The sequence below is a fragment of the Trachurus japonicus genome, chromosome 22 (assembly GCF_045865225.1).
Source record: "Trachurus japonicus isolate A0001 chromosome 22, Traja_1.0".
Classification (NCBI taxonomy): domain Eukaryota; kingdom Metazoa; phylum Chordata; class Actinopteri; order Carangiformes; family Carangidae; genus Trachurus; species Trachurus japonicus.
In genome coordinates this window covers 9,273,482-9,379,480 of record NC_140928.1, presented here as the reverse complement: position 1 = coordinate 9,379,480, position 105,999 = coordinate 9,273,482, and the positions used below count along the sequence as shown (strand labels likewise).

At 40.8% G+C, this 105,999-nt stretch overlaps 5 protein-coding genes across 14 annotated transcripts; 1 reads left to right on the top strand and 4 right to left on the bottom strand.

Moving 5' to 3' along the window:
* Nucleotides 1-3,509: 3,509 nt before the first annotated feature.
* On the bottom strand, nt 3,510-36,402 carry dtnbb (dystrobrevin, beta b). Of its 9 annotated transcripts, none has more exons than XM_085766832.1 (20): nt 36,169-36,376; nt 33,818-33,864; nt 32,464-32,531; nt 32,102-32,182; nt 31,777-31,990; nt 29,793-29,878; nt 29,317-29,471; nt 29,128-29,233; nt 28,230-28,396; nt 25,458-25,582; nt 19,040-19,114; nt 14,527-14,617; nt 13,110-13,198; nt 12,132-12,245; nt 10,203-10,299; nt 9,811-9,831; nt 8,292-8,451; nt 7,953-8,042; nt 7,666-7,719; nt 3,510-6,978 (listed from the first exon to the last, which is right to left on the bottom strand). In XM_085766832.1, the coding sequence occupies exons 3-20, from the start codon at nt 32,528-32,530 to the stop codon at nt 6,953-6,955; spliced, it is 1,818 nt and encodes a 605-aa protein (XP_085622958.1). In that variant the 5' UTR covers nt 32,531; nt 33,818-33,864; nt 36,169-36,376; the 3' UTR covers nt 3,510-6,952. The 9 variants fall into 9 exon arrangements, with proteins under 9 accessions (XP_085622958.1, XP_085622962.1, XP_085622963.1 ...); XM_085766835.1 differs by having other exon boundaries at nt 6,517-6,978; nt 25,458-25,579; XM_085766834.1 differs by having other exon boundaries at nt 6,517-6,978; nt 29,128-29,230.
* Nucleotides 36,403-38,473: 2,071 nt separating this feature from the next.
* Nucleotides 38,474-52,213, bottom strand: asxl2 (ASXL transcriptional regulator 2). 2 transcript variants are annotated; one of them, XM_085768488.1, is made up of 12 exons: nt 52,019-52,213; nt 50,535-50,617; nt 49,421-49,529; nt 49,092-49,233; nt 47,732-47,850; nt 45,942-46,062; nt 45,568-45,627; nt 44,965-45,125; nt 44,630-44,726; nt 44,372-44,477; nt 42,788-43,529; nt 38,474-42,324 (listed from the first exon to the last, which is right to left on the bottom strand). In XM_085768488.1, the coding sequence occupies exons 1-12, from the start codon at nt 52,073-52,075 to the stop codon at nt 40,474-40,476; spliced, it is 3,648 nt and encodes a 1,215-aa protein (XP_085624614.1). In that variant the 5' UTR covers nt 52,076-52,213; the 3' UTR covers nt 38,474-40,473. The 2 variants fall into 2 exon arrangements, with proteins under 2 accessions (XP_085624614.1, XP_085624615.1); XM_085768489.1 differs by lacking the exons at nt 49,092-49,233; nt 49,421-49,529; nt 50,535-50,617; nt 52,019-52,213 and adding an exon at nt 48,556-48,800.
* Nucleotides 52,214-52,372: 159 nt separating this feature from the next.
* Nucleotides 52,373-58,807, bottom strand: LOC146963445 (kinesin-like protein KIF3B). Its single transcript, XM_085768490.1, has 8 exons — nt 56,979-58,807; nt 56,778-56,879; nt 56,432-56,554; nt 55,904-56,022; nt 55,079-55,195; nt 54,163-54,277; nt 53,338-53,516; nt 52,373-53,229 (listed from the first exon to the last, which is right to left on the bottom strand). The coding sequence occupies exons 1-8, from the start codon at nt 58,377-58,379 to the stop codon at nt 53,079-53,081; spliced, it is 2,307 nt and encodes a 768-aa protein (XP_085624616.1). The 5' UTR covers nt 58,380-58,807; the 3' UTR covers nt 52,373-53,078.
* A 154-nt stretch (nt 58,808-58,961) lies between these two features.
* Nucleotides 58,962-65,767, bottom strand: hadhab (hydroxyacyl-CoA dehydrogenase trifunctional multienzyme complex subunit alpha b). The gene is made up of 20 exons (XM_085768131.1): nt 65,631-65,767; nt 64,842-64,883; nt 64,637-64,707; nt 64,421-64,554; nt 64,134-64,272; nt 63,925-64,044; nt 63,613-63,715; nt 63,297-63,419; nt 63,078-63,196; nt 62,876-62,932; nt 62,677-62,786; nt 62,238-62,372; nt 61,374-61,545; nt 61,177-61,263; nt 60,942-61,082; nt 60,745-60,813; nt 60,400-60,595; nt 60,175-60,289; nt 59,903-60,048; nt 58,962-59,727 (listed from the first exon to the last, which is right to left on the bottom strand). Exons 1-20 carry the CDS (start codon nt 65,695-65,697, stop codon nt 59,582-59,584), a joined length of 2,292 nt encoding a protein of 763 aa, XP_085624257.1. The 5' UTR covers nt 65,698-65,767; the 3' UTR covers nt 58,962-59,581.
* A 2,234-nt stretch (nt 65,768-68,001) lies between these two features.
* rps6ka5 (ribosomal protein S6 kinase A5) lies at nt 68,002-86,727 on the top strand. The gene is made up of 17 exons (XM_085768451.1): nt 68,002-68,336; nt 71,459-71,530; nt 71,678-71,896; nt 72,060-72,175; nt 72,281-72,382; nt 72,586-72,669; nt 72,832-72,935; nt 73,036-73,186; nt 73,379-73,540; nt 74,888-75,013; nt 76,429-76,562; nt 77,272-77,365; nt 78,308-78,478; nt 78,798-78,989; nt 80,680-80,839; nt 81,219-81,382; nt 81,919-86,727. Exons 1-17 carry the CDS (start codon nt 68,267-68,269, stop codon nt 82,222-82,224), a joined length of 2,427 nt encoding a protein of 808 aa, XP_085624577.1. The 5' UTR covers nt 68,002-68,266; the 3' UTR covers nt 82,225-86,727.
* The last annotated feature ends 19,272 nt before the right edge of the window (nt 86,728-105,999 follow it).

Genomic DNA, 105,999 nt, shown 5'->3' with positions numbered 1-105,999 from the left:
TGAAGGCCATGAGCTCTTGCCCATTTTAAACCCTTAATGAACATGTGTTTGAACCCGTTGACCACTGATGCTTCATGTGCACTACATGGCCTCAGAGCAGCCACAAAGGCACCCATGTGGAAACTTAACTGGGAGGTGTAAATTATGGCTATATTGTGTGTGTTTTTTATGTTATAAGAGCTTTAAGAAAAAACATAAAAAAAAGAAATGTGATAGCCGACAACCTTGTTTTTGTATGTTATTGTTTCCAGTCAGTGGGTGAACTATCAGTGAATTACATTTCCCCACAATTAAAATAATTGGAAGGCAGTGCAGTTTCAGTCTTTTGAAAAGGGCCATAAAATCTACAGAAGCAACAAATATACAACAAACCTACATTTATGTACTTTTAAATGACCACAAGAACCTGGGGAGACTTGCCATTTTAATTTGCTTCATTTAAGGGCCCCCTGGTGGTTGTGGGGCCCTAAGCAGCCATGCAATTACTTCATGCCTCAAGCGAGTTTTGGGGCCTAGTGAAGTGCAACATGCGGCTGCTACAGTTATTGCTGAGAGTTTTCTGAAGTCTGTGTTTACTCCTGTAGCTTACACTTTGTCTTCCATACATATTTAATGAAGCTATAGCTTTGCGCAGCACAAACTCATTTCATATGTTATTTTCTATGTCTACATTGCTCCATGTATTTGAGTGTTTCCTATACAAACCCAGGTTGAATTGATCTCTGTCACAGCCGCAGACATTTTTGACTTATCAAACACAGGTGTTACTAATAACATTTTTAATTGCTGCGTTGCTTTGCATTAATTGCTGGAGCAGAGCCGTCATTAATGTTATTAGTTCCACCTGTGCTTCTCCTGCAATGACAGGTCAAAATGTCTGTAGTTTCACTGATTCATTTGGGAACTATATATATATATATATATATATATATATAAAAGGTTTTAAGGCTTTAATGCTAGCCTGTCTGGATTTAGACTCACTCGCCTAATGCATAATGTTGACAAATTTCAGACAGGAAGTTTGATACATCAAACGGATGCATCAGTCATATCACAAATACAACAGAGCTGTTGGATGAGAGTGTTGTGTTTCTTGTGTGTAAGAACAAGAACCAGTCATTTGGTCATTTTGCACTGTTCATTTGCATAACAGAAACTAATGAGAAACATGCATGAAAGGAAACCTACAGTTTATGTTGTTGCTTCAGCCAAAATCAACTTGGCTAATTTTGTTCCACTGGTTCCTGTAATTTTAAACTTTGAATTTAGGATGTTCTGCATTTACTAACTAAAAAACAATATCTAAAGGTGGGGGATGCCTATACTGCCATAGAAGTGGTTTCTGCACAGTTTTACTGAATGACAACAACGTACTGACCATGTACTGATAGTAATATAAAAATCAAACCAGTCCCAAACTGGTTCCACTGGACTAATCTTTAATTTGGCCTCCAATCTATATGTCAAAACGGATGTGGAATACGGCTTCATAGATTTTATCCTCTCAGCTGAAGCCTTCATCTGGCTCCACATCTCCAGTTCATTTCCTAGAGTGCAGCTAGAAAAAGATATCAAATCTCATATCACTTTCCTTCCATTAACCCCTCAGCAGCCTAACCACTGCTGCAATATCTATCTATCCCATGCACACCACTAGACGGAGACAATGTTACAGGTTGCCAAATGCAGGATGGTTGTAGTTCCCTGTGGGGGCAGACTGAGACTGACGGCATCTTGGGGGAAAAAAAGAGTAGGAGAGAGGAAATATGTGTGTGCAGCAGGTCGAACGTCGATCTGATCTGGAAGCAGATGCGTCTCCTCTTTCTCATAGAATCAATGGCACTGTGTGGTTCATCTGAGGACAGCAGCCGCAGCAGAGGCAGGACGACGCCTCATGACCTACAGGCAGCAGCAGTGTGCTGCCGGCAGTCCCTCTCTCTTCCCAGATCGCAGAGGAGGATGCTGATAGGTCAGGATGTCGTAGCCTCTTCTCACCTGTATAGTTTACCTCCGTTAGTATGTGTGTGTGCCTGAAACAACAGTGGGGGGAAAGGTCAGTTTGTTTTCATATCAGATTTTGTGGGTGAAGCAGGAAAGGGCATTGTTTGTGGTTGAACTATCAGGTGGATGTGTTTCCCTGTCTGCAGCTTATAAGAGGACGATAAAGAGGAACATTGTGAGGGACTGAACTTTTAAATTTACTGCAGTAAACAAATTACCTTGACTCCAAAATTGAATGTATTCAAGATAACAAAGTAATGTGATTCTATTTTCTCCTCTAAGTGACCTGAGGTCAGAAAGTAAGGTACAGATGAGGACAGTGAGGACATGAGACACACATTTATATTCTGCACTATACTGTACATTTGATATTGAGCAGCTTTTTGAATCACTGAAGTCCGACTACAAACTGATGTAGAAAGGGCACAATACATTATATTACAGAAATGGGCAGCTAGCTGTAGGAAGTTTCTGACTTTAACGTAACTTATTTCCTCTTTATTTTTTAATAATTTTCTCACTGTCATCATGACTGTGCTGTCTCGATAAGTCAAAGCTTTGTTTCAACTCTTTTGCTCATGGAAAACTGACTGATGATAAACAGTGCCCATGTTTAGGTTACATTACAGTGAATAACCTGACGACCAAAACAGATGTAAATAAATTAAAAAAAATTAAACGATTTGGGGTGGTACAACTCCACTGGAGTCCTTTCTCTAGGATCAGTGTTATTGTGCTCTCTGTTTGGTGGGATTGATGAAATGTATTCATGAGCATTTGTACTCACTAAACAGGATGTTCATATTATGTTGTCATAGTGGAAAGTGGATGAAGTGGTGCTCATTTGAACTATTTCATAATTAATTGCATGACAAAATGTCATATTTTATGAGTTGATCACATGTTTTGAAAGAAATGAGTTTTGAAAGAATGAGAAATGAGTTTTGAAAGAAATGAGTCACTCCAACTGTCAGGAAAATCAAAGTAGACAGTTTCCTGTTGACATGAATGGAAAAGAGTGTTAAACAGATGATAAACGAAATTGTCACGTATCAGCGCGTCAAGTGTCATAAGTGCAATCATGATATGAGAAGTCAAAGACATATTTTAAATCTTTTTAATATATCTCACATTTGATTTATTTACAAAAGACAGTGGCTTTGTGACATAAAACTATGTTTTGTAAAATTAACATGAGAAACAAATATGTACCAGAAGCATAACCATACAGAACACATACATAGATAAATAACATCAGGGGAGCGTTGTCGTCGAGGCTTGTCCTCTTTGCACGTTGTCTCTCTGCAAACAATAAAAGGATCACAATGTGTGCACCTCTGAATGACCGGCTGTGTCTTATTTGTATTACCCAGAGTTTGGTCTGACAGGGTATATACAGTATTGCCTCTGCATTGGTTTAAATGACATCAGTGAGTGTGTATCAGTAGATCTGGAATGTGTTTTCTATCTTTATTAACTAGTAAATGTGAGTTTTTTTTTAATAATTTCCAGCAGATTCCAGCAGTGGATACCATTAAATGTGAACATCTCCAGGCATTCTGTGAAATAACTATGGGCAACAACAACATACTAACGCAGATATACTTTTGTTATATACCTGTAATTTGTATGACGCACAATGTCTGCAAACAGTTTGGCACAAATGTAAAGGCTGAGCGTAATTTTTCCCGCAGAACACTTTAAATAAATGAATAAAATCTCTACAAAGTCACAGACTAAAACGCCGACATAAAGGCTGATAGGTCGTCTTATTTGCTGAATGGTTACTTTATACAGCACTTTACAGAACAGCTACAGGCACAAACTGAAAGAACGGAAAAGAAATAAAGAAAAGTTTTGCATTCAAATGTGTGACCAGAAGGAAGGGGAAGACAGTAACTGCTTTAAATGTTCACCTTTGCATTTCTGGACGTATTTCAGCTGAATAAAATCAACTTTTTCTTAAATGAGTTTATATTTGGGCAGCTGTGGAAGTGTGAGTGTGCAGTGCACGCGAATCTGCGTTTTGACAAACTCATTACAATGACTATACTCCACTAATACTGTAAACCAGAATAAGAACAATAATGGTGACAAAGAGCAGAACAGAGAACTGAATGAAAACATCACATTTAGAACGACGATAAGCGAGGAGCCTCTTTTTGTTCTTTTTCTTGACACCTTGAGACCTTATACTTAGTTTATAGGATGGGCTTATGTACAAATCTCTATAAACAAAAAAAAAAGCTCACACTTCCTGTGGTTTAGTTCAATCAGACTCGACCTGTCACGTCCATCTAAAAACTGCTCCCACAACCTTCATCACATTTGCCTTTCGCTAAAGAAAAAACGAACATACAAAAAAACAGACGTAGCTCATTTTCACTTTGAGATGGCTAACCCGAAGGACAAAAAACAAAACAAAACATTGAACCAGAAGACAAGAATGTAAAGGTAACGGCGTGGACCTGATCTCCGTCTGACTCGAAATAAACCCCTCTGTTTGACAGCTACCTCTGCCACAGACAGATCGCCTTAGCTTTTCTATGAAAAGACACAAATTTACACACAGACAAACTATACCCAACAACATGCTTCACCAATTAGCACTTCAGAAAAACTTCTCCCCTTCTTATAATCCACATTCTTTAAGCCAGCATTTAATCACTTGCTGTTGTTTTTTCCCTCAAAATCTATGAAGAGTTTCATTCCAAAATGAGTGACATTAAAAACGAAACAAGCTTCTGTAGGATGTCTTTACAAAATCTTACAACAGGGTTTGACAAACAGTTTTGGAGGACTGGGCTGTTATGACTCTACAGCATTTCGGAATAAAACCCTTCATTAATGACCTTTAACTTTTTCAGTAATCACTACCACATTTCACCTAGAAGAGCTCTGCAGTCCCTGAGCACCTACCGTCATTGCACATGAACATTTTCAATAATCCTTTATTAACTAAATAAAGCTATCAAAGCGTTTCCTACTTGCTTACAACTACCTTACATCCTCACATACTGTATAAGTGTTCATTTTGTAACTCACAACTAAAACGCAAGGTCTAATTCATTACTATTTAACATCCTGAGGTGCTTCCCTACACTTGAAACAATAAATACTGAGACTACAAACTAGTCCGTGTATTTTGGAAGGAGGCACCTTGCTGCGTCGAGTGTTACAATGCCCTTCAGGTGGTTTAGTTTAGTTTCCATCGGGAGGAAACGGTGAGACTCAGCTCGTTATTGTGTTTGGAGTAGCCCCTCGGTTTCTCTTAACCGCACACAGCCCTCCTATTTGCAAGGGTGGCTCACGGAGAGCACAGTAGCAGCAGCAGTACAGTGTGAGACTCACTGAGTGTGTTTACGTGCGGACAGCAGCTCTTTATATTCCAAGCTAAGGTCAGAACAGACATCAGCTTTTTATTTAGATCTTCTTCATACAACAATAATAGACGCAGCTGGACACAAGAGTAGTGCTATCACCATAAATTTTCCTCTGTGTCCTCACGTCTGTTGAGAGTTAAATATGATCAATACCACTCTTGTGTCTGGATGAGACAACAATGAGAGGCAACAGGATGCAGCTAGTTCACTTAGCTTAGCATAAAGTATGAAAGTAGGGGCTGGCTGAATCTTTGAAGTCTAGAAACAACAATATTCAGGTGATTGACCAAGAAATTGTTAATCACAAACCCCCCAAACCACAGCTTGTTGTTTTTACACTTTGGTTTGTGTACAGATTAAAGATAAAACATGTTGAACTGCTATTAACATTTGGCCTAAGGCTTATTTTTGCCTGTTCGGTTTGACCCACAGAAACAAAACAGAAAAAAGTTGAAACTAGCTTTAAACTAACGCTGCAATAAAAAAACAAAAACAAAAAACCCAGAAAAAAACAATTGGGACAAACATTAGACTGTTAATGCAGCTTAAACACTGCAAACAGGGGAAATGTTTTATAAAAGTGTTAAAAATCTGCACCCGCAACTCTCTAGCTTGTTCACATGTTATACCTCTATAAGTATGTATAAAAAAGACAAACTGTGGTTTTATGAGGGATTACAGGCCTTAGTCTTGGTTGGATGACTTTCTTGAGTTTTGCTGGTTGCCTGCGACAACAAGATGCTAAGAGGTTTAGGACTAGCTGTTGTCTCCTCTTTGCAGTCTTTATGCTAAGTCAAGCAAACCCTGTCCAGGCCTCGGCTCAATATTTAACGGACACACATGAGACTGGTATTGATCCTCTCGTCTAAAGGGAATGATGTTATTTCCCCAAAATGTAGAACTGTTCCTTTAAGTGAGACTGCAGCGTGTCCTGACTGACCTCAGATCCAGCTCCTCGAATGTGGATGTGCAGTAAACACACTCAGCATGAATTCTGAGGCAGGACACTTCTGACACCCCAGCTGTCATCATAAACCCACAAAGAGCTGGCATAGCATGGTACAGTACCTAAATCCAGACATGAGTGCAACTTCATGCAAAAATAATTTAACAAAAAAAAAAAAAAAGAAAGAAAAAAGTAAAAGAAATTAAGAAATACTAGCGCTAATCATACAAAAGCAATGACAGGGAACATGTTGTGACAGGAGGTCACCTCCACGTCCCAAGGTCATGTGTTTACAGTATCTTATATACAGAATGACCTGCTGCAGTGGAACAGTTGAGGGACGAAGCACAGCAAGCCATTCCTTAGCAGTCATGAGGGAAATCATTGGGTAATTACAGCAGTTTTTGTTTACAGGACAACAAACACACTCGCTAATTAGACACATCTTGCTACCTGCAAGGTGTGAAGAAACAATTTTTTCACATAGTGAAATCCTGTTAGATTACAGCATGCATTACTCTACGTGCTAATGCCAGGGTTGTTGTTGTTGTAGTTGTTGTTACTGATTCTTCCCAGCTGATGACCGTATGTCCTTACAGGATGGGATGGTGCTCTGGTTCCCTCAGTGCTTCGGTACTCTCATTGTGCCTGGAAACACACACAGCGGAGCATATTCAGTGTTGCTGACAGCCTGCACAGCCTGGCTTAATTAGTTTTTTTTTAAAAAAAGTATAAATGACTCTATGGCAATGTGCCACGTCGCTTTGCTACGTTTGGATGCAGAGTTGCAGCAGCAGCCCATTATAAAGACCCACACATGTGTATCACTGGCTGTTATATATAATTTTTCTGCAGCCCACTCCTGCTGACCAAATAATGGAGAAAAAAAACAAAGCACTTGTGCGCTCAATATTAGCTCTGTGGTTCCAGAAAATGAATGTACTTGAAGGCAGCTTGTTTATGTGGCCATGATTGCAATAATTTTATTTTATCGCATCATCTCAAGGTCAAGAGTCAATTATCCTCCTATCTCATCGTATCCGTCATTTCCCTGTAATAATATTTAATTATCTGGTTATCTTGGGACAACAAGGCTGTAGTTAAGTTAAATACGCTCGACATAATATCAATTAATCATCTTTTTCAAAGGAAAAAGATATGGGGAGAGGAAATATTGTGTGTTTATGTTTTGGCGGATCTGAATTATGGACACACATTCTGTTTTAAGTGCCTTTGTCTGTGCATGTGTGTGTGTGTGTCTGATATACTGCAGTATGATTGGCTTTGAAAGACCTAGTTAGGACGCTACTGTTATAAGCATTAACCTTGACTCACCTCTGTCCCCGCCGTTCCTCATGTTGGTCTCCTCGTCGTCTTGCCCGTCATCCACTATAAAAACAAAAGCCCAGAGTTCAGTGACGATGCTTTTTTTTTTTTTTTTTTGGGTGACCACATAAAAACTCAATAAACACAGACAGAGGTGATGGTTTCGGTATCAGCAGCACGTTGTAAGAATGACGAAAATGCAAAGAGAGATAAATAGTTTCATAAAGACTCAAACCCAGGAAACATGATCCAGATGGTCAAACAGACTTATGGTAAAACATGTGTTATGGACTAACCCGAGTGGAGCTCTTTCACCAGAGATGACATGGTGTTTGTGATTGAATCAGCAGCAACTAATAGATCATTCCGAAGATTTCTAGGTACACCTGGGGAACAGAGACAGTTAAAAACAAAATTAAAAACACGTGCAGTTTCTCTGTTTTTTTTCTCTTTTTTTTTATTGCAACCATATGGACGTACAAACAGGCACAGTGCACATGTTCACTGATCACTATTCAGAAATGTTACTGTTAGAATAAGTTTCAGTTCCACACCTATTAGGAATTAATCAACAGCACATTTTGCATGCGGTTTGTGATGACTGCTCTTTGTTTCAGGTGCTGGTTCACACTCACCCTGAGCAAAGGCCTCCAGGACGTCCCCTCCCACCCCCGCCAGGCAGTCCTGCGGTGTGTGAGTCGGGGTGGACCCAGCCGAGGTGGAGCGTATGGGCATGGGCATGGAGCAGCCTGCACCGTGACTGGGGGAAGAATGAGGGGAGCCTCCAGACTGGGACTGCAAGATAAAAATATACAGCTATTGCAAATTGTTAAACCTTCAAATTTTGAAAATAATTGAGTTCCCTGATGTTTCGATGGAGATGTTTTGTCCTGTTTGCTCCTTTTTGTTTTTGTTATCATTGACTCCTTGTTCTACCTCTAAATCCATCAGCTTTAGTAGTGCCATGAGAAAAGCATGTTTCCTAACGTCCAGCTGCTCCTTGAAACTAAATCGTACTGTATATTTAATAAAATAATGCGTATATTTTAAAAGTATCAGAATAATTTGAGGGTTGCTGGTCTTCAAATATGCTCATGAATTTGGCACAGCTTTGATCAGCATCAGAAGTATGAGATTTATACATTATGTATTTGTGTCAGAGAGTTTGACCAGTGTTCCCAAGCTTATCCTCACTAGTGCAAAGTTAAATTAACAGTGAGTTTCTGGGTGTTTTTAATACATACTGGACCGTCCTCCAAATGCAAACCTTTTAGCGAATCTGGGATTTTGATGGAGAGGAAAACAAACACACAAACAAAAAAACATAAACCCAATTAATCTCTTCATCAACAGAGCCAGCTCTGGAAGGCCTGCGTTTGACTACAAGATGCTGCAATGCAGTCACAGATTGCAGCTATAACGAAGAGATGACCTTTATGCTTTTAAAGGTGACTTTATTAAAACAAATACACACACAGATGTGACCGAAAGATCTTAATCCTTTTTGGGAGAACAAACAAAAAACAACAGTACGAAGGCAAGAAAATCTGGTAATCCTATACTGGCTGGCTATACTCTGTGTCTCTCTCTATAGTGCACCTTTACTGCATCGAGGGGTAATGAGAGCCATGTGTGGGTGAGCGACTGGGGCCTGTGCTGAGTCGAGAGCTATATCTCACAGAGAAAGGATCTCTGTGTGTCTGTGGGACTTGTGAAGGCCCAGGTCGATGGCTGGCAGCCAGGCAGCAGATGGCCAGCCAGACTGCAGTCACATTAGAAGGGAGGTTGTTAGTGCCGATGAAAGGAACAGGTCCATGACATTCGGGCTAAGAAAAACACAGTTCTCCCAACTTGCTTGGACCGCGGACACAAGAAGCCTGTTTTTTTTTAAAGATTGTGTCACAGTCTGTGGTTGTATAGCTTTCGAATATTGCTCGTGAAGAAGTGATGCGGGAGCCCAAAGCGGACTAGATCAGCATAACCCAGTTAGATGGTGGAATCCTATCATCTTTCCCAACATCCTCCTTAAAATCTATTATAAAAACCTCAATCACATCTGTGTGAAGGGGGGGGGGGGTGTAGAGAGGCATTAAACTAAGTGCTGTGACTAAAGCCAGGTATTGAGCCTGGCAAACTGAATTAGGGGCAACTTACAGCCTGCTTCTGCTCCTCATCCTATCAGCCAGCAAAGGTAAGCAGAGAAAGAGAGAGAGAGGGAGAGCAAGACGAGTAAGAGCAACAGAATTAAAGCAGTGAAAGGAGAAGAAGAAAGGGATATCTGCATGCACCATACGGCACATTAACATAACTTAAGACTGCTGCAGTGTCGTGGTTTTGAAGTAATTTAACATGGCAGCATCTCATCCCATCCAACATGCTACCACCGAGCTTTAAACCCCACACTGTGTGAGATACATTGACACTGACAAATGCTGTAAAATGCAAAAGGGGAACAACAGATCTGCGTTTACGGTGTCTGCACGTGAATTTTAGGAGATGAATACTGATACAGACGCCTTCCAGGTGATCAAGTGATCAAGTCGCACCTTCAGCAGCCTCATGAGCCCCTCCAGCTGCACCATCAGCTCCCGTCTGCTCTCCTGCAGGGCCGACATGCGCCTCTCCAGCTCGTCCTTCCTGTGTCTGTAGCCGAAGGAGAGAGTTGAAGGATCAGCGTTTAAAAAACAAAACAAAACACAGGGCAGACGTGCTACTTGGTGAGCCTGATGCCAAGACTGACATGGTACTGGACAAACAAAAAAACAAAAAAAACCCCTTTGTACTTTGATTGTTTGATGAATCTATTCCACATATGTCTGCAAATGATTTCATGTGTACATGTGTTTCCTGTCCATGTGGAGTCATGTGATTCGTGCATCGTTTACAGCACTGTGCTCTGTGCTCCTGATGCTGTGAGCTGGTATAAAAATATCCCTTTTACCTGCACTAGTGTCACTGTCACGGTACATTCATTGTCATTCACCTGTCATTGCTTCTCTCACCACTGTGAACGTGACATTTAAATCATACCTGGTCCTCTAAAAGCAAAACGTACAACCTACAATTTGAGTTATTTCTCTTCAGTCTTTCATCTTTACAGTTATTACTTATACTTTTTCCCCCTTCTTTTATCATCATTGTTTATATATTGGACCATAAAAATGTTTTTTTTTTAACATTCGGTGATCTGCGGGATGAATCTAGCTGTCCTACTGGTTACCATAATCAATTTATGAAAATGAACATAATGAACATAAAAGCCTGACCTGGGCTGTTTGAAAATAGATATACGATTTACTGCATTATTCTTGCACTTATAAATATACATAGCAGTATGACAGGTAGACGGGGGAGGAAAGACTAGCTGCTTGGCTTTAAATTGTATTAAATTCAAATCTATTGCTGGAAATGAATATTTTGTTTTGCAGTGATCTTCACTTGGCTCCTCCAGGAGAGAACAACCTGCCCGCAGGTCATCTGAGTTAGAGAATAAAGACGAATCTGGCGTATCATCACCCCCTGGTGTTCATGGTGTGTTACTGCATTTAAAAAAAGAAAACATCTCGAAGAAGAACTGAAGAATTGTAGTTATCGTCTGTCTGGCTGTAGTCGTCCTATCTGAACCTCGCAAACATCTACAGACGGTAAACATCTGTGCTCTGCTCTGTGTCTCCGGGCTGAATGAGGGCGATATCAGAGCTGTCCAGCCCAGCTCCAAACACAGTCCACGGTTTGAGATAAAGTAGTTATCACTTGATAACATCCTGGTCTGAAGCCTGAATCACAAACAGGCTCACTGAGCTGAATACTGCTTCCAAATATGTTTTAATTTAAACTGGGAGAAATAATAACTGGAATAATTGTGTCCTCCAGTGATATAAAGCAATTAATTTCACTGTCGAATTACTCTGCTTCTCTACGAATGCATAAAATGAGATTCCTTTTAACCCAAAAATCTGTTAACATGCCAAAGAGTCACTATGAGGCTGTTGACATTGAGAAAAACATTCAAATACATCTACTATAACCATATATCCAACATTAGCCTGTTGTAAGTGACAAAATAAATGTAACATTTTTTACTTTGTCACAACTGTTGACCTTAAACCTCGGCGCTGACTCATTATTTAGAGCGGACAAGACAAACGAGGAGTCATCGAGGGCAACAAGTGCTGTAACACGTCCTCACAGGGTGAGTCTCTTCCAAGAAATGAACCCAAGGGTCTCAGCGTCCTGCCAGCATGATAAATGTCCATGCTGCTAATTCAAAAACACCCCCTCTGAATTAGGAAGACATTATTTCTACTTGAAGAATGAGTTCAGCCAACATAAATACACCAGCCCTGCAGTGCTTTTACTACTTGATTGCCCTAATATATATCGTTCTGTCTTCCTGTCGGTGGGATCAAGATGCTCTTGTGTGGTGCGGTGTGGTGTAGAGGGGTAGGGTGGGGTGTGGGGGGGTGATACAGTACCTGAGCAGCCGCAGTTCAGTCAGCAGTGTGGGGTTCTGCTGGGCTTTCTCTGGGGTGGGCTGAGACGCCTGTTCATGCTCCAGACGCAGCCGCTGGATCTCCTGGAGGATCTCCCTGAAGTCAGACAGACAGTTGACTAAGAAATACTGAGATTCTTTAATTAGAGGCACAAGTACTGTAATGACCCACTGATGTCAAAATACTCAATTACAAGCAGGTCATTCAAGTCCTACGTTCAACATTTTAATCAAATAAAGAACATAATTGCAAAAATATGCTTTCTAATAAGCATCAACAGTAGCAGTATTTATGCAGAAAACCTGCATTCAGTGGGTTTTATTAAACAAATGAAACAATTCCGCTGATATTACTATTATTTATGTATTGACACGTAGGAAGCATGCTGAGCTACAAATTAAATTTAAAGGAACATTTTGGGAAATTCGCACCGGTTGCCTGGCAACCTCATGATGAAGTTACTTATCCCTGCTGAGAATCCGTCTGGCATGCACACCGTTTCAATTATTGAGCCTTAGAGACACTGGCAGAGGGATTTTGTTAGGCTAGCTGTTCCCCCCTGTCTTAATGCTAAGCTAAGTTAACAGACTGCTCTCTGTAGCCTTATATTTACCAGTAAGATATTAGGGTGGGATCAATCTCCTACTGTCACTGCTGCAAAGAATGCAAATCAGTGTATTTCTCAAAATGTCAAGCTGTTCCCCTCACAATTTTATATGGTGCTTTATATTTTCTCTGCAGCAGTGCATCATATTTTAACATATTTAACAGGCAGAATCTGCAAAGTGGCGACAGCTGTCAGATATAGGAACAATGCTTCCCTCTGATATGCAGCAGAAATATACTGTACTATAATATACTGCTACAGTAGCAGCCTTGGTAGAGTACTTAAGTAAATGTACATCATAAAAAGCCAGTAAAACTCTGACTGGTTTCTAAAATAAATTATCTCTACAGTACCTGTTTTTGTTCTCCAGCTCTGCGATCAGCTGCCTCTGCTGCTTATTGGCATCGAAGTTGAAACTGAGATCCGTTGGAGGACATTGTTGCTGAAAAACAAAATTATCATAGAGCGGCATTAAAAAAAACAGTGTGCAAACAAAAGTTGAGCACCAACAGCTTCCTTCTGACCACAGTGAGCAGTAATGACGCCCTCCTGGAGACTGATTATGTCTCTGCATAAACACTGAGCCATCTGAGGTCACCACAGCTTTTCTTTATCCTCCCACTTTACAGTCAGACTGCAAAGTAAAAATCCAATTTGAGCCTAAACCCAAAGTAACCCGACATTAATACTGCCTTAGAAGTTTTTTTTTATTGTTGTCAATCAAAAAAATGAAGGATGCTTTAAAAAAAACTTTGATGTTACTTATTTAGTTACAAATATTTACTGTTACAGTGAAATACTTGACATTTGAAGCCAAATTAAAGGCCTTTAAAATGCTAATTTGTAATTTTTTGTCAAAACAAACTCCATTTTTGATTTTATTTCAGGTTGAACTGAATGTATTTAAATTCAGCTATAACCTCCGTATTTAATATTTTATTGCTATTGTCAGGGCCTGCCATTAACACACACAACAGATTAGGGTTACATAATTCACAGGGAAAACACGTATGCAAATATGTAACAAAGTAATTAAATCTCAAAATCTCAATCTCTCCGATATCAATCAATTACACTACATTGTCTTTGCAGCCAACATTTCCTCCTGCAGCTGCTTCACGTTAAAGTCGTATAACTGGTGCAACGCTGCGTTAATTGTCCCTGTGGTTTGTGCTGACTGCGGACAGTCGTTTTGACAGTGGATCATTTTTTAATTTCTGTGATTGATGGAACTGGAGGAAGAAGCTGTTCATGCGACGCGCTGTAACATGTCGAGCTCCTCGGCATGAAAACTAACTCCTGTCACTGCGTTCTGTTGCTCATTTTATGTGCGGCATGAAATCAGATTCAGATATTATTGATAGAAATCTTGCCATTTTGTTTGTGTACACTGCAAACAAATACACCAGATGCTCTTCTCTTCTGATCGAGCAGCTGCTTAAGGACTGTTTGCTGTTTTATTACATATTTGCTGTTCCTGTGTTGACCATAGATATATAAAGGATTAAAAATGTAAAGCCGAAGACAGATGCTTTTGCTTTTCATCCTGTTTGAATTAAAACCATCAAGCAAGTTGCCTCTTCTTCTCCGCTCCTCATCTTTTTAAAGCTGAGTGCTGCACAGTTTGACTTGGAAGTGTGAGTGGTCTCAAAGTTCAACCTTCTCCAGCCACAAATGAAATGAAAATGCATAACAATAACTTGTCAAAGTGTTAAACATGTAATGCAGGGTGACTGAAGTCCACCACAGGGCATTTTGCGAGACACTCACTGTGGAGTTGCCCGCCTCGGCTGCCAGGCGGGCGGCGTAGCGAGCGATGAGGCGGTGCTCTTCATCTAGCCGGCTGGGACTCTCCAAGACACTGCCCAAAGTCACAGACAGAGAGATACATCACACACACACGCAAACACACATACACCCACACACACACACAAAGCAACACTGGCTCTGATGTCTAAAGCTCTTAAGTGAGTAGAAGGAGAAGTTTGTGCATTCAAAGTGATTATGTAAAAGAATTTGCATTAAAAAACACATTATAATTGAGGTGACCTTAATATTATGACACTTGGCTTTGAGTCCAATGTTGACGGACAGTCTGAGGTAATTGGTCATAACAATGAGCGGAGATGGTTAAGAGAGAATGCGGCATGCCAAATGCATTTGTGACCGTGCCAATGTCCGTTCTGGACATTTCACCGCTGACTGGAAATGTCAAATATGGCATGAGACTTTAAAATGATCGTGGGCGTGGCATATGGCGCGGACAGATGACTGAGCAGAGGCTGTCCCGTCTCGGCAGGCGGCCTGGAATGAGGAGTGAAGGAGAAGCTGAAATGGTGCTGGGTGCTAATCTAAATCTCTGACTGGAGACTGAGAGATGATTAAGATCATTAAACACAATCTGGCTTCAAACACACTGCACCAACAACCACAGTCCCCGCAGGGTTCATTACCCAGGCCCGAAAAAACACCGCAAACCAGCCTTTTAATCAACATTTGTATTAAAATCTTATCTTTCTCAAGGAACGATTAAAAAGAAAAGAAAAAAAGCTGCAGTGTGATGGAATAATTTTAGCTGCCCCGGCTCCTTCCTCGCTTGTTTCAAGAGTTTTCTTATTTTAGTGATGGTATCTAAAAATACTCCGCAGATCACCCGACTTCTTGCGAGATAACGTCACCTGACTTAAGAAAACTCAGTTGATGTGCACCAGAAAAAAGTGAAATCACTCCACGAACTGTCAAAGCGCATGTTTTTGAGGAGGATGTCAAAAAAACGTCTTTTTTTTAAATGGAACACTTTCTAAATAATTTACAGCCTCATCCTCGGGCTCGAGGCGTACACACAGCCTGAGGTTTCTTGCAGGATTTAAAGTCATACATTAACTGTTCGAGTTGGCTCAGGAGAAGCTGTGACCCTTCTCCTTCTCGGTCCTGCAGAGTTGGACCACATGTCTGGATCTCCAGGCTATCAGTCCCGAAGCTGCTCCTGGCTGGAAGTTTCCTGGCACTACCTGATGATCTGTGCCAGGTTTTGGACAAAGATGCATGAACTGCCTTGAAGCCCTCCTGAAGTGGCATCCTTCCCAGATATTTTTTTTAATATTATTTTAGCTTCTCATATGAAGTGTTATTTCTTTTTTTTTTCACAGTCAAACTCAATATCTCAAACAGCACGGGTCCTATTTTTGTTAGAAGTGGGTACACGTTGCTCTGAAACTCTGTGTCCTCACCAAACTTATGACACTTCAACCAAAAGGTCAAAACTTTAAGAGGCAACAGATCATCCAGAGAGGTGAAGGTGTGTGGTGCTATTAAAGGACCCATATTACCCGTATAAGGTGAGATGTCCATGTCTTTTTTTTATCTAAAAGCTGGTCAAGGTTCTGTATATCATCAAAGTGCTCTGTCCACACATTCAAAACACGAGCCTTAAAACAAGCCAAGACCTCCTGTAACTTTGTGATGTCACAACAAAGCAGCCACCACCCTCACCCATGTCCCACCTGGGCCCATCAAACTTGAAGGACATAGTTTCTCTGTTTCTTTGTTTTTCTTTAACCTGAAATCTGCTTTATTTCTATTCAATCAAAAACAGTCAGCCAATCAGAAGACACACTCAGATCCCCCTCTCTTGTGATTGGCTCACCAACCAAGGAGATGTACTACACTACACTGACGTTATTTAGGCTACATCTTGTTATCTATGTCATAACAAAACTTCAACAAAACACCAGAAAAGTGTTATCAGACTAGCTCATAACAATATTTCCAAAGTGACAAATAATTCATTTGATTTGAATCTTGTAACTTAACCAATAAAAACACAATGGTGCTCATCCAATTCAGCAGATCTAAATACAGTTTCTGCGTCTCAGCTACCGGTTACGTTTCCTCAATGATGCTCTGCTGCCTGAAAACCACTCTCTACCTCATCAAGCTGAAGACAGCATTTTCTCTTTTTTAAAAAGCATAAAATTTGCTCCTCTGCTGCCGTGGTTCTGCATGAATAACAGGTAATAAATACCGTGGTGCCGGTTCACCCCTTGGGGTGGGGTGGGTGGGGGGGCTCATGGTGAGCGATTGTCTGTGTGCGCGAACAAGGTGGGAGGGAACAGATGCCATGTCAGCAGAGCAGACAGTATCAGAGCGCAGAATGTGATGGAGGCTGGAAGCACAACACACACACTATTTTTCAAACAGAGTGCATTCGGTTTCAACTCAGAGCTGACACACACACACACACACACACACACACACACACACACACACACACACACACACACACACACACACACACAGTCATGAATGTGTTTTGTGATTCTTTCTCTTATAAAAAAAAGAAAAAAAAGTAGAATTTGAAAGGGTAAACAAACAAAGACAGCGGCGGTGCTGCTTTTCAGTTTGAGGCTCTCTGAGGCAGAGTCACAAGGAGCTTTGCATTATTCAGCAGTGGCATCTTTGACTCATAGCCCCCCCCCTCTTCATGAGAAAGCATGCAGGCCAGTGCAGGCTGATTATAACAATAGATTAATATTCACAAACCAACTGTGACACAGACAGAGCCCGGTGGCATCTGGCCTTCTGTTCCCTGCAAAACCCAAACCAAGAGTGAAACCTGCTCCTTCCCTCCTCATTCAACACCTTATCTACCGGTATCCACGCTGACGCTCAACACAACCTATTTTGGAGACGTCACGGTGGCTTAATGCGCAATTTCTGCCCTAAATATGGCAGCTTTGTAGTTGTTATGCCCCCCCTCCCTCCCCTCCCTCCCCCTTAAGGCAACAGCATCCTCAGTGCATGACATCTTCCCAAAGCTGCTCTGACTCACAGAGCAAAATGTCAAGACAAAGGTTATCAGGCTTCTTCATTACTGCCACAGTGAAACAAACCTCTGGAGAGCGCCGCCTTCTACTTGTACATGCTGCAACACGTGATGTCGTCCGCTGACCTCCACAGGGTTTTGGACACAAGGCATCGTTTACCGCCTCGGGTGTCCCTATCTTGTCAGCTCGCCTCAAAAGCGCTCTAATCTTGATCCTGTGAGCCCTCGGAGACAACGCTGCACTGCACAAAATGCTCATCTCCGCGAGAAACTTAATCTGGTATTGATTGTTAGCATCTCATTTTTTCTGAATGCAGACAAGGAAATCTTCCAGCAACGTTAGATGATTGCACTTTCTTCAAAATGGGACGTCGACTTCTCGTGCGGTGGCGTTAAGGGAATAATGGTGCCGTGACCTCGACCCTTTTGGCATGAGTTTCACGATTAAAGCTAAACATTTGAAGAATCATTCCTGCTGCAATGGACATTTTTTGCAGTGTGCACGCTGCCCTTCGGCTGCCGGGGTCCTTGGTGTACTGTATGATAACCCTGCCCAGAGGAGCACAAGTGGAAAAAACAGCCATTCCATCTCTTTTCTGAATTCTCTGTCAAAAGCATTTGTTTGGGATTTCAAACAAAGACCATGATCTTAAACAGGGTGGCTGGTCAGACATCTATTATTTGTCTACAGCGGGCAGTGATGTCTCTTCCCTTCTAATGTGTTGTGGGCAGTCCTGAGTCCCCGAGCAGGCCCTTCTTGCAAACACAAATTGGTGGAACGATGCCAGAGAAAGATACTTTACACAAAAGACAAAAATTCACCCAGCCAGCACAGACCTTGCAGGACAGAGTGCAGATACATTACAGCTCCCCTCAGAGCGCTCTCCATTATCGAATTCATATAATCACAATGCTTCATTACCACTCTGAGTAAATAATAACAGAGGTGGCCTTTAACTGAGAGGGTTTTCTCGAATGAGAGGACAATTAGGGCTGCTTTCACGGGGCCCTCGCCTGCTATCTGCTTACACGATAAGGCTCCAATTCTATCATAATCTATTTGTCAAATCAGCCCTTTAAGTAGGAGTGCTCACATACCCTTCATGACAGCGTAACAAATTTTCCTCTAAAAATACACTCACAAGGGCACGCTGCTCAGATGTAAAAAAAAAAAAATATGTGTGTCAAGTGTGAGGGAACAAATAACATCTGTAGTCTGATTTGTTGCGCTATTCTTGTTATTGCCACTGATGAGAGAGAATATGTCACCTATTCTGAGCACAGACTTGGCTCTGTGTGATTAAAGCGACTTATTTTGTTTGTGCGTGCGTAGCTTAAACTGACATTTTAGGGGTAGTAATAATGACAAGCGTTGGCCTGACTCTGTGGAATAAATATCTTCAAAAAAAAGACATCATGCCTTAAGGGGGTATATGGGGTGGGTAGGTGGGTGCTTACCTTTTGGTGGGAGTAGGTGCCCCAGAGGACATGAGCATTGTGTCGTTCATGTTGTTGGCCACTGGTTTCGGCTGACTAAAAGACAAGATTAGAGGTCTTTAATGCTACACTGCAGAGGCCTGTGGTGCTTGTCACCAGGGAATGGAAGAGAGGCTATTTGCATTTTATTAATATTCATAAATCAGCGATCCTGACTTCAATTTAATCCAACTTCACAAAGGAGGGTGAGAAGGGGAGGCAGGCTGAGATGACAACAAACCACTGAGTGCCGTGCACGAGGCGGGCAACATGTTGTACACGAGTTAACTTAGAATTCTTGCGAAATAATTAACTTTTCTGGGAGAATGGCAATTTAGATGTTTTTAGGCTATTAGCTTAAACCTAATTAACATGAGCAAAAAGCAACAACAGCCAACAAGAAAATCTAATTAAACTGGAAGTCTGCGGAAAAAAAACAAAAAAACAGGAAAGGTGACATTGTGGGAGGTAATTTGTGGGAGTAAACAAAGCGATGGGGTCCATCTGGCGGCTGAATCAGTGGCCTCCGACGAAGCTCGATGCAGCCTCGGACCACAGAGTCTCATTAACGGATCAAAATATCTCCCTGCACATCTCAGGTGCTCTCAGCTTCACACTTCATCCGCCACAGAAAATCGCAGCCACTCACGACGGCACTTGATTTCCATGTCTCTGTAGTTGCATCTCCTCGATCTTGCACACAGTGTCTCCCTGTAATTATCAGCTCTGATCCCTATTGTAACAAACTGTTTTATTTAAAGCTCTCATTATCACATAAAAGGCAAAGCACTGAACAGCTTATAATGCTTATTTGTCCAATCAGCATTTCTTTTCTTTTTGCCAAATCAAACTATTTATATCCACATTGTGCAGAATATTGTTATCAGCATGAAGCACTGAGCCTTTCTCTTTCTACAATGTCACAAAGTGCCTCAACAGCATGCATTGTCTTTTCTGAATATTACTGTACCACTAAAAACAAAACAGATCCCCTGCATCACTAATTGTTCTCAAATAATTTGTTCACAAACTAAAGTAACACACTCTTTGTATTAATCTGGGTGCTCAAGGGGGTTAACATGTTCTTTTTTTAAAAGACATGCTGCATTCAAATTTCCCTCAGGACTAGCCCAACAGATCCAAAAGAAAACCACGGACGGTCCAACATGAGTAATTCATCAGCCCCAATTTTTAGTTTCGACGGCAATTAGCACAAACACAACCCTGCTTATTCTCATGTTTCATGCAATAAGAGAGAGAGACGACGGAGAAAGCAACTGTCATCACTCAAAGCTGCACATGTTGCCCTGTAGTCTCCCTCTGAAGCAGAGAAGTAAAAATGTTTGCCTCTCATTTAATTCTCATTATGTGACAGTAATCTCCCCCTGAAGCTGAGCTCCAGACAGAAGGCGAGACCCGAGCCATCACACTTACCTCTGTGAGGAGAGAAAGCACCTGCCTGGCTGGCAAAATACATCCAACTGCTGCTGTTGCCAGATGCCTAACCTGCCCTCAACTGAGCAGGCGAGCATCTCAATGTACTATACTGCTGCTGTCTCCAAGGAAACTCGGCGAGTCATGTGACTCTATGACGACGTAGATTTTCTCTCTCTCTCTCTCTCTCTCTCTGTCTCACACACACATACACACACACTTTCTCTCTCTCTCTCTATCTCTCCTCCTCTCGATCTCTCTGAAGCTCTCTGCTCCGACTCTGTCCTTTCACCTCTCGCTATCACACTCACTGGAAATTAGGGAAATGACATTTGCTCGAAATGCCTCAATTGCAACCTCTATGAAGATTAAAAAAAGAAGAAGAAGCACATATCCACTCTCACCCCTGCAGGAGATAAACATGCAGTCTATACTGTCATTGCATTTCCATACTGTGTCTGAACTCTTCCCCCATTACCTTCAGATAGTCACATAAGTCAAAGCTCTTCTCAGCTATCCGTCTATAAATAATCATCAGTCCTTTTTACGCAGAAGGGTGCAATAAAAAAGCGCTTCTTCTTACGTAAAAGCCTCTGAGTAGCCGTATTTCAATTCCCTCTAAAAAAGATTGGATTCATTCTAACTCATTCGCATCTGCAGCCCTGTGGCTGTCGGGCTAGAAGAGATGTTGATTAAGGACACACAGCTCTACGCACAGATATGCAGACGGTGTCCTGGAGGTCAAACAGAAGTGAGTTGACATAACATTTAGGGAACTACAAGATCAAAGTCTGCAATGCGCTAAGCCTCGTTCTACCTGTGTGCAGCAAATGACAATGTGGCACCCTTTCCTTGCACTTGGCAGCTGGCAGAGGTTCAGGGAGAAAATTAAGTCTGGTGGTGCTTCATACACACACACACACACACACACACTTGTACACACACATTCACCTTATTTCTGACAACGACGGATGCATGGCTGCCTTCAATCGCCCTCAGCCGGCTAAAAATAATACCCAAACACGAAGCATCCTCTCCTGCTGGCAACGGCGCTCCTATTTCCCTGCGAGGCTGTCAGTACCTTGGCCATAAAAACCCAATGGATCACGCTCACAGAAAAGTGAATTACATGCCTGCCCTCTCCCATTTTGATGACATTGATGGAATTTGCATTGACCCGCAGAATAAAAAAGATGTAAAACAGAGGAAGGCATTTTAAAATGTTAGGGGATTTCTGGGGGATTATATAGAGGGTGGAAAATCAGTTGCTAAATATTAAACATGGCACCGAGAATCAGACGCTAAAGTATGTGTTCCACATTAATGCAAAGTAAGGTGAGATGCCTATGTTTTTTCGACTTTCAGACTATTTCCATGCTTTAAGTCTTTTGGCAGAAGCGCTGCTAAGTCTGAAGGTAAGAAGGCGTATCATAGATTTAAAGTTCCTGAGACAGACGGTGCATCCCAAACCTATAACTCCTCTCCCAAACACAAATCCCCAAGAATCTCACTGACAGTTTGAGTGGAGGGGGAAAAATTCACAGCTCAGTTCGCTGTTAGTCTTTGCTTTCATATGCCAGTAAATATTTCAAAACAGCATCAGAATAGCTGCACTTTGTCTGAAGACGACGACGCGAGGGGCTGGTCATCGAGGAGACTCATGTCTGTTCGATTTGGAAGTTTTGATCAAACCTGACGCCCTACCCCGATTCTGCCATTATTACTCACTCACAGGCACTTAGTCGGTCCTCGCACATACACACACACACACACACACACACACACACACTTGAGAGACCACGCTGATGGATGTCTCCTGGTGTGCAACATGAAATAACACCTCTCCGCAGACAACATTCATCAGGATTGGCAACTGGCTAGTTTAGGAATAACAACAACACATTTCTCTCTGTGTTGTGTATCATCAATAAAATAGAGTCAAAGTAGAGTAGAATTGGAGGTTTGGCAGTTTCCCTGTGACTAATTATCTGAGAGATCCAGTTTGAGGGAAGATTTCTGCAGCCAGCAGGCAAATCAACATGGGAACGGTAGGCAGATAATTACAGTATTCACCCATAATTTCTCTGAAATCGAGTGTTAACAAATGGGAATTATTCCATTAGTGCCAGTTCTTCTACCTTATGGCTGTGTAGAGTGCAGAAGATTTACAATTTGAGTTAAAGAAGCAGTTCAGCTTTTTGGGAAACGTTTGCTTTATAGCTGAGAGTTAGAGGAGAAGGTCAAAGCCTCTCTCATAAATCAAATATGAAGCTACAACCAGCAACAAATTAGCATGGTATAGCATTACTTTCTACTTTCTAGCACCTCTTATTACCATGACATAGGTTAGATAGTTAATTTAATTAACTGTATAAATACATTATAGTATACATTTACTGTAGTTTTGTTTGTGGTATGCTTTCAGGGCAGACTGGAGGCTGCATTGAGTCGCTATTGGAAAGTCACAGGCAGAGGCTAGTTGCTTAGCATGATTACTTCATTTCTTCTAGACATGTGAGTTAACTGCTCTAAGGTCTACATACATATTTGGTGCTGATATTTTAATCAAACCTTGCGTACTGTTTTTTTGTTTTTCTATAGGTAGACAAATGAGATACAATATGCTAATTTGTCTGCTTTTAAGGTGCTGGTAGGTGGATTTTGTGTGAACTGTTTAATGTTTAGGATAAACTAAGATAACCAACCATCGGTTGAAGCTTCATACTGAACAGGTAAGATCTACTAAATGTTAAAATCTCATATAATGTGTCATATTCTGATCCAAATGAAATCTGTATCCATATGTGTATTTTGTGTATTTTGCTGCAGACACACATTCTTTGAAAATTATTTATAGGTATGTCATTCTCACCATTAAATATAGAACCACAATTGAGGGTGCCAGTTGCTGATGAATACTACATATTTTAGAAAGGTTTCTACATGTTAAACAGATATTTTCATTGCATGTTTGATACGAGGGGCTACGTAATTACCACACGCAAATAAATGAATGACTGTTTCTGGGACAACAAAAGTCATATTTTTCCATGGTCAAATAAAGAGATTTTTGGTAGATACCATCCCTGCATTAGACATAACAATGGAGACAGAGGGACCTACAAACAAGTCTCAGGGGTCAACAGTCACATCCATTATCCTAAAAGTCAGTGAACACACACACACTGCCACCACCCTGGAAATGCCATTTGCGAGAGCATGACAATGCACTTTGTCCATTAAAGTCTTAAAGGAGAACAAGACGACAAGAAATTCCTGGAATTTCTACCATAGAAGTCCATTTAGATTTCACAGAGAAATATATTGTCTGTTAAATAAACAGGAGGAGAAAATCTGGGTGATAAAAGTGCTAAAACTGTATTATATAAGGCAAAATCTAAATTGTACTTCTACCTGCCAGATAAATGTTTTGAAGTCCAAAGAATAATCTGAGATGTAAAGGACCAGAAGTATGTAGTGCTAAAAAATGAAAACACTCAGGAAAGTACAAGTATTTCAGATATGTGGAATAGGCCCTGCTTGTGCAAAAGTACATAGTCACTTTCCACCGCTGCAAAACTTACATATCTGTCTTTAAAAAAAAAATATTCAAACTGAATCTTTCATGGAAAAATCATTCAGAGAAAATGAATTACAATGAAAGGCCTTTGTGCAACAAAATCCAATATAACCAAGACCCCCAAATGGACCAAAGTCAATATTCTTTGGTCCTCCATCATTTGAAATAATCAACATCGTAAAAAAAAAAAGAAAAAACGACAGGGATTACTGCTTGTGGAGAGACATAATCCAAAAATAGTTTTAGCCACAAATTTTATTTTAATCAATATTAATCTACTTGTGTGATGTAATTTCATGCTAGACGGCCTATACCATGCGGGCTAATCCAATCGCCTCATCTCTCGGTCGGGGGAGAGAAAACATCCGGGTTGACAGCAGATTCTCCACGTTGTGATGAATTGTAAATTTATGCAAATGTGAACTTCATCTTAAATGCATAAGTTTGGGCACAATGCAGAAAAAACCCTCCTGCCACTGGGCTGAGCCTGAATATGAGAACTGATTTAAAGATGATGGTATATCACGCAGTAAAATCATACTGATGTATTAACGTTGCATCTATTTCTCTTGGCATTCACTGAGCTACTAACCCCCTCCGCCCCCACTCCCCCAGCCCCATGATGTAGCTCACGATCAATTACTCACTGACACTTGCCACCAGCAAGAGCATATACAGACAGCTTTAGATTTATGCTCGTGCCTGGAATATGGAGCAGGATTTTGTTATGAAATGTGTCATGAGAAATGTTGAAACTCCAACGAGAAAGTTGAGAGATTTCCATAGATCACTTTTTTTTAATCTGAAACCTCATCAGACTGTGTCTTGGTGGAGGCCGAAAGCGTCAAAGTTTCAGTGTGACAATGATGTGAAAAATATGAAGTGGCCTCAGCGATGTGGACTACTGCGGCTGCATCTCTATGGTGGAATTGATTATGGAAATCGTACCATTTTTCAACTGAAATGTAAATGAATGTGCAGGGTTTAAGACAGCAGCAGAATATAATGCATTTCCTATAATGACTTCGAGGAGCTTCAAAGCCCAGAGTGTGAGATTTATACCATCGTCCCCCCCCGTTTCATTGCCAACAGACTGATGAGGACGACTGTGCTGTTAACGGCCGAAGCCTCTGAGTCTAGCGTAGTATATCAGCATTTCCACGTTAGCAAATAATCAGAGGCTTGACATATTAGCTGGGACTCTATCAGTCATGTAGAAAGAGAGCGAAATGGAAAAGATGGAGGCAGTTACATGACGAGAACAGACTATAGATCATGAGCACACCGGGCCTTGCTGTGCCGTTAATCAACAGATCGGTCGGGTATCCCTCATTAATGACACAACGAGTGGTAACGAATGTCTTGTCAAAAGGGAATGACACTTACACAGTATGGGAGAGCTCCTGTGGTCTCTCGGCCTGCTCGGGGAACACAGGATGCGGCGGCTCTCCGATGGGGACGCAGCCTAGAGATTTACTGATTGCGTGGCTCAGCTTTTTGGCTGGAGACTTCTGTGAGGAGGGGCAGGGGGAAAACAAATTATTGTCACCTTGTCTGTTGTATCCGCTGCCGTCATCGTGTTGGAGTAGCAGAAACAGATTTAAGCCGCTTCAGAAGCCATTTACATAACTAGGTCAACAGTTTGTTTACTGTGTCAAAAGTGTGGATCAGCAGCAGCAGTTTGTGCACACTCAGGAAAGGCCTGTATCTGCTACTTCACAGGCAGCTTTGTTGGCGGCTGTAATCCAAACTGCCCTACAGCCTTAAATCTGTAATGCAGTTTGGCCATTATGCTGCATTCATGTCACATGGGACTCACGGGAAAAAATGTTTGCTATTGCAGACTTGTTTGTATAAGGGTTAAAAACTTGCACTGACAATATAACACTGTGTCCAATAAATAAAAGTTACTGTGCTTCTAAATACTGAATAATACTAAATACGAAAAACCAAATGATACCATCATTCATTTAAATTTTTGGTGAGTGATATTTTAACTGTCTTTCGCAACATTTCATTTGGACTCACTGATTAAATCTGATATCATCAAATCTGGCGTGTGCTTAAGGCGGGATGATCAGTGTTGCATGTTCCACCATTTAGGGAAAAATAGCAAATACATAAAATGAGCAAGAAATCAAGTTCCATGCGGGATTTGTTGTCAGGGGAAACATCTCATATATATGCAAATATATATGCATAACACAGCATTGTTTTCAAATGCTTTTACGTGATAAAGAGGGAAATTCCCTCAAAACCATGTCCACTGTGCAAACATTTCTTCCCCTGTGGACGAAAAGACATTCTCAAAATATGCTGAACATAACAAAACAAGAACACCAACGACATGAACATTTTTATTTGAATAGAAGAAAGTGTGCAATAAGTGACACTATCTCAGGTCTCAGGGGGGGCCGATCCACTCCCATCTGTCAAGAAGGGGTTGCCAAATATTTTCCCTTGTTGATAGGTGTATATCGAGGTGGGGAGGCACTTTTGCCAGTTCTTTGACTCATAGAAAATAGGGTTTCTGCAAAATTCACAGTTTGGCTGAAAGTGTACAGAGAGAAATCAGCTACTATTTCTGAGTGGGTCCAGAGTAATTCTTTTTTTCTTCTTCTTTTTTTAAGCTTTTGACAGGTAATCAAACATGTGAGCAAAAGAGTTTCAGGTTTTAAGCAGGACCAAAGCCTGTGAGTGAGTGTACCTACTTACTTCCTGTTTACGTTTCTCACAAAGAGGCAACATCCCCAGGATAAAGGCAGAGAGTCTGGATTTGCAATAACAGGTTCTATGCACAACTTTGAATTGAATGCAGGGGTGTCTGGCATTAAATTAAAGAAAAAAACAAGAAAGAAAGAAAAAAACGGTGTGTCCTGTTAAGAATTTCCTGCCATAGTTCCTGCAGCACATTCCTGTGGACTTCCTGTTCCCAGACTACTTTTAGATTATCAGTAGATATCATGATAGAAAGTCACAGAACCCTTTACACCAGGTTGATTGTTAAGGATCTGATCAAAAACGTCACATCTAAGCCCATTGGCTATATTTAGTATGTTCAATCACAGGTCGTTTCCTATTTGAAGGTACCTGTAGAGATCATTATGGCCTAATGGACACCCAGTATTGATAAAAAAGAACGATTTTCCATTCTTAGATTACAGTTTTGCTTCCAAGCACACAGTATTATTTAAGTGCTGATTGAAACTGACAGCTACTCGATTCAATTCAGTTACCACAATTCAACTAATTTTTACAGCGGTGAAGGGGCAAAATGTGTTGAGCCAACAAGGTAGAAACGAGAGCGAAATCTGAGGGAGACGCAAATAAACTGCAAATGTGTCCGTGATGCATTTATATTAAACATTTTATTTATTATATTCTTCTATACATGTATGAATTTTAATGTGATGTGAAATGTGCAAGAGAAATAAAATTGCTTTGCCCACACAGTGCATACAAATATAGTGAACTTGGTTGCAGATAGGAAGTGACACAGCGCTGGGCTCCTAAATGAGCAGTCACAGTTTCTGTGGCCTGTAGTACAGCCGCATAATCAGAACAGAGGTGAATTGAAAACGCTGCCAAATGTTAAAACCAAAAACTGCAGATGGTTTTAAGAGCTGGTAACCAGATGACATGGTGAACAATGTCACAGATGTGTTTCATAGACATTTGAATTACACCAATTTGTCACGAAAACATCCAGAACAGATTAAACCTAACCTTCGTGATAAATGTCGTCATGTTTTCATATATTTCAGACATTTTTGTCTTTCATGCACTCGGGCAAGTCTTTCCAGTCCCGAGGCTTCATAACCAGTCATTCTCCTCTGTACAAAAAAAAACGAGTGGGAAGGGAATTGGATTTGGGATTCAGTGCATATGACTTTCCTTGTTTCGATTTATAACAGAATGATCAAGCTTCGGGGGAATGCAGCAACACAGCGGATTCAATCAATACAATTTAATTTGCCAAAATGACTAATACCCCATAAAATCTCTCTTGGATTGCTCAGAGAGGACAGGAAATGTAGGAGGACGGTTGAATAGTCCGCTATGTTGTAAAATCATTCTCATGGAGAGATATTGACTTTTGAGTTGTTTAGGAAGAGGGAAGCAACAAAAACTGAAAGTGATCAGGATTTTTTGTCTTACCCAAGATGAGTGCTCCTTCATCTGGTGCTGGTTGCTATGGGGACCATTAGCATGGCCACGCCAGAAGCAGCTCTGACAAAGCTGGTAGCCATGGCACTGTTGGCACCGATACCGGAAACCCATCATGCTCTCGCTCCGGCAATATGAACATTCCACCGGATGGAAGACTGAGCGGAGAGAAACGACAACAAACATGATCAACTAATGAACTACCGTTAATTTTTAAACATTAAACCAGAGGTTCCTTCACTTTTTGGCTTGTGTGTGATAAGATTGTCCAAAAAAAAGTCAAGAAAATGACACAAATAATTCTGTATCAGAAGTTTCTTTTAGACTATTTCCCTCTAATGGACTATTTTTACACTGCAACAATGGTTCTTACTTACTTATTTAAGATAAAGACTGAATACTTCTATTAAAAATACACAGAGAACAGATAAAGTTAAGAAGAAGTTAAAGTCTCCCTTTATCGCAACAACATCTGTCATGAAAGATTAGATCATTTTTACTTTTTCTTTGAGTCACTTTGTTGAAGCTCTTCTGTGAAAGCCGCTGTGAATGTTTCAACAATTTATCTGTTACATTCAATTTTTATAGTAAATCCATTTTGACTCCCTGTTAGTAGTTTATACCACCATATAAAAATTAATTACAAACCAATCTAGGTATTTTTCTACTAAATGACAATTTCTGTTTCTTTGAATTATTTCTTTGTCCCCTCTGTCAATTTTATTAGGTCACACTTGGTTGTAAATGTTTAACTAGTTGGAAAACACGGTTCATTTCATGTCATTGGACAATGTCAATTTCAAATGAGTTAAATGAAGAACTTCAATGTTCAACAGTTCAGTTGAGTTCATCTTCTACTCAATGAGCCCACATCCAGACCAGAACTTACCATTTTCAACATTAGCCAGTCGGTGCATGAGTGGCAGCCACACGAGACATTGAGGAGGAGGATCTGCCATCAACACATCCAAAAATGTGTTCAGCATGATCTTCTTCTAGATACAAACACAAACATACATGAGTCCAGCGAGAAATGCATCATTATTAACATTTAGAAGAAGAAGTTCAAATATCCTACCTGCTGAGGAAAGCACGTCCGCACCGAGTGCTCTGTGTAGCCGAATGAAGGGCCCTCGAACACGGCTGTGGGCAGCTTCAGCACCTCCCGAAGAAACTGATCAAACTTCGCAAACACCATGACTCCACTCGAGTCCGAGATCTGCGAGAAAATATCTGAGAGACAGCAGCTGTCAGACTTTATTCTCAGCAGCAACAGACTACAAACAGGCTTTCCAATATTTCTGTGCTGATCCACAGTGTGTATGTTCATAAGTTAATTTTTACAGTCTATGGTTAATACATGCAGTGTAAATAAATACTGCATATGTGTTCCTACAGTGCCCCTGTGTGGTTAAATTGAGCAACTACATTAGTTGACTTGGAAAAACACTGCATTTTCAACTAACCAGGAAATCAAATTTTAGAGAAGATATCTAATTTGCATTTACTCTTCTGAGGTGTTACGTTACATAAGGTTGTCAAATATGTACTTACAACGTAGTTTGTCCACAATTTTCCCTCCACACATTGTTGCCAGCATTGCTTTCATTGAGAAAACTGTCAACTTCCCATGGCTTTCACTGCATGGAGAAAGAAAATACACTTCATTAGTTGACTATAAGTGACGTTTGAAAGAAGAAAGAAAAGAAAATTTAGATGCAATAAATTCCCCTGACATTCAGGAGTTTTGCTGCTACAGCCTCACTTTGACTTTACGTGACTTTGGCTTTAACTGATGTTAACTATGTTTTACATTCTCCATTGTATTATTGTCACTTTGCCTTAAATGACAAGTGTTTGCTTTGATAAATGTTAACAGAGAAATATTTCACATTTATGAACTTTACATAAAAAATTATGTTAAATTGAAAAGTATGCTTAATTTTCTAATTTTATTGTATACCCTTTTGTGCAGAACCTTCAATTAAAATGTGATTATTGCCGAGATCAAACATTTAAAAGTTGTGAAGAAACATTTGTACTATGATAAATATAACATACAGCAATTTGCATTGAGCAGCTTATGAGTGAAACATATTAGTTGTGTCCATTGGGGCCTGAAATGTCAAAAATCATGAACTGATCTTTAAATCACGTTTTAATATGTGATATTCAGGTCATTATCAGTCTGCCTCAAGACCCTTTAAAATCTTTTCAACTTGCCAAGAGAGAGCAGCTCTTTCATTTCAGATTCATTTAGCTCTGGCTTCCGAGCAGAGGTACATGAAAGCTCTTCTGCCTAATTCAGTTTGGACCTCAGGGACAAGATAGTGAAACCACTTCCTGTGATCACAGTCAGTCATTTCCACAAAGTTTCCCAGAGATACGGCAGCATGAATAATAACGGAGCAGGACCAGGATGACCTTAGTGAATGGGATCTATGAATGGACAGGGCAGGCAGCCAATCAATCCGAGCGCACGGGGTGCAATAATGAGAGAGAGCTTTACTGTCAGTAATAAACCTCGGAGCTCCGGGATGCACAGTGTCTCGGGCCTTGAGCGCAGAGCACGCATTAAGAGGACAGATATACAGTAAAGCATCACCAAGGAAACTTGAGCTGATACTGCTTTTTCTATCTGTGGTATGATGGAAACAGCCAAAAGATCTGAATTCATTCCAACACCAGGCGATTTTACAGGCTGTAGCTACTATTGAAAGTGTCCATGTGGACGTTTTAGCAACCTCTGAGGTCTACAATTTAAATTACCACATGGACAGTATTTATTATTTAAAATTGACAATGTATGAGCCAATAAAATATCATAGACAAATTCAGTACTTCACCAGAATTTAATCTCTGGCAGTGGAAAGAGAGATTGGAAACAGCATTTAGACCCATGTTTTTTTTTATTTTTTAAATAAAACACTGGAGCTGTATTTTACAGGCCTGCAATTTCCTATTTTTCCCAAGAAGAGGGAAAAAGGCAATTTGACACTGATTATAGGGGAAACAGAATCTGAGGTGACAACTTGTTTTTGTCCGACCAAACAGCCCAAGCCTCAAGGATATTCGAGTTGGTGGATGTTAAGACAAGGGAGCGCAGCAGATAGTCACTGCCACATATTATTTGGGGGTATTTTTGTTTGATAAAGAATTAATTAGTTGAAAGAAATCTCCTTGAACTGCAGAAAATCACTTTGCTCTGGGGCTCTGGGACTCCAATGCATGCATGCGATCAAATTGCCCACGTTTGTTTGCACAGTTCTTAGTGTGAGGTTTAAAGTAAGTAACTTTTTACAACAGTAACAGCAACGACTGTGGGCAACAGTGGAGATTACTGCGGTGAGTAATGACAGGTTGAAAAAGCCACTGGATTTGGGCTTCTATGGTTTGTGTCAACATTCAACCCTCAGTAAGTTTGATGTGGTTTCTGCGCCAACTTTACCCAAACAACAGGAGAAAAAAAAAAAAGTGATTCTGACGATCAGCACCTACAGAGAGCGGCGCACCTCTGCAACGACCACCGGCCTCATACCTGTCGTAAGTAGCCACCATGAAGTTCAGCAGCAGCCCGATGGACTGTTCCACATTGATCTGGTGAGTGGTGGGCAGCCGCTTGTTGAGCTGGTAGTAGATGGAAGACAGGATAGTCTCCAGCCGCGACACATTGATCTCAGCATTGTGGTCTAATGTGTTGAGCCCATTGTCACGAAAGGCTTCGATCATGTTCCAGACATCCACCAGATGAACTGTGAAGAGGAGGGGACGGCGATCAATTCAGGGGGAAACGTTTCTATTGGTTACACGGTGTCATAACAGCTGGAAACAGGGGAAATCTTCAAGAATCTACATGCTCTTACGGTTGCATCTCTTCTGCACAAACCGGAGTTTGCAGGCAGTCCGGTAAGTCGACAGTCTGATAACATCGAAGTTTTGAGCTCCTAAAAAAACAAACACACAGAAAATCTCAATATATTTCACACTAAATGCTCTCAGATGAGTGCTTGAACGCAATAAAACAAAATGAAACACCTTACAAACCCAATCGGGCTTTACTGAAGGCACATTGAAACACTATCGCTGCCTCTGTGTGGGAGGAATTACAATGTACGTGTGAGGGACCACGCATCTCCTGTGCAACTTCAAGCCAGTCAGAGAATTACATGAGCCGGTGCTGACTGTGAATAGTGAAAAGAGATTTCTCTCAGTTGACTCCACTCACTCATTTCCATGAAGAGCTGTCTCTTCTCCACCATGGCCTTGCCTCGTTTACTGCCTTCCTCGATCATTCTGTGGCACATCAAACAGCAGAGAGCATGCAGTGCTCACTATTCAGACAGCAGCATGGTAATAAATGCAACACACAGCTCCTTATCAGTGTCCAAAAAATCACTCAGACCCCATGCAACTGAGCGGGATTTGCAAACACATCATGCATGCGTAGCTGAAGAGAAAGCTTTCAGGAGGAAAGAAGTGATAACCTAAACCTCATAAATTAACATTTGGAGGGTCTGGACTTCATGGATGCATTATTTCATCAGTGGAAGTATACAGATAAGTGATCTCTAATGTGGTCATGCTAAGTGGCTGAAATGCACAGATGAGCTCCTGAACATGAGTGTAGCAACAGGATACAACATGTTCTTCCGTCTTTATTATCTGCCCTCTCTATCAAGGACTGTGTTAGTCATCCCACTAGCCTTGTCAGATAGATTGTGTGGCTTTTGTTAGGGCTGTTTGCAGATGATGGACGGCACGGGTACACCTTAATTCAATGAAAATGAAAACCTATATAGCGGAGCAATGACCGGTCTGAATTGCCATTTTGTAGATGGAGATGTGGGGCAGCAGTTTAAGCCAGAGAAATACGAGAAGTAAATGTTACATTTTGCAAAGTTAAAGTGTCTCCGATTGCGTGAATTTTGACGCCGTTGTACTAAACTAACGTGAAAATCAAGAGAGAGAAAACAAACGCCTTTCTCTGCTTCAAACCTAGTAATTGGTTGGAAAGTGTTGGAACTAAAACTTAATAACACTGATGTCCACAAAGACTTTAATCTTTGGGTTCAGGTACGGTAGAAGAACAAAGAAACAAGGAGAAAATTCAAGCTACTGAATTTGAACTTTGTGTTGACGTCTTCCTTAGATGTACCGTTTCCAAAAGGATGCCTCTTCTGTTTTGTTTGAACTTAATACGTACACTTGTGGAAACAAATTCTCTTTGAAACCATCTTTATTTTTTATTATTCATTCTCTCTGTCTACTGTTTTCAAAAAGAGTCATCGGGGCTTTTAATGGTCTAGTGTGAGTCATTTCTACAGAGTAGGTGTCATTTCTTCTTGAACAATAGACACTTTAATTTGAAAGGGATACCCTCAGTTGCACTAAAGCAGTGATATTACCCTGTTATTCGTATGAAATGAAGATATTTCATTGTATAATCAATACATAAGTGGCATAAATTTGTTACGTAATGTGCAGGGAGTGGTAACTTTAACACAATGAATACACTATCTCTTACCCTGCGAGTTATAACTTCAAGATTGTATATACAGTACAGTAAAATAAGTATTTACCTGTCACTGGCTGAATGTCAAACAAAGTGAAGCCTTTAACGTCGACCCTGTGAGGAAAAAGACAAATTAAGAGTTAGTCGGGTGTCATTCAACCTCATATTAGTAATATTATGAGAGCCCACTGACAAAATGTGGCTGACTTTTAAATAAGTAATTAACACCTCCCCTCCCTCCCTCCTTCAAGGACTTCATTAACTCTCAATTTGTGCTTTTGTTTCCCGTCTCTCTCCTGCTGTAGAGATATTGGTGAACTGGCTGGGGAACACTCCAGCGCCTGTGGTCTGTGCAAATGATAATTCTCCATGACATCCCGCTCAGCAGTGACTGCATCCTGTGGGCTAATGACACCGACTGAGCTGCAAAGGACCCACTTAATGATGATGGACACGGAGCACATTACGGTTGGCCCAATGACTGATGAGCTCTGGGTGTCTCGGGGAGCCTTGGACCAAGGATCCGAGCACCTGAAACATGTCTGGATCACATGCATGATCACAGGGTACACAGTGTGTGTGTGTGTGTGTGTGTGTGTGTGGGTCTGCTGACCAACAGAGCGTAAGCAAAGAAACCAAGGTTCTGCTACCCTCAGGAAGTCAGCAGACAAGGAGGCTTTCTCTAGGTTTTTCTTTGCTTTTTTGCATCATGTCTTGTATTACAGATCCTCCTCTTCTCACACTGATCTCTAGTGTTATGACAAAGCCTCTTTCCACTCTCTAAACTTGCGGCTCTGGCTTGTGTTGTTGGGCGGCTCTTATTCCTGCTTACAGGCACCGGCAAGGGTCTTTGAAGGGGTGTCCTCCACTCAGGTGCTGTGTTATCTAAGTAAGCCTTTCATTCATTTATCAGCTGAAATGACAGGCCTGTAACTTATGATCATTGTTTCATTAGTGGATAATTGTTTTTGAATGGCAATCAACATTATCCAGAGCTCAAGGTGACATTTTCAAATGTCTTGTTCTGTCCATACAGCAACTACAGATCCAAATCCAGATAAATTCAATTTGCTGATGATATATAAAACAAATCACTCATTGTTGTTGAGAAAAAGAAGCCAGAGAAAGTTTTAAATCACAAATTGGTAATCAAAATAGTTGCCTATCAACTGATTGATGAATTGACTCGTTGTTTCGGCTCTGGTTCTGATGACTTAATTTCACAACCAGCAGATTAGGCCGCATTTTAAGGTCAAAACAAGCTATTTTAGGGCTTTAAAAACTATACAGTGTGGCTCTTTGTAGCTAAATAGGCAATTCATGGCTCTAACCCAGGCTGGATTACGGGTTCAAAAGGCAGTTGGGGAAAACTTTGTCCTAATTGCATATTGAAAGGGGTCCTAACCAGGGCAACACAAACTGTGTCCGAGTTTTTGAACAGGCGATAAGTCAAGAGGAGCACCATGTGCACCGTTGAAGGGTAAAGGCTAGAAAACATTTGCTATGCAGTGGGAGACCCATAGACACATGTCAGCAAAACAACACAATGGTTCATTGTAAATATTCAGCCTGTGAAGTAACTGCAGAAATTCATGAGTAGGCAACTCAGGCCTTTTCTCTGGTAGGCAATGTGAGCAGCAGCAAATGACAGTTTGGTGGGTGCATTAATCATATCATGAAAGATAAGAAGAAAAAGGCACAAGTTCTTAATAATTCATGGACAAGATGAATTCACAGATGAGAGCACATTCAAAGGCACAGAGCAGAATCGGTGCCATAAAGGTCTGACTTCACGGGCTTTAGCTGCACGCACATAATCAGAAGCTCCTGCTGATTGTGATCATCATTACAGGCCTGTAAAGGTGCATTTTACTGTAACCGCACCTTCAGCCTCGAGGTAATGACAACATCCTTTGACGGGAGTCAACATAAGGACTCGGTTACTGCAGTATCTCCCTTCCGCTGACATCATACACTTCTCCGTTTTGTACGAGCCTCGATTCTCGCACCGAGCAACCCTGCAAAACCTTCAAAAAATCACTCCTGAAGCGACGGCAGAGCACAAACGCAGCCATATTGCTGATTTAACTGCCTATTTACCTTATTTCCGCAATGGCAACGGTGTGTCGTGATGCCCAGATTTTTTTATTTGGACGAGAAACAATGGCAAACCTGCATCTGTTCATTTCTCACTGTTGTCTCGACAGTCGAATAAGAGGTAGTATCGCCTGTGACAGGCAACTGGCCTTTACCGGAGGAAAAATCACGCAGGTTGCGTTTAGAGCATCATCATCATCATCACCACCATCATCATCATCATCGGCAGCGGCAGCAGCATCAGCATCAGATGGGGAGGATAAGTGGTCCAGGGTGAATTAAGGAGGATATTTCCTCCGTGATTCACCGCCGCACTCTCACCTTTGACGAATCCACGCGTGTGTCCGCCGACGTTACAGCTGTCCGAGCGATGAGAAGCGACTCGGACCATCCATCGTCATATTTCAAGCTCCTCTCCCCGTTTCATCCGACTTCAGTGTTGGGAACTGCGGTGGTTGTAGCCGCACATAGAGACGTACGAGCGCCCCGCTCCGCTCGGCATCATCAGCGACCCAGCGGCAGAGGACGGCAGAGCAGAGCAGAGCAGAGCAGAGCAGAGCGCAGGCAGGATCCGAGATGCCATGCGCGGCCACCTACTACACTTTACGCATGTGCGCACGCACGCTGGTTAAAGGCGCGCTACTACTATTGCTGCTGTTACTCTGAATTATGATCCTGTGCTGGCTGGGCATAGTAGAGTGGAGATGAAACGCAGAAGAAACACAGATTGAATTGAATTTAAAGGGGCACAGCAGCGCTTTAATGCTGCGTCTTTATAAAGGCAGGGGACTCACGGGACAGACATTAAAAAAAAAAGAAGAAAAAAAAGGTGGTTATAGAAGTGAGAGGCTGACTTTTACACTGGATCCTACAATTCCCACAATGCAATTCGGTAGCAGTACCCCCCCGCCCCCCGTTCAAAATTGATCTCCTCACAGTTATTCAACAAAGCTGCAAGTCCCTGTAGGCTTATACTGTGATCAGTTTATTTTATTTCAAATCATATGCAGCCTATGTATAATCCATCTGTTAGGTGCCTGACATGGCAGATGGCTCTATAGCTACTATAATACCCAGGAGGCTCGCTGAGGCAGGAACACATTTAAAATAGTTCAGTGTTGCAAATGTGTTGCAGTTGATACACTGATCAAAAAGTAAATTCATTTATGTTGCATATTTTCATCACTACAGCATCACCTGACATTCTCTTAAGGAAATAGTCACTTTCAAAACCAGATGCATTTTATATAGAAAGTCTTCAGACCCCTTCTTCTACTTCACATTTTGCGACGCTTCAGCCTCATGCTAAAATTAAAAAAAAGAAGTCCCCCTCTTAGTTTGGCTGTGTACCCAGCTCTACATACAGCCAGATTTCCTTTAAGAATTGGCCACTGTGCTACTGGGAACCTTCAATGCAGCAGAATATTTTTGTAGTTTCCTCAGATCTGTGCCTTGAAACAACCCCTGTCTCTGAGCTCCGCGGGCAGCTCCTTTGGCTGAAACATGACAGAATATGGAAAAAAAAAAAACTGAGGGGGGCTGAAGACTTTCTGAACGCACTGTATCAAACGCCCCCCATGTCTCCTAAAAGGTCACTTCTTTTAAATTTCACACCTCCATAATTCAGGTTTTTGTTGTCTTTAAAATTTAACATTTCAAGATGAATAGACCATGGTTATTTCAAACATTGAAAATCTCTCCACGGATGACTTTATTCTCCTGTTTCCATAAACTTCAAGTGGCACTTCCACAGTCCTGTGCGAGATAAGCGAAGACAAAGATGCACACAAAATAGTACTCTTTTCATTATTTATTCATAATAGTCTATAACTTTTGATAAAATACACTTTGTTTACAAGTTCTGATTACTATATTACATTCACCCGGAGTTTAAATGGAGACAAAATGACACAGACATATCAAACAAATTCATCTAGTGACAAACTGTGACATTAAAAAAAAATGGTGGTGATCGCCCATGACAACTTTTCCCATCGCCAATTCTCTGTGAACTGCTCCTCTAAACGCACGCGCACGCGCACACACACACACACAAACACACACACAAACTGACACACACACAACGGGTAACTTCAGTGACAGTGGGGGACTGCTGCATGACTCGTGTTTCAGTCATCATTAACAAAGATTTCAGCTGCCTTTTGGGTTGTGATTGAATGTATGTTTGTGGTAACATTTTTTTTTTTTTTTTTTTTGCAGTGCAGTCCAGTCCCCGACTCTACGTGAGTAAATACAGCCTGTTAACATCACATTCAAAGACCTAAATGTTTATGGGGGCAAATCAAATTCTTGTTGACAGAATCAAATCCTACGTAGTAACACCAGATTCAGTGAAACAACTACACTAAATATGTGGAAACCTCTTCAAATCTAGCCCTCTACTTAAAACCAATTTTCCACAAGACATTGCCCCCCCATTTTTTCAATAACAAATATATTATTTTTAATTTACTTGGGATTAATCAACAGATCTAAAAAAAAAAAAATGCTGATTTTAAAACATGTTTGTGTTTTGATTGAGTAATGACACAAGTGTAGACAACTAGAAGGATACACACATTAGACAACATCTCTATGGAAAAATATAAATGAATGGATCATTTGAAAAACCTGGGCCATACAGAGTATTAGCTACCTGGGCAATTTGAATTACAAAAGTCAAGTTATTGTACGTATTGTAAGGTACGGTGGTCTGCCCGGTCTGAACAAAATTATAGGACAAAAATGGACAGCCAATACATTATTATAGTAAATACCCTGTTGATTTGTCAAAACAATTAGCAAATAGATTTTTCTATATTAAAATATATTAATTAAAATATATTACTTTGATTAATTAGTCAGACATTAAAAACAAGTTCTGATTTTTTTTTTTCTTAAGGTGACTTTGGCATATTACCTTTGAGATAATTGCTATAAAACAGGCCTACACTGCACCTCCAGGAGACTTCAAAATAGAAATTATCCATGTTTATTTGCATTCAGTATGAGCACCCGAAAAAGCCTACTGATGTAGCACCTCTCACTGGCCTTTTTGCATGTTAATATGTGGTAAAAACAAGTACTAAAATTGTGTTAACATCATCATAAAAGCACTCACAAGGTTGTAACAACACTGTGTTGACACCACAAATGTTGCACATCACATACACTCTTTGTACAGTATATAAAGATGATTCAGTATTATGTTGTGCTTACAAAACTTTATATACCACATCACTATGGAGGAAAAAGGCCATTTTGAAGTGAAGTGTCACAGCTGGCAGGTGATCGGTGTCATATTGTACCTCCAAATTGTTTTTGTAAAATCTTGAGCATGCTGTGCTGAATCATTACATGATCCAGCATTTAGCGTTTTACCATAATTTACTGTTCTTCCACAGTAAAAATCATTTTTTGTAATAAAGAGCTGGACATGCTCAAGCACGGTGTGCTGCACGGATAAAATAAAAATAAAATTTCTACATCTAGGCATATATCATATATGAGCAAATATTTACAGTGAAAAAACACACAGCCGTGAGTGTTTTGTTTTCCTTTAACGTTGCCTCTGCTGATCTATCTATACAGATATACAAGCACGAGAAACCCCACTTCAAGGGAGACGATATTTACAAACCGGCTTTTTGGAAACAAAACGCAGGTTCAAACAGTAGGAAGTGAGTTTAGACCTTAACCTGGAATGGAGAAGATCTTCATTTTCTAAAAAGGAACATAAAGGCATATTTTATATATATATAACAAGTGATTCTTCTTTTCCCTGTGTTTGAACTTAAGTGCTGTACACAGCTACTACCATATCTCCAGGTGGTTTTCAAGTGCTTCGTCCTTAGTCAAAAGAATGATGTGATGTGCATTTCTCACGAGTTGATTTTAATAAAGTATCATTCAAAATTCCTTTTATATTCTCTTTCTAAAACTATACAGGTTTTTCTAGTTCTTAAATCTGAGTGTGTTCAGTAATAAATGTACAGTTTTTATATAAAATAGTTACTGTAAGTTGCACTTCCCTGCCATGCGAGCATAAATGCCAAATAGGAGGTACTCTACAACCAATGATTATCATAAGCGCCCTTTTTTTTTTGCCTATAAACCATGACTGATTAGGCCCAATAATAAAAAGTGTCAGTCTACAACACAAGTCATTATACTCTACAAAAATAGCAACATTCATTTTCCCTCCGTTTTTAAAAACTACACACACACACACACACACACACTCTTCTCGCACACACACACACATATATATATTTAAAAAAATATATAACACTAATCCTAGCTGAGTGCAAACATTGCCAGATTTTATATTTGTGACACATCTGACAGCCTACTGATCTGATTGAAAACTGATTGACATTTCTACCAAACAATTGCACAAAACAATTGTTCTTAGACGTCGGTGAAACACAAGACCATCCAGTGTAAATCTTTGCCTTTCCAACAGCGACCACACACACGCAGGCTGCTGTTTTGTCGTCTGGAGCGTGGCTGCAGTGCTTCACGCCGCTCTGCGTTGATCCTAAAATGACCTGCTCCTGCTTTGTGCCTTGATTCAAAACAGATCAAACCGCAAAAAAAAATCTTCTGGTTATTATTGATTTCGTATCATCGTACCACTAAGCATGAGACGCACAGTTTCGAGGGGCCGATGCAGTCGTCGTGGCAAAAGGCTCCGCACCCTTTGCACATGATCATGGCCTTCAGTCGGCAGTAGCATTTAGACTGGACGTCCTCCATGTTGGAGCCCTCGATGAACGACTGTTCGGGCGAGGGCTCGCCTTGGTTACCGTGGTCTAAAGAGTGGCCGGCAGGTATGGTGGTGACGGTCACCGAGAAAGACATGACGCTCCCGTGGACACCGCCGGCGTCGGCCTCTGACGAGGACGTGGAGGAGACGGTGCCTGCAGTGCTGTGGTTCAAAGCGTGAGGTACGGACATGCTGATGGTGCCGCCGAAGCACGACGCCACCACAGGTTCCTGATTATCGAGCGTTCTCTGGGTGGGGAAGGCAGACGGCCGCTGGTGACTGGCGTCCACTGGGGTAAGATATGGCTCGGAGTTTCCTTGATTACTATTGCAGAGTTCGAGGTGCCTTCGGTTCGACTGAGAAAAAGGGCTGGCGTCTTTGGCTGTCGCGCTGCTGTTGTTGTTATCGCCACCAGCTGCACTGTCCTCTGATCCAGGCTCAGTCTTTATGTTGGCGCAGTGCTGAAAACTTGCTGCTTCCTCAGACTTGGGGAACGAGTGTCCCTGCCGCTCTGTTGTTGGACCCCCAGAAACGGGAGAGAAAACTTTCCTGGCTGGTTCCTCTTCCTTAGCCACATCTTCTCCTTCTATGTTTTCCCTTTTTAAACCAAACACCGACGTGTTTGCGATGGCAGACTGGTGCAGTCTCTTGCTCTCTGGTCCTCGGCCGTATGTGGACACATTCAGCAGGTAATGTCCTGTCATGGCGGGTCTGGGCGTCCTCTTGCGACTCAGAAAGCCTACGCAGATCCTGGATTGGTCCTGATGCTCTTCTGCGTGCATCATTTGATGGACTTTGTACTGAGGGTGCTGAGGACCCAGACTGCCATAAGGCTGACTCTGCTGGACTTTCCTCTGCATCAGCGCCTGCAGGATCTGTTCCTGAGTCTCCTTGTCAGGAAGTTCTCTGTGATGTTTCGAGTACTCTGAGAAAACTCCAGCTCGTCCCGCTGTGTTGAACTGGTGGGCCGCCTGTCTATCAGCCCTGTGCTCAGCGGAGTTTGACGTCTTCCCCTTGCTACCAGAGGGTGCGTTTGACAACTTCACTTCCACCTTGGACAACGGCTTCGGGAGGATTTGCTCCAGCGGAACCTCTTTGCCCTGCAGAAGCTGCGTGACCAGCGGGTTGTTAGCAGGGATGCAGGAGCTGGTCCTGGTTGATGATCCAGTTAGAGAAGGGTTTTCCTGTCCCTTCAGAGTGTGCACAGATGAAGATGAAGACTGTGTTGAGGAGTTTGAACTCTTCAGAACGCTGTGGTGTCCTGCACCAACAGTACTCGCCGTATTACCTTTCTGCGTGTCATCGGGTTTGCTTGAATGAGACGTCTGAGACCCGTTTAGGCTAATCTGACCAAAGGAGTCAAGTGGGCAAGAAGGTGTGCTGTTCTGAGTGCTGCTGCTGCTGCTGCTGCTGCTGGTGGTTGCTAACCTGGTTGTTGCCTGTGGGGATGTTGGACTGGGGCTGGGTGACGGCCGAGTCTGCTCACCACTGCCTCCTCCTGGTCCTGGTCCCGACACCGCTCCCTTAGATGCAGATGATACTGCTGCGGCCGCGGCTCGCTGTGCTCGGGCGAGCTGAGCTTTGGCTTTGATGTCTGCCAGAGTGCGAGCACCTGTGCGGCCTGGGCTACTCAGCGGGGTGGGCAGGGGAGTCCTGGGTGACACTTGGCTGGGAGACACAGGAACTGGAAGAATTCGTGACACTGGTATCTGCAAAGTGAAAAGAGACAAATGGTAGAGGTTTATTGGTAGGAATGCTTCTGATAAACGAGAAAAAAACATCCACAACCAGCGGTTTCTCCACAATATAGCAAGAGGTGACATATTTGTGTCTTGTTATCGCTGTCTCACAGCTACAAAACCCTGCTGCAAGAAAGTATCTGGGATTTACAGAGGTATCTTAGACTGTTTGGAACATTGTGATCACAGAAATCAATGCTGGAGACATGGATTATGCTGCAGGAGAGGTGAGGGAAATTTCTGCACATTTTTTGCCACGACTCTGGGTTGCAATCAACACTAGCTACTGGAAATCCAAGCTGACAGCAGCCGCTGCTCTCTCGCAAAGAAGCAAGCTAAAGAAGTTGTCAGAGGCACTTTTCAAGCCTACAAGTGGTTAGCTTTTGATTCTCTAAAAGACAGACAGATCAGAGGAGAGTTTTAACAATGTTACCTTGAGTGGGGGAACCCTCTGATTTGTTGTTTGTGTTGGTGTAGCAGGGCTGGAGATGGATGATGCTGGCGGGGACACCGAAGAGACTGAAGACACCGAGGAAACCGACGACACCCGGGGTCTTTTCTCTGGTGTCAGTTCTCCCTCCGTCTCACTGAGAGATTTTCTTTTCAGGGGCTCCGAGGGGCCACCAGGCTCAGCGGTGACCTCTTCACTCTCCTTGGCAGGCTTAACCACGGACGCGGGCTGATCCTCTTTTAAATCTGAACTGGCCTTTGGTGGAGGGTTCTTCTTTACAGGTGACTGGGGGAGTTCAGGTTTTTCCTCCTTCACCTCCTTGTTACGCTCCTTAGCAGGCGGCGGACCTGCTGCACCTCGTTCGGTTCGCCTCTCCACCTCCGGTGTTCGGACCGCAGGTGTCGGCTCAGCGTGTTGTGCCGCCGTGTTCAACCTGCGATCCTCGTTGTATTGCGAGCGTCGCGTCTTCATGGGCTCCATGGTGAAGGCCGGCTCTTTGTGAGCAGCCGGTGCCTTCAGAGGTTCGTGCGATGATGATGATGTCTGTGCCGGCTTTACGTCTCTAGCAGCGGCATCAGTTTGGCTGCTGTCCTTTGTGCCCTTGGTTTCCTCTGGCGCTTGAGTGGCAGGTCCTGTCTGAGGACGGGGAGACTGGGGCCTGACAGACTCCTGATTCAGATCAGCCTTTGTCAGCTCTTTGGATTCCTCGTAGCTGAGCCCAGAACTGGAGAAAAAGGAGAGTGAAGACAGAAAAAGAAATTAACCCTCTGAAACAACTGTTTTCTAAAAGGAACCTGGAGATTTATAAAACACTGAGCTTTGAAACTGTTTTAGTTTGTTGCACCATTTTATACATTAAAAATGATGGTTTAGTAATTTAGTATTTTTCAAATGAAAGTTAGAAAAGTTCCCCTGCATTTGTGGACACTTTGACAAGTCAAGCTGACCTGCAGTTACACAAAGATGTGAATGTGTATCTTTTTGAAATGAATAAAACCTATTCACTTGCTGAGTAATGAGTGGCCTTGCAGTGCAAGATGGTGTATGAGAAAAGGGGGAGTGTGGTAACTAGCAATAGCACATTTAGTCTCCTACATCTCACCCAGACTTACTTACTGCAATTTAATACACATCTAGATACTTCTGCAGGTCCACTCATTTTGAATTAGTCACGTCTTGAAGCAATTTGATGTTGCTGGATACAAAAATGCGATCCAATGTTGTGAACAGTTCCATGGTAACGTGATATACTCTATGGATACAACATATGTTTCCAAAAAGAAATCAGGGCAGGTATTCATCTACTCCTGTAATGTGAGAGGGAGCGGAGGGTGGTGTTTAGATCCTACTTACAATCTCATTCAACTCAAAATAATCCTTTCAAACATGCTACTGTTTACATAACTATGGGTGGCTGAAATTAGAAATTCTTGTTAATGATATAAAGGAAAAAATTGGGGCATGATTACTATTCTTCTGTTTTTAGCTCCCATAAAAAGAGGAATTTAATTTGAGAAGAACTGCCTTTTGGAAAATATGAAAAATCAATCATGAAGAACAACCTACTTTTCACCATAGTAGTTCTCAAAGAAGGCCTCTTTCCAGTGCTCAACTTTCTTTTCCTTCTCAACTTCTTGGCGCATTCGTAGCTGCAGCTCAGGAGTGAACTCCCCTGTAAAGAAAAAGATGTTACATAATTTAAAAAGGAGAAAATTTGCACTGTAAATGTTCTGTGTACCGTATTCACACTGGACCTTGGTGACATAAGTGTCTTTTTTGAATGTTAAGTGAATGCTGTTTTGAGTTGGAAGCGGTTGTACTAACCCTCAGCCAGTCTCTCCTTCCAAGACTGTGCTGCTGATGTAAAGAACTCATTGTTTAAGGCAGAACTAGTGACCTTGAGAAGGCCGTCCATGCAAGCCTGCAGAGAGGAGGCGGAGGGTTGTGAATTATATCATCATAACGACAATCACTGCAGCAGCACATCAACAGACATCACTAAGTACAGTTTTTAAAGACCTTCTTACTGTTTCATGGAATATCTTAACTTCTCAAATGGTTATCAACAGAAATCAAAAGCAGCAATGTTACATTCTATAAAGTTGACACTACAGTATGTAAAAAAACTAAAATGAAAGTATGTATAATTTTAGAGCCACCTGCCGGTCAACTTCGGGCAGAAGTTTGAGCAGCCTCTGCTGGCAGTCCGGGGGCAGGACTGAGAAGGTGTGCTTGTTGATGATCGCCCGCAGGTTGGTGTTCACCAGAATAGAGTCTGGAGTCTCCACGTCGATTTTACACTTGGTACGTTTTATCTGCCCTGCAATACAAAACAAGAAAGACGAGTCCAGTGGTGCAGAATAATCCTGTGTTGCAGCTGACATCTTGAGCAATTTACTTGCAAATGTAAGCATACAATCTGTTTTACTTCTCCTTTTCTGCTCATGTAGAATAATTTCACTTGCTCCTTGACATCTAGAAATAATGAGTTTATCCCCTCTAGGTACAAGCAAGCAGGCACTGTGAGTTTGCGCAAACCTGTGATTTTATGTAAGACAACTATGGGTGTCTATGGCAAAGAGGAATACATGATAGACTTATACAGCACAGACAGCACTTTATGTTAGGACTGCTTTGGCATTAGTTTTGCGATTTTCATGTTTTCTTTGTCAAAAATAGGAAAAATCTACAACGTCACAACAACAACAATGTTGTCTTACAGTTTTCAAGCCACTCTAAATTCAAGCAGATGCCTGACTTACCTGCGTTGAGGCGACCTGCCCTCTGAGAGACCTTCCTGGGTACGACTTGATGGCATGAGTCTGTTTGGACAGAGGAAGAGGAGCAGACAAAAAGCTCTGAGAAATTGCAGGACAGGAGAGCTGCCTGCTTCGATTTCCACACTGTTACAGCCAAACGTATGAGTCATGTTGGAATAATGAAAACATTTTGTTGTCTACTTCTGAAACCGCCTGCTAACTGACGAGGACAATGACTGAAAACTGCAGCAATGTCAGGCTTTATTTTCAAAACTGTGCATGATATCATGCTATTAAACCTAGTAAAATATAGAAACAGAATGAAATAAGCACTCAGTCCCTCATCTTATTATGACAATATAATAGCTGCCACCTACCAGTTTTTGTAGTAATGTTGTCAGCCATATCTTTAATGGTTTTTAGAAGCAGTCTGGGACTGGAGGTGGTTGGCATCCCCCCCTGTCTGCGCTGGTTTCTCTGCTGCTGCTGCTTCAAGGCCTGAAAACAAGTAAAATAAGGAAGGAAAAACAAGCCAGAAGCATGAGAAAAGAGTGTGAACGCGTGTAACCCTCTGTTTCCTTGCAACTACTCCACCAGGGCCACTTGCCTGGTTAAATAACAGCTAAATAACAGCAGAGCAATGAAACATAGGTTGCATAACACCAGCATAAATCACCTCCTTGTTGTAAAACCGTCAAGAAGTCTGATAACCTCAGAAACACAATATCAACAGCTTAAAGAAACAATCTGGGACAGTCTGCACAGCCCTCTTTGTTTGATATGATTGAAACAGAGAAGGAAAACACACAATAGGCCCCTCAACACTATTATTTAAGCCAAATTGTCATCTTCTAGAGTTGCCCCCGCCTGATAAATGAATACAAATTGGTCTTACAGAGCAGAAAAGTTCCACACCAGCACAGATGGAGTGAATTACAATCTGTGCAATCAAGTGAAATCTAATTAAATTGAACACAAAAGGCACAAAGCAGCCAATAGGAAAATGTTGAACGCGTGGATTATGAGAACATTTATTCTGTAAAACCAGCTATAGGCATTCTTCCCTGACGCCTCATTGTTTTTAAATAATCAGCACAAGATGTTGAACAGACAGGGAATGGACGGATAATGAGCGCCTGCTGGAACACCAACATGGGTTATATACATGTTTACTCAACACATGTCAGCACAAGTATTATTACATGCATTGGATTCATGCCTGACAAATCACTGTGACATGAAATACATGAAAACATTATGATATCTAAAAAGGATGTCTTCATGTTGAAAACCTGACTTCTGCCCAGTCCCAGGAAGTTAAGACTTAGCCTCTCAACCTACGAGGCTGCATCTGAACTGATGATCTAAATGTGAAATAACCTGAAGTTGTGTTTCCTGAAGTTGACAGATGCATTATTTGAGATGTTACTGATAGTTTTTTTTTTGTCATTTTAATTTTTATTGAATTAAAAAAAAAAAACATCAATAAGTACAGGGTTAATGATATAGGTGTTGGTTCTGTTTCTGGCATAGACATCTTCTAACATGTCATATAAAGAAGCAAATCAAAACAAGTATATCACATACAGTATAAGAAACCCAGGCCATAAAATGAAAGAAGGGTGTGCTGCATTTAGTCTCTGGTTCCAGAGTTTTCATCAGTTTTTGTGTAGTTCCAAAAAAGTTCCCAAGAGCTCGTCCCGCCCTTACGTGTTGCCTTTCAGTCTATTAGTTAGTGATTGTTGATGTAGTTATTGCAGCTTCCCTCTTACAACTGAGTAAACAATTAATATTGTTAGTGGTTGCCATCCTTTTGTTCAGTAGTTCACAAAAGAGCCTTGAACAGCTTTATTATCACTGCTGACTGATAAGTGCTTTCATTTGCCATTAAATCACCTGTAACAGTCAACTATCTGATTAAGTGGAAATCCTTTGTTCGGGAGAATGAAGCGTTGAAAGGCTCGCCTCTGGTACTTACACTCTGTTTTGCGGTAGTGTGAGGCTGCAGGGATTTTTATGGGTGTGTGTGAGTATGAGGGTGTGGCAGGAACTCCTTCAACAGTTATTATGTGTGCTGCTTACACAGATAGTTAATACACTAACTCCATCAATTTGAACGCATTAAAATTTTTTTTTGAAAAAATAAAAAATAAAAATTCTCCCATACCTGTTTCAATGCTTTCTTGCTGTGCTTCTGCGAGGGAGAGATGAGCTTACTGGTGGGGACAGAAGGCGACGAACATCGAGGCTGCGGAGACGACGGCTGTGACTGCAGCTTGGAGGGAACTACGAGAAGCACAGAACAGATGTTACAAAATACACTTCCTGAGGGTGGTGTACAGACTTTATCACATCATGCTTTTGTTTTGACGAAACTGAAACCAACACGGTGCACAAAGGAGCAGATTGCATTACCTTGCTAAAATATCATATTACTAAAAAAGGACTGAACATCTCAATAGGACGATTGTTCAGAACGATCCCCTCCCCTTCACCTGTGAGCTGTTTATTTCAAATGAAACATCTTCTCTACATACCGCAGCATTTCCACTGGTTGCCTCCTTTGCATCTGACTTTGTGGTTCTTTGCATTGATTAGTTCAAAAATAGAACAATATTGGAGTCCTCCCACTTGCTTGGCAGTTTCTAACTTGTGCATAATCAGGAAGTGGTCACGGGTCATACTGAAAAAATACAGTTTCCTGTTTTAACAGTCACTTAAAATATTCAAGTGGCAGAGAAAAATAATGAGAGTCAGTGAGAGGCCAAAATAATTGGTGCTTGACGAAAAGCCCTTTCTCCAAACTTGCGCTGCAATCAGGCACAATCAGGTGTGCAGTTTGCAATATAGCAATGATTTGACCCCCGCAGCAAGACACAAGAGCAAGAACTGCTGTGATGCCATAATCATGCGCAGCCTGCAGCTCTTCGGCTAACAGTTGACGCCATACGTTATGGGCACAGCATGTTTTTAAAAGATTAAAAAACCCACCTTTTGCTATCATCATGTTTGATGCTCGGTGTATTCCAGGAAATATTTTTGCGATGAGTTGGTGTAATTTATGTTTGCGAGGAAGCCACTTTCCCTCAACTTGCCTCATCTACTGCTACTTCAGCTGGTTTCCTGCGTTTCCGCTATGACTTTTAATAACGGTTGAGAAGGGGCGTCAACTCTTGTTGGCATAATAGAGCTTGGTAACCAATCAACGAAAATCTACTCATGTACACAGCTATTACCCCCCTACGCCTTGAGTCATTATCTATTGAGGCTCAGTGGGGCATCTGTCTCTTTTAATGAGTCTACCTGCATGACTGTTGAACATCAGTGCACAATCCCGCAACAAGAGGTACATTACTTTGATAATGACAATAAAGTTGTTCTTGGAATCAGGAATTTAAATAGACATTTAGACATTTTCAATAGTCTACAATAAAAAGTAGACAAGCATATAATTATGCTATTATGAATATTGAATGGTGACTGATGTGCAAATTGTGATTAATGATGCTGTGTACAGTCCACAATACCTCTCCGCATCCATCGTCCTCTCCTGCCCTCTTGAGTCATGGCGTTGCCGTTGTTTTCTGTGCTTCTGGAGTCAGAGAGATTGTCACTGCTGTCCTCAGAGTCATCCTCAGACAGCTCTTTCGCCACATCTGATATATCCTTCTGCATAAAGGAAATAGATCACACATATTTTCGTGTATTATTTTCATGTGATGGATAAAGCAAAGTAAAAGACAGGTAGAAACATATAGAGCTAAACTCTGTGACGAATACAATCACCTCAAGAATACAAACTTAAGAGAGTAAAATGAAATTAGCAAAAGAACCACACTGTGTCTAAGTAACTAACCTTTAATGTGTAGACTCCCATTCTGCCTGGGACTTTGTAGAAGATGCCCTCCTCGCCACGAGAGTTTGTGTGCAGCATTGCATTTAGACACGCCAATGGCGAGGTTCCACTGAATCATGAGAGAAAAACACAAATTAGACATCTGTTCCCGTGCCAATCAGACAGTTGGGAGAAAGACGCAAAGAAGGGTAAAAGCTGGTCTGATATCTGTAGAGAGATTTGCTATCATGCATCAGGAGGACATGTGTGAGTTCAGTTCAGATTCACAACAGTATAGCTGTGAGAGGATCTGCAAGTTCTACATGGAAAAAGTTGCATAAAATCATCAAAGGCTGATCTAATCATTGTAAGGGGCTGATGTTCTCAGATTTAACTGCTCTGACAAACACGTCTGTTGCATAAAAATCTTGATTCATTCTGTCAAACTGCATCTCAGTCATGCAAGAGATCTAGATGTGTGAGATTATTTTTTGTACATTAAAATTAGTAATACGGTTGAATTAGAGAAAACCTACACCTAAGTAGTATAATTTAGTAAATTAAACTACTTAGATTTACAAATATTGCTGGCTAAAATCTGACAGTTACTTAGTGTTATTAACTTACATTGCTTCCCATCTATATAGAAAAAAATACAGCATTAGCAATCATGATTTATTTTGTTAGCACGTCAGATATTTTATAATACTATATAATACAATGAATGAATAGAATATTTTTATGCAACAGGTGGCTCTAGCACATCCATGTATAGATATGAATGTGGGTCTAATATCTTTATGCAACTGAACCTAGGACATGTTATTGTTAATAACATGCAAAGGTAAAACCAAACAAAGTGGCATTGCAGTGAGTTTGTTAAGGTAAGGGTTGGGGGCTAGCTTTGTCTTACCTTCTGGATGAGAACAGTGACAATGAAACAAAAAGAAACGAAACAATTATTAATTGAATAAAAATAATTGAGACTATGTGATCAAAAGAAAGCGAAGTACACAAACAATCAGTAACAGAGGGAGGACACGTAGTTCACTCTCTCTCTGTCTCGTGAAAATGTCTCCTAACATAAGGGACGTATGCTGTAGTGAAGATATGATGACACCAGGAAAGTATTTACCTTATTTCTTTAAGCCTTTCTCTTTGGATCACCTGCAAGATCTCTTTATGGCTCATAGGCGTGTTTGGGTATTTCTCCAAAACCTACAATAACAAAACATCATGATCAAACACAGGGTGGACTGGTGGTTTCCATAAAACACGATGGGGTCTACTTCAGCTGAGGGCTGAGCCTTCACATACTGAGGCTTTCTGACAAATTCCTATTCCCCTGACTGTTTAAGAGCAGGATGTGATGCTCAGAATAATCATCACCACAAATCTTTTACAAACATTGCGGCTTTTCCACTGTATTAGATTTAGATTGAGATATTCCATGATGCTGATCCGCTCTCTGGGATGAATGCACATAGAGAAAAATGCTGAAAATAAACAACAGGCGGTTAACTACTGAGCTGTGATTTTCTCATGGTAAGGGGGGGGGGGGGTACAGTCATTCTAGGAAACACTGCCATTATGTTAAGATAATATAAACTGGGAATGCAGCAAAATCACACACACTTTATTATGACCTGTGAGAAAATATGTCAACAACAACACCTCACACTGTAGAAACTTTTCCTCTATCACATCATCGTTAAAATCATTTAGTGTCAATCTAACAATAATGCTTTCACTTTGCTTCCAGCTTGTTTATCTTTTATGAAGACTGCTCATATTATTTTGTAACAACAACCTGAGCTAAAGGACTTTATGCGTGTTTAGGAGTAACGTTACTATTAGTTTACAACGTATGGAGTCAACTACATCGTGAATTATACATTAAAAGGTAGTTAACAGAAATGAGCTACTAAATGTATTCATAGCTGATATCCTCTGTAACAGTATCGTTACACTTTCATTATGAAATAGTTGCTGGGAATTTTATATTTAGTACTCATTAGCATGCTAGGCTAGGCAGCTAGCTACGCCGTTATTAGCATGTAGCGGATTTACTAACATGGCCATCTGTTGTGTACTTCTGAAGGTAACAACTTTGAGAGACATGTGAACACTGCACATTTCACTGTGTGTTTTTTTCTTTACTACCAAAACGTGGTTATCAAATAAACTTTGTCGAACTGAGAGTTAAGTTGCATTGGCTAGTATGAGCTAGCGTGCTAACACGGCTAGCGCGCAACACTGACGTGACTACTTCACTGTTACTTCGGACCTTGTCATACATGTCACCCGCACACGCCAGACACAACACAACACAGCACGCAGAGGTTGTTTTTTCTCTCTCGCTAGCATGCTTGGGTGCGCACAGCTCAGGTTAATTTAGCTGCTTCGGTGCTAAACAGTGACGGGACACGCCAGAGCCAGACAGCTAAGTGACAGCGGCTCTCAAATTTGTCTCCCCCCCGTCAACACAGGCCTTGCGCGGCGTACGCAACATTTCGTCTTCCCCAGCAGGTCATGAACTCATCAACACAGTTGTACAAGTGGGAGCGTTCAAGGAAAAACAACCACAACAAACGGGAACGTAATAACGCTCAAAAATACCGTTTTAGCGGCTTCCGCCCACGTCCTCCCCTTCTTTTTCTTCTGTCTCTCCTTCATTGTGGATGTCTTGTTGCAGAGTAGTGTTGATGAATTTGTCTGTTTTGGTTGAAATGTTGCTTTAGTTACCGCGTAAGATCCACTCCGTCTGCCATGTTGGACTTACTGTAAAGAGTCATGTGACTCCGAAAGAAGGAAACGTCATCTTACTGTATATAGCTGTCATTTCAAAGTCCAGGCTTCCCACATGTATTTATTTTAGCTGTCAACTGCAATTATAACCAGGATCACACATAGGCGGACGAACTGCAGCACAAACCGCAGCAGCAGCAGCTCTCGGTGAAAACACACAGGCAATTCAAGATCATCTCAGTCTGTTTTATTTCCATGTGTAGAAGCAAATGGACTTTGCACGATTTCACAACTATGAAAAAATAAGGCAGCTAATCAAGATAGCACTGCAAGCTTTCTTCACATTTTTTTTTGGCTCACAATTACAATGGCTACAAATTCAAGCAACAATTCATCAAGCATACAGGTTGAACAAGGGTGGTCATCCCCTCCCTGTAGATGGGGCTCTCACTTCCCAGATCCAACTTCCTCTGTTTAGGCAAAGATTGTATAGTCTTTAATATTAATAATAATAAAAAAAAAAAAGATAAAGTGTTTCTGTTGGTAAGTGATTGATTAAATAAAAAATAGAGAAAAAGATTTAAAAGATATCCATTTCAAACCTGGACGTTTTAAGCTGTGCTGTGTAGGCCAAGAGAAACTGCAAACTGGTTCAGGCAACAGTAGGAAAAAAGCTAGCAAACAGTTGAAAGAGCTCCACAGACGTTCTTTGTAAAAATTAATGTTTGTCTTCATGGTTTAATGATGCATGCTTACTAAATTAATTCTAAAAATAAATAAACAAAATGAGAAATAAATTTAAAACCAAGGCAAATCACCCCCATCAACCCACCCCGCCCCGCCCATCCACCTTTCTAAGTTGTCTCTAGTACTTTGTGCCACGTTGAACTACAGCCAGTCTTATAGTAGGCTACTGGTCTATCAACACAAATCAGGGGCTTGTATGAAGTTGGCCTCCCAGTGGGAGATAGGCAGCAGAGGATGGTCTCTGCCTGTGAGAGGGAGAGAAGCTTTGAGATCCTGACGCAAGAGTGGTGGAGGATGACGATGATGTGACAGATGCCGCTTGTGGTGCCTGATACCTAGAGACCGCAATAAAGACAGACTTACTTATCGTCAAAGATCCATATGTTTGATTTATCATCACATAATGTAGCTATCTATAGAATTTCACTGATGTTTTTCCTCACCAGGACTGGGATTTCCTGACCCGCGACGAGGCACCGCTCCTCTCTCTAATGGGAACAGTCGCCAGAAGATCCCGCATCAGCCGTGGAGAAAATGCCCTCTCCAGGTGAGCTCCATTAAGGTTCAAGGTGAACATGGTTGGTGGAGACATGTCTAACTCCAACAGCATGATATTCTCAGCCTGTGAAAAGAGACAGTAAAATTGCAGTTTTAATAGAACAGCTAGGCTACTCGTATACAAATAGTGTATTTTCCAGCTGCCTGTTGTCTTGTAGTTTTTAGTTGCATCTGTTTGTTGTAAAAAAGCAAATTCAATATTTATTCATAACTCCTCCATCTGCTCCAGCGCAGCTCCCCTTTCCTTCAAAGTTTCTATTATGAAACATCTTGAGTAAATTCTCACTTTTATTAACAGTCTCTTATAATAACACAAGACAGTGCACTACAAAGCTGAACTGACCTACATTTTTAAACTTAGTGCAACAGAGTGTGGAACAAAGCATTGGGAGCCAACATCATTGAAAATACTACTATTAAAATGCAGACTTATTTTTATGACTGTCTATGAACCATCAAAGTACTGGAAGGTAATGTCATCCACTTCCACTTTAATTAGTAGAAAATGTTCTTGCTTTGTGACATTACATTGATTTATCACTAGCAAAAGATGCAACAGTTCAAGCTGTGAAAGGTTTCCATGGCTACTACCATCCTCACATCCTCCAGCTAAGAAGAAATATGGTGCCTAATACCAGTATTTTACATGTCTTTCGCTCTCTCTTTGCTGTACTTTTCCCAACTGAGCTCATGAATGCCCAAACACTGACCTGGTATCTAGATGGGGCCCCAGTTGCTGTGGCAACTGCCATCTGTGCATATTGGCTGATTGGCCTCTTGTACCCCACAGCCGAGAGAGGCCTTCTCTTGACCTGAGTGGGTGCACTGGGATAAGGACACGGGAGAGGAAGTATCTGGAGTCAGTTGAATACATGTAGACTTAGTTAAGTGGTTAAGATGTGAGTTTCTGAAAAAGCCCCATATATGGTCAACTAACTGATCAGCTGCCACCAGAAAAACAATTATTAGTCCTATTTTCCTTATGACATATTCAACCTAAACTGTTTCTGTAAAAAAAAAAAACAATGAAACAAGTCTATCTGGAGTCCTTGGTAGAAAAAAGATTCACTGTCTGTTAATGTGAAATCTAATAAGAGCTGAAAAACTCTCTTTGTCATCTCCTGGTGGTAACATCTCATTACAATGCAAAAGCCTTTGGCATTAAAACAATAAGAGGTGGTATAATCACATAAAAATCTACTTCAGTAAGCTCTTGTGTCATCTATCTGTGACTTGTTTTATGAAAATCTTTCAGTTCATTTATTCATTTTACAAACTTAACCCTCTGTGAACTTAAACTCTATACTTTTGTTACTGATTTCCTACATGTCATAGTTGACTGACAGCCCTTAGAGCAGGAATGCACATTCAGTTGTATATGGCGGCCAAAAGAACTATAATAGCTACAGAGTAAATGTTTTCCCTGTTGTAACAAAGGTTGCACCACTGACAGACCACATAACAAAATCTATCTCACTACTACATTGCAATGCATTTTGGTCTTTTTGAATAGCTCGATTTGAAGGTGCTGATTTCAAATTTGTTCTGAGGATTTTTTTTCCTCCTCTGTCTCTAATGTACCACATGCAGTATCACATGTCAGCGCAGTGAGATGAGTTCACTGACCTCTCTGATGGGATGACTGGCTGGAGTCTCCACTGATCCTCCTCACTGTCAAAGTGCAGCCTGTTCATAATCTTGTTCTTTTCCTCCGGAGGTATAAAATTCTCAATTAAGAGATATCTGAAACATGTAATACAAGTATGTGTCATCTGAGAAAAGAGGTCATTTCCGTATAATTTTACATGTTAATAATTACAGGTAAACTCACCAAACCTGATACTTTGGGTTACATATTAAGTTAGTTACACTTTCATTGCATAGCTAGCTTCTTGTCCTACCCTGATTTGTGAGTTATATGTTCATAGATTTCAGTGTACTGTAGACAAAGTTTAAAAAGTTAAATATTTTAATGTTAATACATCTCTATACTATACTATACTATACTATACTATACTATACTATACTATACTATAAAACATATTGCATCACAGTGACTGTGAAGAAATTCAGTCTGATAAGGCAAGGCCATGTGCAAGGTGTTGTTTTTGAAATAAAAATTAATCACTGCAATTGTTGGGTGTGTAATTACCTAAATTAGTTTTAAAGTTTGATATAAAATATGTTGTGATGTTCAACTGTTATGATGTGCAGACAATCTGCTATTGTGCAGATACTTGTGCAAAATACTGTGCATAAAACAAAATCAACATAGGACAATCCTAACAACAGGATATGGGCAGGATTATGTGCAACAACAAATTAATTGTAATTGTGCATTATTATATTGTAAAAAAAAAAAAAAAAAAAAAAATTACACAAAAGACAAACATGTTAAAGACATGATAACATGTATCTGTGTGTATTTACTGACGTGGGTCATGAACTTACTTGTACTTTAGCTCTCTGGTGAGCTCATTCTGTGTCTGTTCAAGCTCCTGTCTGGTCATGACATGTTCATCAATGACATCTTTTATCTCCCCCTTCACCAACTGCAGTTTGGTATACAACTGTACACAACAGGGACATATGAATTATTAGTGTCATTGTTTACATGAGGTACCAGGGAGGCGGATTGCGGAGATGTATCAGAAACTGACAAGACATCCATTACGACTAACTTAATTTCTGTGTTGCCTAAAGACACAAGTGACCAAAATGTTCTCCGCCCACCAGAAATGAGAAATTAAATTATTCCTCAACACCAGAAAGTAAGAGCTCTGTCCAGAGAGACATGGATTCACAAGTGTGGCCTCTCCTGGTGATGTCTCTCTTGAAAACAAAAAAGGATCCTTGTTCGCAAATAGGATTACAGTAACTGATTGAATAATGGTTTAATCCTTAAAACACATCAGTGGCTGAGCTTTTGTGATGATGACATTGGAGCAAATCAGTGCGTGTGGGTGTGAGTCATCTTACCCTCTTCAGCTTCTTTGTCTTGAGCTCTATCTCCTGCTGCATGGAGGAGAAGGTTTCCTTCATTTCCAAGGTCTCCTCATCCTGCAGCATCATCTGCTGCTGCATCTCCCGCTCTCTTCTTATCTACAAATCACAGACAACCATTTAGCTCAATTTAATTTTATTACAAGAAGTACACCCTTGATAATCAATTCAGGATCCAATCTGTGTGTGAGATCAGAGAACTTGCAATTATGCTTGTATAAACATGAACTGAAAAGTGGCAGTGAATAATATTTTATATTTATATTAAATTTTGGGGAAAATATGCATTTAATCATTCCTGTTATTATAAACTACAAATTACCTGTTCTGCAATCTCCTGCTTCTTCAACTCCAGCATTTTCTGTTGTTCATTAGTGTGATCAATTATAGTCTTTCCTCCGACTAACAGCTTGCTCTCCATCGTCTGTGAACAAAGAAACACAATAAATTATTTATGCAAATCTTTTCTTGTTCCACTGGGGTCACATTTATCACTGTGCTCTTTAATAACAATGCACGGTACCTTATACTTCTCTATGATCTTCTCCACAGCATCTTGATCCCACTGCATGTCCTCCACGCTTTTCCTGTGTTCATTCAGGGGCTTTAACTTCTCGCTGCCTCCCTGGCAGATCAGACTCTTGTGGACGTCGCCTCCCTCTTTCATGTAGTGTTTCTCATCCCATTCCTCCGGCAAAGCCTTCCAAATATCCACATCCCGCTCTTTAAGGAACTCCTCTTCCAAACCAGCCATGTTTTTACTCAGTCTTCTACTATTCCTCTTCCTCCTCCTCTCCTTTGCCAGCATCCCCTGCTCCTCCAGCTGGGCTTTCAAGCGTGCAATCTCCTCCTGAAACTCCCTCAGCAGGGCATCTTTGGGGTCCTCATTGATCCGAGGTTTGTTCTTTATATTCTTGGCCCTGCTGGCGTACCTGAGTGTGGCCAGGGACTCACTGAAATGCTTGTGCGAAGGCCCCACTGTTGCTATCATGACAGTCTTTGCATTGCCGCCCAGCGAGTCCTGGAGCAAGCGGGTCAGCTTGGAGTCTCTGTAGGGGATGTGGCTGCTCTTGCCATCCACCAGAGCTGAAATGACATTCCCCAGTGCTGAGAGAGACAGGTTGATTTTGGCAGCCTCCTTCATCCTCTTCCCTTTTGCTCCGGTCTTGCTCTGGCGCTCGCTGCCAGCCAGGTCGACCATGTTCAACTTCCCGACCCGGATGTGGTCCTCTCCATCTGGCCCTACCTCGCTGCACTCCACGGTGATGACAAAAATTGCATGAGACCTGGAGCTGCGTTCGTTCATGTTGGTGAACCCCACAGACCTGGACTGGTTTCCCAGGTTCATCACATGTTCGATCTCAGTGGCGTTCTTCGTCACCACCGAGGACAAGCCTTTGACATAAACCCCAGAGTCTGGGTTTTCTTTTAGCTCCAGTTTCTTGTTGTTATCTTTGCACAGCAGATCTCTGACTTCCTCCTGGTAGATCTCAAGGTAGGATGACCTCACCAGGTATTTCTGGTTCTGAGTTCTGGATATCTGTGTGAAAATGTGCTGAAATGAATTTGGTATCACCCCTCTCTTCTCTGGATCATGCCCCACCCCTTGCATGGTGAATGTTTTACCTGTCCCGGTCTGTCCATAGGCAAATATAGTCCCATTGAAGCCTTGCAGCACGGACTCCACCAGAGGTCTCACCGCATCATCGTAAATGTCGCTTTGTTTTGAATCCCAGCCATACACGGAGTCAAACGTGAACACTTTCATCGGCTCATCAGGTGGTGCCTTCGGGTTCCTGATGGTGATCTGTCCCAGTTTGTCATCAATCTGCAAAATGTTTTCACTCTCCGCTGTCTCTTTCCTGCTGAGCGGCCGGCAGCGGACCACCACCCTGACCGCCTCACAATGTTTACTCTTAGACATCTTTAGGCCACTATGAAAAAAAAATACAACAACAACAACAAAAAAAAATCAGACCTGTCCCTCACCACGTTAAAAAGGCCATCATCACCATTATTATTATCATCGTCATCCTCGGGCGGTGGCTGCACCGTTCAGCGCCTTCCCTCCTCCGTGCAGGTGCAGCAGCGGCAGAAGGAGACAGTCACACCTCATGTGAGCCGCTCTGAGCCGCTCGGATCTTCCACATGAGGCGGCTGCTCCTCCGCCCCGAGCATCTTCCAGAAAAGGATGCGATGTCACAGGATGCTAAATAGGAGGATGCTGCTGCTGCTGGAGGAAAAACACACACACACACACAGCCAGCCAGCCAGCCGGCCCAGCCCAGCCCAGCCCACACAGCCTCCCCGCGGTACACACCCTGCTCTGCGGACAATGGAAACCAGACATGTGACCTACGCGACGAATTGGATTTGAGTAAAAGCTTGTCATGGTCCTTCCACGGCGATGGTGTAATTTTGTGATGTTTTGATAAATTAACTCTATGTTTAACCAGTACGTGAACGCACCAAGAAGAAAAAGAAAAAAAATTAGAGAAAAAACAACTTCGATTCAATAACAAAACATTTATTCAAGCTTCACATTTACATCACCGTTCAAACCAGGCCAGGAAATCTTTTAATGTACAAAAAGATAAAGACACTTGCTGAAGCATACTGGTAGACATTCATCAGTAATGACAAATCAATTTGTCTGTTGGAAAATATTTGAATTACTCTGTCTCTGCAGTGTCTTTCAATGCAATGTGTGAATAATTAGGCTTCTTATGATCCTTAATCTATACACCATCATGTAAATCAATATTGTTAAAGTACAATAAAAGAAACATGATTTGTTACTGCAAATATTACAACCCTCAAGTTTATTAGGTACACCCAGCTAAAAATAATGCACTGTTTTAAAGAGGTGTTGATTCAACTGTATTCACTTGCGTAAAGAGCACTTCTATGTTATTGCTGTACAACACCACAATCATGCAAAAATGATCATACAGTTGAAACAGTCCCAACAAACGCTGGATGTTATAAAAATAACATTTTTTTTGCAGGACATCATTTTTTGCTAGGTGTACCCAATGAACTGGAAACTAAGTGCATCTTCAACCTGTTTGCCTCCACTCATGTAGCAGGCTTTATTATGAACTACTGGCACGCGTGGTGAGTCGGTCACTTGTGAAATCTCTTGCTCGAATCCTTTGCGTGATCCAGCAGGAGTTGGCATGGAGTGAAGTGATTTCCGTAGACGGCTTCGTACGCCCTCATCTTCTCCACCAGTTTGTCTGCACCGAAGGAGTCCACAAAACGGAACGGACCTGGAAGCAGTAAAACTTTGTTTAGATAGAATACGAGACATCTGACCTTTCAAAATATAGATGAAATAGTGCAACGGGAGAGACTTTAGGGAGGTAATGCTTTTCCCCCACTGACAGTATACAGACACAGAATAAGAAGCCCTGGTGGACATGACACTAAGGCTGATTTTCTGACCTCCGAGGAAGGGAGGGAATCCCAGTCCAAACACAGCCCCAATGTCTCCTTCCAAGGGGTTGTTCAGAATACCCTCCTGCAAACACATCACGGCCTCGTTGACGAAGCGAGAAACAAGCCTGTACTGCACATCAGAGTCCGACGAACTGTAAAAACAGAGTATTTCAAAAGGTTAAACAAGAACAAGTTTAACAACTATAACATGTATGCAAAATATTGAAGTTTTGAATAGAGCAACTAAGACTTTTGCAGTTTCTGCAGTGTCATCTTACACAGCAGGATTTGGTGTTATCCTGTATTTCTCAAGGATCTCTCCGATATCTGGGTTGACCTCTTTCACTTTGAGCCCCGGCTGGTAGACGTAGCAACCCTTTCCTGATTTACGGCCTGATGGGGATATGAAAGTGACAAAATAAAATAATTGTACAACACATGGTAAATATTAAATAGATTAAATATTCAAGTGTGACCGAGTCCTACAAAGTAACTCCCCATACCCTTAAATCCCATGTCCACCATGGTCTTCAGAACCTCCACATTTCCACCACCAAAGCGTGAGCCGAAAGCTTTGCCAAGATCCTCTGCCACATGGGCGGCTACGTCAATGCCGACTTCATCAGCCAGTGTGGCTGCACCCACAGGGAACCCAAAGCTGGTGGTGAGTCCATCTAACTTCTTGGGGTCAATTCCTTCCTGTGAATGCACAATGGACTAATCAATATCCTGTATTTATAACATCTATAACTTATGCGTATGCTTTGTTCGAGTGAGCCAACTCTGCCCCATGTTGCTACACAATAAAGAAAGTATTAACAGCTACAGCTTGTACTGTTGCTACCAACCTGAAGTACTCGCACAGCTTCAGCCAACATTGGAGCCAAACACCTTGTTGTATAGAATCCAGGTCCATCCTGCAAACACATTGGTGTCAAGATATTAGTGCAGTGCAATATGTTATATTTAATTAGGGATTTATTTAAAAAAAAAATGTGAAGATCATTTCAAAGTTGTTGTTTTTTTTAAAGAAACCAAAGCTGACCCCAACAACGATGATGACTTTGCCTTGCTTCAGGCCGACGGCCACAGCAGAGGCTGTAGTGTCCTTTGACGTCTTATCAGTGGTTATAATCTCCAGCAGCTGCATCTTGTCGACTGGAGAGAAGTAGTGCATTCCAATCACCTGAGGATACAGAGACAAACGATGTTCAGAAACACTGTCTTACAAGTTAGAGGCAAACAAAGATTTTCAAATTATGACGCTCCCTTGCACATACCTTGTCTGGTCTCTTGCTGCCAGCAGCAATGTCCTTGATGGGCAGAGCGGACGTGTTGCTGGCAAATATGCAGTGAGGGGGGACCACCTGCAGGCAGATGTCTGTTAGCTCAAAGTCACAGCTCAGTCACAACTATAAAACCATTGTGAGTACTTTGTGTTTGTAGGCAATGTTTAAGTCTCTTCAGTCACACTTACAGCCTCCACTTCCTTCAAGACGGCATGCTTGATGTTAATGTCTTCAAACACAGCTTCAATGACCATGTCGGCCTTTTCAAAGCCACTGTAATCCAGCTTGCCAGTCAAATTGGACAGTATGGAGTCTCTCTCAAATGATGTGATGTTCCTCTTTTTGGTCTTATCGTTGAGCCTTGTTGGAAATAAAGGTTGAAATGATTCATCAGCATACAAACACACATTTCAACTTCCAGCGGTGATTTGAAAGATTGAGATGCTTCTGTCATCTGGCTCAGTTACTTTAGCTACCATTTTTAGATACAGGGTGGCCCTATTTTAACCATGCAGGCACAATGACACATGCAAAGCAGCACATTTGGCCACATGAACTGCGTATCTTCAAGTGCTATTTTGGTTCACGTAGGTGCAGCAGCACAAAGTGCCAAATGGCTGAAGGCTGTGCGATATAAATCAAAGGATGTGGGGATTATTACATTCCATATTTTGACGCATGACATGATAGCAACTCCACAACTGGAAAGAGGTTTGCCCAGGAAATCAGCTCTAACCTGCAGCCAGATGTAGGATGATGTAGGTTTTTTATTCAACAATAGACGACAGAATTAAATGATAAAAATGCTATTGCAATGACATTTTTTTCCAGTTTTATTTCTACTATTGTTTTGAATTGCCAAAATGCAAAACATTAAATGCTGCTTGTACTAAAAAGAAAACTGGAAAGCAGCAGCAGTAAGTTAGTGTCAATTACTAAATTGTTGGAACATTGACTGAGGTGGTTGTTGTGCTGCCATGAAAGTAGGGTCCTTGATCTGTTAAATATCCATGAGCAGAATGAATAAAAGTTTGCAGTGATAGATCACCCACCCTTTGTAAACCTGCTGCTCTCCCCGGCCCAGTCCAGCCACTGTAGTGTCCTTCAGGATTGTGTGCACACCTTTGTCCACCGTCACCTGAGCAATACCTGCTCCCATCAGACCTGCTCCCAAGATGGCAAGAGTCCTGATGGTTAAAACAAAAAGAAGAGGAAAAAAAGACAGACAATTTATCTACCATGTTAAAAGATACAGGGCACATTAAACAATACAAATATTGACCCTTATACTTTAGTTAGAGTACAGCAAAGACACAAGGTGCTGTTTGAAAGGATAGATCTGTCAGCATGAGTAGCAGACCTGGATTTGTACCAGTAGAGAAGTATTTGACTATGACCAAACACACTGGTCTGAATGTCAAGTTTAGGTTGAACATGTGCTCACTGTCGACAAATCACAGAGATCACCACATGAACATGACAGTCACTTACTTCACTTCTCTTTCAGGAGTACCAAAGCGGTTCTTCTTGCAGGCAACTTGACCGTGGTACAGACCAATCAGAGCCCCTGATTCTGAGGTTCTTGCCAAATGACCAAAGTTCTGTCATACACATGGAAATCAGTGATGGTCACTTACAAAGCATTACTGTGAATGCAAACTTTACAGATGACAAAGGGTGACAAATTTACCTGAGACTCAGCCAAGTATCCAGCAACAGGACCTTGTTCTACTCCAGTCTTCACACACTGAGAAAAAATAAATGACAGTTAAATTTCAGGTCATGTCAAAAGAATAAGAACAGGAAGTCTACTGCAGGATTTCCACATCAAGTTAAATCTCATCTCTCAAATCTATCTTTAAAGTTGTTGATTAGAAGGAGCTTTTACTTACATCAATGATTTTCAGGGGTGCTGGATAAAGTCCCTTGCTCATTTTCATAACTTTACCGTGGACAGTTTTGTAAATTTGATTCCGGACAATCCCAAAGCTCATAATGTAGTCTTGAAGTTCTGTAGAGAGATGAAATGTATTATTTATTCAATTTAAGATAAAACAAACACAAGTGTCTACAAATCAAGACAGTGCTCAATAAATGAAGCACCAACTTACTCTGCATCCTTCCTTTCTCTTTGCGCAGAGGGATCTTCTTGCTGACGATTCCTTTGGCACATTCAATGGCAACTTCCTCGAGGTAGTCGATTGTTCTCTCCTCTGGACTCTTCAGGCCAGGTCCTATGATTCAAGCAGAGGTAACACAAAAATAACATTGATTAATCTTAGCAAAACATCTTTATCACGAACAACAACTCATCCACAGTGCAACGCTGATCAAAAAGCAAATAAACAAGTAGGAATATTTTAAGACTACTGAATTAAACAAGTTAAGTGATTTATTAATCACGTGCGAGTCAAGATATCTTTTTACCTAGAGGGTCTACGAGCTGGTCAACAAGACCCATCTTCTTGGCCTTATCTGCTCTGATGTTTCTTCCAGTTAGCATCATGTCAAAGGCACTGGGTAGCCCAACCTAAAAGGTAACAGAAGTAAACATGTAAACTGATCTACTAACAAAGAGCTATGTGTAGTCCAAACAGTGAGGCGTGGGAATGGAAATTGTGATCAAAATATTGTCACATCTATGTTGAAACTAAAGGGAAGAAACAACCAGGAAGTGAACAGCGATGTGAAGATATTCTTTGAAATGAGAGAAATTAGGGGTAGGATTTCAGTACAAACCATTTTAGGGAGTCTCTGAGTACCACCAGCTCCAGGTAAAAGACCCAGCATTACTTCAGGAGTACCAAGAACTGTTTTCTTGCTCTTTGTTGCAACTCTGTACTGGCAGGCAATGGCAAACTGAAATGTAAAACGAACAATTGGATATCATGTTATTGTCAAATATTTCCAGGGAAGTTTAACATGTAGTTTGCTGCTGAAATGTTTACCTCTAGGCCTCCTCCTAAGCATGAGCCATTGATGGCAGCAACAACAGGTTTGGGAGATTTTTCAATCAGCTCAAACATCTTCTGCCCTTCCTGAGAAAGTGTGGTGACCTCCTCTGCACTGCTGCAGCCCTGGATCATACTGCATGAAAAGTAGAATATATGAGAAAAATATGTAGAAATTCAAAAGACACAACAAACCTCTTGGACTTTTCCTTTAAAGACAATGACAGAGCTTAATCCTACAAACATTTCAATATGGACAGTGGATTTAAGGGCATCTCACTTACTTAATATCAGCTCCTGCAATGAAACACCCTGGTTTTGAAGAGATTAGAACAGCACTGTGAACAGCATCGTTTGTCCACACTTCATTCATTACTTCTGCCATCTCCTTTTGCATCTGGACTGACAAGGTGTTAACCTGAGGGGATATATCACAATATAGGTTCACCTTTCATCCCAGCAGTGAAAACTGTCAGACTTTAGTCTTAATGATCTCTTACCTTGGAGTTTGGGTCATTAATCCGTACAACAGCAACATCGCCCTTGACTTCATAGTTCACATGTGTGCGGGCTAAAAATAAAGGGAAGATAATGTGTAGTGAGAAAATAATTGTGTCAGGGTGACTTATTTTTAAGCAGACGATATTTAAAGAGCAGGCACTTTTAACACATACTGTATAAATGTGTATATGGGTTTTGGATTACCTAACATGGCAGGAGCTATGGAGAAGGTACGAAAATTATTGCCTGTAAAAACATGAAGCAAAACAAAAACACAATATATTATATATTATCCAGTGCAACAACAAGTTTTATAAATACACAAAAACATTGCATTTAATCTTAAAAACTGTAACCCCCCCAAAAAAATCCTCATACAGCTACATGACATGTATACGAGACGCTCAGATAATACTGCCGTGACCTCAGACAGTCTCTGCCATACTGTGCAATCCAGTGGAAAATGACCCTTCACCTAGATTCCCCGCCTACCACAGAGTCACTGTAGCCATCACAAAGGCGAATGAATGGCACAGGTCTTCATAATATATCCCTTTTTAAACTGCGTTAACCTCGCCTCAACTACATTGACAGGGACAATGCATAATAAAAAGTGGAAGCTCAAAGTCTGTTTTAAACTTTTATTTCGAGATCAACCCTCCCCTCCTCCTCCTCCTAACTTACGTGACTCCGTAGTAGCCAGCTAGCTAGCATTAATAGCAAGTTTGCGAACAAGTCGTAACTGAAAAGTACAATAAAAGGTGAACCTGTCAATTATAAATATAAGCAAATGTCCATTGGGGCGTATGTTTGCTGTAAAAAAAAAATAATAATAAAACAAACGACTGTGTTCATTTTCTGCCACACGTTTCTGTATAACATACTAGTTGAAGCTAACAGCTACTCTAACAAGCTAATCTACGACACTTGGCGTATGTCACGCTGCTTTTCCTCGTAACGTTAATTTAAAAACATAACAGGTGCAGTTTCTACCTGTGAAGAGGGGATATCTTCTTGATGTCAATCTGGAGAGAACACCAAGGGCTCGAACACCAGCCATCTTGGGAGCGGAGGTCAGTCAGCTGCAGTGGGTGAAGTGAAGCTAACTAGCTCGGTGGTGTGTCAGTGTGGGGCTGCCTGCCTGCTGCTATCATTCAAGAAATTCAGAGTGCTACTTGTGCTACTTCCTGAAACGCCGGCTCAATCGAATCCAACGCTGATTGGTTCTTGTGAAAAAATCTCGCACACCATTGGCTAATTCTGAGGAACTCGCAGCTCATTGGACGTTGAAGCACCACAAAACGACAAGCGATTTGTCAACTCGGCACCTTCCTTACCCTTACCTGGTATCCCCGTGTCACTCAAGTTGATCTTTCTTAGATATTGTTCAGGCAAATATAAGACTATATATTATAGTATTGTTATTTAAATAATATAATTATAAATACAAAAAAGAAAAATGCTATCGCAGCACTACCACAAGGAGGAGGCAGAAAGCAAACTTCAAACTAAAAATAAACTTCTATTTATTTGGTTGTTTGTTAAAAAGGCTGCACATTCCAGAAAAAGGGTTTTTTATCTAACTTTTACTAATCCAAAGACGGTATATCTTTGACATAATACAAATAGTCTATTTCTACACAAAACTCTCAATAGGTGATACCCTTTTGATGCCTTGCTTTACACCCTTCAGTAGGGGAATGTCAACCCCCAAAAACCAACAACTGTGTGTAGCTTACTTATTTTCTTGTTTTCATTTCATTTGATTTTTTTTTCATAATTATATTTGTGTTGAATAAACTTACACTGTATATGTGGATATGGAAGAAACATTTTTTTTTAATAAAAGTGGTTATTCCGAATACAAGTAACTAGATACATACACCACAGCCTCTTTTCTGTGACAGACATTTCCAGTCCATACAAAATGAAAACAGGTTTATATAATATGTAAATGGCAACTTTGACACTATTTACTTAGAGTAAAGAACCCAACTGAAATGATTGTTTCAAAACCTTTGCACCTTTTCCTGAATTGTCATACGGATTACTTTACCATGTAATAAACTTTACTTGTCATGTGAAGTTAGCAGTTTTACCAAAGAGACGTTTTACTCCAAAGATGAGAAAACTCTGAATGATTAATTTGAAATTGAATAGCAAATTTATTCATAATCTTGCCTCAGATTTTTCTAGTCATACTTTGAGGTCACAAACAGTGATTCACCTGCATAGCAACCTTTTTACAGTCTATGGTAGCAACACCTGGCAGCAGAGTGGCCTATATTCTATATTAATCACAGCACAAAGGTGACACCCTGTGTACAACTTGGTGAACTACATTACATGGACCTTTCTTTGGGGAAATGGCTCCTATACAGCCGAGAGCATCAATGAAGATTTTTCAGGTTTTTAGCATGAATAGGGATAGTTCATATGCAAAACATAACTTGAGTCCTTTATCCTGTAGCCATTCATCACCAGTCGTACACTGCATTTAGTTTCATTTTTCAGGTCAAAGTTCATAAAACTCTGTGTAAAATGAGCATGTCTCCTGCTTCCTGAAAAAAAGCAACTGAAAATTAAATTTTAAAAAAGAACATAACCAAATGGTTATCTCTTGTATTATCCCATAGTGTCTGGCAGCTCAGACGTTTTCACCATAACTAACAGGAACTGATTATTCTTTCGATATGCTGTCTATTTTCCCCCATGATTTAGTTTCATATCACTAAATGCATTTCATATCACATAAATACCCCACACCAAACAGCTGAAAATTTAAAGGCAACTCATAAAAGTATTTCACTACAGAAGAGAAGTGCTAAACAGTACTTTTGCACAGGTGGTAAAAAATTATTACACTACACCACTCAAGTAAAGGGTTAGATTTTGTGTACATCATTTGATTATTGTTACTGCACATCTGTGGAAATATATATTATAGGCATAATCATAGTTTTTCTTTATGATTTTTCTTTTCTTCAAACTAGTGACTGTATCTGTGGAAAATGCAGAGGTGTAAAGTGCCTTTGATTGTAAAATGTAGCCTACTGTGTGAATATTTAATATAGGCTACAATAACATGAAAGTCAAAAAGTCAAAATTACACTGGAGTAAAGTGGCAGCACAATACTGTAAAAACTTTCTGGAATAAATCAAAAGATACCAAAGTACAATTTTTATATATTTTCGTGTCTTTTTTTTTAATTGGAAGTAATTTTACAGTTCTGACATTTGACATTATATTGTACGAGGCACACTTGAAAGCAGCACAGTTTTATGAGGAAGGCGGGTTTATGTGTCGCTACCACGAAAAGAACCAATCACGGATCAGATTTCCACCTAGCAACACCAATGAGAGAAGAGGGACTGGCCTGGTTGCGAAGGTAGTGGTAGTTGTGGTGTGCGCTGGAAGAAGCAAGTGTTTCCTCTGGGTTTGCTGCTAGGTTTGGTAACAACATTCAGCCTTATATATCTGTCAAGTTTGGCGCATAACTCACAGGCGTTTAACTCTCTTGCGTCGTATTTTAGTTTCTGTATGTTCCTGTTGTAAATTAGCTTGCGAGGTTTATCCTAACCTTGTCTAATAAAAAAAAAAGAAGCATTATTTGAAGCACGAAATTACGATGCCATCCCCGATGGAGGGATCTTCCAGAGAAGGTGACCTGTTTACTGTGAAACATGAGCTGAAAAATGGTAAGTTGGTAACTGGATAACTGTATAAACAACTCTTAACAACGCTGTTCATGTTATTATTTGGCATTTATCGTGTGGAGAGACACGTGTCAGGGGAGAAGCGTTAGCTGGATAGCTCGGAGGAGCAAACTGTCACTGTCAATGGGGCGTTCATACAGTGAGCGGCGCTAACATTAACGTTACTCAAGTCCAAAAATGGCAGAGGAAGGCTAACGTTAGCCGACTGACTGTCCTCATTACTTGTAACGTTACTGCTAAACTGTTATCTAACCGTTTCACTAACGTTAGCTAACTGACACCCCAGCCAGGTAATAACATTAGCTTAAGCCAGTTGTTAACGTGTAACTAGGTAACTAGGTTCGTGCCATTATCAACGCCTTAACTTTAGCATTAATTACTAAAATCGGTTGGTTTTCCTCGTTTTTGTTTTACCCTGGATTGGTTAGCGGTCACTGCTAACTTCTCCCTAACCCAAGGCAGAGCAGTCACAGCTGCAGTGCTGTCAGAAGTCACAAAAGCTAACGTTACCCTGGTTCCGGTCTGCATGTTATACAGTGGTGGACTTCAACAGCTGGCAGGTGAATGGCAAAGCAAGGCAATTTTATTTGTATAGTCCCCTTTTTTATAGTTTGTCTCAAAGGGCTTTACACAGCATCATAAGTTAACAACATCCTCTGCCCTTAGACCTTAACGTCGACTGAGGAAAAACTCCCCAAAAAACCCTTTTAATGCTGGAGTCAGTTAACACTGAAGATGTATAGGAGGAGAAGTAGTGCTGACATGTAAGAGCACCATCTCAAAACATGGCTCACACAAGAGCCAACAGCAATACAGTTGAAGTTACTGTAATTTCCTATTATTTGTAACAGAGATTTCAGTGCTTTCAGTGCATGTGTTGAGGGTGAATGGTGGGTCTTCCTGATTTAACGCCAGAGAGCTACTGAATGAAGTTGACACTGCCTCAGCTGTAACTCGTTTTTTAATAACACAGTGCTGCTCTTCAGGCTGCAACATGACTATGCTGCACCCCCCATTTACAGCCCTGCCCTAAATATGCAGTCTTTCTAGTTGTCATTGGCGCTCTTGTGGCTTTGATAAATTTCACATAACATTTTAGCAAGCTGTTTCACCTTCAACCTTCACTGTACCCTTGCTGTAGCATTTGTCCAGTGGAGACAATAAGGAAAAAATATTCAAAACACTCAAACTAAGCCCATTAAGACCACGTCAGACTCTCTTTTTTTAAAACAAAATTTTACAAATAAGTTAACCTAAGCGATATCAATATGTAGATAATTAGTGTGCTAATCCTCCTGCAAGATATCAAGATTTTTGGATGCCAAATATTAAACATATTCTACAGTGGACGAAAGTGCTATAGTTTCCTAAATTGAGTAATTCAAGGCTATTATAATCCAACAGCTATTATGATGCAAGCTTAAAACTACATCCATGGATTAAATTCAGTTGATGATTTTTTTTTTATTTTTTAGATTTATCCCTCCAGTAAACTGAAGAGGTTCCTCTTGTCTAGCAGAAAGGCATCATCTGGTTTGACAACTCTGTCAGTCTATTAATAAACATTGAAATCAAACTTGGCCTTGGTAGGGGGGGAGCATGACAAGGGTGTTACATAATCAGAACTTCTGACCTTAAATTTGAAGGACAGTGTTGTTGTTTTGAAATGACATGGTATATCGACTTAAATTGCCTAACAGTTGCAGCATTTCTTCTGCGTGTAACAGGGGAGGGGAGATATGCATAGATGAAATCAACCGCTTTAATTGCTCAGTAGCCTATTTCCAGAGTGTGAGACAGAAGGAATGTGTTCACTACAATGGGTATGCATGTCTATGAGTGTGCTATGCTCAGTCAGCTGAACTGGGAGAGTGAGAAAGGCACAAGAAGTCAGTGACAGCATTTGCTTAATCCACTAAAGAATTTGATGGAAGATAATGACCTTTTGCTGGTTAACGTAGCATGTTTGCTCGCAGTTGCAGGGAAGATTGTCTAGATTAGACTGTTGCCTATTTGATTGGGAGTTAAGAAGAGTAAATCAGTGCTTTAGTACAGGAATTGTTGTTGCTTTACGATCTTTGTTTACACGCGGGAAGTCTATTGCTTATGCACATATTCTCTGCAGTATTAACATATTTTTCAATGAATTAATGTCAGCATTACACAGTTCTACTTATATGCTGATGTTGACCATGCATTCCCTTTAAACACCCGAAAACCTTTGTAACTGACCTAGTATTTTTAATTGCTGATAGTCTATATAAAGCACGCTTCTACCTTTTCAGTTTTAAGTTTGCGGTCACAGTCACAGAGATAGTCTCTTTGCATCAAAATACACAATTGCATTATTAATCTCTTGTGGCCATGCAAGGTCCACAGCTGTTGGAAACAACAGTGAAAAACAGGTGATCACCGTCAAATGTGTTTGCAATTTGGCTGTCAACAGTGCTGAATAGACAATGAGAACATATTCATGGGTTTTGACCGGAGGCAGATTGTTTTATTGCTGAAATGTCAGGTCATTAGCTTGATGTTTAAGCCAAGCATCTTTTCACCTTTTATCATTTAAGAACAGCTGTAGGACCAAGATTAAAGGACGTTAAAAGTCCTAAAGACTTACCGGTATATCTGTTTAAATGAATTAGAGCCACATTTTTATACTACAGTCTACATCAGATCTTTAATGGCTCAGTTTTACTACATTATAGCTTTCCTTTAAGTCATGCTGATTCTCCAGTGAGTTGTCTGAAGTGGCATCAGCTATGGTTGGTGGGAGATGTATAATGCAACTGCAAACAGCGACTCGAGCCACAAACACACTGAGTACTGTCAGTGCAGTGAATATAAACATACGATTTCTCATGTCCTAGATTAGCCTCAGGTGGTAAAATACCTGATGTTGAACGGGGACTTTTCTAGGTCAAGGTACTTATAGATATGGTATCTTTTTGTGGATATGTAAAATACACTGTACCTTTAAGACAGGGTTAATGTTAGAGTTTTTATTTGAGTATCTGTATTTTTGTCACTCAAGCCAACTTTGTCTTTTTATATGAGCTAAGTAATAAAAAGCATCTTTTTTTTTATTTCTCTCCTCACTTCAGCCAACCTGACAGGCCATGTAGAGAGGGTGGGCATTGAAAACTTTGAGCTGTTGAAAGTGCTGGGCACAGGAGGTGAGTGAATTTGTCTTTCTGTGTTGAACAGAGCATGACAGTCTGGCACCTGATATTCTGTGCTATTTTTTAAATAGATAAAGATAAAAAGAATGTCTTACCCGTTAATTTCTGTTTGAGCCTTTGCTCTGTCTTTTTAACCACCAGCATACGGCAAAGTGTTCCTGGTCAGGAAAGTGAGCGGTCATGATGCAGGGAAGCTGTATGCCATGAAGGTTTTGAAGAAAGCTACAATTGTACAAAAGGCAAAGACTGCTGAACACACACGTACAGAGCGGCAAGTGCTGGAGCACATCCGCCAGTCTCCATTCCTCGTCACACTTCACTATGCCTTCCAGACGGATACCAAGCTGCACCTCATTCTTGGTGAGGATGTTTTTCACATTAATACTTGTTCTGTTATGTTTGCACAAGCAAAATAAATGGTTAATGATTATCTTTAATACAGCAAAAGAAGCTGATTTTAGCAGGTGTATGAACTTGTATTATTTTGGATAAAACATGGTTAATATAATATATTTTATTACAGATTATGTAAATGGTGGGGAGCTCTTCACACATTTGGTACAAAGGGTGCGATTTAAGGAGCAAGAAGTAGCCCTGTACAGTGGAGAGATTGTGTTAGCACTGGAGCATCTACACAAGGTAACCCCCCCAGATTCAACACAATCAAACTGTCTTTTATCTACTGCCGCCTACATGCTTTATCTTTAACGCATCATGGCCAATCTGTCATTTTTTCTGGTGCAGCTTGGAATCGTCTATCGAGACCTGAAACTTGAGAATATCCTACTGGATTCAAGTGGTCATATAGTTCTCACAGATTTCGGCCTCAGTAAGGAATTTGATCAGGTACAGTATGACTTAACATGATGTGATAAAACTTTTCCATCTTTCAGCTTCTCAGGAAAGAGCGCAGAACAGCACTTGTCTCTCATAATCCTGGACACTTGCAGAATTTTTTTTACAATATGTATCCTCTGTATTTTGTTTCATAATATGGCTTCTAATATCTTTCCAACAATGCATTTATGTGATTTTTTTTTTTTAAACAGATGGAAAGGGCTTTCTCTGTCTGCGGCACCATTGAGTACATGGCTCCAGAGATTGTGGAGGGAGGAGAGTCTGGGCATGACAAGGTAATTTTGTAGTCCTATTTTTTATGCTGTCGTCTGTTCGATCCAATCAAGCAGCCCACATTTCACCCTCTCTGTTTTCCTGCATGGGTGCACCCTCTCCAGTGAGATTTTGTCTTTCATTCTGTTCAAAGTCACGGGTGGGTGCTTTTTTTTGCATTGCAGGCAGTGGACTGGTGGAGCCTTGGCGTGTTGATGTACGAGCTTTTGACTGGCGGATCACCATTCACAGTTGATGGAGATGAGAACTCGCACACAGACATTGCCAAGTATGGATTCTCCCTGATCACCACCACCCACAGTATTCAGCTAGGCCTCAAGTTATAATTGCTCTGCAAGCACTGACCGTGTCTGTCTCACACATCACAGGAGGATCTCAAAGAAGGATCCTCCTTTCCCCAAAGATATGGGACCACTGGCCAAAGACCTCATCCAGAGACTCCTCATCAAAGATCCAAAGAAGAGATTAGGCTCGGGTCCTAATGGAGCAGAGAATGTAAAGAAACACCCGTTTTACCAGGTGGATCTCATTGCTTGTCTCGAATATTTCACAATGTTTAGAAGAAGTCAATAGCAGGGTGGGCTGTAACTTTACATAATGGGGCCGCTTCCACTGAGCAGCATTTAGGAAAAATTTGTATTTGTATAACTTTGTTAATAAGGACTGGGATGGACCAGACTAACATTTTTTCTTTTTTTAAACCCACTTTAGAAAATTAACTGGGAGGACTTGGCAGCTAAGAAGGTGCCTGCTCCGTTCAAACCAGTGATTCGGGATGAGCTGGACGTCAGCAACTTTGCAGAGGAGTTCACAGAGATGGACCCCACCTACTCCCCTGCAGCTCTGCCCCAGAACTGTGACCGCATCTTCCAGGTAGGAGAGAAGAAAGTGATGTTAGACTTTTTCTCTCTCCATTGTGACTCATGGTTTGTTGTGTACAGACAGGAGTATTCCTTTGTGCTCCTTGCAGGTCACTGCACAGGACAACATTGATATTTGCATCAGTTTTTGTGCTGATGTTTGTCTGGGCTTTGGTTGCAGGCAGAGTGAAATGTTGACACGGATGAAAAATTGCATTATACATTATCCACTTTTTGTCTGTGACTATATTTGACATACTCCACAGCAATTGAAGTAATCAAGTGAAGTTTTGAATGTCCTCAAAAGGTTGCTGTAAGTCAACATGAGTCTGTCTGTGTGCATTGGTATTCAAATTGACTAAAGGGTCTTTTATTGAAGTAATTGCTGCCATATGCAGCTCTTATTGAAGTAACAGATGTGAATGACTATTTTTGATGTAGCTTTGAACCATAATATGGCCCACAACTCCGTGCCAGCTGATGGCTGTCTGATGTATTGCATGAAATTTCAACTCTGATTGCCTTCTGGATCCTTGAGCTCGGTAGATCAATAGATCCATTAACGGGCTTCTCTCATGGAATAAAAGGTTACACTTTGAGAGCATCACCACGTCTGTCTCGGTTACGCCTTCAGTCTTTGATTGCCAACTTCATCTTGGCTTTTTTCGCTCTCAGCTGCCATTCACATAGTCTGAAATTTTGTGGTCTTTATAATTTGCAAGCCTAGCAATCTCTGAGATAACGACAGCAATCCCAATTTTAAACCATGCACTTGCTCCCCCACAGTGCCTCACAAAACAAAATTAAAATTGCATTAAGAGCGCCAAGATGTAATTTCACAGCAGAGCAATCAAATATTCAAGCCTGGCAATTTAGGGCATCTCATTCATTCAGCATCCATCCTTCCGTCCATCCATGGCTGTCACTACATACCACACAGCTGTGTGTGCGTCGGTGAAAAAGGGAGAGAGAGAGAGATTAATGCCAGCTCAAAGCTCTGGGCTTCTCACAGCTGGAATTATGCAGGCAGCGCTTCACAATGACAGGTCTAACAATAGGAACAGCTGGACAGCCGCTGTCACTCATAAATTAACCGAATTGGGCTTATTGTGGAGCTGACAGGCTGGGTTGGCAGAGAGACGTTTGGATAAAAGTGGGCAAGAATTTCAAGTTGCGAAGTAAATATCAAAATATGTAAAACACATTAGATGTCTATAAATGTGATATAAAATGCTGCATTTCTTTCTTGGGCTCTAAACTGCATCAATGGAAGTTTCCTTTTCCACTGTCTATATACTCGAGCACTCTTTATGTTAAAGTGAAGTGTACACGTCATGAGTTTATGTGTCTCTCTGTGCAGGGCTACTCTTTCATGGCCCCCTCCATCCTGTTCAAGAGGAATGTGGTGATGGATGACCATGTCCAGCTGTGTGGGGGCTCTGAGAGGCCGGGCTCTGCTGCGGTGGCCCGCAGCGCCATGATGAAGGTAAGATAAATGGACTTGGATCCCCCGGCACAAACACACTTAAGCTAATGGCTGCTGTCACAGAAGGATGAGTTTTTTTCCTTCCTCTCCATTCCACTAGATATCTGTCTTTTTTTTTTACTGTACTTGTTTTACTGCTCTCAGTCAGTGTCCGGCCCGAGTACTTATTGAATTTTGTTCATGAACGCACTTGTGTACATTACCTGCAATGTAATGCTTTTTGAGAGGGCAGTAGTGAATTGCTTTTCATTGGTTTTTCTGCCTCTCATTTTGTTTCAAGCTTTCTCATCAACATCCTTTGCACCCGCTGGTGTTGAAATGCCTTCTTGTCGATTTAGGTGATATGACTCAGAGCTCTTTCACAAGCTTAAACTGATTTTAAGATTTGATATCTCTTTTGTAATATGGCTGGTATGAGTTGTCAATAATCATCATAATGCCAGTGTCAACTTGGTCAGAGCCTGCTTATATCCTGTTATGCTTAGAAAGAAGAAGTTTCAGCCGAGGCAACAAAAGGTGTTTATGATTCTAATAAAGCTACAGTTTTGCTTTAATGTTTCCCATAAAAAACAGGATGCCAGTTTAAATGTTTCTTGTTTCGTCCTGTGGTCATTTTCAAGATCTAAGTTCACCTCTATAGATTTTGTTGCTGTGTATATTTGCCACCTCCATGTTTCTCTCTTTTAAAAAAAAATGCAAATTCATTTTGATTAGGTTGCAAAAACAAGGGAAGTCTACTGAGTTCCTCATAAAAGAGAAAACACCACAGAGTTCTGCTGATCTCTCTGTGGCAATATAACTAAAACATTTTATAAAACAAAAAAATGTTTGTCATTTTGACATCAGAAACATTTCCCCTGTGGGGGAAATTGTTTTTCTAAAGAATGAATCTGAATCTGAAATATTTCATGAGTGAGCAGAAATGCAAGCCAACCTCACTCTTCCACAACAGAGTCTTTTTTACTGTTGAAGATTTCAACCTGATATCATTAAAAGAAAAACAGATTAGGACTGATATGTGCTTCTAGATCATATTGCATCTTGGCATTCAAGTGACACCTACATAAGTTGTGTCTTTTTGTGGAGAGAGGAACTAGAACACCATAAAAAAAAATCTATTAAGGACACAAGCTCCGTACACTATTTGCCATGGGTCCAGTTACTAATGTAACCAGCAAGCAAAGTACCAATGGCCTACAATTAAGTATTGCACTTAAAGAAGATAAATGCCATTAGAGAGCTGAGGTCATATTCAAATGAAGTGTGGACCAGTTCGATTGAATTTATTGAAGCTTTATTTATCTACACTGATTGATATGTGTCGCACCAAAACATTTGACATAACACTGAGATCAACTGCAATTACTGGCCACTTTGATGCCAGTTTAAAGTTTATATTTGTTTTCCCCTCACAGGACTCACCCTTCTATATGAGCTATGAGATGGACTTGAAGGACAGCGCTCTGGGAGAGGGTAGCTTCTCCATCTGCAGACGATGCACACACAAGAAGACTGGGCAGAAATACGCCGTCAAAATTGTCAGCAAGAGGTACAAGCTCACAGCCTGCTCACTCAGATGTGTTTGTCCTCATAGATCCCTCTGGCTCTCTATTGTGTTTACAATCAGACAGCCACCCTGATCCTCTCTATGGCAGAATTTAGACTGTTGTCAACCAATTTTTACATAAAGCATGATGTTAGAAAAGTTGGTTTTAACTAATGAATGCAACAAAATGTCACAATTTGACTTGATTATATAATTTCTCACGTTAAATACATGTAAATACACCTCTTCCCAACCCACAATCTGGATTGTTTTTGGCGGCAACTGCTACAAAATGACCTTTGATCATATGTGTCAACAACAGTCCTAGACTAGATTCCTACACGTCCCTAATGACTGTATAGTACCAAATATTATGGCTCCAGTAAGAGTGAACCTCAAGGGGGCAATCCTCCTGACATTCAAATCCAGATGGGGATGTTAGGAAAGTAAATCTAGCTTCATGTTTTTTGTATGTTTCTCCATGTCTGTATAAAAAAGCAGCATGGGGTTGCGAAGCAAAATTTGATAGAAATATCTCTGAAATTAAAAAGTTGTTTGCATGAAACTTCCATGTAACTGGAAAAAAAAATCTGGAGACTAAAACTGCCCTCTGAAAAGTTATTCTCGCTCTGCTGTGTGTATGTGTGTGTGTGTGTGTGTGTGTGTATTTATGTTGTATTTTGTGACAGTTTTCTGTTTGTGTTTCTCTCAGGATGGAAGCGCAGACTCAAAGGGAAATAGCAGCGCTGAAGCTGTGTGATGGCCACCCTAATATTGTCAAGTTACATGAAATTTACCATGACCAGGTGAGGTTCATCGCAGCGGTTACATTTGCCACCATAAATTCTGTTTTTGCATAGTTCTCTGTGGAGCCTGTGGGGACTGGAGCCTTATTAAGTCCTGGAACTGGAACAAGGCAGATTAATGGGGGGGGGGTGCTGGAAGCCCTCGAGGTTTTTCTCTATCTCTTCATGTAGTGTCCCATAAACATCTCTACGTGTGCTCAATAATTTGCACCAAACGTATTTTTAAACTGCAGCTGTACAAACGGCCATTTCAGCACCGCTGAATAAAAACAACCTAGATTCACTTGCGCTGCTAAATGAGCCGCACACTCAACCTCAAACTGAGTGTGCATATGTTCCAAATGTAGCTTACCTCCGTTATTGGGAAGGTGTGTCTGACTGTGTACAGGTTCATTAGCCCCCGCTCTTCAAGCCCAGGAGCACCACTTTAGTCCTGATGAGCTCAGTGGGGTTATTACTGTATCTCAGAGGCCTGTGACCCAGATCAAAGCGGCGCTGCCTCGCCTCGCCTCAACCGAGTCCTGCCTTTGTTCCCCAGACCCAGCGCTAATGAGAAACTCTACCCTGCTGCCCAGACACATTATTCCCTTCCCACTTTGTTTGGCTCCTTCTCTTTTACTCAACACCATTATGGTTTGATCTTACTCCCATGGGGTATGGGATCGGCTGTTTTTGCTGATCTTATTATGCAAAAAAAATTTCACATATTAACATTCTGCTGCTTTCAACTGGCAGTTCAGGCTCTAAAAGCAAGATTGATGATTTATTGGTTAACACAAGTTGTTAATATTTGTGTAATTGCAAACATGATGTGAATGTCTACACCCACTGTGTTTGTCAGAGCTTGTCAAAGAATAAAGACAGGGAATGGGTGTAACAAGATTGAGAAATGTAAATATTTTCTCTCCCGTGTGTGTGTGTGTGTGTGTGTGTGTGTTGTAGCTGCACACGTACCTGGTTCTGGAGCTGCTTGGTGGAGGTGAGCTGTTGGAGAGGATCCGCCGAAAGCAACATTTCAGTGAAACAGAGGCCAGCCGCATCATGCGCAAATTGGTGTCTGCCGTCAGTCACATGCATGACGTGGGAGTGGTGCACAGGGACCTTAAACCGGAGGTATTGGACGTATACTCAGCCAGTAGAAATTCTGTTTAATGTCTGAACACACTGTGCCTTTCTGACAAGTACAGCCTGACTAGATCATAAGCCTTTGAAAGAGAATTACTGTGTTTCTCTGAACTTTGTATGATCTGTCGCAATGTCATTCTGACTCTGCAATCTTCTGCAAAACAAGAGTAAAATTGTTTCACCCTAACATGGGTCAAAAGTACCTGGTCAGACAAGTCTTGATGTCCAATTTAGTAAGCTCTTGAATGCACCAGTTTTGCTTGGCAGAAAGAAATGATTGCTGTCCGTGTCTCGAATTGCCTTGCAGAACCTGCTCTTCACAGATGAGAGTGAGAACTCTGAGATAAAAATCATAGACTTTGGCTTTGCGCGCCTCAAACCACCAGACAATCAGCTCCTGAAGACTCCCTGCTTCACGCTGCAGTATGCTGCTCCAGAGATACTCAAATATGATGGCTACGATGAGTCCTGTGACCTGTGGAGTCTGGGGGTCATTCTGGTGAGTGGCTGTGGGATGACTGAGCCGTGCTCAGGTTAAAACAAAGTACTGGTGGCTGAACTGTTTTTTGCATTATGCATTATTCAACTCAACGTTATTCACAGGGGAAAAGAAACATATCAACGCTTCAGCTTTTTAAATTGTTTTTCTTGGAAATGTGTGATCCAATTAAATGTTGAGTTAATTAAGATTATCAGTAAATTACCGAAAATCTGCAAACATTTATGCAAGGAGAATCAGATTCAGCTTTTAGATTTCATAGTGTATTTGTAAATTAGAAGATTGGCAGGAGTCTGTCTGCTGGAAATTTTTACTATTTTAACCCTTGAACCCAGTAAACAGAATGTTTACAGCACACTATTTAATATTTGATATCGTGTGGATTGAAGTTATAGGATACTGAGAGAAGAAACTTCCACTTTGATAACACTTCTGAGGCTCTAATAAGGACTAAATAAAAGATCAGTGATTAGCTCTATTCAGGAACATGATCTTAACATACTTTAGACTGTAACCTTCCACAATACCTCAGGAAAGTGACCTGATTATATAAATGTCATCATTTATACGTCTTTTCAAAATCTACAGCTCCAAGCTCCACTTTAAAGTTGTTCATAATACTTTTCAAATGAATCATCAAAAACCAAATTCATGAGCTCCATACACTGTTGATTTGTTGATGTTATAAACATTTTCCATTAGGCCATTCTGATAAAAAAAAAAGCAATCAGGTGTTATTTTAACAGATTTTGTGTGTGTTGGTGTGTGTATGCACAGGCACATGTATGAATGCATATGAGTGCATGTTGTAGTTAATCTGTTTTGCATGATATTCATCTCCCTTTCGTGTTCAGCGCTACAGCCCTTCAGCATCCTGTGGCGAGCTGACACAGTTAAATGTTCGCCACAGAATGACGAGCCACCAGCCCCGGCGCTCAGAGCCGGTTAGGGCTGCGCTCATATGAAACAAAAGCTTCCCGGCAGCGGAAATGTCATCCTAATTCAACCTTTTTCTGTGCAGAGGAGGAAAATTAAAAGGAGAGGTAGAAAGGAGGAGGTGGAGAGGGTACACAGGGGGGCGGAGAGTTGAGAGAGAGATTTCTGTAGTTGGCCAGTCATCCGTACTGAGCCTGGTCTGTGCAGTCCTGCTTCGCACCGTCGCCCCCTGGGGGGATATAGGGGGTAGTGTGCCTCATGGAGCTTTGATGAAATGGCTACTGACAAGCTGTGTGCACAATGCCCTGGAAGCAAAGTGTGCCAAGACAGAGGGAGAGAGAGCAGGATCGGGGCACGACAGATCGTCTACTGCCAAAAGGGCCGGTCCCAACCACTGTCATTTTAATGAGAAAACCAGGGGCAGATAGAAGCAGGCCAAGGTGAGAGCACTGTGTTCATCCAGCTGAGCACAGACCGCTCTTCTGTTTTAGTGCTGGTTCAGCCACGGTCAACAACATGCAGCATGACAATACAGAAATGTGGACAGTCGTGATCGGTCAAGAGCTCTGTCAGAGCATGTTGTTATTCCAAATGAGTTCTTGAGAAAAACAAAGAGCGCAGCGTAGAGTGTAACATTTTCCAGCCCACACTGGGCATACAAACGATGTCAATCAGATTAACACTGTAGAAAGTTCGCCGTGTGTGTTCCTGTAGTCTTGATAGCAGGCTGTGTGGTTTTTTGCTCTGTTTGCAGTACACCATGCTGTCAGGCCAGGTGCCATTTCAGTGTCAGGAGAAGAGCCTGACCCACACCAGTGCTGAGGAAATCATGAAGAAAATCAAACAGGGGGACTTCTCTTTTGAAGGAGAGGCCTGGAGAAACGTATCCCAGCAGGCCAAGGACCTGATACAAGGTGAGGATGAAAGTGGCAACTCACTATCAATCCCAGTTGATTTGGTTTTCCTTTTCCTCGATGGTGGACATCATTCCAGTATAGAGGGCTAAAAATAATGAAAATCAGCATTTAATTTTTTATTATGATTCAGGCCACTTCACTCTTCAAAAATGCACATGCACAATATAGGAATAGAGAGAGGATATACAGTTGTGTTTTCTGAATTGCATAATGAAGCTAACCATTTGTTTGCGTTTGTATATGAACCCTCAACTCACAAAGTCGCCCACAGAGGCAGAAGAGGAAATCGCTTCCTCTCTGCGCCTCACTCATGGCTCACCTTTTCACCGGCGTATTAAGAGCACTAAAGGTAATTATCTGTGTCTCGTTCCTGCAGAGCTGCTGACGGTGGACCCAAACAAGAGGATTAAAATGTGCGGCCTCCGTTACAACGCCTGGCTCCAGGACGACAGCCAACTTTCCTCCAACCCACTCATGACCCCGGACATTCTCGGCTCCTCCACCGCCTCCGTCCACACTTACGTCAAAGCTACCTTCAATGTAAGAGATGATGTCGGCCCGGGATTTCTCAACCTTTTAGCTGCATGTTGCAAATTTGAGTTAATGTTAATACTGGCAAAGTATTCCTGCTCATAACCTGCACCTCTTTTAAACTGTTCAACCTGAAAGATAAAATACAGAGGTGAACAATACTGGCAGATTTGTCCAACATACAACAGACGATGATTAGTTCATTCATCTCTTAAAATAATCTATGACTATTTTGACTAAGTCAATTTTAAAGTAAACTAAATATTCTTTAGTTCAAGCTGTGCATTTGCTGCCTATAATAAATTGATTATCATTTATCATCATTATTGTTGATTGGACAAAAAAAGTTATTTTAAAGCACCAGTTACGAGAAAAAACACAAGAAAATAATTTGGAGATTAAGTAATAATGAAAATGAGACATTGTTGCATCTGTTCTCTAAGGAACTGTTAAAAGCTGTACTTAATGCATGAAAAAGAAAAAATAATATTTCAAAGAAATATCCCCCTTCCTTCATTAATTCATAATTTTTTTTTTGTCTAAAGGCATTTAACAAATGTAAGCGGGAAGGTTTCCGCCTGCAGACAGTGGACAAGGCTCCACTAGCCAAGAGGAGGAAGATGAAAAAGACAAGTACCAGCACAGAGACCCGCAGCAGTTCCAGCGAGAGTACCCATTCCTCATCGTCCTCCTCCCAGTCTCAGGAGAAGAGCTTTCCAGAGGGCGACGCCAACCCGCAGCCCTCAAACAGCACTCCTCTCACCACCCCTGTCAACACACCCGTGGCCCTGGGAACAGACTCTGAGCTCCAACCAGCGCATCCAGCCTTTCACTTCTCAGAAGGACAGTGAGGCAATGAGAGGAAAAAGGAGATTCAGACAGTTTTGCGAATGGCGGGAAAGCTCCGACCGGTGTAGAGACGGCTCTGTTCTCTTTCTCTCTGTCCCTGGCAGCTCTCTGCCTCTGGCTCAATTGCATGGACGTCCGCACGTCTCCAAAACCAAGCATGCAGCAGGAGCAGCAACCTTCACCTCAGTATCAATCAATCAACCATCATTAGCAATAGCCTTTCCCTTTCTTTCTCCTTCACTCTCACACACAGACTGTATAAATCAGGGACTGGACCAGGAAGAAGTTGTCACCGGTGTCCAAAATGAAAAAGGGCTGTCCTACTGCCGCAAGTCCAGACAGACAGTGGAGGGACACCTTCAGTCTTGTCGAAAGATCACAGCTCTGTCTGCTCCATTTACCTGTCTCTGTCGACGCCTCCAGAGGTTTTCAAGGGAAAGTCGTTGTGTTTACACCTGGACGCTTTGTACTTTTTTGTCAAAGGGAGAGAAGAATGCAGTGTGCTGCAGCAAATCGTATCGTGGGTCCACTTCTCTTACGCGGGAAGTCTCTGCAAGATGGAGCAGGGTATTTATATGTGAAATTTAGAGACTGAAATTTATTTATGATAAGCTATATTGTTAACTTATTTATGGTTCAGACCCATCTGAAAAGAGAAAATAGATACAGTGAGTCTTTAAAAAAAAAAAAGATATTTTGTGTAAATGTGTATGCTATTTCCCTATCAGCTCAAAAGACTGTTTCCATGTAGTCAGATGGTTGTTCATATCTCTTTGTACTCTTCAGACATCAATGCTTCTAGTCAAGTTGTTGAGACACAGTTAAGTAGATATTGTAAGATTACCATAGCCTAGGCAAGAAGAGATTAATGCCATTAGCCACTGGTTAATGGTTGAAAACTGGTTTGTTGAATTTATGTCGCAGACTTTTAAAAAATATTTATGGAGCCTGGTTAATTGTGGGATTCAACTGCATCCGTGTCCAGTGGTCAAAAAAGCCAATTTGCTTACATAAGCAAAAATGTAAACATCTTTTTGTAGAAACAACCAAATGTGGATTTAGTATGTTCAGCCAAATCTGTGGTTTTATTGTTGTATGGGGAATACTTCTGCCTGAGGGGATGTGACCCTACAAGAAGAGCTATATTTAGACTTTTTTGCCTCTGATGTGGGAGTCTGACTGCTTCAAGACTCAGCGCTGCCGCTGTTCCACATGGTCTGATCCTCCAGTCAGTATTTAGCCCAGCAGTGGATTTGCCTTGTGTGGTAGGAGACTTAATTGTCTGATTATCACTACGACCAATTGGATTGAGCTGAATTTTCCGTTTTGGAAAATAGAGATCAGCTTAGTGAGAGAGGTGAATGCGTCAAGAAGTTTGAGGTCAAGTTTCCTGAGATCCAAGGGAGGCAGCTTTAAGTGGCTTCCTTTTCAGATTAAGATGAGGAAAAAAAAAAAAAAAAAAAACAGTAAAATGAAAGATACCTGTGCCAAAAATGCAGTCAAGTCAAGTAAGGGACAGGGCGGAGCCTGTATGTTGTTTAAGGATGGTGATACGTGAGGATATCTTTTAGGCAACACAGTGCAAAAAGTCGCCCCTTCTGTCTCTGCCCTAAGTCTTAAAACCACTTTAAAAAATATACCCTTTACAAAAACACTCTGAGGACAGGCCTAAAAAAACTCCTTTTACTGTCTACACTGTCCTTTGCCCTATTTACCATGTTGTACTGCATGACTGAAATGGTGATCTTTGCACTGTGTGACAGCTCTCACTTTGATGCAGATATCCGGTTAGTATCAAGTCCACAGTTCACGATGTGAACTGAAACATCAGCCTCTTCTCTTCTTTTTTTTATTTAACAGATTCTTACTTGATTTATTGTGAGTTTTTTTTACTTGCATATTTGAATATCCCCGATTTAATTCGGGACTTTGAAGTTTTACTCTTTGAAGTGTGATGGATGTAAACACCGAAACCCCTTTTTACAATAGCTTGAATATTGTAATGTCCCATGTTACAATGCCATGTTCTCTGAATTGTTTTTTTTTTTTTTGTTGTTATTGTTGTTTTGCAAGTGTGTGTGTGTGTGTTAGTCTGTATCCATGGTAATAGTTGAAATACTGTATTCTGTTGTACAGGGGTTATTTGTGGTCAGTACGTGAAGCTGCCTAGAACCAGTTTCTCCTGCTCGGTTAGGATACAAATTCTTAGTTGGACTAGTGTGTGTGCATTAAAACACACCCCCTCATCTTCTTCCATTTTAATGCACTCTGAATCTGAACCAAAGCATTAACTTCAAGGTAGCTGCTCTAAGCTGCATGAGATATTTCCTTTCATGCAAATATGCAACAAAATGCTTCATATATCATGGTTTCTGTTTGTTTTGTCCATCTGGTGAAATCGTAGATGTTTTCAGCACAGGTCATTTTCTAACATGTGTCTCTTCAGAGGTTCTTTACAGGATCTGTAATATCCATATCCAGCACATTATCATGCTTAAAACTATGCATCTCTTTTTGCTGTTGTGTTGCTTTTGCCGTTTAAAAGAAGACCTCACGAAATGGGTTTAAACATGGAGCTTAAACGGGCGTAATGCGATGCACATATACTGTACTTAAAGTCCCATAGCATCAGCCACATTAGGAATAGCGAAGAAGAATCCATCGCCCGTTTAGAAAAGCTTGAATTCTTGGAGCTAAACACTACAAAGCTCTTGTCTAACTTAGTTCGCATGAGTTCCCCGTTGCTGCCTCATTAAGCCTCTTTTCTTTTGTTTGGGTGTATTAATAGCTCAAGTGGAGGAAGAGGAAAGAGAGTGTCCTATATTGAGATCCCCTCTGGGAGCGCGGCTCTATTAGCTGATGTGCTGCAGTGCTGTTTGTTCCAAAGAAAATACCGTACTCCACTCACTGCCTCTGTGGGACCCAGCTCACTTTCTTTGTAGGGAAAATACCAGAGTATCACAGGAAAGGGTTGGTTTAGTACCACTGTCTCTTGGGGCTGATTTTTAAACTCGCCACTCTGAGGAAAGAGAAGGGGAGACCAGTTTTGATGAGGTCCTCTTGTCTTTTGTCTCTTTCTGTCTGTTTCCCTCGAAGTTCTTTGTCTACCCACAGTGCTTCCTGATTTTTAACGTTAAAAGCACCCTGCTTGATGAGCTAAACCTTTATACCTTTTTACGAAATTAAATTAGAGGGCTGGTATAGTGTAAACTGTTTTGTATAAACCAGTAACTGCTGTTGTACATGTTGTAGTCAAACAATCAGGCTTTGGATGCTCCTGTGTGCTTCTGTACTTCTGCGGTTGGTTTTATCTACGTGCTTTAAGAGACAGATGTGGTTGCCAAAGCTGAAAGTGACATTTTGCATGGAAAACAATGTTGTTTAGTGAGGGGTATGCTGTTGTATGTGTGTGTGTGAAAGTGATTTTTTGGTATTGCGTCATATGGAGCTGTCCGTGGTGCTGAAATGGTCAAACTTCTGGTGCTGCTGCAGGGGGCTTTTTACAAAGCCAGGAAATGGTCAAATGATCCTTTAAAGCTGCATGTGGTTCCAACTAGGAGTAGGCTACTTGTACCCCAGCAGATAATGGGTAAGATTGTGAAGTAGCTCAGCTAATTTAAAAACCGCTCAAGGGGGAAATAAATCCACAATTAGGAGTGCAAGCATGTTAGACAAAGCACAAACATCAACAAATGCAGGATTGTGTATGAGACTATGAAGTTTTATATAATTAATAGTGTCAAACAACATGCAGATGAAGAAATAAGGTGTGTATTTAGACAAAGAAAGCTTGAAAACCACTGTGCAAAGTGGTTGGTTTGCTCAAATTACCAAAATTGAAAAAAAATAAAAAAAACGTATACAAAAAAATCGGATTTTCCGGAGTAATTAGGGCATTGCCGCCATTTTAAAAAATGTATAATATGTAAAGGCAATGAGTACCACTAAGAAACTTCCATTCTCCCTTATTATGCCGAAGTAGCAGCAGAAATTTCATCAACTAATCTGTTACACCCTGGGACAAAAAAAAAAAAGCTAACGCTAGGTATCAGAATTTGTCAGTGAGGAAATCTGTTTTGTTTTTTTTAAATTGACTTAACTTAATTTTTCTGTACGCAGAGAATATTTTTGTCACTTTGTTCATTGAGATCCAATTTGGCTTAATAATTGATCGATGTAGTGTTGGTGACAGAGATGATGATGCCACATGAAATAGTTGAAGTGTTTAGGTTTTTGATGCTTTCGCATTCACAGCCTGCCTCTATAAGCGTCCTCATCATCACCACCACCATCATCATCTTCATCATGCATGTGCTACCGCTTGAGTTGGGTCAGTGTTTTAGTCTCTGTTGATTCATGTTGTTACTGAAGCGTGTCAAAAAGTACTGTAGCAGTGAATCCCTTTTAGATAGGTCAATATTTAACTGTCTCAAAACATGCAATCAAGCTTTAAGGGCAGAACTTTGCACTTGTATGTTATTTTAATCATGCCATAGATTTCTTTTTTCTCTTTTTTGTAAAAGGAAGAAAAATGTTTGTTTTTGTGCAGGTTCAGATGTTTGTTTATGTTAGTGGCTGTTGTCCAATATTTCCAATACGATCTAATATAAACCTCAACACCGGATAGTACTTTACTTATTGCAAGGGTACACCATGTGCATACCTGCTTTTTTAGGGCACTGTGAACATCATCATTCAGGTCTTCAGGCGCACCGTTGATAATATGAGGAAAAACCTTTATTTGCTTCAATAAATGCTTTACTTGCTGGCTGAACACATCTGTACATTTAATAACCTGAAACCAGTCACAATGAGTCTTTTAATAGATCTTTGGCTTCATCATTGTATTTTCAAGTGTATTTACATCATTACTGAAGATATTTTGTGATACCAGGAGTTGTGTGTATGAGTTGTCAGAAACGACAATAAATGTACATTTTCCTGTTCATTTATTGGTCTTGACTAATGAATTAGGTTCAAACCTTTTCATATTTAAAAATGGGATACTAATTTAAAAGGCATGTCGGCAGGCATGGAGACTTGATGTCAGCTGTCGGCCTCTAGATGGCAGTGTTTAATTAAGTACCACAAGGAGAACTGTAAATATGTTTGAAACCTGAAAGGTAATTTTTCATGTTGTCTAGCTGGACTAGATATTTATGTCTACATACCAGGTCAGTTCAGTCCATTATAATAACCAAATTAAGATTATTAAAGAGTTAAAAAGTCAACTGTAAAATGTCAAGTTATATTAATTTCATGCTCTGATTAAAATAGTCATGTGCAGTGGACTTAAAATGTTTCCTGTCTCTTTACTTTCCCTACTTTTACAGTTTAGAAGATTGAACAACAAATACATTATTGTGAGACTGAGGAACTGGTTTAATGTAAATTAACTCTGATTTATTAATTAGAGAAATGATGAATGATTATTGTGTCTGAAAAGTTTGCCTGTTTCATGTCTGTGGAGAAAACTTCATTTTCAAAGTTATGGGCTCAAGGGTCTTGGAAGCTATGCCAGAGACGTTCTAATAGATTGTCACATGTCGCAGTAAAAAAAAAAAAAATCAGATATTACATACAGTATCTACATATAAATTAATCGTAAAGCTCAGAAAATTGTGAGTAAATGCCCAACACAGTTTCTAAGAGCCAGAATTGACTTATTCATATTATTTGTGTTGTCTAACCAGTGGTCTCAAAACCTAAAAACATTTGTGTTATTACTGTAGAAAACTGAGAAAATTAGTAGTTACATTTGAGAAACTAAAACCTGTGATTTTTTGTTATTTTTGTAATTATTAATGTAGCTACTGATCAGTTTTTTGTGATCAATTAATCAACAAAGTGTTAAAGCCCTATACAGCCCAACATACTGCAAAGCTTTGTAATTTTTATCTGTCATGTACTGCCATATACTAACAGTAGAGGACGCTCTCTCGCTCACAGTCAGCTGGACTGTGACCATGCTCATTCTGCAGCAGGACAGGTCACACACAAGAGGAAAACCTCACCACTGTTTTCTATAAGTGGCAAAATTTAGATGATATGCACAAACCAGAGAGCCATCATTTTATTCCTCTTTCACACAGTCAGTAGAAAGGGTTTGGATCAATACACCGGGGAAGTCAAGAGTCATGTTGTTATAATGGATAAAGCTGTTTGTGCAGTCTTAAGTGATGAGGCTACTTTTACCTTTGCCCTGTCTTTATTTTTTTTCTGTCCACGAATGTGAGGTCACGTCAACACAAGTCGTCAGGCAGGTCATGTTTCCAAGTGTACACTGCCTTTTGCACAGCTGCTCATGTATTCACATTGACACGATACTGCTGCACAATATTTAAAAAACAAAACTTGTTTTTTTTATGCATGGCTTTCAGTCCACTTACTGTGGTTTCACCTCAATTTCTTCTATATGCAACAATACAGATGGTGCACTCACAGAGCACTTTCGCCTAGCTAATTTTGTCATACAGATATCAATATGGACCTTCAGCAGAAGAGACTCATTATACAGTGTATCCTCTGTGTGTGTGTGTTGTGTGCGTTTGTGTGCACGATGCCTCTTTTGCCTCTTTGAAATCTCTCCGCACTAACATGCTATCCATTACTAAGCATTGTGTTGTACACTGTGGTCAAGTATTCAGATGGAGGGTCTGCTCTCTGTAATCCATCACTGAGAGTTTTAGGAGGAGGATGTGGGCTAATACATCAAGAAAGACAAAAATACACACAGGGAGGACAAACATTTGAAAAAAGGGATCTTTACTATAGGCTCAAAAAGATATCTCACATGTGGTCAGCTCATTTACCCAGAGTCTCATTCTTACTGACATTGATGTAGTGCTTGCACAGGTAGTTTTGAAAGATGAGGCTGAAAACATTTTCTTTGTCACACAAATTTTCTTTGTCCTTTAAAACACTGCATCTGAAGAAATTTCACTTTTCTTCTAGGTCATGTCAAGTTGTGTCTTTGTCATAACACCATATTTCTGACAAGTGGTTGTTGAAAGCACTTGTTATATTTGATGCACTTGGCACTGAAGTGTCCAGAAGAAGCCAGAATGGAAATGCAAATACACAGCTCTATAACTGTTGCCACAAAGCTGCAAACAAACAGTGGAAAAAAAATATCACAATGTTAATAGCTTCTCATCTTGAGTTATTATAAATTGAATATTTTGGGGATTTTGGAATCAGATTTTATAGAAAAAGCCATTAATCAATTGATTGAAAACACAATTAGCATTTTCTATGTTCTGATTGGTTGGTTGGTATCTGTTCTGATTGTTTGATTAATGGTAGTTTTGTAACCAATCAGAATAAGTATACCAACCAACCACCAACCAACCAACCAACCAACCAACCAACCAACCAACCAACCAACCAACCAGAAAAAGGATACAAACCAGCCTTGCACTGAACCTACCAATGACAGTGCAGCAACAAATCAACCAATCAAAACCACTTAGCTCTAATCAATTCATTGAGAAATTCCCTCAAGCCATTGATGAGATATCACCTTTACAAGGCCCAAAACCATGTTTTGCGATGTCACCATGACTCCTACCTTTGGAAAAAATCCAGAAAAGTCCATTTGTCCATGAGTTCAAGTGTATAATGTTTGTGCTGAATTTGAAGACTGAGATATTGTGTTCAGGATGCAATGGACAGACAACCAGGAAACACTAAAATCAATAGCATGGCATAGCATCAATACCAAGGTTTACAAGTCAGGACTCAAAAAGGGGAGGTGCTCATGGTTCAGATTCAAGGCGGAGTTGTGTGCACACCTCCTCCCAGAGGGCGTTTCCTCAGAGAGGGGAGCAGCGACGTTTGAGAGATGAATACAAAATGTGACAGGACATGATGGAGGAGGGTTTTTTTTAGCACTTTTTTTTTGTTATTGTCTAGGTCTAGGAAGTTTGGAATTTCCTGACTGGACTTGAGCAACTTGAACCAAGCATGTTGGTTAGCCTCCTTAAACCCTTTGGCCATGGGGGCGGCTGTAACTCATGATGATCAACTGGCCCTGTGCATAAAGTTTAAAAGTCAGGTCTATCAGGATTTCAGCCTCAAAGTTTGAGATGAGAACAAGGGATACGTTTATTGTAAACCAGCAGGAAGTGAATACAAGGAAATGTGTGTGTATGTGTGTGTGTCTGTGTGTGTGTGTGCTTCTCTTCTCAGGGCGCGCAGGGTTTAGGCTGGACTGTAGAGGGGTGAAGTGCCTCCGATCCTTGGGAGTGGAACGCATTTCCTTTTGTTGCCCTCCAATTTTTGACTGGCTTGCTCCAGCACATGAGCATGATGGGGCTGTTTCTATTATCCAGCTTCCCAGACCCCCAGCCCTCCTCCTCCCCAATTCCTCCCCTCCTCTGACTGTTCCCAAAGCGATTGGCATTCCTGGGGGCCACCAGAGAAGCAGCTTTAGAAGGAAGGCCTGCTGGCTCCTGGGTGGCCTCTTGTGCAGGGGCTCCAAGGGGAGGAGACAATGTCTTATTAATTGACTGGGCGTCTTGGGCAGAGTGCAGGAATTTGCAGAAGGGGGAGACAGAAAAGTGGGGATGAAGGATGAGCTGAGAGGGATGGAGGGGCGGAACAAGCGGGGCAGAGTCACAGTCCACCGATGGAGATTCATTGACCTCTGTCTCAGATTTATTTCCGTTTGATTTACATTCCTGCGTGGAGGGCGAGTGTGGTAGTGATGGGGAAAAGAAGCTTTTCTGTTTGGGGCGAAAGTTACTGTTAAGATTTAGAGGCCAACCGGTCTGTTTCATCTGTTATTTAATCATTCAACTAACCACATGGTGAGCTATTATAGGTCAGGCAGCACATTAACAAAAAGAAGATGTCTGATATGATACTGTCAGACAAAATTTGAAAGGAAAATAAGGGAAAATCTGAGAAAGCAAGATGAAAAAAATGACTTCTTCACCATTTATGTTTGAGTTTCATTGACCAATCTTAATATAGTTTCTTCCAAATGCAGTGTATATATCCTGTGTTGTCATTTAAATACAAAATAATAGATTTTTCCAAGCATTTTTCAGTAGACGGGCTCTCAGAGAAGTGGACACGCTGTGCAGGTTAAAAGAGTCAAGACATCATGGTGGGCAGCCTCCGTCCCTCTACAGCAGACTCCTGGTTTTGTGCAAGTTTGATGGAGTGGGACAGAGTGGGGAGGGGCTGTGGTTTGGGGATGGGGATGGGTGGGACTGATGTACCATCTCCCCATGTGGTCCCCCTCCAGGTGTCCTCACCCTAATCCTGTTACATGTGTCCCCCATTAGCACTAATGGGGCGGCCATTGTCCCCCTGTTGTGTGCTGCTGTGCCCTCGGCCCAGTCACCTTGAGTCAGTAAACTCAGCTCTGTCATGTTTGGACTGCTTCCCACACACAGGAGTCTCCATGACGATGGTGGACATCCCCCAGCACGCACACACACACACACACACACACACAGTCCCACCCACTGACACAGTGCCGAGGCTGCTGGGATGACGACAGGACACTCCCATAATTCATAATTTGAGTCAGATTGATGTTTGTTAACTCACTAGTTTTTCCTTTTATTTTCTTGCTTGTTTTATGAAGATTGTGATATTATTCTGTTTTGAAAAACATTTAATACACTTTAATTTTTTTTTTAAAAAGTGACTTACGAGAGGACTTGGGTGTAATTACCAATCACCTGCTTATTTAATAATAAATTATAATAATTGTTCATCTTATGTCCTATTAATCACTAACAGTGGACAAAATAGTTTGTATTTAATAGTTAACAATTATATTCACTGATTAAATGATCAGTTCACCTATAATTAATTAATAATAACATATTTACAACCAAGTTTTGCAGATATTCAATCAGTTCTGAAACTGTCCACCCTGAAGCTTTCTGATACTTTAGTTAGTTGTTAGTTAGCTAGTTTTCTTTTTTACACAATTGCAATTATGCCACGATTGCTGAACGTGACACACTGTTCAGCTTTCTTAAAATAGACCGGTTTATATTTTCTTCTGTAAAATTCATAGATTTTTTTTTAATGCTTTGTTTGTGGACAGAACTGATTCCTTAAACTTGCTCAAGTTTTTTTGTTTTTTTGCTGGAGGGGGGTGGGGGTTGTTATTTTTAACATTTTTAAACACTTTGGTAACATTGTTGTTTTTAAAACAAATGTGCTATAAAGTGGATTGGATAGGATGGATGAGGAAAGTTTTCTACTTAGTGCTGTAAGATGTTTGACTATAAAATGTGTCTCCATCTCAGTATTTTTCTGCTTGAAAATGTTCTGGCACCTAGATTCACCAGGTTCAGACAGTTTCTTCTAAAACCAACAGAGTGACAGTACATATGTGTGTTTGTATGTGTGCAAGAGGGGGGGAGGTGGGCGGAGAGAGAGAGAGAGAGAGAGATGCAAAAAGAACAGGGCAGGGGAGCATGCATTAGCCAAGCTTGTTTGGTGCATTTTCAGGTGACCCGGCCCCCGCGCTGCATCCATCACACAGAGACTGATTGAGCTGACCTTCAGGCCTGCCCTGCCGACCCCCGGGCTTCCTGTTCTTTGTCAGACTCTCACAATACCGCTGGTATCACACAGACAGGGGAGGTCTGAGAACCGACCAGGGGAGTCCACCCAGGCCGAGGCGGGGGCGGCGTTGTGCTGTTGTGGTGGAAGCAGTGGTGGTGGTGATGGTGTGTGTGTGTGTGTGTGTGTGTGTGTGTGGGAGGGGGGGTGGTCAGGGGTAGAGAGGGTCTTCTGGGAGGGAGCTGAGGACCCCCTTTTCAATTTCACCCAGTCTTTCCAAATGAGAGAGAAAAGGCAGAGAGTGGTGTCCTCTGTCACCCTGCCACACAGGGACCTTTAAAAAGCAGCCTCAGTGGTTTCTCAAGTGAGGTGTCTTCTCGAGAGACAAAAAAAGAGACGAAGAATGAGAGGGCGAAGAATTTAATTGTGGTTCTGTGTGAGCGACTGGCAGTGGGAGGATGGCCACTCTAGCGTTTGTAAAGGACCGAGCCAGTTTACTTGTCCTTCCTCTGTGCGGCTCTTTGGCCCCGTGAAATCTGAGGTGAGCTCAAGCAAAGAAGCTACATCACTGATCTTTCCCAGGTGACTGATTAACACTCATAGAGGAACTGCTCAGATCCTCTACTGCAATAATAATACCAGCATAGCTATAAGCTAAAAAAATATTTAATTGCAAATAATAGTCCTGAATCCAAATCTTCGGCTTACTTCAAATGAAGATGATATATTATCAGGAGAATATAGCAAAAAGGTAAAAGACTATCGCTGCAACTCTGAACATAAATCTGAAACTCACAAACCAACAAAAATTGAGAAATCTATTCCAGACACTGATTTTTTTTGTTGTTGTTGTTGCCACAAGCCAGAAAGTTTGTGGAGCCACTGGTTTCATCTTTCAAGGTTTTTTCCTTCAGCCATGTTTCTGCAATTTAAAGCTACTTGAAGTTCCTTATTGGACCTTGATTACTCTCTAGCTGTGCACATACAGGTGTTCAACTCAGATGTAAGAGCTTTCCATTGTGAAAACATCCTTCACTTGTGAAACTGTGAACCAGCCTCACTCTGCACAGGGATGGTCAAACATCCAGGAGTAACAGTTCATAATGCTTAAAATGTGTGTAAAACTTAATCTCATATAAGTATCAGCTCTTGTGTTTAAGGAGGAGGGTTAAAAGTACAGCAAATCAAGTGCAAAGAAAATATAAGTGAAGCAAGCACTTCATAATTGTTCAGTACTTACATATATACTTAGTAATTTATAACAGCTGCTGATTGGCAGCGTCACATATACAGTAACCAAGGATTGAGCTGAATAACATTAACATCCACTTTCAGACTCACAACACCTCCATTGTCTCTTCTGATTTTTCTACTCCTGTTATACATCCATGTGCATGTGTGTGTGTGTGTGAGAGTTTTCACTCCATGAGGATACATGCAGCTTTGTCTGAAGTGCTCACTGGTTACCATGACAATACCTTGCAGGGGTTTGGAACAATCATCTACCTGTATTGCTTTGCTATACAAGTGATATTAATAAGATTTGTCCTTGGGTTCTAACATACATGTCTGCATGAAGGATGGGTTTAATACACTGTGTTAATTGATCCTGGCTTTATACAGCTGCATTCATCACACGGCCGAAGCAAGAGTCCTTGCAGCATTGCATATTATTTATGAATAAAAATCAATCAAGTATGCATCGATTAACACTTTTATGAGCGTAGCAAAAAAGGAAAATTGATAAATGAACAAACAAACCTGGTATGTTCATTTCCATTCAGAAACAGTCTAACAAAAAGTCTTAATGGTCGCCTCGCCAACCTAAAAACAAACGGCCTCAATTAAAAAGATGCAGTGATAAAAGCAGCTTTAAAACATTAAATAAAATATTTCAAAACATTTTGGTGCTAAAGACGCCAGACTTGGTACACAGAGTCCTTCAGCTGGTAAACACATAGTTAGATTCATAGTTATAGAGATTCAACGTCTTTGCTGATGTTCAAGATGAATAAAGTGCTTTGAATTGAGCTGAACTGAAGATAAAGACATTGCTTTGGGTCACACTCATTTGAGAATGTTTGATTGGATTTCCTGCCATTTCTATTTATCTATTTAGTTTTTTGAAAAGACTTACTGTATTTGTGCAACTCCAGAAATAATCACCTATACAGAAAAACATTTCTATTACAGATTTTAATATTCTATTTGCTTTTTGCTTTTTCCCCCTATAGAATTGCCTGTGCAAATAAACTGCTTATGTTTTCACTGCAACCTTCACTTGCAACCAAATAGGCTACATCTGCGCATACAGGACCAACATTTCACAGTACTACAGTACAGTACAGATTCAGTACACTGGCTCCTCCTGGTCATCAACTAGACAAAAGAACAATAAAAGAGGGAAAATACATATAAGATAATATATAAGAGAGCGTCTGTCCATGCTGCCACAGCTCACTATAATGACGTCATTAGGGTTGACATTGAAAATGAAACCAAATGTTGAATGAATGCGAAATGTTTTGTCAACGCTAACGACGTCTCCGTGGTCCACGACAGCTGTTCCTGGTCCCACAGTGTCCTGGCAGCACTTGGTCAGGATGCTGATCCGCTCTCCCAAGCCCAGACTGCAGGCCTGTGGCTCCACACACTGCAGCTCCACTTCTTTTTCTTCTAATTCATTTGCAATGCAAATTCACAGGAGACAGCTGTCATCTCACAGCGACCATGATCAATCCAAAGCCAAGGGAGGGGGGGGAGGAAGAAGAAAAAAAAAAGATAAATAAAACTGCAGGGTAAATAGGTCGCCCTATTATCTTCTGGCCTTGCATGGGTGCCGGTCCTCGAGAGCATGAATTTCAATGAAAGTCCCTTTCACCGGGGGGAAAGAAGAAAGAGAATAAAATATGGAAAGATGCCTACGGAAACAAACGAGAGTAGAACATTTAAAGTGGAACAAGGGAAAGCAAACAAGTTTTGTTTTCAGCTGCCTTGTTGAAAGTACTCTTTGTAAAGCAGTGGAGGGCTTCATGAAAAGTATGTGCATGTGTGCGAGGGCTCTTCATTTACGATGTAGATTTCTCTTCTTGAGAACACATATATCTGATCACTCAGGTTGGTTTTCTATTTCCTGGGAGTGTGTCTGGAAAGCTTTGTTTATAACAATTCAATACAACAGCAATATACAAACACGGTAGTCGTCTCTGGAGGTAATTGATATGCTCTTGTTGTAATAAGCCACTGACTTTAGTGCAGGTGCTCCTGCTTGTGATCTCAGACCAAGTTTGTGTTTCAGTCCAGAGAAAGAAGGAAGACAGGATTGGATTTTATTTCTCTTTAATTTTTCATGATGAAGCAATATATATTCAAAGATAATTAATGACAATAAATAAATACTTTTACTTTAAAGCCACCTTTCTATCTCACATACATTTCAAAGGCAGATATTTTTCATTTATTCAACACTTAAAACTCACTTAAAACATATCCATGTCAATATATTGGCTGATATTTTCTTATTGCAGATATTGTCATCAGTGAATATGTTGGCTGATAAGTAACAAGAAACTTACAGAAACGGAATGAGGGAATTTAGAAACTGTGTCTTTATACAATTCACCCACCAGAAAGGTGTTATGAACCAGTAAGGTTGTATCTAGTGAAAATCCAGTGTTGTTAAAAACCAGGATATAACATATAAACCATATTTCAACTGTCTACAAGTGCAATAAAAGGGAACTCTATCTTATCTGACCCCAAATCTTCTGCTAATTGTCACAAAGAAAAAAACAAAACTCACTAAAGGAAAACCTTAACGATTAAGAGACTAACTGTTCCTGATCTTAAATAAATAGAAAACAGAAAAAAAAGATAAATTTAGCACAACATCAACCACATTGAAATGTTTCTTGCAATGTGATACACCATTATAAGTATATTAATAATAGATGATAATATTGTATAATATTGAGTTATTCTACATAATATTATTCTAGACAAATGACAAATTTTTGACTGTGATCATTACATGTCATTGACAATTTTTTAATGTTCTTAGTGTAAACTGCCTGAACGTTTCCTTTGTCACTGCAGACTAGAGACAACATATCATAACATTTAAATGGAGGATTAATTAGTTGCGCAGCAGCCAAAATATTCAGACAGTAGCCTACTCTGTCATTTGTAAACCATATGATGACAATGGAGGTCAGTCAAGACACAAGAAGCTATTACTTTCCCTTCACTGACTTCACTTTCTCTGCTAATAATGTTTGCCTAAGCTGGATTGAGGGAAATGAGGTGGAAAACTCAGAGCGTGTGTGTGTATGTGTGTGTGTGTGGATCTGTTTCGGTGTGTGGTGGGTGGGTTTGGTGTGAGAGGGGGAATCAATTGATTCCTGTTGTTAAGGAGCAGCGACATTGTTTCATCTTAAGATGTCATCTCTCTCTATCTCCTTCTCTCTTTCTCATCCCCAACCCACACACACACACACACACACACACACACACACACACACACACACACACACACACAAGCCTGTTGATGTCAGAGGCAGCAGCAGTAATCCCTGTGCTAGGCCGCCCAGATCATTATAGACTCTGATCTGCAGTCCCTGAAAGAGGGAATTAGCTGGGAACACAATCCCAGCGACCTCTGTGACACGGGGACAAAGCCTCAGCTGCCGGGGGTCCACATCCCTAAACCAGCCCATATGGCTCAGACAAAACTGTTACAATGCCCGCTACAATGGGAACACGGTGGGAGGGTCTGCGGGGCCGGCCTATATGCGTGTGAGTGTCCCTGCAAGAGCTGACAGTTTGACTGTGTTTGTACACTAATGTGTTGATGTTACACTGTGTGGATTGTCTGATGGCCAGCATGGGGTGTAAAGGGCGTCTCCTTAAAACAATACTTACTTTATGTTTTTCTTTTGTCTTTTAAACTGCCTTTTTAAAACATTTTCAACATGTATATCAGTGTCGTTAGTGTAGTAGTGTAGTGACTGGTCCCTGATCATGGTTTCTCTCTCTGATCCTTCTCGTCTCTCCTTCGCCTTGCTCTTTCCTGTGTGTGTGTGTGTGTGTGTGTGCTCCTCCTTCACAGCCTATTTCCTATATTTAAGTCTTTCCTTTGCCCTTTCCCTGTGAGCTGATGGGTTTCCTAAGAGCCCCCCCGGTGTGTTCATGCTGAGCAGCTCTTTGTATTTTTGGCAATTGGAAGAGAACCCCTGCTTTTAGAATACACACAAGAGTTCCCCCACTCCGTCTGCCTCTCTCTCTCTCTCTCTCTCTCTCTCTCTCTCTCACACACACACACACACACACACACGCACACACACTTACTACAGTGCTCCAGACATCCTTAAACTTCTTGAATCTCTTTCCATAATCTATTTGCACATATACATACAGTATAACATAAGTATATCTGTACTATCTATCTGTACTTGACTAGTTTTGTTTTTTTTTTGGAAATATATCTTTTACTGCACTACATTTACTTCAAGAGAGATTTTGTACTTTTGACTCCACTACATTTTCGTCAAGTCCTGAAGAACTTGTTACTTACAAAATAAAGTCAGTGAATGAGTTTTTCTTGTATTTTAAGAAAGTGACAGGCCATACCCTGTGTTCACAACAGGACAAAAACAACAACAAAAACCCAGCCAACTCCTTCATTGAACCTGCAGTGCCTTGTTACGTAATGCTATGTTGGATAAAAATGAAAATGGATTGACCATAAGTCCATATGTGGTACATGTTGACGTGAAGAAAGATTGCTTTTACTCTGGATGTTTTCAGTATTTACTGTGAACAAATCTGAAATTACAGTAAACATGAAATATGAAAACAACCATTTGATTGTTGATTGAAATGTGCTTTTATGTCTTATTTTTCTCTTGGCTTTGTAGCATATTCTACAAACCTTTCACAAAGTCAGGTCAGTGCATTCAGTTAATCGTCTCTGAGTCATTAGCTTCTGTCAATTCACTGTACAGGTCAACAACGGGTTGATGTATAGTTAGTACCACAGTGCTAAACTCAAGTTCTGACTGAACAACTTTCACTTGCATTGGAGTGAACTTTGTATAAACTCTGAATGCGAATATAAATGTGTGTCTACTGTTTACCTTTTGAAACCACAATAGTAATAAAAAACTTTAGGACAGTAAAAGTTGCTCCCAAAGATGGAATTCATTCCTGTCATACATTTGTAAAAACTTTGTCTGAGTGAAGGTTGATGTTTGATTTATTCTGACACCTGCTTTGACTCCAGTTTTGGAGAGACAACCTTGTTTGGTCTTGACATCTGTGCAACAATCACACATCCTTCTGCACAAAACATTATTTATCTATTTATTTTATCTTTTGTATTTGAAGTCTGTTGCAGCAGGTGACCCTGATGTACCTGTGTGCAGCAGGTCTCTGTGTGTTCACTGTCACACATTCAGAAAACAACTGTAGCAGCTGCAGCACGTACATACATCATCCACAGAATCAACGCTGGTATGTTTCTATACGTATCAGGCAAAAACAAATATATATGGCAGGGAATTTTTTTTTTTTACTTAAAAGAACTTATGTTACATTAGTCATTGGTTGGACCATCAATGATGAAAGCAGACGTTTTGGTGAGTGAGGTGATTGTTAGTTTGAGGAGAGTGTGGCCGCTCCACAGAGTCAAATAATTCAGACTCACCAAGGGCAAGTCTTTTGTAAATCCTCTCCTACATCAAGTGTATTTCCCTGTCTGTTTTCTGCCTGCTCTTGCCCTCTTTTTGATTTTTTCACCTCACAGTCTGCCTCCATCTCACATACACACACACACACACACACATACACACACATACCTTTTCTCTCTCCCTCTCTGTCCTTGGCATTCTTGAGTGCAGGGATTTTCTACCCTAAAACTTGTGTGTTCAGTGCTGCACGTGTCACCTGTTTGATCACAAATGAAAGCTTGATTTTTTTTTTTTTTTTTTTTAAATAAAACGTTGCAAATTATTCTTCTTTAATTTTTTTTTTTTTTTGCTCTTATGTGGAATCTGTGAAGGATCCTGTTTAGCTTCTCTCCACAGTGTTAGTGAAGCATACTGAAGGATAATGGGTTCTTTCAGTCTTTCTTTGCTGGACAGTGGTTGTAGTAGCCATCAAAACGATGAGCCTTACTCTCTTTTCTGGATGTTTTGCACGCACTCTCATCTATTCACGCGTCCACAAAAGGAGCAGTCATGGCATATTTTTCTTTATTATTTTCACTTCTTTTAAACTATTCAAGAATTTCAGAATGAATTCATTTCACACTTATCTGAACTACTCTACCACTTCCATCTCACATATAACAACGAAGGTTGAATGCAATTCACTGACAAAAAAAAAGAAAAAGAAAAAGTAGTGAGTGCTTCAGTGCTGCTAAATGGTTGTAAGGCTTCTGTTTTCACCTATCAGGCTGAGTTATTTCTCTAATGGTCCTTGCTGATGTGAAGTGGGTTAGATGGCGGACCACTTTCTGCTCATGTGGCATCTTTCATCAGATATTTAAAACACTGAGGGCAATTACACAAAGATTTACTGAGCTGCTTTTCAAGGTGAGAATATGAGTATCTCTTTTTTCACCAGAACTACATTTTGGCCTGATGCTTGTCGAGTCAGTAACGTAAGGCCTGCAGTTGCAGCAGCAGAGGTGCATTTCCTCTGAGGCCATATTCTCTCTTTCTCTTTTCTCTGCACTCTCTTCTCCACTCTTCACCCTCTCCAATTAGGGGAGCTCCAGCTGTGCACCAGTCAGGATCAGAGGCTCCTTCTATTAGCCAAATCCATTTGTGTAGTGATTGAATCACTCCCCAATCTTTTCTTTCGATCCTCTGGCCCCCACAACCCCAAATACCCAAACGCATGCATACACCCACGCTTTCAGGATGTGCCCACACACACACATGCACACACACGTACATACACATACGCATACGCATATGCATACAAATACACATACACATACACATACACATACACCAGCCTTTATGAGTCATCCACTCATCCCACATAGTAAAATAAATATATCCATTGAAGCCAACTGTGAGGATTTGTCCAACAGTCTGAAGGGTCCATACTTTGAAGATAATTTCCAAATAAGTCATTTTTTCTAATTTGTTAATAATTAGAGGAAAAAACAAACTGGTTTGCCTGAGAAAATATTCATGAAATATTCATTTGTACATGAAATTGTACATTTGCCTATTAGATAATATAAACTAAACTCTCTTAATCTTGCCTGTGCATATTCTCATTTGTCCAGGTCATAGTATTTCAAAGGAGGTTAAATCGAAAGCAACTGGACTTAGTTATTTGTCTAGGAAGACGTTTCACCCCTCATCCAAGAGGCTTCATCAGTTCATGTACGCATCTGACCAGGCTGGGACTGGTCCAACTAACTGGTTGGTCCTCTGGTCTCTTAATCTTGCAAAAGTGGGTATCTCTATTTAATTAGAACCAATTATTTCCAGAGGGGTTTTTATTATTACTGTAGCAACTAAATAAATGACTCATAAAATGAAGCATTCACATTTTTACATAGTAATAAGAAAAGTAAACCATTATTTCACATGATATTTGGTGCGCAATGTTCTGTTGAGAAGAAGAGATCTACATACAGATCTACATAGTGAACTTTAGACTCCAGTCTGTGTTCAAACAAAGTTACTCCTCAGCTTCAGTTGTTGTTGGGGTTTTTTCACTTTTATTCCACAAGGTGGCACAATTGTGTAGGAGCTGGTCACAGGCCAGACTCTCATCATGGTGCCATTGATGTGATATAAAAAGCCTGTCACAGAGGTCTTGTTTCTGAGACAGCCATCGTCGACAGCAGGATCTCCATCTTTGTTCACTGTAGGCTAAGAGACCTCTTGACCCTTCGCCCTGCAGACGGTGTTAACAAGGTGCCAAAATGTCACGGACTCTTTCTTATTTATTTATCTATTTATGTATTACTCCATTTAATTTTTTTTTTTTTTCATTTTTTTCTTTTACTTTATTCGTCAAAAGGAAACGGCCATGAATATATAGACATATATAGTGTTGGTTGAAGAGAAAGGCTCAGATGAAGAGGATGTGGCCCCTCCACAGAGTCATATAATTCAAACTCACCAAGGGCAAGTCTTTTGTAAATCCTCTCCTTAATCAAGTGTACTTTCCCGTCGTCTGCTTGCTCTTGCCTTCTATCTTTTTTTTTTTTTGCCCCACATTCTGCCTCCACATACACACGCACACGCACAGTTTCCTTTCTTACTCTCTGTCCTTGGCATTCTTGAGTGACAGCGCCTGGTCCTGGTCACATCAGTCCCTATGAACAAAACAACAACCCTCAGTCAGAGTGGCACTACGCTGAATGTTAGAGATGATTCCTAACAACTTCGATAGCCGTCAGTTTAAGCAGCAGGATTAAAGCACCAGCAGAGACTACAGTACTAAACAACTACAGCAGATTGGTGATGTACACTAACTGGATCATTTAAATCTAGCTTTTTAACTGTTGCTGAAGTAAGGAAATATGTCCTTATGCATACATTTTGGAGTTTTATTTAAACTCTCTGGAGAGTTTGCTGCAGATTAAAGAAGGAGGGGTTTCCTTTTGTTGTGGATCTGAATCCAGGTGCAGATTTGAAGGCTTTTGGAAATAATTTCACAAGGTTTATTTTTATTTTATAATTAGTTTTGCAAGTTCCTCAGAAGCTCCTAATACTTACTCGAACACAAAGCCAAGACTCATGATCAAGTTATCAAATCACATTCAGCTTCCCCTTTATTATTAAGCACTCCAGTTCAGTCTAATACAAACCAATACAACTGCTCTGGTGCTGTTATGCTGACTATGATGTTCAGTTTTTGTTTACATTGTCATCAAGATGTTAAGTGAGTAATATCTTTAACCGTTAAGGGAGGACAGAAGAACCAGAAACACCTCTGATACTCCTGGTACAACACCTTTACCTTCAACCTTGATAATAAAGATACGTTATAACTGAATTGATGCATTTCTAACATTGTCACCGCAGACTGAATAAAAAGATCATAAAGATGGATGTTACAACATACCACTTGGCCCAGCTGCTGGATGTTGGTGCACTACAATCTTCTTTCAATGACAACAACAACAAAAAGTACCTTGAAATACCTTACATGCAGCCCAGTGTGACGAAAAGCATGTGGCCCTGCAGCAACATGTTGGATTTAGACATAAAAACAACTTTTCATTTCTATGTGAAAAGTTCTTTATGTTTCTTTTTCTACCATTAAACCCTAAAAACATACAGTAGGAAATGTCCTGCCTTGTTGTTTCCTTTCTACCAGGGTTACAGGTACCTGTGTGCATGTTGGTGTCGTCCTCACAGTATTTTTCCTCTTTTCAAAACACACCAGAAAGTAACATTTGGTGTCTGGGGCATTAAATGTATTCATGGGGGAGCACACTTCCTGATCCTCCTCACACTGATGCATTTTCCTTCCCCGATTGTCGGCCCACTTTGGCCTCTCAAGTTCAAGCCTGAGAGATGCCTCTGGTGCTCTTGATGACATGAGTTTAAGAAAAATAACTGTGGCTAAAAGGCTTGGCAAGGTGTTCTGCATGGGCATCCGAGTGTGTTTGTTTGAGGGGGTGCACTTGACCTCCTCCCTCTCAAGGAGCGATGGAGGAGACAGTGGAGAGCTTCTCATGGCTGTCAGTCAAACTTTCTCCTCTCGTGCTGCTGCTCAGCTCAGCTCAGCTTCACTGCTCCACGCCTGGAAAACAGTGAATACTGTACATTGATTTTACACCTTTGTTTCAATGCAGTGCTGCAAATCTGCCTGTTTGTGCACCAATGTTTTTACCACTTTCTTTTTCTCTTACAAGCGTGTGTGTGTGTGTGTGTGTGAGTGTGTGGCTACTGCAAACAGAGCCGGTGGGCTCGATGTAGCGTTAGCTCCTCCAGCTGAACTGCAGCGCTCGTGGTGCTCTGGTTCAGCCAGGTTTCTGTGAGAATGTAAACACAGCAGTTCCTCATGCTACGTTAAGAAGCTTGTTGAAGCTGAAGCTTGATTTTAATTGTAGTTCTAGTTTTTGTGCTTTGTTGTTGCACGTTGCTTTTGCAGTTTATTTAACACCAAAAATAATAAAGCAGATGATGTGTTTACAGTAAACACATGGTTTCTTTTGTTAGTGTTAGTAGGCCTAGATTATATTCAGTATCCCACTGTGTCACTTTGAATATCAAGTGTAAACCAACCCCAGGCTGCTCCTGTAGCTGAATTTGCTACCATTTCAGATTAAAACCCATAGATAGGTAAATACAGGCCAGGCTAACAAAAGGATGATGTAAACAACACTGCGCAATTGTGCAGCTTTTTGAGGTTTTATGTATTGTTTCTGTGTGTGGCTAATAGGGGGTGGTTCTAACTACAAGTGTACTTGTAATTAGAAAATTAAATAAGTAAGTAGGTGTGTGAATTATCAATAATCAGTATAACTGGCAGAAATAGAAGGCCGCAAAATCAGATTTTGCTGAGGGAATGATGAATGAAATGTGTAAAATGTAATGTACTAATAAAAACATCATGTACACAAGCACAAATAAACACACACTATGATCCTTAGACCTTTGGTTTATGCTCAGTATCTTACAGTGTTGTGCATGGTGCAAATCAAATATCCTGAGTAATTATGAGAATTAGAAATGTAGGATGCACATGTATTGCCAATAATGGTGATATTTGAACAGTGAAATACTGATATAACATTATGAGATAATATATGATGGCAGATGTTAGGCCTTGCAGATATTTTGTTTATCATCATCTCATCATTGATCATCTTGATCTTAGATTTTGGTTAATATTGCACTAATATAGTAATTATTACTCTTTCAGGCATAATAATCATCCATAAATCTGATATCATGACAACCATACTAAGAATAATCTTCTGGATCATGTGAAGACAAAAATAAGCACCATGATACTATACTGATCTTCATTCAGTATTTCTCTTGAACTCTAGAAGAGCAAAGAAAACATTATGAAAAGCTGTGAACCATAAATTATTGATTTTTCTTGCTGTGAAGTGGGGAAGAGGTGTATAGGAGGTGACTATGGCCACAAAGACACTGTTGTATTCATTGAAGGGCTGTATGATGCCCTTGCCCTTTGACCTTTCTACGGTATGTATTCATTCACAGATGATGTCTTTTTCTTTTTCTTCTTCTTCTTATTTTTTCTTAAATCTTAGCAAATTGAAACAGATAGAATGTAGATCTGAATGTACATTGTTAACAAGTGAAAGATAGTACTAACAAGTACTTACAAGACAAGTACTTACTTTTTTGTAAAGAAACAAATGTATAAACGAGCCATATAATAAAGACAGTTGTGACATTAATAATGCAAATGGAACACACACACACACACACACACACACATTATATGAATAAAACCCTAAACCCAATATATAAAGAAATTCATGTCTTTTGTTCTTAGCCAAAATAATAATATAATATTGGACTTGGAGCAATGAATGTGTTGACACTGTCACACCTGTGGCACAAAACTAAAATAATAACTTTCATGTTTCTTTTGTTTACTTTCATGAATGTTATCATTTTTATTGTCACTATTGTTAATGTTTGACTACAAACCTAAACAAAAGTTCAGACAAATCCAAGGTCACAGGTTGTCAAACATAAGCGCTCATCCCCTTCGGAAAAAAAAACAACAGTCTACCACCATCTCCGAACTTTGAATTACACCCCTAAGTTCTCTTTGTTTTTACCATCTCTCATCACTCTCAAGATGATAGTGCTGATTGTGATTTGTATTTTCAAAGCTGGGGCGGGAAAGTGTGAGGGTGTTCAGGGGGTGTAGGTGTTTGCATCAGAAAAAGACAATACAATTAAATGATTAATGCACAGCGGGGCCCCTGACAATTAAAACTATTATAGAAATTAAAATGGCATTATGTCACAGTGGAAAGCTGATGATACCCGTGCCGTCTTTTTAAAAGCAATTTTCATAATTCCAATAATTGAAATTACGGCATATTCATTCATTTACTGGGTGAGGAGGGCTAAGAGCGGCTACTAATGAAATGCAATCATTAGCATCCAAACAAAGTAATTGGGTAGTCTTTTATCCTTGGAGATAGGTGATAAGGCACAATCACCCCCGTCACCCCCCTCCATCAAAATGCAAAAGCAAGTAATTAAAGCACAGAC

Coding starts and splice junctions, on each gene's coding strand:
- LOC146963445 (XM_085768490.1), bottom strand. CDS start 58,379: ATGTCTAAGAGTAAACATTGTGAGGCGGTCAGGGTGGTGGTCCGCTGC. Junction 56,555..56,777: donor AGCAGGAGATTGCAGAACAG/GTAATTTGTAGT, acceptor TGTGATTTGTAG/ATAAGAAGAGAGCGGGAGAT. Junction 55,196..55,903: donor ACCAGAGAGCTAAAGTACAA/GTAAGTTCATGA, acceptor TACATGTTTCAG/ATATCTCTTAATTGAGAATT.
- asxl2 (XM_085768488.1), bottom strand. CDS start 52,075: ATGAAGGAGAGACAGAAGAAAAAGAAGGGGAGGACGTGGGCGGAAGCC. Junction 49,234..49,420: donor TGGGAGTCTACACATTAAAG/GTTAGTTACTTA, acceptor TCCTTTATGCAG/AAGGATATATCAGATGTGGC. Junction 44,478..44,629: donor GAAGGAGAGACTGGCTGAGG/GTTAGTACAACC, acceptor TTTTCTTTACAG/GGGAGTTCACTCCTGAGCTG.
- rps6ka5 (XM_085768451.1), top strand. CDS start 68,267: ATGCCATCCCCGATGGAGGGATCTTCCAGAGAAGGTGACCTGTTTACT. Junction 68,337..71,458: donor GAAACATGAGCTGAAAAATG/GTAAGTTGGTAA, acceptor TCCTCACTTCAG/CCAACCTGACAGGCCATGTA. Junction 78,479..78,797: donor ACAGGGACCTTAAACCGGAG/GTATTGGACGTA, acceptor ATTGCCTTGCAG/AACCTGCTCTTCACAGATGA.
- hadhab (XM_085768131.1), bottom strand. CDS start 65,697: ATGGCTGGTGTTCGAGCCCTTGGTGTTCTCTCCAGATTGACATCAAGA. Junction 62,787..62,875: donor GATACTTGGCTGAGTCTCAG/GTAAATTTGTCA, acceptor TGTGTATGACAG/AACTTTGGTCATTTGGCAAG. Junction 61,264..61,373: donor TCTTGAAGGAAGTGGAGGCT/GTAAGTGTGACT, acceptor ATCTGCCTGCAG/GTGGTCCCCCCTCACTGCAT.
- dtnbb (XM_085766832.1), bottom strand. CDS start 32,530: ATGATCGAGGAAGGCAGTAAACGAGGCAAGGCCATGGTGGAGAAGAGA. Junction 25,583..28,229: donor TGAAGGAGCACTCATCTTGG/GTAAGACAAAAA, acceptor CCCTCCTCACAG/AAGTCTCCAGCCAAAAAGCT. Junction 10,300..12,131: donor ACTGAACTGCGGCTGCTCAG/GTACTGTATCAC, acceptor CTTCGGCTACAG/ACACAGGAAGGACGAGCTGG.